Source organism: Antennarius striatus, chromosome 9 (assembly GCF_040054535.1).
Source record: "Antennarius striatus isolate MH-2024 chromosome 9, ASM4005453v1, whole genome shotgun sequence".
Classification (NCBI taxonomy): Eukaryota; Metazoa; Chordata; class Actinopteri; order Lophiiformes; family Antennariidae; genus Antennarius; species Antennarius striatus.
The window spans coordinates 16941338-17058653 of record NC_090784.1 but is presented as its reverse complement, the minus strand read 5'-3'; the positions used below and the strand labels follow the sequence as shown (position 1 = coordinate 17058653).

General features: G+C 40.6%; 9 protein-coding genes across 19 annotated transcripts; 5 read left to right on the top strand and 4 right to left on the bottom strand.

Moving 5' to 3' along the window:
• Positions 1 to 6931: 6931 nt before the first annotated feature.
• fam131bb (family with sequence similarity 131 member Bb) lies at positions 6932 to 29326 on the top strand. 4 transcript variants are annotated; one of them, XM_068323169.1, is made up of 9 exons: positions 6938 to 7071; positions 16147 to 16184; positions 19271 to 19306; positions 19711 to 19804; positions 21576 to 21797; positions 21971 to 22111; positions 23675 to 23982; positions 24829 to 25095; positions 25597 to 29326. In XM_068323169.1, exons 1-9 carry the CDS (start codon positions 7044 to 7046, stop codon positions 25804 to 25806), a joined length of 1344 nt encoding a protein of 447 aa, XP_068179270.1. In that variant the 5' UTR covers positions 6938 to 7043; the 3' UTR covers positions 25807 to 29326. The 4 variants fall into 4 exon arrangements, with proteins under 4 accessions (XP_068179273.1, XP_068179270.1, XP_068179272.1 ...); XM_068323171.1 differs by lacking the exon at positions 19271 to 19306; XM_068323170.1 differs by lacking the exon at positions 19271 to 19306 and having other exon boundaries at positions 19711 to 19813.
• Positions 29327 to 31795: 2469 nt separating this feature from the next.
• On the bottom strand, positions 31796 to 59813 carry clcn1b (chloride channel, voltage-sensitive 1b). Of its 2 annotated transcripts, none has more exons than XM_068323164.1 (24): positions 59045 to 59813; positions 58784 to 58867; positions 47092 to 47314; positions 45026 to 45157; positions 44750 to 44878; positions 44443 to 44576; positions 43993 to 44070; positions 40918 to 40996; positions 38883 to 39008; positions 38182 to 38266; positions 37599 to 37700; positions 37032 to 37116; positions 36326 to 36481; positions 36142 to 36211; positions 35941 to 36051; positions 34995 to 35208; positions 34770 to 34903; positions 34278 to 34459; positions 34110 to 34191; positions 33921 to 34003; positions 33583 to 33627; positions 33363 to 33467; positions 33031 to 33117; positions 31796 to 32756 (listed from the first exon to the last, which is right to left on the bottom strand). In XM_068323164.1, the coding sequence occupies exons 1-24, from the start codon at positions 59216 to 59218 to the stop codon at positions 32292 to 32294; spliced, it is 3165 nt and encodes a 1054-aa protein (XP_068179265.1). In that variant the 5' UTR covers positions 59219 to 59813; the 3' UTR covers positions 31796 to 32291. The 2 variants fall into 2 exon arrangements, with proteins under 2 accessions (XP_068179265.1, XP_068179266.1); XM_068323165.1 differs by having other exon boundaries at positions 31797 to 32756; positions 59037 to 59180.
• A 2452-nt stretch (positions 59814 to 62265) lies between these two features.
• casp2 (caspase 2, apoptosis-related cysteine peptidase) lies at positions 62266 to 68306 on the bottom strand. Of its 3 annotated transcripts, none has more exons than XM_068323166.1 (12): positions 68170 to 68306; positions 67461 to 67624; positions 66225 to 66395; positions 66062 to 66133; positions 65506 to 65575; positions 65029 to 65120; positions 64614 to 64796; positions 64045 to 64173; positions 63871 to 63961; positions 63561 to 63761; positions 62516 to 62625; positions 62266 to 62415 (listed from the first exon to the last, which is right to left on the bottom strand). In XM_068323166.1, exons 2-12 carry the CDS (start codon positions 67608 to 67610, stop codon positions 62281 to 62283), a joined length of 1404 nt encoding a protein of 467 aa, XP_068179267.1. In that variant the 5' UTR covers positions 67611 to 67624; positions 68170 to 68306; the 3' UTR covers positions 62266 to 62280. The 3 variants fall into 3 exon arrangements, with proteins under 3 accessions (XP_068179267.1, XP_068179268.1, XP_068179269.1); XM_068323167.1 differs by having other exon boundaries at positions 63573 to 63761; XM_068323168.1 differs by lacking the exon at positions 66062 to 66133.
• A 954-nt stretch (positions 68307 to 69260) lies between these two features.
• Positions 69261 to 75270, top strand: rap1gapl (RAP1 GTPase activating protein-like). 3 transcript variants are annotated; one of them, XM_068324149.1, is made up of 19 exons: positions 69261 to 69373; positions 69518 to 69550; positions 69674 to 69764; positions 69937 to 69972; positions 70060 to 70107; positions 70250 to 70447; positions 70529 to 70626; positions 71786 to 71864; positions 72132 to 72185; positions 72260 to 72343; positions 72431 to 72531; positions 72619 to 72748; positions 72872 to 73033; positions 73256 to 73327; positions 73602 to 73688; positions 73781 to 73936; positions 74015 to 74098; positions 74182 to 74201; positions 74281 to 75270. In XM_068324149.1, the coding sequence occupies exons 1-19, from the start codon at positions 69303 to 69305 to the stop codon at positions 74369 to 74371; spliced, it is 1695 nt and encodes a 564-aa protein (XP_068180250.1). In that variant the 5' UTR covers positions 69261 to 69302; the 3' UTR covers positions 74372 to 75270. The 3 variants fall into 3 exon arrangements, with proteins under 3 accessions (XP_068180250.1, XP_068180251.1, XP_068180252.1); XM_068324150.1 differs by lacking the exon at positions 70060 to 70107; XM_068324151.1 differs by lacking the exons at positions 69261 to 69373; positions 69518 to 69550; positions 69674 to 69764 and having other exon boundaries at positions 69831 to 69972; positions 70060 to 70082; positions 70305 to 70447.
• A 475-nt stretch (positions 75271 to 75745) lies between these two features.
• On the top strand, positions 75746 to 80054 carry gstk1 (glutathione S-transferase kappa 1). The gene is made up of 7 exons (XM_068323499.1): positions 75746 to 76093; positions 76183 to 76264; positions 76688 to 76816; positions 77279 to 77424; positions 78255 to 78371; positions 78737 to 78830; positions 78919 to 80054. Exons 1-7 carry the CDS (start codon positions 76025 to 76027, stop codon positions 78966 to 78968), a joined length of 687 nt encoding a protein of 228 aa, XP_068179600.1. The 5' UTR covers positions 75746 to 76024; the 3' UTR covers positions 78969 to 80054.
• Positions 80055 to 81854: 1800 nt separating this feature from the next.
• Positions 81855 to 86478, top strand: styk1b (serine/threonine/tyrosine kinase 1b). The gene is made up of 10 exons (XM_068324396.1): positions 81855 to 82160; positions 83023 to 83078; positions 83240 to 83410; positions 83866 to 84192; positions 84295 to 84476; positions 84640 to 84714; positions 84926 to 85134; positions 85321 to 85361; positions 85692 to 85788; positions 85890 to 86478. Exons 2-10 carry the CDS (start codon positions 83024 to 83026, stop codon positions 86080 to 86082), a joined length of 1350 nt encoding a protein of 449 aa, XP_068180497.1. The 5' UTR covers positions 81855 to 82160; position 83023; the 3' UTR covers positions 86083 to 86478.
• Positions 86479 to 86605: 127 nt separating this feature from the next.
• On the bottom strand, positions 86606 to 92816 carry phc1 (polyhomeotic homolog 1). 2 transcript variants are annotated; one of them, XM_068324394.1, is made up of 14 exons: positions 92680 to 92816; positions 91820 to 91944; positions 91536 to 91646; positions 91384 to 91449; positions 91136 to 91279; positions 90414 to 90608; positions 89572 to 90309; positions 89304 to 89439; positions 89015 to 89193; positions 88848 to 88911; positions 88646 to 88733; positions 88136 to 88307; positions 87604 to 87841; positions 86606 to 87513 (listed from the first exon to the last, which is right to left on the bottom strand). In XM_068324394.1, exons 2-14 carry the CDS (start codon positions 91934 to 91936, stop codon positions 87362 to 87364), a joined length of 2400 nt encoding a protein of 799 aa, XP_068180495.1. In that variant the 5' UTR covers positions 91937 to 91944; positions 92680 to 92816; the 3' UTR covers positions 86606 to 87361. The 2 variants fall into 2 exon arrangements, with proteins under 2 accessions (XP_068180495.1, XP_068180496.1); XM_068324395.1 differs by having other exon boundaries at positions 89644 to 90309.
• Positions 92817 to 94091: 1275 nt separating this feature from the next.
• Positions 94092 to 100353, bottom strand: m6pr (mannose-6-phosphate receptor (cation dependent)). The gene is made up of 7 exons (XM_068323490.1): positions 100035 to 100353; positions 98120 to 98292; positions 97465 to 97634; positions 97103 to 97212; positions 96607 to 96737; positions 96393 to 96519; positions 94092 to 96266 (listed from the first exon to the last, which is right to left on the bottom strand). Exons 2-7 carry the CDS (start codon positions 98290 to 98292, stop codon positions 96144 to 96146), a joined length of 834 nt encoding a protein of 277 aa, XP_068179591.1. The 5' UTR covers positions 100035 to 100353; the 3' UTR covers positions 94092 to 96143.
• Positions 100354 to 105356: 5003 nt separating this feature from the next.
• On the top strand, positions 105357 to 117229 carry arhgef5 (Rho guanine nucleotide exchange factor (GEF) 5). 2 transcript variants are annotated; one of them, XM_068322827.1, is made up of 15 exons: positions 105357 to 105840; positions 106326 to 110072; positions 110700 to 110745; positions 111036 to 111085; positions 111766 to 112130; positions 112946 to 113106; positions 113293 to 113445; positions 113651 to 113780; positions 113966 to 114040; positions 114161 to 114250; positions 114403 to 114545; positions 114710 to 114853; positions 114949 to 115019; positions 116266 to 116370; positions 116505 to 117229. In XM_068322827.1, the coding sequence occupies exons 2-15, from the start codon at positions 106346 to 106348 to the stop codon at positions 116645 to 116647; spliced, it is 5403 nt and encodes a 1800-aa protein (XP_068178928.1). In that variant the 5' UTR covers positions 105357 to 105840; positions 106326 to 106345; the 3' UTR covers positions 116648 to 117229. The 2 variants fall into 2 exon arrangements, with proteins under 2 accessions (XP_068178928.1, XP_068178929.1); XM_068322828.1 differs by having other exon boundaries at positions 105358 to 105840; positions 106326 to 109376.
• The last annotated feature ends 87 nt before the right edge of the window (positions 117230 to 117316 follow it).

The window sequence follows — 117316 nt, the reverse complement described above, 5'->3', positions numbered from 1 at the left end:
AGACGTAGGGAATGAGGGAGAGAGAGGGAGGGAGAGATAATGGGGCTGGAGGCCTGATTAGATGCAGACACTAAAAACGGTAGGGGTTTTCATCACAAGGAGTTATAACAGCTGAACAAAGTATGTTCAAACAGGACTGGTTGGTGGAATAAGTCTGCTATTTAACTTTATTTACAGTCAGGAAAAGACATGGATGGTTTTTATAACCCCCCCCCCACACACACACACACACACACACTTGCCTCAACAAGCAAAGCCAGAGTCATGTTAAGACATAATTTCTTCTGCCAAATGCATTTCAATATCTTAACTTGCACTGCATGAGGGCAACATGCACATACATAAACCTATTCTTTGTATACAGTTAATATGTTTTACTATAGAGTGAATCCATGTCACGGCTGTTAAGTCTTACTGTGACGATACTAAAGGATGTGATCGCCCTCAAGCTGATGTCAAATGACACCTCCCATCCTCCACATCCTCCACTTCTATGACTTAACATCCTTTAATGTGTCACCCTCATGCACTGCGCTTACACAAACCACATACCCTGGATGAATAATGCAGCCCATGCATCACACTTTGAGGTGTCATCGTTAGAAAATGTCTATTATTGGGACAATAGGCAAAATGTCAAAGAAAAAGAAAAAAAAAGTTGTATATACTGTATATATATATATAGTATATACTGTACACAGTGTGTATATATACACAGTATATATCATTGTACAGTATATATATCATTGTGTATATATATCATTGTATATACTGTAGATCATTGTGGTACATCATTTTTTAACAAAATTCAGGAACCATCCATTTACAGGGAACTGCTATTTTGTTCTTTTTTTTAAAAGTGGACTTCTGTCTTACTGTGGTTTGGTATACACCTTCAGTTGTCCGACAGTCGGATCTCTCTGTCTTTATATTTTGATGCTTCACTTCATCACGTATTTTCAGTGAAGGGTCAGAGGTAACCTGCAAACAGGACAAGCTTGTCTTTGCTTAAGAGTTACTAGGACTTTGTTCAGTATCTTAAAATGAATGCGTTTCCAGTTAACATTAGTATACCCTGACTCATGACACCTCTATAACTTGACGAACGACTGACAGATCTATCCTTCAGTCGTGACAGCACAGATCTGTTTCATTCAGGTTTGGAATCCACTCTCCCACAATGGAACTTTTGCAGCATGTTGTGTAACCTGCCTGATTCATGTCTGTGAACAACAGGGAGTGGTCACTAGGGTCTTTGATAGCCTATTGTCCCACAAGGAATGTTTCCAGTCTCTCCCCAGTAATACTGGAACAGCAAATCATCAGTTTCCAGTCAGACATTTCCACAGCAGCTTCGGTGCCGTGCTGAAAATTGTCCATGTTGGCGGCTCTCAGGCAGGTGACATCCGAAGGAAACGGTCAGTGTTTGTATGCCGTTCCAAGTTCCTGGCAGTTCTAAAGTTCATCCAACCGGTGGGGGTGGAGGTGGGGGGGGGGTGGTTAATAACATTGCAAATATTATATCACACTAAAATGAGTGAAGGTACAAAAGTTTGGAACAGACAGGGAGAAGGAAGCTCAAGGCCCAGCATGGAGTTAAGACACACAAAAAAAGCCAAAAAAACAATAACAAAAAAAACCCAAAAAAACGTGAGGCTGTCAGAATCAGAGCCAGACAGCTTGGAATGCAGCCAAACTGTGGAATGAACAGTTCCTCGCCCCCCTCCCTCTCTGAAGACCCGCACTTCTCTTTCCCCTTTCTCTTTTTTTATGCTTCATGTTTTTACCAGTTTGCTCTCTGTCTGCCATCTGCACACTGCACTTTTATTTCCCTTCATATCTTTCTTTCCCCTCCACCCTAATAATGTTTCAACACTCAAGAGTCAATATCCTGATCTTGGATCATTTTCAATTTGGATAGAGGCATAGACATGGTCTCCCTCTTTCTCTGCATTCACTTACTTTTTGTTCACACATAAGTTAATGTATTTAAAGACATAGAATACAGACATTACTGTGTAGACTGTATGTATCTGTAGTCTGTGCAGGGGTTCGGTTAGCACTGTTCCCTCACACTGTGGAGATTTGTGGTTTGATGACTGAATGAGCTGTGCACCGTGAACCCCACCTTGTGCATGGATGGCTGGAGGAGGGGTCATAACCCATCTGTTGACATAATAGGATCTCTTGTAAATGGGTTTTCAAGATTTTAAAATGTAAGAAAAGACAACAAAAAAAAGCACACTCATCCTCCATGTCATTACTAAACACTTTCTTTCAACACAGAACCCTTTTTTGAAAAATTTAATTCTTTTAGATAGAATCCATATTTGTAACAAAAATATCAAATTCAGTATCAAGATTTTTCCACTGTATTAAAACATATTTTGACCATTTGGGCTCAAATTCACAAAGCTTTTCCAATATTCCAAGTTGGTAAGACAAGTTATAATACCTAATGAACAAATCCCCCAGTTAGTAGAGACATGGCGACTAGCCTGTAATTAAGGTAGCAGTAGTGCACACAAAGTAAAACTGATTTTATTCTACTCATACCTGCATACTTGAGTTAGAACATGGTCTCTTCAATCTGCAACTGGGGGAAAAATCACTGCGCTGCCAATCCGGCCTCTGTTGAAAACCAGTGTAAGATTGCAGTCCCTACTTCCCCCAGCGGGTGTCAGAGTGATACACACTACTGGGGCCATGGGTCACCACCGAAAATGAAGAAGATTCTCCCAGTATTTAAAATAGGAGGGTATGGAAAGAGTAAAATCATATAAACAGAGACCTAAACCACAGTTGAGGAGAATGGATGGGTGGTTCACCAGGGACAAAACGTGCAAGGGCAAGTTGGAGTGTTTTAGACGAGGAGCGCTGTAGCAAGAGAGAATGTGAGGCAGTTGCAGGAGAGACAAAAAGAGAATTGTAAATAATAGAGGAGATTTGGGAACTCCTCATACACAAGGGTTTGTGTAAGTGCACAAAAACGTACACATAGACATCCTAACTCCCACCACACACACATTAAAAACAACCCAAAAAATAAATCCCAGCTAGAAGCAGTGAACTGCCCAAAGCGTTAAATAATGCTCATATAACTTGTCTGCCACTGGCTAAAGAAAAGCTTATCACGCCATTAGAGAGAATCTTATGAGAGGCTCCTTGGCCTCTCTCCTCCTCAGAAGCAGCAATCCACCATTTTTGTGTCCCCCTTTCTATTTCTCAACTTTTCTATTTCCTCAGTCCAACCCCCGTCACCTCTCTTTCTCTACTTACATGTTTTCCTCTCCTTCTTCATATGTGAAACCCATTGCACTCTGGCTGTCTGATAATAAATATCATGTCCCATGGTTGCAGATGTTAACATATGGTTGCAATTAACACATGACATAACACACACAAGCAGCTCAGCAGAGGACAAAGTCAGTATATAGCATTGGGAAGCAATGAGGTAAAAATATTTAGGAATTTCAAAAAAAACCCAACTTGAGCTGTCTGGACTTGTTTTCCAACCTTTAGAATGACTTTATAAACGGGAATTTCCATTCATCAGCTCTGAACATCTTAAGCTTTCCAGGAAAAGACAGCATAAAAGCTGTTATTCATTATCCTTGAGGTGAAAATCTTTCCTTACAGCCAGAAACTGATGAGGTTTGTGTGGATCATGGCGATAATACTAAACAGGGGCTGCATAATTTATATCCAGTACAGCCTTGTCACCCAACATAGGAAAACATGAATCGTGCTGACAGGAACATGAACAAAGATGTTTGTGTCATGTGTTGCAAAGCAGTGTCATGCTGCTGAAGATGCTTTGTTGGTAGACATGTGTGTTAACGGGTGGGTGGAGGCAGTTGTCTTTGTGAATGGCCCTAACATCACGAATGAGATTAGTGTCATGAATATCTTCCCTCTGTGGTTGACCTTGTTTCACATTGACGGTCCATCATGGATCACAATGTTGTCAGAAGTGCGCTGTATATACATAAAGCATATGTGTGTCTATGTGTGTGTGTGTGTGTGTGTGTGTGTGTGTGTGTGTGTGTGTGTGTGTGTGAGAGAGAGAGAGAGAGAGAGAGAGAGAGAGAGAGAGAGAGAGAGAGAGAGAGAGAGAGAGAGAGAGAGAGAGAGAGAGAGAGAGAGAGAGAGAGAGAGAGAGAGAGAGAGAGAGAGAGAGAGAGAGAGAGAGAGAGACCGTGTTGTAACCAATCATTACTTTCTTTATTGTGTATGTTCTCAGTTCATCTCAGAATTCAGAGAAGGATATATAAAAATCACATTTTCCAGAGATTGAGGAAATGCCTAAACGGCCTTGTGTTGTTTGATCAACAGTCTAAATCCAGTAACATTTTCAGTTTACTGTTTTGTATGAGAAGTAAAAGCAGCACAGAGAGTGATTTGATCATCAAATCACTGTACTTACAGATTTATTTTCTCACCATCAAAACTTTGCAGGTCTAGTGTATGTACTTATTTCTCTGCGTTCATATCTGCAATTTATGTTTTAGCTTATTTTATACATCCATCTTTTGATACTGAAGAATGTGCAGAGTGAATGAGAATCAAATATGAGTCATACTGACAAGGGACTACAGGTAGCAGAGGATGGATACACCTACACCAATCAATAATTTCAGTAATGACACCACGAGAACAGACAGACTAAGAAAAGCACTACGGGGACTTCCAGACGTACAAAGGCCTGCCACAATGATTCCATTACTGCCTGACAGCAATTATCTGACCTGACTGTAGGTATTTTGCATAATCATGGGAATGTCACATTTCTATGACTGTAAACATGTTATTATTGTCTGCATGATGTTTTGCTGGTGCTCTTTAAGGATGTCATCTGAGGAGCTTTTCACCATGAATGGAGAGTTAATTTAACCTTTACTGTTTAATCTTTTGTTTCAATGTTAACCTCTTGTTTCAATGTGCATCTACTGTCTGGAGGTGAGCAGGAGGAGGTGATTTGGCAGCCGGATCCCCCAAATATGGACAGACGGCCACAGCCGCAGGTCCAATCGAGGCTTTTGCGAATTACCGAGGCTTAAAATAAGTCTTTTCATAAGGTGTATTCATATTATTACATTGTGATTAGACTTACAGTATAATGGTGGGATAAAATTAACAGGAGAAAATTAAATCGTTAATCAAAGTTATTTATATGACAATTAATCATCAGCTAAAATTTTATGGTCATGCAAGCCTTAGACTTTCATAGTGCTGGGCAGGAGGAGGGAGGGGTTAGGAGCCATAAGGGGGAGGCAGGGGTGGAGGACAAAATACTTAGTCTGCGATTACACATATCAGAGGGGAGCCATCCTTTCCATCCCCAAACAGATTCATGGTATGAGGCCTGAGTGGAGCTGACCGCTGCAGCAGCCCATAGCCTCATTTCCTCTACCCCTGAGGGAACTCAACTGAGAGCGCGAGCACACATCTATATATAAACTCACAGTGCAGGGATTGGCTGGATTATACATGAGATGCTATGTCTGGCAAGTCACTCCTCCACTTTATAGACTTTGTTAAATCACCTCAAAGTCTCAGTGTCTTCTTTTTTGTGTGTCTGTTTAATCATGAAACCAAGTGTTTGGATTATCTGCTTCCTCTCTCAGTTCTGATTATAATTTCATACAGCATCGTCTCCACACCTCTCCTACACATGACTCAACTGTTCTCTGATTGTCCTTCCCATCATTCCCCCATCTGCTCATTTTCTCATTGTTCTCATCCTCCCATCTGTTGTGTTGTCTTCCTTTCTTACTTCTTCACCCCATACATGTCAACAAAAGCGTCAGCGACTGCACAGACTCTCTTCACTGTCCAAGCTGCTCACCGCATCATTTTCTTGGCAAGCACTTTCAGGAACAACAGACAAATGTGTGTGGAGCAGATGCGAGACGCAGAGGCTGATGGTTGATGGTGGAGAGTTTTGGTGGTGGAGATGAACATACAAATCAAATCTAGGAGACACATGTTGTTGGGTTTGTTTTCTCCAGGGAAGATATGATGATGGTGAATATATGAGCAAAACACAAACATAGAAAGGATTGAGTGGGGATGTGATTCAGAGCGAGAGATACAAGCAGGGAGATGACTGAGGGGCGGATCGATACAGAGAGACGACAGAGGAAGAGGTGGAGACTCAGTGCCGGCTTGGGTGTGAAGGAAAACCCTCTTCTGTTTTTGTTTTTTTTTCTTCCATTTTTCCAGGGTTGTTTGGTGTTGGTGTCTGGGTGTACATTTTGGCAATCGGTGTGTGTGTGTGTGTGTGCGTGTGTGTGTGTGTGTGGGGGGGGGGGTGACTGAGATGGAGATGGGAGAGGCAAACCGCTGCAGTACATTGTTAGGCTGAGTGCACACAGGAGAGGGAGACAGAGAGAGAGAATCCCCCATTTTAGCTCAACAATATTACAGCAGTGCAGAGATAACTACAACAATGGCAGCGTGGCATTATCAGCTTTATGCTATTGATCTTGTAGTGGCAACCCAATATATACACACTATATCAAATTGTTGATTTAACCACTCATTGCATGAATGCATGTGCTTGTTCTACAAATTACCCAATCATGTTATGAGTGTCAGTCCCTGTAACTCAGGTATATGTGATCATGGTTGCAAATTGAATTGGATATTACAGGAAACATGTTAGTGATATTGGTACTCCAATATCATGTGTGTGTGTGTGTATGATAACACCTCACAATTTTATTTGTTCTAAATCTATTTTCCTCAGGCATACTGACTTACTAACCACATCTCTTCTAAGACACTGCACCGGAGAGAGGGAGCAGGAAAGGGGGGAGGGAGAGAGAAAGAAAGAGAAGGGCAGGGAGGTAGGAAGAGAGAGAGAGCATGTGTGTGTGTGAGTGATCAAGTGGGTGCAGAAGGGAGAGAGGAAAAGAGAGAGGACAGTAGAGCAAGAAAAAGAAGCCCGAGCCGAGAGAGAGTCGCAGGAGGAAGAGAGAGAATGCACGCTGTCTGGGCAACACTTCCACGCTTGTATCCAGGGCCTTTGTGAATACAACATGGGATGCATCGGCTCCAGGAGACTGAGTAAGCCCCGCGTCTCTTCCCTCTTGCATTGCGGGCTAGAGGGGGGTTAAGGGGGAGGGTGGGAGGATGTGGTTCCTGCAGGAGGAAGGGTTTGCTTGGAGACTGTAGACCGGTGCTGTATATATGTGTGTATGCTGTTTGCTTCCATTTAATACAGTGTATAAGTGAGCTGCAGTGTGTCACAGGGGTTGTATACACACTATACAGGCGGGATGTCAGAGACAATATGTGTTAAAATGTGCTACTGTGTGTGTGGTTTCAACCCCCATCTCCCCACTCCCCTCCCTCCCTGCTACATCCCCTGATTTATGATGCTGTTTGGCAGTATGTATATGTGTGTGAGTAGGAGGCAGAGAGGGATGGAGAAGAGAGAGAGAGGAGGAAGAGAGAAATGCTCTCATGGTGGTTATTTATGGGACAGTATGGGTTGGACAAAGATATGAAAAAGAGAGAAAATGGTCAGTATGATTGTCAAGGACGTTTGTACACTTAGGTGTTATTTGCACAAATAATAGGAATATAGGGAGGCAAAGAGAAAACAGAGGAACATTTTCAGTGCAGGCAAAAGAGGACGAGCAGGGAGGAGAGGAGATGGACAAGTGGTGATACGGAGAGGGGAAGAGGAAAAGGCAAATATGTCCTGATGAGGTGGAGTGGGATTGATGAGAGTTCCCACACATGACCCTCCTGGATGAACCCACAGACGACGTGTTAAGTTAAACAATATCAGGACAGGAGCCAAGTAGATGAAGTCAAGGACGGGTTGCATAAATATTCATTCTTGGTAAACACTTGTTTATATCTTCATGGTTCAGATTACAATGTACCTTCGGGTCCTGTGTGTGTCGTCACACTTTAAGGTAAAAAGAAACACAGACTTCCAGCAGTGTTAAACATTCATGAGCAACTTAGCACATGAGGCTCTTAAACATATTTATGGCATCAGTCTGGGCACATATTTTATGTCTCTGAAAAGTGCATAACCTTTACAGGCGTTGTGAATGTCACAGCTAGGTTGCAGACAGGATCTCCTCTGTGCTTGTGCAACATGTACCTCCCCCCTTGCCTCCACACGCACACTTTTCCAAGTAAATCTAAATTCTTGATGGAGAGGATTATAAAAATACCTTGAATATGCAAGTACAAAAGGAAGAACACCACATGACACAGTTAGGAAGGCAGCTGTGAACTGAATACAGTAGAAGGAGTGTTACATCCGAGTAGGCTGTCCAGACTCTATAGTATCTGACAGACTGCAGAGCAGGGGAGGAGGTTAGGATATTCTGTCAACACTTGGTTCGAGACAGGAGTCCAGTGATGGCAGTAATGTGATTGAAGTAGACATGAGGCTTTGGAAAGGTGTCAAGTTGTTCTAAGCATCCGTACTTGAATACGGACGCTCAGCTTTAAAAGCTAAAGAATTCAATAATATCGCTGTAGTCATTTTCTAACAATGTATTGGTGATGAAAAGCTTTGATAACGGAGAATAAGATCATAAAACATTCTTGCCTGTCAGTCACACGTAGCACGGATTACACATCTACTTTAATGGTCATTTTTTCTTTACATTGTTGATTTCTACGATAGACATTCATACATAAACAAGCAATACATAAGGCAAGAAAGACCAGCAATGTAGTCGAGTGTGTGATTCTTTTGTGTGCAACAGAATTGACATCAGTGCTGCCGGCATAGAGAGGCAGGCATGTTTATCCTGGGTGAGAATGGCCATAGTGCATACTATTGATCGGCCTCTTAACTGTAGTCCACACTGCCAGGCAGAAATCAACAGGAAGAGCAGCAGGACCGGATCTGTCTCCTTAGTCTTGATGTGTCTGTCTTCCATCTGGTAATAATATCTCTCCCATTTCCATCATATGTGAAGTTTATTGTATTGTCAGGCTATGATATCCATTATTTCTTCCATTGACATCATGCGTAGCAGCATGCAGGAAAGTGAACAATTTACTTGATTTTAGAGTTATGTTTAATGTGACACTGACAAAACTAAAGTGGCACTTTACAACCCAAATGCACACAAAACTAAAGAGAAAGTAAAATGAACCAAATATATCTTTAATAACGTACAGAAGAGAGGTAACAGATGGTCACACAAATATAACTGCAGGCGGCTACAAGTCATGGTAAATCACTCCAGCATCATTAAATCAAACCCAAGTGCACAGAAGAAAGGAACCCTGGGAAGACACCACAGGTGAGGGAAAAGCATGCCATGCAGAAGAACTCCCAGAACTAAAATCTCAAACCATGACCAGTATTAATAGAAACCTTTTATCTTCAGCAGTGAGCCAAAATCACTCTTAACATTAATGTCAGATACTATTGGAGGGCCATTAGATACGCGCTTGATATAAAAGATGTTTAGACACTTCCACTGACAAGCACATATAATTTAAGTAAAGTGTGTGGCGGGTCCTGTGCCAAAGAACAGCTCGTTCAGTACAATAAATTCCTTATTGTAGCAACATTTGCTCTATTCTGTATATTACCAGTTATTCTGGGTTATATTTTAAGCTGATTCTGTTAAAGGTGGCCGATCCAACCATTTTAACATCCTCCTTATCCCGAGTGCCCCTGCTCATCTCTGGTACTGGGTTGGGCGTCAGCAGGCAATGATGGACGGTAGATGCATCCATCACTGCTTCAGAGAGCAAAGGCCTTGAGAAGCAGGTGCTGGGGGGGGGGGGTGCACATTATTCCTCACCGTGTCAATGACTCAGCTCGTGCGTGCTTTACACAGCTTATGCATGCCTCGAAAAGGGAATGCATTTACGCCTTCTGAACAGTGTAAGTAATTCTGTTACAGAACTGTAATTGGGCTAAAAGCTACATATCAGGAGCATTTTCCTGTAACCAGTTACCAGGCCACACTGCACAATGTTAGGGCCATGACATTAATAACTGTGTAATTTTGGTTATTATATGCAGTTTGAAAGTATTTGCTATATGAGTCACACTCCAGTGGGGAAATGATAGATTTGGATGTAGGACATAATTACCACTCTCATCTGTTTGTGCATAAACTCTCAGCAGTCTCTACGTACACTTTTTCCAAGTTAGTTTTGGTGAAGTGTTACTGCTGACACACCACTTATTCAATCACCACTGATAGCTGTGTGTGTGTTTGTAGTGCCTGCACACATTTATTCTAGTAAGGGTTTTGCTTTGCCAGTGTTGGAAGCTAGAATTAAATATCCACTTGCAGTTAAAAACTTTCCATTCCTATAACAAAATTTTGACAATTTTGTAATGTTTGTATATAAAGTATATAAAGCTAATCTAAAGCAGCCACATTTAGACAATATTTAACATTTGAAAACACTGATGAGAGGAAGAGAGACAGATTCTGATAATAGTCGATACACTAAATGTGTAGTTTTTGAATGTGTGCAGGGCCTCGTGTGTGATTGTGTTCTTGCTGCTATATTTGCAACCGTGCCGGTCTGTGTGGGCGTGAAAACGGCACAGGCCCAGCTTCTACCTCAGCGCACTGCCCCATCATTCTTTTTTGATATTGCTTTACAGAGAGGGATTCCCTGGCTTTAAATGTAAAAAACAAAAAGCAAAACGCCCCCACTGCACCAATCCCTTGCAGACATTCAGTTAACTGATACCGTGTTCCAGCATATGCTGGTTCAAAGTCTACCTGTCAACTGGTAAATCTGGCAGAGTGAAGTGGAGGCTGATTTACTGGCTTCTGTTTCAGGTGGGAAAGCCTTGTACACATGAATGCATTCAAGGTGAATGTCTCATTGATGTAGTACCTCAGAGGCACGGTGGGATGTGACGGGCCCTACCTGTGTGAGTGTGTATCAGCAGAAATGTATGTGTGTGTGTGTGTGTGTGTATGTGTGTGTGTGTGTGTGTGTGTGTGTGTATGGTTATACACCCAAGGACTAGCACATATAATGTAAGGTCTTTACCTACAGATCGATGTGTGTTTGCGTGTGAACGTTTCTATGTCATATTTTCTACTCTGTGCTATAATGGCTTGTATGTACTGAATGCTGGGTTACAAGCCCGGATCACTGAGGGAGCGGAATTGATTTAAATGGATGTGTGTGTGTGTGTGTGTGTGTGTGTGTGTGTGTGTGTGTGTGTGTGTGTGTGTGTGTGTGTGTGTGTGTGTGTGTGTGTGTGTGTGTGTCTGTGTGTACATGTGTGTATCATGTTCGGCTTCGACATGTACTGTAAATGTGACTGCTCAAGTAAGAGGCCTGTTTCAGCACATGATGCTCAGACTCGGAGTGTGTTATGAGACTGAGACTAAAAGATAGGTGGATATGTGTGTTTGTGTGTGTGTGTGTGTGTGTGTGTGTGTGTGTGTGTGTGTGTAAGATAGAGAAACAGAGAGAGAGAGAGAGCGAGAGAGAGAGAGAGAGAGAGAGAGAGAGAGAGAGAGAGAGAGAGAGAGAGAGAGAGAGAGAGAGAGAGAGAGAGAGGGAGAGGGAGAGAGAGAAACAGAGTTTCACACAAACTGCTTCTTCTGCGTGTGTGTTTGTATGTGTGTGTGTGTGTGTGTGTGTGGGGGGGTTGTACGAGAATTAATGTGCATTTGTGTGCAACCAGCTCTGATTGTGTCGGTGTTGTCTGCAGCTACTAACTCCATCAGCGCTGATAAAGAAAAAAGGCAGAGTTCTCAAAGACGAAAAGTGTTTGAAAAGTAAGAACAAGAAAACAAAAGATTTCCTGGATGTAAAATCTGCATGTTCTCGTTTGTCCCTTCAGGTTTTCTACTCTTCATCTAAAGGCAATCTCTTAACAGATTGTGTTTTTTTTCAGCAAACCATTTGGATGGTATGTAATGATCAAGTTTATGGTAATGACCGAGTTTTATGGCAGCGATCAGATTGACGATTCAGCTGCACACGTGACAATAGTACATACTGGAAAGTTTCGGATGCTGGATTACGTCCTTCGACACACTTCCCTCCATTTCCCTCACACAAGCTCTCAAACCCGTCTGGGTTCCACATTTTTTCTGAATTCATGAGCCCAGTAGCCCAGCATTCATGCACATCGCTGCAAGAGGCCTGCCATCCATCCTGGTTCCACATCACGGAAACCAGCCTCACTGCAGCTGTCATGGCAAACACACACACAGAGCCCCATGGTGTGTTTTTTTTTTTTGTTTGCCATTGTTTGCCATTCCTGCTGCAGGGCATTGGAAGTATAAAAGACGGATGAAGCTCAAATGCTTCCCATCATGCCACTGCAGTCAAAGCTGGAGTTGACATCGCAGCCGTTGCAGATCTTTGGGTGTTTGTTTCGCACGGCCGCGCTGCTGGCTTCTTTTTTTTTCTTTTCTCCTCCATCTCCCCGCCCTCCTTCACTTACTCCTCCTCACTCCTTCTCCTCCGCTGAGCTAAGCCTGACTCCCCTATGACCGCAGGGGGGGTATCCAGTGCTGCACCACGATGTATGCGGGGGAGGGAGAGCGCCATGGGAAGAAAAGCTGGATCAGAGCTCTGGTCATGTGCTCTGTGTTTGTTGCTTTTTTTTCCTCCAGGAGAGATCCTGCTAGGCTTCTCAGGAACAGAATTACGCATTCGCTTATTGTGCTGCTGAGAGGCCAAGAGGAGAAGAAACCACTGAGATGCTGGGTGATGACTACTGACCCATCATCTACACAGATATTCTGAGAACTGTAAAAACCTCTGACTAATCACAGCATGATATGAACAAACCATGTATATCCAAACCCTTGTGGTTCACTTAAAATTAGCATACGCTTTGATGCAGAAGCTTGCAAGCACTCCAAATGTACATACATTTGCAACTAAACTCGCACACACACACACACACACACACACACACACACACACACACACACACACACACACACACACACACACACACACACACACACACACACACACACACACACACACACACACACACACGGTACTTAATGATTCTGGTCCATCGCTGTGTAAAGGCTGGAGGGCTTCCCAATGGTAGTTTATACTGCTGCGGTCCAGAGGACTCCTGAGTCATATTGTGATTCATATCAAGAGAGAGTGACTGCTAATCTACTAATTGGCCAAATGATGCTGAGGGGCAGAGAGGGGAGAAATGGAGAAAACCCAACAGATAGGGAGCAGCAATACGTGTCCATGTCCTTTATGTTGCTGTAGGCTCATCAAACGTGTGTGTGCAGGTCCTGTACGATTTTGTGTTTGTGTTGGCGGGGTAGGATTTTCACCCAGATGGGAAGCAAATCTGTGACGCTCATCTACAAAGGCAGAAAATGAGGGGTGTCTGTCTCACTGCTTTAAACCAATAAACAACGATCTCACACTTGACTTTGCCGAACCAAAAATCAAACACGCTTGACTAATCTTTTTAAGGTTACACGGAGTTCATTCAGAGAAATGAATACAAATGTTTGAGTGTGTCCACGACTGCGCAAAGTCGTGTTTTCTTCTCCAGAGATACTTTGTTCACTCACACATTTCCCACATGGCTTAATATAATTAAAAAACAGTTTATTTGCAGCAGAGAATGGAGTACTATCAACAGCTGCTGTTTAAACGTGGTTCATAATTACAGTACCGGTATATTATGTCCCCAAAGACACTGAACCTTAAAGGAGAAATACTTCCAGTGTAGATCGTGACGTTAAGTTTCAATGTCACATCGTGAACAAAGTCATGTTTGACTCACTGCTGTATGCACTTGTACTTTATGATTGTCTAACACAATTCATCCCAGGAAGAGGAAAGTTTGACCAGCCAGCCACTGTCACAGAAACAAGGTGCCACAATCACTCTCACCAGTCGGCGTTATTATCGGCAAAATGTTCACTGCAGGAATGGAACTATGAATTCTCCAATAAGTGGACAGCAATTCAACTTTATAACTCTTTAAACCACAATTCTTCCTGATTATAAAATTGTTAAAAATAATTGAAACACAAAAATTGTAATATATTTGAAAAGTTGAATTATATACCATATTCTAAAATTAATAAAGCAGATTTGTGTATACTATGAAGTTAAATCAAAGCTTTACAGTGTAGTTCTGTATTACTGGGATCTCTACACCTGAGCAGAAATACCTGTACAATGTTTTCCAGGCTATGTAGTACCTCCCGTGACTAGGAAACATAAAATGGATGGAGTGCCTGTTACAGGTAAATATATCTTGGTGATGTACAAGCGAGCAGCTATTTTTACAAACAGTAACTTTGTGTACCTTCTGTGATGATATCCAGAGATATTTAGGGAAAGGCGAACTACAGAAGAAGAACCCAAAGTGGGTTGAGGGAAACTGGGTCGACTGGAGGAGAGGTAAATCACTCCTGGACGTTAAAATGTAATTAAGGCTTACAGACTTTTAATATACGTTGATTGTTACAGAAGGGTCCTCAAACAATTAACAAGAGGAGATCACTGAGATGACAGAATCCAAAGTTCCTCATTAGTTGATTTAATGAACCAAAGTGACCCTGATTTGCTGCTGCTTCTCCGTACGAGTTAAGATGGTCAGTTTCTGGAATTAAGTCTGTCCCTCGTCTGCTACCCCATCAGTGATCTGATGTGACTGGATGGAGCTAGGAGAGAAGGGTAATATCTCAGAGCCCACCAGAGTCAGAGTGGAGCTGATGTTTGTGAATCAGTGGGTCAGTGGGTCATCGACATCACTGGACATGCAGAGAGCCAACAAGTCTCTGTTTCTCCTGAGTAGTCTCCCGCGATTGCCAAAACGCAGCTGTGAAAAATGTGATTGACTCAGCAACACACACACACACACACACGCACGCACGCACACACACACACACACACACACACACACACACACACACACACACACACACACACACACACACACACACAAACACACACACACACACACACAAACACACACTCACACACAGGGTGATGTAGGAGTGAGCCCCTCAGAGACTTCCCCACGCAGACCCTCTGATACAGAGAGCAGGCACCTAGAGACCGAAGCTGTGTTTAAACCCCATTACCAGCAGACTCTCTCTAATTAGACCAGTGTTTTAATTAGGAATCTGGGTAGCCAGGAAAGAGGAGGGATAATAAGGTTCATTCATCCAACAAAGTGTGTGAATATCAGATGACTCCTCTCTACATTGTGCTGGATGTACGATCTGTCACTCACTCTTCATATCGCTGCAACAGGAACTGAAATACAGGTGTTGGTTTACGTGTAGTGGAATTTCAGGAGAGAGAAATGAAGGAATATCGACTGACATAAAGGATTGGTACTGATGTTTGTGGAGTGAAGCTTCCAGGTGGTTGAATTTCCTGAATATCCTGCAGGGCAAGATGCTGATAGAGAGCTGATAGATGGTGCATTGATAGGTCCACAGTAGAGCAGTAGGACCAATGTCAATAGAATTAGTCTCATTTCATTAAGTTAACTCACATACAAAAATGGGAATATGATCTTGATTTATGAGGACAGAGAGGACAGAAAATGTTTTTTTTTTCTAGTCTTTGTTTCTTTCAGACCACAAAGACAAATATACTCTATGAAACAAACAGGCAAATAATGCCAACGGCAACAAAAAATATATTTAACTTTAAAAAAATCTAAAGAGTTTTAAACATGTTTTATTTAAAACTCTTAAATTTAAAATAGAGCACTTGCTGAGAATTACATATAATAATTATTTTTGGCATTCTGACTTCATTTCATGTTCCACCTCTGTATTAATGTTAATATTAATCTTTACTGTCATGGTTATATTCTTATTAGTATTTGGATACCCTCTAAAACATCCTCAGTACAATGAGAATTATTGATAAGAAATGAATGTATAGGGGTTTTTCTTTTCTCTTTTTTTCAGTTCCTTTGATGGGATTGTGAGTTTTAAGAGAATTATTGAAACACAAAATAAGAACGTTTGAGACAAGATTGTCCATTTTAAACTTGAACTAAAGTTTCATGAACAGTAGAAATCATTTGAGTGTGATCAAAGCTCCTTTAGCAATTAGAATTAGAAGTAAATGCAAATACTAATTGTGTGTTTTCCTTCTCCCTCCTCTTTCTCCTTGTCTCTTCCTTCACCTTGTTCTCAGCGGGGGATGGCGTGCCAGTCCAGAAGGATGGGGAGCAGGTATGTTTTCAGCGACCGTCCGTCTTGATGTCCTGTGACAGCGGACTGTTGCCTCTCCACCTGAGGAACCAGCATGGTGGCATATTTAAAACCTGTAGCTGTGTGATGAGCTGCATCAGCTCACCAGTGCTCTGTGGTGCCGTCTGCGCTTGATAGTAGATTAATAAAGAAGCACACATCACGTTAATGTCGATCTCTCAGTTTCCACCACCCCACCATCGGTGACATGGGATGGAATGGTTGGATGACTGAACCATCGCTGGTTGAGTTGGATAACCGCGGTTGCTTGATGTCTGTCTGACACAGTCATAGCTCAGTGCTGGTTCAAAGCAGAACACCAGAGGCATCACTTTCTCTTTCTCCAACATAAACACCATCGCTATATCCTCCTCTCTTCCCCGCTCCTCTCTTCTCCTGCTGTTGTACAGATCCCATCAAAACTGATCCCTCTGAGACAGGATACGGGAAAGGAAACCATTTTGGACTAAAACGTCGAGATCCTAGCTTTCTCACCAAATGCACTGCTGACTGATCCCATCATTTATTTATGCATTGTGCCCTAAAACACCCCTCAGTCCCAAAAACGGGAGGGAAACAACTACATGCCCGCACATTCACACACACGCATCAGCATTGTCAGGGTTATTGGAAGGAACATTAGAAAAGCTGCTTCAAGGAGCTCAGCTGAAGCGCTCAAGTGCGTTAAATCTCTCGTCACACCTACTTCTGTGGAGAGAAGATGAAAAAGAGAGAGATGAACAGAGAATCAAAGTGTGAGCATAGAATAGAATTACAAGAAAAAGACGGAGACGCAAAGTGGCTGGGAAGAGGCAGATATTGATTAACAAAAACTGGATACACGCTGCATCAAGCTGATGGGGATGCTGAACACAACCCCTAAAATTCACTCCCTCCTTATGTCACTCAGCAGTAGCTGTTTACATTTTACATTACAGCAGTGACAGCAAAAAAGCACGTTAATTCACATGTGCTTAAAAGGAAATTCATGCATGTTCACTTTATGTACGTATTTATATTTTATGCTTTTTTTACACTCACATGCTGAAAAAATTCAAAGGGAATTATTTGATATATTTTATGACTTTCAATTATTCATCAAAAATGTACTTAAATCTGTAAAGAAAAAAAAATTCAATATATATGAAATCGTATGACAGTATACATCCACAACCAAGCAAACATTAAACTGCTGCTCCCATATTGATATAATAGAAATGATCATATAACACAATTAATACTTTTAATTTTAATCCTTAAAATAGATAAAATTTCAAAAATGAAGAATAAAGAATCACTTTAACTGTCATTGTTAAATCCAACAACAAAACTGGGTGCTCTCATCCGGTGCAGATACATTAAAAAGGAACAGATATGAGATAAAGAAGAACTAGATTAAAAAAATAGATAAAATAGACAAAAACACAAGGGAAACGACAAAAGGGCAGGATGACAACTATCAAACATTCTAACACTCGTTCACAGTATGTAATGATACACAGTAACGATAATGAGTTGTATAAAAGCTTTTTTTTCATCCTGCTGGTTTTAGCTAATCCACATCCAGGACTTATTACCTTATTATGTTGTAGATTTTTCTATAGTATTTATTTCGAGAGTTGCACACCAGCAGCCGACTACAATTAGACTACCAATGCATGATGGCAGTCAGATGTCTGATGCCTGTTTATCTTTGATGATGTCCTGTAGAATATAACCAGAAGGGCACTCAGTAGAGTACATACCTCCACGGAGGTCCAAAAGTCCATTTTAATTAAATCACTTCCTGATCTACATTCCAACATTACGTGTGTGTCTGCCCTCAGGGTTCTCACAATGTCAAAGGAATTTTAAAACAGGGATCCATCCCTTTATTCATCCACTCCTCCCCCTAATCCACACTACAATTTGATGAATTCCACCACAGAATCGCCACCCTTCCACCAGATTTCATAGAATCCAATTATAAACTATTTTAAACACAGCCGATTGTCAGAAATATATAGATGTGTCCTGAAATAACCCTTTTATCTGGACTCACTCTAGATTATAATGGATATTTACTACATGGACAAGCCTTGCTCAGTCACAGCAAAATCCACGTAATGTGTTTTGTGTAATCCTGCTAACAGAAAACAAAAACATGCTGCTGAAAACTTAACCTCGTTGGAGTTAAAGATGGAAACAGGCAAAGAAAAATTACTAAGATCTATAAAACACACTATTTGAGAGGACACACCATCATCAGTGATAAATGCTGGGGAGCAGTGGGATATTTCCAAGTGTTATCCAGCCTGGACTGTGTGTGCAGATTGACACAAAGGTGAAAATGTTTCAGCAAGCCACTAACCCACCAGGGTCCCTATATCTAGTTAGTGTCAGCCGACTTGATGGAGAGAAATGGTGTGGTGGAGTCTCCTCCTTATCTGTTTTGTTTCCATCATCTGCCTCTGCACACACACACACACACACACACACACACACACACACACACACACACACACACACACACACACACACACACACACACACACACACACACACACACACTGCAACACGACCCTTCCTCCTGTTAACCTCTCTTGCTCCTCACTCCACTCCGTCCATCAGCCGCATCAGATAATGTTCGACACAGCTGACATCTCTTTCTCTCTGTCGTGCACACACACAAACACACACCCAGATTTTACACTTGCTTTCATAGTTTTTGGCAGCACATGGAACCAGAGAGGAGACTCGTTCATCTGTAGCGTATACACTCTTCTATACATACCAAAGCAAATATACTGATTCCTTGTTTAATCCCCTCCCTTCTCCCTGTCATTCTGGTCCTCGACTCTTGCCTTCGTTGTTCCTGAAAAATCCTCTGTACCTGTCTACCTTTTCTCCTCCTCCCCTCTTCTTAATTTCATTCTCTTCTTCTGCATGTCTCATGAGCAACCCCCCCCCCGCCCCTCCCCCTGTCCTGCCTCTATTTGTCTTTTCCCATTTCCCCTCCCATGCATGTCAATCCTCTCTCTGTCCTGTCTCTCTCCCCATCCCTTTCTCCTCCTATTTCTCTTCCTCAGCATGGACGTTCAGAATTTTCATGGGAAGGAATCAATGTAAGTGTTGTGACACCATTCCTTCATCTACTACCTTTCTTTCTCCGTTTGTTTCGTTCACCTGTTTTGATTTAACTCACCCTTTAGCATTCAGTTCTTCCCCCACCTCTGCTTTACAGAGATCAATTTCAGTTTGTTGTAGTGATTCACAGTAGTGAGCACAATCAGAACTGCATATTGGTGCAGAACGAGATTAAATAATGTGGAATCAGGATTTAGGTGATGCTGATTTTTTGCTTTTGTATTAACCCGACATCTCCATCGCCTCTCTTCTCCACTCACCCCTTTCTAACACATGCTGTCTCGATGTCTCTGTGTGCCCTGTCACACTTTCTACTTTCCATACTATCCTTTTCTCCATGCTTTTCCCTCCTCCTCCATTTCTCTCTTGTCTTTCCTTCTAGCTGTCCATGGAAGACACCACGTCAATCCTGCCTCGGCTCAAGAGGAACTCAAATGCCTATGGCATCGGGGCTCTGGCTAAGTCTTCTCTGTCAGGTGTGTCAGGTGTGTGTCTGTGCTGTAACTGGTAAACTGACCCCATGCTGGCTCTGTCACTCAGCCAGTGTCGGAGTCAGCATGGTACCTGAAATGGGTTCCCCTGTATCACTTCCTCTCCACGCTGTGATAACACTCATCAATGACACATCGATGAGTCATTGATGTAATTAATTCAGCCGGAAACACACACGCACACATATCAGTTTGTTGTTCTAAGAAAAGGTGAGTGGGAAGTGTAGTGTCTTTTTAATTTTAAGTGGTCGTGACGTTGTGTCGTCCTGAAGTATTTTTCTGGATGTTTTGAACTGTGTTGTGTTGAATATAGTTAAGTGCAGTGTAGTGAAGTGCCTTCTTTTAGTGCAGTGGTTTTGGTACAGTCCAGTTGTTTTGTGCAGTGCAGTTCATTTGAGTTCAGTCAAATGTTTTGCAGTATAGAAATGTGCATTGCAGCTGCTGCACAGTGTGGTGTGATACTGCCTTGTCTTCTAATTTATGCCTATAATTTATTCATAATTCTCATCTCCATATGCCACCGTCTGAGAAAAGCTAACAATCAGGGATGTACAGTGTGTGTCATCATGTGTGGGTCACATGGAATATGGAGCACAGCCATTATGCAGTTTGTGTTTGCTTGGTAGCAGGAAATTAATTAAATCTTTAAAAAAATATGTTTTGTAAAAGAAAAGCTCTTAGAGACAGAGGAGAGGGAAAGTAGTTTTCTGCTTACCTATTGTAGCTGAGAAGAGGTTTGAAACATATTATGTCAGCAAGCCAACCACTCATTACTCATGCCATGTAGCCATCTCACCCCAATTAACCTATTCCATCCCATGATGCACCTTTGTCAGACAAAATGCATCCATTCCCTCTTCTCCTCCCTTTAGCCAGTACTGGCAATGGACTGGTCTCATTAAACATGTGAATGTGACCTCTGCACCTCTCGTCATTTAGCTTTTCTCTTAATCCATGGTCATGAAGACACTCATTAAACGACATGCATTAGAATAGCAGGAGTAGACTGATAATGCATTTCAACACTGGCCGTTGTTAAAGGCGATAATCTGAGCTAATATTCAACATTTTTTAAAGCTTCTGTGCCCCAGAGGTGAAAACATCTTTATGTACAGTATGTCTGTCTGTCTATCTATCTATCTGTTTGTCTGTCTGTCTGTCTGTTTGTTTAGATAGATAGATAGATAGATAGATAGATAGATAGATAGATAGATAGATAGATAGATAGATAGATAGATAGATAGATAGATAGATAGATAGATAGATAGATAGATAGATAGATAGATAGATAGATAGATAGATAGATAGATAGATAGATAGATAGATAGATAGATAGATAGATAAATAGATAGATAGATAGATAGATAGATTGTGTGTGTGTGTGTGTGTGTGTGTGTGTGTGTGTGTGTGTGTGTGTGTGTGTGTGTGTGTGTGTGTGTGTGTGTGTGTGTGTGTGTGAAATCATAGTCTCCCAGTTGTTAAACCACTTTGTCAGTCTAATCCTGTAGATCATCCATCCCTCCATCAGTCCTCACAGCCTCCACTACCAAACAATGATGCACTCCTGATGATAACATGTCTATTTCTGTCTCTCTTCTTTCTCTCTTTGTCCATTCTCCCTCCTTCATCATTGCTCACATGGCTCATCCCACTCCTCTTCTCCTCTAATCACCCCATATCCACTTCTTACCACTTCCATATTCCTCCCCATCTTTTCATTTCTCTTCCTTCTGCTTCACCTTTTCTCCACCTTTAGGGGTGACCCGCACCATGAAGGAGAGAGTGACCAAGCCCACAGCCATGGCTCAGGGTCGTGTTGCCCACATGATCGAATGGCAGAACTGGGGCATGCAGACAGTGGGATCAGGTGGCCTACAGTCCCGCATCACAACCCAGGAGCGGGAAAAGGAGCGGCGGCTGGAGAATGACGCCTATAGTGACCTAAGTGATGGGGAGAAGGAGGCCCGTTTTGCTGCAGGTTGGCAAAAGGAACACAGACAAGGGCAGATACTCCATAGAGCCTGTTAGCTGTCATCAGCAGAATGATGCACGCATTAGCTCACTCTGGGACTTATGCCAGTTGTTCAGCCAATAAAGAATAAAGCTGGTCCTCACAGTGATCCTGACCTGGTCTTTCACTTCTTATCCCAGGTATTCTGCAGCAGTTTGCAATTTCAGAGGCGACGCTTCTGGCCTGGTCATCGATGGATGGAGAGAGCCCGAGGTCAGGCTCCAACCAGGGCAGTGTTGCTCATCTGAGCGAGGTCAACCAAGAGAGCATCACCAGCCGAGGTAAAGCAATACACAGCGCTACAAATATATAACTAGTAATAGCAAATCTAACAGGCTTTATACGAAGGTAAGTAAAGAAAGGAGGCACAAAGCTGCCACAGAATTATTATTTTGATAAATTAACATTCAACACAAAAAGAGTAAATCAACTCAAAAATTTCCATAAAGTTTAGCACATTCATGCAATAGAATGATTTCTGTCCCTGTTATTATATTTCATGGTATTCTTTGTTTATTGACTGTTTAATTTAATAATAATGGGTTCTTCTTTATGCACTATTTAATATAGAACAATAAAAATGTATTTTATAACTATGTATGTTTTGTACCTTGATCCTCTACTTGTAGAGGAACAAGAATGATCAAATAAAGTATAAAATATTATATTTCCATATAAAATTAGCAGACAGGAAGTATAAAGTTGCCCTGCAATGAACTGGTGATTTGTTCGGGGTGTACCCGGTCTGTCACCCATAACCAGCTGGTTAACACGAGATGATTACAATCATTTTATTTAGTGATTGAATGAAGTGTCAATTAGCATAAAATGGAAATATAGTCCAATGAAGAAAGCTTAAGTCAAAACAAAACCCAATGTTCTTTTTCTCTGCACTACTAGCAAATAGTACATACTGTTCCTACAAAAGTGAATTAGGAATGTTAATAATAGTACATATTTAATTTATGTTATAAAAGCAATAAACACAGCGTACATGACCAGAATAAAGCCAGCTGTATGAAATGTTGGTGAGCAGAGACGCTGGTTGTTTCGGGCGATATAGCAGCACGTCACTCTGTAATGAGATCATACTGTTCCCCTCTCTCCAGGCTGGAGGGTTAGCTCATTATTAATTTCACATTTTCCAACTTGCACTGTTGGTAGGTAAATCCACTGCACCTGTAAAAATAGCACATTACTCCACAGCAGTGTCTTCCCTATGCAGACTTTCCCCCCAATGAACTTAGATGATATGCTGATGATTAGTATGATTGCTTTCATGTTGTGAGATAAGCCTCCTTGAGGAAATGATGCTTCATTAATGCATGGGATTATCTTATAGTTCTTTTTAAAGAAGTAAAGTTTTAGAACACATAAACATAACTGACCCATTTACATATTTTTGCTCTATGCAATTTCATAGGGAGCCAGTTTTCAAATTGAATTCTGGCTTCCTCAGTAAATGTACATAATCTGTGTATTTTTTTAAAAACAAATTATGTAACTCCAATCAAAATTATTCATCAGGCCACCAAATTTCAAACTAATATGATGTGCAATGTTTTAAATGCATCATAATTACTTAAATGCAGTTGAAACTCAAATACAAGGATATATGTACAGGGTTTTTTTGTCATCTTAACAATGTTATATTTTTGATTTAGTTCTTGTAAATTTTGAACTTTGAAACAGTCAAGCAAAAGAAAATGAATAAAGCAAGAGATGAAAACAAAGTGAATGAAAAAAAGAGAAATGTCAGAAGCATCAAGACTTTTCTCATGAAGAAGAGTTGTTGTTGTTGTCTGTTGTTGCTGCACTAATAGCAGTACCTGCCTGTTTTCCAGATCAGATATTGCACCACTCCTCAGCAGAGGTGTGGCCGCACACGTATGTCTCCCAGGGCCACTACTGCCTCTCCTCCTCTGATGCCTGGGAGCCAATAAACACTGATCCCTCTGGCGTGGCGTCTCCCCCTGCTGGCTCTTACGTTGTGGGGACTGATGGGTACGACGGGCAGGCCCACTTCTTGACGCAGCAGCAGCAGCAGCAGCAGTTCACTTTGCAGCAGCAGAGTCAACTCCAACAGCTGCAACAGATCCAGCAGATGCAGCACTACCAGCAACAACAGCTCCTGCAGTATCAACAGCAACAGGTGGAGTCTCAGTTCTGTGGGTGTAGATGGCGTAGACGTTTCTTATGTGAGCGTCTCTCCTGTTGGTGGGAGTCACGCAAGTGAGAAACTCCCTAAGAATCATTTTCATTTTCTTCCAGTCACTTTAATAATATGGCTAAAGAAAAAAAAACATAAAATTACACATGAGTTAAAAATATACAGACCAGGATTTCCCATGCATTCACTGATGTATACTTAATGTATAATGTAATAATATCATATCTTTCCACAATGTAATGTGGGGCAAACTGTAAGGAACTTTTTAACTAAGTTAAAATACTTTCATTCGATGTAACTGAAATGTAGAGAGCAATTTGCTTTGAGGCCAGCATATAATTCAACACATAGTATAGGAGCATAAAGGGATGACTGTACACTAGGGTTTAAACATTTCTTAGAATCCAGATTGATTTATTTTATTCTGGTCAAATGAATTTTTTCATGCGTGCCATAAAGGTTGGCTTTGGCATTGTTAGATCAAAGGTACTGTGTCTACTTTTTCTATAAATTGATTTTTCACACTCAACTATCCATAAAAAGCAGACAAGGGTGACCAGATCTCTTAAATTGAGAATAAGGTATATAAACAATTTGTAATAAGAACGTTTTTTTTCTCAAAATACTCCGAAAAGCTCCACCTGCTTTGCAAACAGAATGTTGTATTGATCACTGACATTGTAAGAAAGGGGTGTAATCTGAACTGTTTGTACTGCCTTCCTAAACCCCCTGAACTTCCGTCACAAGGCGGTGTGTGTTTTGTCAGCTGCGTGTTGCTGTATGGAATAACAGCTGTGTTCTGACTCTACTTCCTCACTCTGTCCATAGTCGCTAGAGCACAGACTGCACAGTGCCAACCACTCTTTGCAAGCGACACCCAACAGCACCATCCACAGTCTGGTCCATCCTGCTCACCCACCACTAGTAGATCTATGGAACACAGGGCAGATGGAGGCCTATCAGGCGGAGGCTGGTGGCTACATTGGTGTGTCGGCGGTGGTGGAGCCGAGTCTCTGTGTTCCCCCTGGAGACGAGATGGTGGGAACAGAACACTCCCCACTACTGGAGCAGCAGGAGGAGGAGGAGGAGGTCAAGGTGAGCCTAACGTAGGCAGGCTTACATTATGTAAAACTGCATCTTCACTGCAAAGTGCTGAGTAGGTGTAGTGACAGCACATACTGGTGAGTTTTTTTCCCACATTATTATTAATAAGAATCACATACTATTTAATTGTTTTTTAAAATTGCTCTGCAAGTTTCAAAACATTTAGAAATAAAACTACTAAATGCAAAACTATCTAAACTAGCGAGGACTGTTAAAGTCTTGTCTGTGTGGTTGAAACCAATTGATTGGATAAAAATCAGAATCTGACATTAAAGTCATTGGTAGAGCAAAAGTCAGGATGTACAACTTAACAAATTTAAGTCTTAAAATTGAACATTTTGGGTTTTAGGCTGCTCGCTGGAAAGAAAACGTTTTCAAACAGTTTCATGACGTAGTCTAAAAAAATTAATGAAGCTATCAGAGAAGTGATATATGAATGTAACAGAACTAATCAAATTCAACTTTTTGCATTTTTCTGACTGCCACCATCAGGAGGAAGAGACGACACTGTGTATGGAGACAGAGTCTGCCACGTTGACTCCGCCCACGCAACAAGGGGATGCCTCTGGTGGCAGTAGCCCAGGGCAACCGCCAGCAGAGCCAATCACAGAGCGAAAGGCCTCCGACGTTACCTCTGGCCTTGTTCAGACACTAGAGGAGCAGGAAGAAGAGGGACCTACTGCTTCCAATGCAAACAACTGAATTCCTGGCTGTTAAGACTCCTTCTTACAAACTGACTGGATATCAGCGAGGAATGAGCATAATAATACAATATATATCTATTAATATGTTCCTTTCAGGTATCAAAACCACAACTTTTTGGTTGCAAGGTGAATTCTTCGAAAATGGTTAGAAGCAACTTTAGATGTGGACTCACAATGAGACAGGATCGGATGCAACAATGGACACCTATTTCTTTGTAAGCCTTACATCCCAAAGGTAAATGAAAAGTGGAGCGAGGAAGGAGAAACTGAAGAGGAAGAGGAGGAAGAGGAGGAGGAGGAGGAGCCTCAATTGGTACATTTTCTTCAGAGAAATGATACCAGGTTGAGATGAAGAGGAGGGGATCAGAAACATGCATGCTTTTTATGAAGACAAACAACTCGACCCTGTCATTGACTTATAATAATAATAATAATAAGACTAATAATACTGGAAATCTATCACAACAAACAATATAATAAGAATAATTTTATAATAAAGCAAAGAATAAGACAAAAATGTATGTACGTATAGGTGTATGATAAGATAAAACAGTTTTCCTGTGGGAGAACTACTCTGTTTACAGCTGTTACTCAACAAATTAGTGTTGAATCAAGTTACTTTCCCCGTTGCATCACACACATGTTGTAAACCTTAATAATGCCAACCCAAGCAATTTTAGCTGTAATTGACGTAGACTCAGAGATGTCGATATTTTAGTGAAATGCATATTGACCCTCTGAAATAAATTCTTCTCCGATGTTGAGGAGCAGAATGCCCTTCAGAGTGCCCCCCCGGCACCACCCAGGGACAGGCCCATCCTGCTGACTGCACACAACTAAACTCTGCACAGATAAGGATTGTACTGTATGATAGTGTGCTTCCTACTCTCTCTCGATGTATGCATGATTCTTCAGAGCACTATGGAGTACCTGTACCATACAGCACTGTATACTTTGCACTGAACCACAGTTACCCTGGTTGAGGCCACGGTGGCACAGACGGTGGGCGTGAGCTGCAAGTTTCATGGCGGAGAATAATGATAGAGCTGCATAAGCGAATCTCTTTTGCACTGATGCAATCCAACAGACTGGAGGTTGCCTTTGGACCGTTGATGCTAACCTAGTTTCCATTTTGAACGCTTACAGCACCGCCAACAACCAAAACCGACCCGCTAACAACATGCACCCTCAGCTACTTTTTCATTAGACATTAGTCGTGATAGTTGGAGGTTGTTGATAAACACTATTTGAATGTACCGGGAGAGAGATGGCAGTACATGAGTATTGTTTTTGATGTCTCCTCACGGTCTACAAAGGAAAAAGAATCAAACCCTTTCTTTATGAAGAAAAACAAAGATAAACAGGCAAGTCTTTAAAACTTGTGGGAAGGAGCAGCTGAAAATAGATTCAGTGCTTGTTCACACCTACTCCACCATTGCACACAGTCTCACACACATACACACACACACACACATGTACACACATGCACACATAGAACACACAAATATCTAAATTGTAACCAGCAATAGGCAAGCATAACACTGGCTCCCCAACCAACCAGTGTCAGCTCTGTCGAATAGATGTAAATAGTCAAAGAATATAAGAATCGCCTCTCACTCACAGTTACAACTGTTCTACTACAGTATGATTTCTTTATTTTTTTACACCTCTTTGTCCCATCTGGGATTGCTCTCAAGCTCACACTTAAGGCCTAAATTTTGTTTTTCCTCATGTGTATCACTACACATACAAGGAAAACAGATACTTATTTTGTAAATAGAGTTGATCACTCAGCCTGGAGTGTGTTTTATCCAATGAGTCCACCAGTGGGGAAGCAAAGAACAGTAATAGGTCTGTGTTCAATCAGCCAATCAGGGAATAGAACAGAAGACTAGGACTGAAGACGATAACCGAATAGATCAGTGTCTTCCTGCTCATCGTGATTACTGTGAAGCAGCTGCCTGGAGTGTGATAGTGATTGTTGATGTTTGAGGAAGCATTTCTTCATTTAAGTACTTTTTTCTGTCACTGGAGGAAGAATTGGTGTCTTCCAATGAGGAGGGTATGGTCAAAAGAGAATATTGTGGACTCGCTGTTGAACTTGACAACAACACACAAAGCCCATTTCCATCTTTTCTCTGCTGGGGAGCTCCTTCTGTTCTTGCTATGGTGATTGCGTGAGAAACTTTTAAAAATAGTAAAATGGTTCGTTGACTTGAATGAATTTATTTGCTGATTGCTTCTTTATGCAATGTTGGGGACAATGTTTATTTTTCTACTGACTTCTTGAAAATCCCTTCCAGTAAGCGTTGGAATAGGTGTCATGATGGTAAAGCTGTGGTCTGGTTTTGAGCACTTTACATCGACAAAAACACACCTTGATACCTTGTGGGGAAATTAAAGACAGATAGTTTGGCAGCTCTCGATTTTATTGTTTTATTTCACTGAAAGAACCCGTGTTGGACGACTAATAAAACCGAGAGGGCTCAAAACTGCAAACAGAATGTCTTTACATGATGGCACATATTCATTTATTTATTGAAACAATTACTTGGTGGGGAGGAACGATGTGATCATTGGTACAGTCTATACTTTAATGTAGGTACTTACTCTTCTAGTTACGGTATCTTTTTCTGTTTGACATAATGTGATACAAAGACTGCTGCTTTATATTTGTTAATGGCAACAACTGTGAGGCTGATTTGGTTCATATGAGGCATTAGGAAGGATGAAATGAAACTGCTTCTGTTTTAAATATTTTATTGTTGTTTTTTTTAATCTATCAAGATCTTAATGAATGAACTAATAACAAGAAACCAAATATATTTCTGTGGATGTTAAGGTTTACTGATCACATTCTGTCAACTTACTGATTTTACAACTGTGTTTTGTTTTTGTATAACTGTACTGCCATCTTCCATAAGTTACAGTAATTTGTCTGCAGGCATGATGCTCAAAATCTGCTTCTGGTCCTCTGCCTTTCTCCTTTTTCCCTCTTTCTATCTCTTTGTATCTGTTCTGTGTATTTGTGTCTGTCTGTATGTCTGTCTGTGTACAGTAAGTTGTCTGCTGTCTTGTTGGAAGAATCACTGCCAGAAAAAAATTTCCACATCAACCAAAGGGGATTTGAGGCAATCAGACATGCATATTTAATTTGGAAATGTGTGCAAAAAAAAAGAAAAAAGCTGCTGTAAAGAAAAAAAAGTTGGATGGCTTCTGTAAAAAAATCTGTATAAATTTGGAATTTAATTACTTAGACTGAGGCAGTGTGACTGATACCAGTGTACACTCATGACACTCACACCTATGCATGCTTGTTGGGCGGTTGTCACAGGACGGTTCTTCCACTCGGTCCCTCCTCTCTCTCCTCTTTTGTCGACAGCTCTCTATCTCTTCCTGTTTCTCCTTCTTTCCCCTCTTTTTCCTGCACGACAGAACCTCCTATAACTCCCTCCAGCTCCTTTACCTGTCTCCTCTTCTTCTCCTCTGGTGGAGAAACAGCAAATAAACAATTCAACAAATGGTATTTATTGTCGCTATGTGTGGATATCTTTGGGTGCAATACAATGTACTTTGATTCTCACGTGTTCCCTATCACATCTTAACACATTAGACTTACCTTTTGCTGACACACTTGGCTGCAGCTGGCCGACTCATGGGCCCTCATCATCATCATCATCATCATCATCATGAAGGCAGTAATGATGGACCTGCAATCAGGGTAACCCAGCCTGTCATGCTTTTGCAAAAACATTCATCTCCACTCTCTACCAGGGATTTTAAGCCACGAGAATATTAGTATAGATTCCCACCACTGCCAGCTCCATTAAAATGACTGAGGGATCTGCATTTTTTTGTTACCACCAATAAAGCAGGTCTGAACAGAGCAAAAACATTCCCATCACCCCTTTAGCTGTACTTTGTCTTGATTGGTTAGGTTTTCACCTGTCTGTTGGTTAGTTGGTTTATCAGTAGGCTAAAACTATAACTGCTGGATAGTTTCCACAAACCATGATGGAAGGATAGTGCATGGGAAGAACCTGTTAGGGTCTTGAGTATATAATATTTTTTACCCAGTTACTTCAACAGTGTGCAGTAGGACTTCTTTAGAAACTATTCAGCGAGTTTCAAAAAAACTTTAAGGAGGATTGTTTTGTCTTGGCAGCAGTTTGCTGTCCACTGGATACCGTTCTAGATAGTGACAACACATAGAACCAGAGCTGTGAGCAAAGGATATGCAGCATTCTGCCTGTTTGACAGTCTATTTAACAGGCTGTACTCAATATATGAGACTGCAGAACATCACTTCTGATACCAGTCAGCAGCACGGTGCACCACAAGAGACTGTCCCATCTTCCCTTCCTGTTTACACCTCAGACTTCAATTTCTGCTCACAGTCCTGCCACGTGCAGAAGTTTTCAGATGACTCTGCTATTGTGGGCTGCCTCAGTGGAGGCCAGGAAACTGAGTGCAAATGTGTTGTGGACAGGTTTGTGGAGTGGTGTAGACTAAACCACAAAAACCTAAGGAACATTTGGTTGACTTTGGGAGACGGAGGAACAATCTGAGCCCGGTCTCCATTCAGGGAACAGAGGTGGACATAGTGGATGACTATAAATACCTGGCTGTCCACATTAACGATACATTGGACTGATAAAAAAAAAACACCAAAGCAGTCTTCAGAAAAGGTCAGAAATGTCTGTTCCTCCTCAGGAGACTAAGATCCTTCAACGTCTGTGGACCCATGCTGCAGCTGTTTTATCACTCGTTGGTGTCCAGTGTCATCTTCTATGCCGTGGTGTGTTGGGTAAGCAGGCTGAAGGCTGCTGACACAAACACACATCATAAACTCATCAGAAAGGCTGGTTCTGTTCTGGGAATGGAGCTGGAGTCCTTTGTGGAGGTGTCAGAGAGGAGATGCTGAGGAAACTGATGCGCATTTGAGACAACATCTCTCACCCCCTGCATGCCAATCTGGAGGGTTATAGGAGCACCATTGGCCACAGGCAGAGGTTACCGAAAATCACCACATAACGCCACAGGAGGTTGTTTCTACCTGTGGCCATCAGACTGTATAACCTCTCCCCTTTCTGTCAGGAAGACAGCTAGCATTCAGTTCCCACTGACATTACCATGTGTAATACTTACTGACCAGTACTTTACATTCAGTACTTATTTATTAGCCTATTTTGGGTTCAGATGCAATTTCATTGTGTCGCTGTTACTGTCAGCTTATTCTATTCTGCTCAGTGTATTTATTTATAGTTATATTTTGATTGCCTTATTTCTTTTTCTGTAACTCTCTGAAGCAACCAGGAAACGGAATTTCCTTCTGGATTTACAAAGTTCTATCTTATCTTATTATATCTTATTGTAAAACATCGCATTACCATTCTGGTGTTAGCATTTAGCACGTGGCCACTGCTCTGCTTTAAAGAACAATGATGCAAGGTTTAAAAGTCTCTGTTTGAAGAATGAAATCAGTGGGCTATGTCTTCCCTGATACTGTAGTTGACTTGATCCACAACTTAAATTGTTACTAGTCAATTGTTAGTTCACTAACTAAATTTGTTTTTGTTTTTTTACCAATTGAACCCATTATTTGAGCAGTAGGTCTATCTCAGGAAGAGATAGTAAACAATATTTCTGCTGACAGCAGTAGGATAGATTACTGAATAATTCCTTTTCATATGTAGAATGAAATTAATCTAATTTTTAGTTTAAGTTGATCATAAAGCGTATCAAAAAAAATCTAAATAATAGATTCATGATACATTTCGTCCACTCCATGTGCCTGTATTATCAATATGAAAATTTTGATGATATGATATGGTCATACATATTCATAAGTAATAATCAACCTGAGAGCTGCAATTGCAACTATAGTTTTCTAATCATCATCTTTTATTGTAGTAAATAACTCTAATAATCTATCAAACAACATAAATATTTATAGTCTTTAAAAATTACAGACTGGTATTAATGATTTGAAATGATAAAAGTTGAAATTTAAAATTAATCTAAATAAGTAAACATTAAAAGCATTAAGGCCAAAATTATTAAGTGATGTATTACTTCATTATCATACAATTCATTGCTGTCAGTTTCTGTCTGATAAAATGTACTCAATGAATTAACAGATATAAATGATATACGGCTACATCCAACATTTCAGATATGTGCATGGACATTGAACATCAGTCAAAGGTAGAACTGAACTTGTGTCAGCTGCGATTCAGACGACACACGATGGCACCTGAGATTTTGAATGACAAAGTGAGACTGCTGTAAGAGTAGAAAAACATCCTGTTCCAAAGTTTTCAGAAGTTGCATGTGCACCAGCTTGTTCTGCTCACTGAGAGCTGAAAGTCTGTGGAGGCTACAGGTTGAACCCGACTCTCCGCCCAGACAGCGGATCTGTCTCTAAGGAAAATGTGTGGAAGAAAAAAAAGAAGCTAAAAGTCTTTCCTCTTAAAATCCAGACTATATTGGCTCATCTGAGTCCTCGCTCTCCCTCTCCTCTCGAAGGGACGCCAGTGTGAGGACAGGGCTTGAGGGTGATGCAGGCAAGGTGGGGGGTGAGGGCGACGTAGGGGCAGAGGTAGAGGGGGATGCTGCCTCCTGTGAAGCAACGTCATCTCCTCCTGTCGAGGCCGAGCTGCTGCTGCAACTCTCCCTGCCGCTGGGAGGCAAGGAATCAGTTCCACATCCGGGGCATCCTCGGGAAAATGACGCCTTCCCTTGGGAATCATCCTTGGACTCCCTTCTCCCCGGCTCCCCATCCTCCCTGCTCCCTTCCCCCCACAAGTCTTTATCCCGAGTGGGTGAGGAAGGGGTAGATGATGGAGGCTGGTGCTTCTTCGTTTTCCTGCTGGCGTCCCTGAAGCTGGCCAGAGGGGGACGAAGCCTCACCCCACTGCGAGTTGAGCCCTCTATTGCTTTCTGCAGCTGTTAGAGGGGAGAAAGAGGTTAAATCAACAAAACAAGCAAAGTGGCATGTTGAAGTGACAATGACTGCTAAAGAGAACATCAATGGAGACAACTCGGGAGCAGTCAGGGGGATAAACACATGAATTAGAGCGTAAAACATGATGCAACCTGTGACAGAACAACAGCCCACATGAGCTCATCACATCTCGCTGTCATGCTGCATGACTGGATAAAACAAAGAATCGTGATATAACCATGCTAACAAGGACAAAATGGAATAAAGTGACGGTACCTCCTTCAGTGCCACGACACCCACCAGCTTTCCAATACTGGTGACATAAGCGTGACTGAGACCCAGCAGAGAGAACAGAGTGTGGGCCTAAGAAATGAAAGAGGAGGACATGATCCAGTCGGTGTTAAACGTACTGTGGTGTGACAGTATTCCGCTTGCATGGCTGCACTGTTGCTCATAAACAATTTCTATGCAAGTAAAGAGGGAGTGCATGGCTTTGCTCCACAGCATGAAATTCAATATTCAGGATTCAAAAATTTATGGTTTGTATGGAGAGAGAACACGCCGCAGTGAGCTGTGAGGTAAAATCCCCAGTCTAGTGCTGTGGTCACCTTGTGCAGTGATGTTCTTTCCACCAGCTGGAACGGAGAGGGGTCTATCCGTATCTGCTCCATATCGACTGGTTTATCCAGTTCTTCCTCTTCCCAGGCTTTTATCTGCATCAGCCAATCACAAGCAGAGACATGAACTCAGAGTTTCTAATTGTTCCTCTGGGTGGTTTGATCGTCTCTTTGTTGACAGTGTGAGTGGTGAATTAATAAGGTGCCATACCTCCTCTGGGGACATGGTGTCTGTCAACGGAGGGGCCGGGGTCTCCTGAAGAAAGAAGGCGGATGGAAAAAGTGAGGGATGAAAGCATGGGCAGTCAGTCGGTTAGAAAGCTATACAGATGATGAGAGGATGACCCCTGGTGGTTTCATGCCATCCCCCACTGCATCCCCCACCCGGATGCATGCATCATGTCATGCCCCTCCCATCACTTCTGAGAGATGGACTGCAGTGAACCCCCATCCGAGCTGTCACTGCCAACTCGACGGCAGATCAGTGATGCGCCTCGAGCTTTTTGGGTCAAAGCGATGAGCATACGAGTTTTGACGCTGGCATTGTACCTGAGATTCAGTTTGGCTTGATGAGGATGTGGAGAAGAAGAGTCTCTGAAATGTTCTTCTGACAGATGTCAGGTTGCGCTTGTCTGAGGATGTGATATGGCGACACAGGTAAGAAGAGAGAAGAAGAGGAAGAAGAAGTGACATGTGGTGGGTGGATCTATGTAAATGAGCAGTAGAACATCATGTTACCTGAGTCTGTATGGTCGGTGGGGGACTCTTGAGGTTTAGGGGATGGCACGGGTCCATTACATTCTTCATGGGCTGGCTCAGTCTGTGGGAACAACATGACCGATACATAAATCCTACATCTTTCAAGTTAAATCAAAAGCTTTAATGCAATTGTATAACTGTTTCCACCTTTTCTGCGCCCTGCTCTCCACCTTCCTCATCAACGAAGGTGAAGGACTCCCAGCTCACTTTGGAGGCCGGACCCAGGGAGCTCTGACCTCTTTCGAAGACCCGTCTCTCCGGTGAGAGCCACCAGTCAAAGACAGCCTGAAGTTCTGTCCTCTCAATGGAGCCCAGAAGAATCATAGATTCTGCAAGAGGAATTATTTAAGATTTATGTAAGATTTTGGAGGAAATGCATGTTTCATGTCTTTAAGGCAGTCAGATGAGAAGAATGACACCACTTTTATTCCTCTGTGGAAAAATTGAATTTATGTCAAGTAGCAGTTTAAGCTTAGTTTATCAGGAAAGCTGGTTTAACAGAGCCAGATTTGTATAGCCAGTACTGTATAAAGATTTTAATTCTTTATACAGTAATTAGGTACACTATCCTTCTGATTCTAGCTTCACAATTACCAAACAAATACACAACACGTATAGGATATGAATTAATCACTCAACCTTTGGAGTCGACCAGAGGTATGGTTTTCAAAGATGTGGTCTCCAACATGCGATTCAATTCCCGATAGGTGGAATGAGATGACAGAAACTTCACTCTTCGAACCATGATGTCCTCCACAAATATGTTGTACTTGCTGTGAATGCCGAGAATTTAAAATAAAACCTTTTTGTCTTGTCATGTATCTGGTTAATAAACACACAAGCAAAAAAGAGTTTAACCCTTACCTGATGTGCCCGAGGGCCAGCTCAGGCAGGTAGGGCAGCTTCTTCACCTGAATGATGGAGTCGTAGAGCGAAGGCTGCAGACCTTGGGCCACCATGTTTGCTAGTATGACGGCCACCATCATGGGCAGGATGTGGGAGATTTGGCCGGTCAGCTCAAAGCAGATGACTGCAGTGGAGACCGTGTGTGTCACAGCTCCCGTCATCGCTGCCGCACCTGACGCAAATCAAAAGGGACAGAATGTGGTAGGATGGAAAGAGATTTTTCTCCAGCTGATTTGTCTGTTGCTGAAAATGATCCAGTATTATCAAATTTTACAATGTAGTAAAATAGATTTTGTAAAAGAAGAGATTGTCTGTAAATCCTGGGGATGCATAAATTAAAGTGTGAATTATTTAAACTTGGACAGCTTTGAATCAGTTTATTTTCTTTTCTTCTCTTGCGAAGGGTTGAGGGTTATGGGCAAATGATTCAACTCCAGTTAAAGTACTGTACACTTATTTCATTATTATGGTGACTTATTCTACTCTAACGAGGCATCATGCTCTTCTTTTGTACCTCCTATCTTCCTGTGATCCCTTCATTAACCCTCGTCTTGTTCCAGACTCCCTCCTTCCAGTGTTTCCCCACCTCTTTAATTACCTCTCTGCCCTGGTCGTTTTCACCTGCATCTAATTACCCCATCTCATAATGCATTAAGTGTGCGTGTCCCTACCCTCATGTGCCAGGTTCTAATGTCCTCTAGTTTTTCAGGGTTTTATGATGTGTACATATTCTGGTTTTAATCTGTAAGGGTTGCCTCTTATTTGATCTATTCATTAACATAATCCAGCTTCAAAATTACTCCATATAGAAGCCTCATGTTGTTGTTTTTTGTAGTGTACATGTCCTCAGTAAGTGTTTAGGTCTCTGGGAACATGCTCACGCGACTGGGATTACTAGACTGACCAATGACAGCGTAGCCTCCAGGTAGGATGCGGTAGACTATCCCATCAAACAAGATTCCATTTGGGAAAAGAGTGGCCATGATCTCTCCTACGAGGCGACCGAAAGCAGCTCCTTGAGGAGACAGATAAGACAGGCTGTTAAAGACAAATTGAACTGAAACTCAGCAGAAGAACCTGTGCTTGTATTACAAAATCCTCTTACCTAATATGAACACAGGCATAAAGGCACCTGAGGGGATAGGCATCGTGGTGGAAACTGCTGACATCCAGAACTGCAGCATAGAAAACAGGATAAAGGTAGAAGCCTGACCAATCCCAGAGGTTTGTCATGCATTCATATTTACTTCAAGGTAATGTGTTCTGTAGCCAGGAAGAGAGGGAAGCACCTTCATGATAAAGAAGAGTAGGAGGATGACGAAGACGCTGACGTGTGGATGGAGCCACGCAGATGAACGACCCAGGCCAGGTGGAACAGGAGATCCCGATATTTTGGTCCAGGTGAAGTTGTCAAATAGAGAGTTAATACACTCCCTGGGCATCAGCTGGCAAAAGGGAAAGATAAACAAACAACAACAGTTATTTCAAATGATTTACGTCATTTATCAGGTAAGAAGCAGGACAATAATTTCAAGGAAGTGGAAATCATTCTTTTGAACCTGTTGAAGTTAGAAATTGTAAAAAATGATCAAAAAGGATAAAAATAATCATCTAAAAAATAATCATCTAAACTATGTGTGCGAAATTTCTTAATTATTCTCAAAAATTCTCAGCAAGTCTCTGATGAAGCCTGTGTGATCCAATAATAAATAATAAATAAACTGTGACTTCACTGAGATACCTTTAAAAAATTAAATACTAGGTTTAACTAAGCTTTTTCTAAAAATGTACTATATATTTGCAATAATAACAACCAAGATTGGTAAACAGAATTCAATGTGTAAATGGATATATCTCCCCTTTAATTTGCGTATACACACTGTAGATTAAAATGATTAAAGCTATTTGAAATCACACTGGTGGTACTTTTTGGAAAAAAACATAAATGTTCATGAAGGTGTGATTTAAAGAAGTCAGAGATTAATTCAGACTAACCTCTCCAGCCATAAACTGTCCAAATCCAGGAGGAAAAGTGAGGGTAGCGATGATCAATGTTACTGCACCTGGATATATCAACCGACTGGGCGTATAAAGACAGGCACACACACATACAGAAACACACACGCAGACACACAGGCATTGAGGGGAATTCCTGTGTAGTCTCAGAAATAGATGATGCTGAAGTGATGCTTGAAACAGAAATGATGTGTTAGTCTGAGTGCGTACCACCGCTGGTTGTACATCTCTCCTCTAATGGTGAAGGCTAATGTTCCCTGACTGCTGAGTCTCGGAGAATAAGTGAATCTCTCTGCTGACTGAGTTACCAGCTCAAAGGTTGTTAAGGCATTGCTGCTGTCCTGGTCAGTGTTGTGAAACTGATGAGTTCACAGAGTGAAGCTGAGAGGAATTGGGTGTGAATGTGGAAATGGTTTGAGATCTGTGAAACGTCTGGATCAGATTCAGAGCAGTTTAAGATTGAAGCGGCTCATTAAGCTACACCAGCAGAGCATGTGTGGGCCTGTTGCGTGTGTGTTGATGTGCTGTTGTACATTGGGGTCTCACTGTTTGGTTAGGAAGCGTGTGAGCGCTGTCGGTCTTCTCATGAAAAGAACCACCTGTCTGTTCAAGTAGACGAAGAACGCCCCCAGAAAGCCACACGAGATCCTGCAACACGAGAAACAAATTGTTCTTACAGCTCGCCCTCCCTGCAAGTGGTGTAAGAAACCTAATGTTATAATATAGGGACACAATATATAGAAAGCATATAGACAGCTGACAGACAGACAGCTGAAAGAATGGACTTCTTGTACATGAACCCAGTCCTTCCAGGCAGGTAAAAAAGAATCCATAAATCCAAAATAAAAATAGTGCGCTCCACTTTTATGAGTGTATTGTCATATAAAATAGTTCACAGGAACATTTTGTCTGCATTAGGTGATTTACTTTGAAAAAGTTAAATCCTACTTGTACTTAAGTACCATTTTGCTTGCATGTAGTTTCACACTTCGGTTTTGTATTTCTACTCCTATAAAGGATGTGAAGACTTCCTTCATCGCCATCATTAACGGATCAAAAGCAGATCCAAAGGAGACATGCAGTATCATTGCACATACACAAGCACACAAACACTCATTAATATCATCACCCTATTATTGCGAATGCAGGCAGTTCCTGCAGGTCAAAGGGGAAATCCATCCGGAAGTTAGTTTTGAAGAGAGCCGTGATTGTGACTGAGAGAAGAAAGAAATATGAGAAATTATAAATATAAGGAAAGAATCTTGAACGTATTCAGGGTGAGACGGCCGATCTGTTTATTTGTCATTGTGTTCGTCTGATGAATTAAGTCCAATATTCACTCTACTTTCATTTTGGTTTTCCTGAGGGAAGTACCAAACTCTTTCCCTGACAAATCCCACATGTTCAGCAGCTAGACATCCACCCCTTCTGTTTAAATTGAGGTGCAGAGCAGGTGGTTCACAGTGGGTTTATCAAAGCTTTTTGGCTGCAAGCTGTGTCTGAAAACACCTTTTCAAAATCTGACGAGCGACCATTGCTTTTTAAGATGCTTAGGAAGATGAATGTAGGATTTATGGAGATTTTTAAAGGTGTGGGTGGGTTGTGAAGATACTGCTGGTGATGACTCAAAACATTTCTGGTTAATCCAAAGACGAAAACATTACTCAGTTGTCATATTCAGCCACTTTCTGTAAAATGACAGCTCAGCAGTGTTTTACAATTGTGTGTACATGTGTGTGTGTGTGTGTGTGTGTGTGTGTGTGTGTGTGTGTGTGTGTGTGTGTGTATGTGTGTGTGTGTGTGTGTGTGTGTGTGGCATCTGCTTCTCACCAGCATCCTTGTTCCACACAGAAAGCACCCTGAATATGAAGGCACTGAATGTGGCAGCGAAATATCCCCGCCAGTAATTCCTCACAGCAAAGTAGGTAGACGTGACCTCAATACTGAACAACACCCCTGGTGGTGAGAGACAGAGATAGAGAGGGAGAAGAGGAGGGATGACAGAGGGAAAGGAGGGTTTAAAGTGGAGAGGAAAAAGAAGGAGGTGGGAGAAATAAGAGAGGAGGAGGAGAGCGGGGTGAGAGACATAAAGAAATATAGAAGAGAGAGGGAGAGAGGAGTTAAATGAGCAGAATGAGTGCAAAAACACTTGAAGCTAAGGGTGTAATTATAAACAACAGGAGAACTGCAGGAAATGAAATTACACACAATAACACAAAGAAAACCACATAAAAACAGCTGAATAGAAGACAAGAATTGAATAAAATATTTCTCAAACTTTGGGTAGATTCTTCGGCATTGATTGATTCAGACATTAACATGCAAAGTTTATCCGATGAAATATGAAAAGACACTTTCCCAGTACGGAAATGTTTTTTCATACTGTGGAAAGACATTTCTCATTTTGTCTGAATGGTAATCTCATTCTAGCTGTTTACTCGTTGTTTGCCCAAGAAAACAAACCTGATATCATCACCAAGAGTAAAGACTTTATTCATCCTCATATAAATAAACTGTCTGCTCATTAAAGGGGAATATCTTCAACCATCTGCTGTTTAGTTGGACATGAAAAGGTGCAGCAGTAGGGCTGTTCGGTCTGTTTATTCTCTTCTCAGCACCAATTAGAGTTTGTTACTTATTCATGGGAGATGGGTGTTCAGTTGATGCTACGTTTCCTAAGTTTGCTGAGGAAACATGTGTTGAAAACTGTTTTTCACAAGTTGCACTTGTGTTTAAATTCTTCAACGTAAATTCTTGACTTGTGTTTAAATTCTTAATGTGATTTTTTTTTCTTTCTAGATGTTCTGAAAGCCTGAAAATGCTCAGGGTCATGAGGAGTTGAAGAAGAGGTGTACAAATCCAAAATCTCTGAAATGACAGGTGTTTTCCTCTGTTATTGATTTTTTTTCCATTTTTCAGAGCTGGTTCACTCACTTTCACAGATCTCAAAGCACTGAGACGAGGGGCCCACAGGGAGAGCCGGCTTTATACCGCTTGACATATTTGATTCCGGTGCAGATACAAAAGGTAACTCTCTGACATTTCATTGTGATGAACATTAATGTGGTTTTGTACAACTTTTACCCGGTATCAAAATATTGCAAAGTTGACTGTCTCTTTTGAAATGGCTTGTTCATAATGGGTTTGTTGCACCATTATTGCATCTCAACATTATGTATAAACAGTGCACTGATATAATAGGGGATGCACTGATTTAAAAAGCACCCAGCTGCAGTGAGCAGCTAACAGAAAGCAGAAGAAAATGACTTCAAATGTCAGGAAACAGCTCGAGGTCGGGGAGCTCCACATGCATGCTCCATGTAGGGAAGGAGGTCAATCAGATCAAGTCAGATCAATATAACACTGCTGCAATTTTAAGATCACTGGAAGCCAGAAAAATAATAACATATCATCAGGGAAAATTTTAAGTTATTTAGTTCATAGTTGTGTGTCTCTGTTGAAAAAACTCAAGCTTTTCAAGAACAACAAAATGAGATTTTCTGGGATTTGTGTAAAAAAAAAAGAAGCTAAGATAAGATAAATCTTTGTTGGAATATTTTCAATTAAAAACATCTTGATTGTCAGGTTTAAAAAATTCAAATAATTATATTAGTATTGGCTTACAAGGTCAACATGCTAAACACATACTTAGAAAAGCAAAATTCTTAATTGCTAAAAAAATAATAATCATATAGAATGAACAAGCAAGAATAGTTTCAGAATTGGATGCTTTGAAAATTCTGTACTAATAACATCTTTCAAACAGCACTTAAAAAGTACAAGTACAGTCAAAGTATAGTGTGATCCAGTGCAGATGGATGCATGCAGCAGTGTGTGACTGAGTAGTGTGAGAGTTGCAGGGTACCTCCTAGTGGTGTGCCGAAACAGCATCCCACCCCAACGGCACAGCCAACAGTCAGAATATCTGTGTAACCATAAGGGTTCTACTGACACAGAAAACAGAGGGAGAGGAAAAAACAAGAGGGGAATAAAGGGATGAGGGAGACAATGCGGGACGGAGAGGTGTGACATGACAAAGGAAAAATAAGGTGATGAGAAAAAGCATAGACAGACAGAAAAGAGGGACGGAAGAGAGAATAAAAGATCAAGGTGGGGAGGATGTAATGGGGAACCATGGGGAGAGAATTGACAGAAAGGGAGCAAAATGGAATAAAGTGAATAAATAATGCTCACTGAAGTGTGTGTGTGTGTGTGTGTGTGTGGGGGGGGGGTAAGGAGAGGGGGAGGGGGTCAAATCTAGAGATGATAAAGAAGAGGATGCACATGCCAATAAGAGTAATCAGACTTGGAGAGAGCAATTAAGCAATCAGGAAACAAACATAGTGGTCATATCGTCCTTAGAGGCAAATCCCTGCAGCTAAATTGACATCTAAAATTAAGGAAACACACACAAAACACTTCCATTGATTATTTACGACACTAAATTGTGAGGTTCTATGTAACTTCTCAAAATCACAGTTTAGTCTCTTATGATCTAGTTCGACTTTGTTGCATTGCTGTTTTAGAAGAATAAACATTTTTTTTCTGTGACTTGGTAAAAAACTTTGAAGCTTACTACTCCAGAAAAAAGCCTGACAGCAAAAAGAACTTAATAATTCAAGGCTTATATGCACAGTTCCTGGGGAGTTGTGAGACACACTCATTCTCATGGAATCCATCACAGCTGATGCAGCACACCGATGCCAGGTAAGATTCAATGGAGTCATCTGTTGTTTTAGAAAATGCTTTTATGCCATTATGGATAGTCAGATGAGAAGTTTGAAGCTCTCAATTCTGTAAACAGAATACAAAGCCAATACCTGGGATCAGTTCTGTTGCTAACATCTGTCTCTCTCTGATTATTGCCTTTACTCATCAATCAGACCATCGGATTGGAGCTACACACAGCCCACACACAATTAGAAAAATTAAAGTGGCCAGGACACCAATGGCAGTTTCAACTATATGTGGACAGGATTGTCAAAATATTATTTCATTACATTATTTACAGACATATGTAGCAGCACAGTGGATGCGCGAGGACACACTGTGTCCCTCATTTCTATATCCTGTACCTTCAAGAGAAATTTATGACCTGGTCCATAAAATGATGGTATAAAACTTCTCTTTTCCATTTAGAATTCTTTATGCGTTCTCTTTTCAGTTGAATAACAATGCTGCCACTCATTAAGGGTATAATCTCACAGCCCTTCGCCTAGCGTGACATCATGTGCATACCCTCTATATATTCAACATGCCCTCTGTAGCTAACCTAACTTAGATAGACTAAGCGAAGCTCAATGCCTGCTGCTTCTATCTAGATATTTTGAGTATAGACATTAGAGATGTATTGATCATATTGTCTCATTCTCAGTGGGAAAGTGAATAACTATTTATCAAAACACTCAACCATGCCTTTAAATCCGAGCGTTCAATTACAGGCTTACTAGTACTGAGGGGTTAATCTGTATCTTTATATATTCCATTTTCTTCATCCCTGGTAATAGAGGGCATTGGTCTGAGGTCAAATTTAACCTCCACATGACTGTCCCGTAGCTGATTATGGAAAAGCGCAGGACGGGACTTGCCTCCCACTGGGGCAGCGAAACAGGTGGCCACTCCCACGGCACACGCACACACCAACAGGTCCTGGTTATGGGTGTCAATCTGGTGTTAAGGGTCAAAGGTGGACACAAATGAGGAGGTAGGGAGAAGGAGGGAGGAGCAGGGATGGGTGAGAATACCAAGAGTAGGGAGGGAGTCGGGGATAGGGGAGGTCACTGTTAATACACATGCCAGACATTACCATCACACTATTAATACAGTGAGACACACACACACAGATGCGGTGTGACGGGTCAAGCCAAAACAAAAACACAAAGAAAACAGGGAGGGATGAGTGTGACCTGAGAGGGGGAGAGAGTCAGATGGGAGGCAACAATTACAGAGTTCCCACTACCATCAAATGAAATGAGCTTTAAGTTAATTTAAAGGACTCTTTAAACACTTAGACATTGCAGCATGACCCTTAGTAATTTAAACATTGTCAAATAAAGAAGTCAAGAAAAAATTGTCACAGAAAAAAGGGGCTGCCTGAATCTTTTCGAGGTATTACAGTATTTTCTGCACTATAAGGCGCACTGGACTATAAGGCACACTTTCAATGAATGGCCCATTTTAAAACAATTTTCATATCTCAGGTGCACTGGATTATAAGGCACACTGCCGGTTTTTGAGAAAATTAAAGGCTTTTAGGTGCGCCTTATAGTGCGGAAAATACAGTATGATCAATAGAGAGTTTGTACTAAGGTGGACACATACTATCTCTAGCAAGTGTAGTTAGCAAGTCAAAACTAATGCTTTTAGACATTTTTAGAGGATTTATTTTGAAATAAAAACCTAAAATGATCCTTGATTGGCAATGCTAACATGATGGTGTTCCGCAGGTATCATCTTTATCATGTCAACATCTTACTTAGTTTCTCAGCATGCAGTATTTATTCATTAATAATAATTGTAAATGCAAAGTTCAGCTGAGGCTGAAAATATTATCTGTCTTGCAAATGTCATAGTGAACTATATTAAAGATGTAAAACACTAATAAGCATGTGGTCTGAATTTTTTTTTGTGTCAGTTAGCACCTTCACAAAAGATTATTATAGATTGTAATTCCTGGAGTCTTGTTACTAGCATGGTAAAAAAAAAAGTATTGAATTTTTTTTTTTAATTGAAAATTTAAATAATTAAATTTAAGTCCTTTGGGAACTCTGGAATTAGAGCATAGACAAGAAGACAAAGAGTTAAGATGAAAATACTATATTAAAATACATTCATGTATATTCCATGCTATTTCTGCTTTACTGATATTATACTATTTTTAGTGCATTGACTGTGAGGACGTGAAGGTTGTGGGTCCGTTCTGGTCAAGGCCTCGGCTTACCTCATAGACTCCAGAAAAGATGGACATGAATCGACTCAGCACTGCAGCACAGATGCTGGCAATGTGAACAAATGGACCCTGAAGGTGACAGGAGGAGAACAATGACACTGATGAGTGACATGTAATGTTATCTACACAAACACTGACTACTGCCTTTAGAACAGGCATTCCAAACTAGGACATGTTGTAACAGAATAGATAAATCAGTGTATAATTGCTGGATGTGACAGCTGCACTGCTAATCAGGAAAATGAATGTGCTCTTTTCCTGAGGACTTGAATAATTTGCTTCAATCCCATGAGAGAAGGGAAAGCGTAACAGAAGATGATTTATTATCTTCTGAGGTTGAAAATAGAGTAGATCGAGTGGAGAAGGAAGAAAACAAGGAGGTAGATTTTAATGATACCAGATAAATAATGGATAAAGAGATGGAAAGGGGAGGCTAATTACTTCTTTGCCCACTGGCATCCCACTGCCCAGGCCTGCAGTCAGACCAATGACCTTAGCTATAAAAGCTTTGAGGGTCAGATATTCCTTCAGCACCACTCCCCTCAGGATAGTTTTCAGCTCAGGAATACCAGAACCTGTAGAAAAAAAAATATAAAAGACAAAGACGGAGGACCCGAGTATGATGAGATTACATAAAGAAAGACTGGTTAAAATGCTATACTGCTAACACAGGCATCATGGGGTAGAAGAAGAAAAGAACAGATGCTGAGAGAGAATAACGGAAGCTGACAGGTGATGGAGTGCTTACCGATTGCCTGTGGGGAAACGAGGTGGCAGAAGAGCGAGGCGAACATAACAAGGATCATGGGATAGGTAACCCAGGCGAGGTACTGAAATGCCACATTGCCCTTAAGCTCCCCGTGTATCCACTTATATGCTGAAAAATGGGAAACAGCAAGGAATACAAAGAGGGAAGAGGCATGACATAATGGAGCACAGAGTGGAATCTGCAGAACAATTACAGAACGATCAGAATCCTGGGCGCAGTAATGATCCCCTTGACTTTGACATTGACCGGTGTTACCTTGGAGGCTCTTGGCGCTGGTATAGTCCATACTCCAGCTGACCAAAGCCATAGTCAGCCCCAGAAGAACCAGGAATATCCAGTCCTCCCCCATCTTGGTCACGATGTATCGCCGCGCACGAGCTAAACAATCTGAGACAGAGACATAAAATGAATGACAATTACTTGGTGTTGGAATGGTGATGATGCTATAGCCCAATGCAGAGGAACAGCATTCTTGGAAGAATTTCTTAAGCATCTAAACAAATAAACCTCGATGTACATTGGGGTCATTGAGGTCTTCCAACATCGAACTGCCTCACCTGGGTTACCCAACTGTGGTTGATAAGGCACCAATATGTGTTCTGGTAGCACTCACTAATCATTATAGACCTACGTCTCAGAGAGCATGGAAGGTACTTTGGATGATTGTTTTCCAGTCCTGCCTCATTTAGTTATATTTAAACCTCTCCCTTTCGTGGGACTCCTCTATATGCTCCACCTACAGCACTTTTAGATCTATGATAGTTTTTTGGGTGTTTTTCCTTGAGACACCAAAAACACCTACTTAGTCCGTTTCGCATAATGTTGTCTGGAACATTCTTCAGTCAGCTCCTCTCTTGGGTTTCAGCTCAGAGTTACCAGAGTTCTGTGACACCTTCACTGACTCTGCTTCCAACACAGCATCCTCAGCTGTCTGTTTCCTTCTAGGCTTTACAACCAATCCTGGTTCAGCCACTTTGGGATTACTAGAGTAATCAGCATGTAATCAGTACATCAACACTTCTCTCGTGTCACGTTGAACTCCACTTTCAGACACTGCGTGGGCAACTGGAGCTTTTGCTGTTCCTATGTAGGTTGATTTTGCTGATGCTTCGAGGCAAACCTATAGCCATCTCTTGAGACAGCTGGTAGCCTTTCTCTCCATGGTAACTGCAGCAGCGATAGGGACTTCAGCTTGCCAGGGTATCCATGACAACATACCATAAAGAACATTTTCTATGGCTGAAGCCCTGGCATGCTGAATTCTACACTTCATATATTGTAACTCATTAGTGTCTGTTACTGGGCTATCCTGTCTATAGTATGACCTTCAGAAACTCCAAGCACAGTTTGTAATACAAGCCATCTGTTGAAAGGTTGTAGTCTAGAGGCATCAGGCATTGAATGGGAATCTGAAAAAGCAACAGAATGACTGAAGGGATATCGGCAATTTTCTCACACTTGGGAATGCCTCAAAAGAGTCAAAATGAACATTAACTAACACCTGTCTGGGCTTTATTCTACTCCCTTTGATGGATGAAATCATTGGAGTACCCTTAAACTGCATTGCATCATATACCTGTATGATGTCATTCAGTCAAATCCTGAAACAAGATACGAGTAACAGTGGTAGTAAAACAGCGTTAACTTTTTCCAGTGTTGACTTATTTTGTATGATTAACAATCTGAATTTTTTTAATACATTGTGTTAAAAAAACCTGATATGTTTCCTATAATGTTGTTTTCTGTGCCTTGTAGTGGAGTATGATAAAGGTCAGGTTGTTTCTGAGAATGTAGGAGTCTCTAACAACGTGGAGAAATTTCCTTTCTACAATTATTGCAGATATAGAATGTCTCAAATGAAAATTGTGTATTTTATTCATATTATAAATAAAATTTTATCTTTTATATGCAGACAAAAAGATATGCATGAACCATTTTTTTTATTCCTTCAGGGTGGTAGAAAGTTTTGAAACACAACTGATGACATGAAACCACAAGAAAAAAATAAAGTCTTCATTACATCTACATCCCAGGCTATCAACTTATGTCCAGCTGGTGTCAAAACCAAATCAAATGGGGTTTTTTGAGAGCCTATTAAAGGTGAGTTTTATTTATGAAATCATTATAATTCGGGTAAAATGTTAAACCGCTAGCAGAATCCATTGGGTAAATCCTGCTCTCCCTACAATGTAGTGTTACCTAAAGGCATAATGTTAATTCCTGCAGCTGTTCCCCGGCCATCACATGATTTACCACCTCAACTTACACCTTCTCTGCATTAAAGATATAAATACGTGCACTTGAACAGAATAACTGGTCACCTTGGCACTTGGAGTAGGGATGAGGCTTCTTGGTAGAAGAGACATGGCTGTGATGCGACTCCAAGGTCACGGGGTGATGATGAAGATGCCACCGGCCGTGCCCTTTGCGGCCAGCGGCTGTGGTGTTTTCCCCTGCCTGTCTCCTCCATTGTCTCTCTGTCAGCAAACGGGCAGCCTCTCGTCGTGCAAAGTTTCCCAGCTGCTCCCTGTACTCCCCGTACAGCTATAACCAAAGGGAAACTGACATTTACTCAGTAACAAAAACTCAAATGAATCATATATTTGGGACCTTTGAGGATTGTAGAGAGTGGAAACAAGACGTCAGATAGAGGGAGAAGGGGAAAGATGAGAGTTAAGAGACGAAGAACTACTTCTGATAACTGAGACATGGGAGAAGGATAAAACTAGATCCAGCACGAAGAGACTTAAGATAACGAGAAAGCGATGGGGGAATGCGCAGCCTGTGTAAGGGATACACACCAACCTGAATACCCTGGCAGACAGAAATAGAAAAAACAGACATAGAGATCGGAAAAACCCCTCCCTGAGAAGAGCCAGTGGCTGGAGAGGAGCCAGAGGAAGAGATCCTGGAAGAGAAGACATTCCACATCTTCCCCTTGCGACTACGTGTGCACTTTACACCTCCAAACCACATGTACACACACAGACTCTCTTAGTCAGAAAACACGACACCCTGTAATCCCATGTGATCGGTTTGCACTGCCCTCATTAAAACCATCGAAGCTGTAAGATACTGCAGATCCAGGTGCAGCAACAATGTGCAACTGAAACCTGCAGATCACATGCATCCTACCACACAGCAAAGCAAGAAGCTAAATCACAAGGAGAGCTGGCTGCCATGCATTTCTGTCTCATGTTCACACAGGAAAGGAGAGATGACACATCGAAGCAGAGGCCCAGGACCAGAACAAAATCTTGCAGCAAATGAGTCATAATTATGTCCACTAATAATAAAGTAAAGGTTCAACAACAATGCGCGACCCCACCTGATGGGAAAATGTTTAAACAACTACATTCGGATATGAGCTTACGTGTATTAGTAAGATTTGCATCACAACACACACAAACACACACACACACACACACACACACACACACACAGACACACACACACACACACACACACACACACACGCACACACACACACAAACTCCACCGTTACCATGTATAATTAAAACAATATGACAAAGTACAATACATGACTATATCACATGTCAGATGGACAGTGGGAACACTGTGTATGGTCTTTGAAAACTTTTGATGCCAACAAATCAGATTGTTATTTTAATCACTAAGCACTGCAAACCATTTACTATTATTCAGAACAATGCTCCGGCGCTAATGACTTTCAAGAGTTTTTGTTTCATCACCATTGTAGTTATACTAAGTAGAGCACTTGTGAGTCATGCAAACAAATACAGGCCAGTTTTTGTTTATAATGATTTGGTTTTATGCAAAGACCCAGTTAAACATCACTTCTGTTTGTTGGGTTAAATCTGGTTTCCCGCCAGACAAGGTTCTCTATTAAGGACCAAAATTCATAAATCACAGATCATGGGAATGATATTTAATCATATTATATAACATTAGTTGCTGAAAAGCTGACTGTCATCTTTTAGTGTTCTTCACATATTAAAAATACTAATAAAAATCTATTTTAAGACAGTGCCATTGGCCATTATGCAAAATATGCAGTACAATCAAAGCTTGGATGTCTTATCGTCACTGATTTTAGTAAAACCAAATCTGCTAAAAATCAGTAGAAATTAAATTAGATTATAAATGATTATGGTAGTTTTCTGTTATATACATAATGTATGTAAGACGAAAAAAAGATATGAATAAAATTTGTCGGATTGCATGAGTAACATGAAATAAAAAACTACTGACATCAAATCATTTGACAAGGATTTAACATCATTTACATTTTGCCCATCACCTTTTTGAAAACAATCCTATTTGAGTGAATTTAACAGCAAAATACTGTAACGCTTTTGAAAATAGCAGGTTTAATAAACCATTTACCTTTTAATCTCTAGTTGTTTGTAACATAGTCTAGCATGAATTTAGTCATCTAATGTCAGAGGCATCTCCTAGCAGTCCCATCGCATGTGCTCCCACAACCAAGTCACTGAAACCATAGCTGGAAAAGAGAAACTGATCAATCAAGTATGATCCACTAAAATCAGTTGAGTATTGATTATGGTAAAAAGACACAGAATAAGAGATTACTGCCTCTTCATCTGGTCCGACCGTCTTTACCTGTTCCTCCCCAGCTGTCTGCAGCATGATGTGGCAGCAGCTCTGCTCCTGTTCTGTCTGTTCTACACTGAAGTCGGCCTCGCCGTCAGTGCCACTGCACTACACATTAACACCAGAGCCCTCATCCATCAGGCCCTGGCACCAGGAGTCATGAAAACCAGGGACAGTAACGTAATGTTCATTACCTCACACATTGTACATCTCATCTCACGTCCCACAATAAATACAAGACAAACAGAAGGTTGCTGTTCTTCTTACATAGTATACTGTACTCCTGTTAAACTGTGTAAAAACAGCATCTCCTGTCTAGGAATAGTTTCATTTTGTTTGTCTCATTTAATGACACTACCATGTGAAGCTGCTTTCAATAAGCTAATCTTCTTTTGCTCCTTTCGGCTTTTCCCTTCAGGGATTGCCACAGCGAATCAGTTGCCTCCATCTAACCCTGTCTTCTGCATCCTCTTCTCTCACACCAACTACCTTCCTGTCCTCTTTCACTACATCCATAAACCACCTCTTCGGTCTTCCTCTAGACCTCCTGCCTGGCAGTTCAAAACGCAGCATCCTTCTACCAATATATTCACTATCTCTCCTCTGGACATGTCCAAACCATCTCAGTCTGGCCCCTCTGACTTTATCTCCAAAACCTCTAACATGTGCTGTCCCTCTGATGTACTCATTCCTGATCCTATCCTTCCTGGTCACTCCCAGAGAGAACCTCAGCATCCTCATGTCTGCTACCTCCAGCTCTGTCTCCTGTCTTTTCCTCAGTGACACTGTCTCTAGCTTTCAGTAAGCTAATAAGCTAGCTAATCTTTTATATTGGGTTGTTTCATAAAAGTCATAATCAGTATGGAATAAAATGACATCAATTTACAAATGTATTTTGTGAAATAGCCTAGCTACTCCCAAAATTTAGCATAACATCAATAACATCACTTATATGTATGTTTATTTCACTAATTCTTGGACCAAATTAATCATCTGGACATTTACGTGCTAATTAACAACACTGATTGTGTTTATGTCTTTGCTTGAGTTGTACATGTATGTCCGAATTATTCCCATCATCAAAATGATTTTATCAATATATTTTTCAGAGTTGCTCTTCCATCAATTAAAAAAACAACAACTTTTGGCCAATATATAAAAATAAAACTAATAAGACTTAACAGCAAGTCTCTCTAGAGCAGTGGTTCTGAACCTGGGTTCGATCGAACCCTAGGGGTTCGGTGAGTCGGTCTCAGGGGTTCGGCAGAGACGGGGGTCAAGACAAACACCTGACACATCGTGTCGGGTGTTTTTGTTGAACATACACAAATCACTGTGTACGTTTGACACATCGTGTCAATTCGTGATGACACGCCCCCCTTACTCATCACTGGCTGCAGGTGATCATGTGACGCTACATCGATTAGCCTACCTGTGCTACATGGGATTTTGAGTACTCAGTAGTCGATTTATGCCTGTCATGATGGTACGTCATCTGATTGCTTTCTTAACATTTTAATTCATAGTAACTATGTTGAGCATAAAAAGAAAGTGGTCGGACGAATATGTGCAACGTGAATTTACATGTACTGTATAACGGAACGTGACGGGAGTCAGCGTTCTGCATGATTTGCAATGTCAAGTCTAGTCTCGCACTGGCAAAAATAAAGGAACATTTCCTTAAGCTGCATGGAAAACAAAAGAAACAGACTGCTGTGAAAATGACATTAGAATAGCACTTGGTCTCTCAATAACCACAGCAGAAGTCACACTGATTTGCAGGTAGGTCTTGGTTTTGTTCTTTGAAAAAGGTGACATTAAAGCACAATCCATTAAATACACCAATAAAACATATACTTATGTCTTCAATTTGAAAAAAAAAGAAGTTTTTACTAAAGAAGGGTTCGGTGAGTGACCATATGAAACCGGAAGGGTTCGGTACCTCCAACAAGGTTAAGAACCACTGCTCTAGAGTGTTATCTGGATCTAGATAATTCAAATATACATTTGGAGGAGGCCAGTAGAACAAGAAGCCAGTGATATAGCCACATGAAGTTGATGCAGATTTAGAGTCATTCAAATGGATTTCATGCATCTGTGTAAGACAAGATATATCTAGCAGAAAAATGGATGCAGACCACCGCACTCCTTTTCATGTTGTCTTTTGGTGGATTTTTGATAATCGGTTGGACAAAACACACCATATGATGTCATTTTTATCTCTTGGAAATTATAATAATAATAATAATGGATTGTTTGCTTTCATTGTGACAGTGAAAAACAATGAATTGTAACTGTGTCAAATTTCTGACAGCGTGAGAGAGGCACTAGAAGTTGTGATTTATTAATGCCAGGTGACTTCACAGCTTCCATCTCTCAACCTTGTGTTTACCTTTGTGTCACCGTGTAGCCTTGTACACTGATCCCATGGAACACAGGGCCAAACATGGCATCCCTGTAACTTTCACACACTTATGGACATTGTTAACTCTTCAACTGTAGACTGACCTTCCAACAAATCACCCTCTGTCTATTCTTCTTCCTTAATTTATTCCAAGGAACGTTTTCCTTACTTACTGCTGTGGCTATTCTCCTGAACTCTCTCTACAGACACATAAAAGTAGTTATTATTTCACTCTTGAGCTCAACTGTAGGAGCTTAATCCTCTAATGTTATGCATTTTGCATCCTAGTTAGATGAAGAAAATGAAAAATGTAAACTATTCCTCCCTTGGTTTAGCAGAGAAAACACATGTTAAATTATACTGGTGGGCTTTCAGGAGATTTGAATGCATTCGTGGGTCTGCACTTTATGAGCCGCCTGTAAAAGAGAAACTGTAAAACCCACTCAACCCCCCAAAATATGAAGAGCAGCAAACAACAAAAACAGAGAGAAACCAGCAGAGAGAGAGGGGGAGAGGGGAGCTCCAGTCACAGTGAGTGCTACGAATAGATGCTGAGGTTGAAGGGCAGTGTGACATTGAGAGTTAATTAAAAAAATAATAGCACATTCCGCTATCCCTCGTGACGGGGAGCCACAGCGCTGCATATTCATATCTGTGTGTCATTGTGTGGGTTCTTCAGAATGCCAAATTTGTGTGTGCGTTAGCCAGTAGGCTAAAATGTGTGTATGTGTTTGCATGTGTGCGTGCATGTGTGTGTGTGTGTGTGTGTGTGTGTGTGTGTGTGTGTGTGTGTGTGTGTTGAGTCCTTAAAACAATATAGTCTTGTTCCATAGCACAAGGTTAATGATAAAATCTGACCCTCTTACTGACAGATAGATCAGGAGAACACACACACACACACACACACACACACACACACACACACACACACACACACACTCTCACGCACACACACACACACACACACACACACCAAACTCTCCCTCCGACCCAAGACACACATACATTCAAGTCACCATATGAATACCCTAATTAACCAGTACAATAAAATTATCATGCCTGGTCTGAACACTGTTCAAGCTGTCATCTTCTAATTAAGACATAAGCGCAGGGCTGGAAGTGATTAAATAAACCAAACTACTGTATAAACTTCCATGTGTTACATAGGAGCCAACAATTAATCTGCACAAGAGGAAGAAAAAAACGCCGTGGAGGACTAATACATAAAAAATAGAATTTTAATGGAATTAATTTAAGTCACAACACTACAAAACTTCAGGAAAAAGCACTTCAATAGATGATAACCTTGAAAAGTTGAAGCCTTACCAGAAACTGATCTATATTCAAAACAGTTTCAAAAGTGTTGATGCGCTCCCTCATCGTCTCAGCTGTTCCTGCAGCTTGTTGTCTTGAGTGCCTTTAATGTGCTGTAGACTGATTCTCTCTCTAGATATTTTACTGTCCTTCCCTGCTTTTGCAGACAGAGTGTACAAACTGAACCTGCTACCTGCCTCCATGCAATGTAGACCCAAATGAAAGGTATGGTTGGTGCAGCACACACGCAAACACCCACGGAGGTGAAGCCGCAGAGGTTAATACAGCCACTTGAGGCTCGACAATAAATTGTCAGCAGCTCTTAATTCAGAGGAGCTGATTCTCAGGCAGGAGGTTGATCCAGCAGATTCCTGCAGCAGGATCATAAATGATACCAGGCATGCAGGACAACATGGGCAAGGTATGAAAATAATACCTGCTGATAGAGTAGAGACCATAACCATATTAACATTGTGTGGGATAATCCTGAAGTGTACTTTAAGTGCCTTCAGCATAGATAACATGCTTTGCTAAATCCTGACTGGGCTCTGGCTCTGCTGTTTTTCTTTTTGCATGCAAATGATTATGATTATGGCAGTGAATGCAAACATTGGCTGATTAAGAAATTCGAGATATGAAATAAGAACAATCCGTTTTAATCATTAGTTTTTTCATGTTGCTTCCTTCTATCAGTTCCCACCAACATTCAGTTTTTTAAGGTAGAATGGTGCACAAGTGAGTGTGCACAAGATGTGTTTTACATTTTGTATCAAAATACACAAAACAAACACTATGATGACAATTACCGTTCACGGTAAGACATTATAAATAACTCTGAATCTGCTTCATCTCAGCTACGTATTGGTGGCAGTATCCACCGGATCCCACCTGTGTCTAAATAAATAAGGCCAACTCCAATCATACAAAATATCATAATCTCTCAGATTCACACTATGACCTGCGTCTAGATCAAATTTGGGGAAAAAAGTGGTAGACCATCATGTGTAGTCCATTATCTTGATTGGCCAATTACTATTATTATTATTATTAGTAGTAGTAGTAGTAGTACAAGTAGTAGTAATATTAGTATTAGTATTATTCTGTCTGCATGAGTGAATCATCACATCCATGACTGGATCAATCCATAAACTCCACAATGTAATAAGGGTTATGACACCAACAATAATGCTGTGATCATTACACCTGCACTATTATCACACCTTCAGCACATCGAACCCCTTGTTTAACATTCGACCACCAAGATTTATTAACCAATTAATTAATTTATTTGTTGGCTTGTTTGTTGTTTTTTTTCCCCTGTCCAGGGTTTTTATGGAGTTTACCTTCACCTGTTCAAGGGTCCAACTGTAGAGGGTGTTTCAGATTGAAAACCCATCAGAGGCAAATTGTGATTCGAAACTTTGGGCTTTTTAAAAAAAAAATTGTATTAACTGTTTTAATCCCTGAAGGGAAATCCACTCTACACACAGGTTAGCGGGTACATGCATATGCAGTATAGTGAGTACAGGCCCGTAACACACACACACACACACACACACACACACACACAAGGGGCCTGTAGGCATGCAGGTGAGGAGGAGGTAGGTAGAGCGGTTCCTTCTATTCCGGGGGAGCCGGAGCCTATCTCGGTGGCATAGGGGGAGGCGGGGGACACTCCAGGCACGACGCCAGTGCACCACGGAGTCACACACAAAGACATACAACCATGCACACACACACACACTCATTCCTACGGGCAATTTGGAACGGCCAATCAACCTGAAGCGCATGCTTTTGGAGGTGGGAGGAAGCCGGAGAACCCGCAGAGAACCCACGCAGACACGGGGAGAGCATGCAAACTCCGCACAGAGCGGGACTCGAACCCGGGTCCGCCGTATTGTGAGGTGACAGCGCTACCCACTGCGCCACCGTGCCACCCCTAGAATAAAGTCAGTCATTCAGTCAGTCATTTTCCAACCCGCTTAATCCGCTAACGCAGGTCGCGGGGTAGCCAGTGCCTATCCTGGCAGTCTCAGGGCGTGAGGCGGGGGACACTCCGGGCACGACGCCAGTGTACCACGGAGCCACATAGAAACAAACAACCACTCACACACACACTCACTCCTATGGTCAATTTTGGGACCAGCCAATTAACCTGAAGCGCATGCTTTTGGAGGTGGGAAGAAGCCGGAGAACCCGGAGAGAACCCACGCAGACACGGGGAGAGCATGCGAACTCCGCACAGAGCGGGACTCGAACCCGGGTCCGCCGTGTTGTGAGGTGACAGCGCTACCCACTGCGCCACCGTGCCACCCCTAGAATAAAGTATTTATGTTAAATAGCAACACCTTGAGATTGAAATATTTTAAGAAAACTGACCATTACACTTTAAGGTGTGGACTGGAATCTTCAGACACACATCAGACACCTGAATTTCTGTTCTCTGCTCTCACTTTTACCATTTCACCTCTGACTAAACTTGTGTGTGCAGCCTTTCACCTTTCTCCCTCACTCTTCTTACCATTCAACCCCCACCCCTGAGGTGAAACCTTACTCGTAGATAAATATAGCAGCAGTGTGACCCAATGTTCACTGACATACATCTCCGCACCTCTACCTCTCTCACACTGTTTGTCTCTCTTTCGGCCCATCTCTCCCAGGACGCCTGTTGTACAGACAGATGGAGGGCTTTAACCTTTACGCAAAAACAATGACAGGTTATTGACACTATCTGACAATGTTAACACGGGGGTTTCATCTTGTCACTAACGATGTAACTTCTAATAGTTTAATCATTAAACTATTGCCACCGCTGTAATTAAAAAGGCACACCAAGAGACTGCAATATCATATGAAATTTAATGGCTTAATCATCTACAACCCAGCCATTCCAGTCTGAGGCATTTGGGAGGTGAGCGTTATCCCTTTTAGGAGCCTGTCACATCTGAGACTTATGAGATCTATTTCACTGCTGTTGACATTTTCTCAGATCAAGGCTTGTCTCCTCACACAACCTCCTTTTCACCCTCAACCCTCAAATAAATTGAGAATTGTATCAGTGCATAAACACACACAGTTATCTGTTCTTGTCACCTTGCTACAGTGCATCTGTTCCTGTTGCACAAGCCCAAAGAGGGTGCTTCCTCTTTGTTAAGGTCAAGGGTCAACAACAGCTCTTTAACTTGGAAGTAATGAACTCAACTTTACAAACCCAGTAAGCAATAATGTGGTGTTTTGCAGGTCAAGAGGAATCAAGAGGGCTAAAACAGAGGCTTTCAGACACTATTTTCCCTGAAATGAGCATCGTAAGGCACTAACGGCAGCAGAAGAACATGTTGAATTCTCAAGCAGAAAGCTAATTAACCACTGTTTAAAATTCTGACATTTTGAAGCATCTTTGCACCAAATAATAGTTTGTAAAAAATGTATAAATGGTAATTAAAGACAGCGTTCACTGGCAAATGTATATTTAATGAATTACAATTACTTTTGGTCCGTGCACAACAGCTCATCTTAAAATTAGAAAAACTTCTCTACAGGCTATAAACACAGAACTTCAATAATGAGTCATTAATTAGCAATAACTTGGTTGTAAATGGGGATTTTCATGCAACAAAGCTTCCTGTGTTGTATTTTTATTGCTGCAAAACTAAATTGAGTATTCAAGGGAACTAACCAAAAACTAGGAAGTAAATGGTAATTACGTAATAAATCATTCTGTCTGAATTTTCCTATTGTTTTCTGCATCTTTATTTTAACTTACATCAGTCAGTCAGTCATCTTCAGATTACCACCGCTTTATCCGCCGCAGCGGGTCACGGGGAGCCGGAGCCTATCTCGACGGCATAGGGCGTGAGGCTGGGGACACTCCGGGCACGACGCCAGTGCACCGTGGAGCCACACACAAAGACAGACAACCATGCACACACACACACACTCATTCCTACGGGCAATTTGGAACAATATCTAAATAAATAGTCAAAACAAGCAGCAAACAAAAACTATATTGATAGATAACTTCATTGCTTTAATTATTTATACAACCACATTAAATATTTAAATCCTTAAAAGCATAATAAATAGATTTAAAAAAAAAAAAAGGTATTTCAATAAACTTAAGCATATAAATCTGTTTCGCTTTATAACAAGTGCTGCCCAGTTTAAAGCCAAACAATTACCGGGGACCCTAATAACACAGACATCCTTTGTACTCCATAGCATTAGTGAACATTTGTGAAGATTTAGCCAGAGAAAGCATCAACCTGAAAATACACACTGCCTTATCCTACTGCTTAACAATAAACAAATTGTATCAGGATGATCTATTAACAGCTCTACACATAAACTGCTCAAATCCTTCAAGGCTCTGGTTTCTCCTCTCACACATATGCCCTCACAGCATTCACACCTGAAAGATGTGAGACTCCAAAGAGACATTACGCCTGTAAATAGTTTGGTTAATTAAGATTCCTGATTTATATCTGACCAATGGGGAAACCCGAGGTTTCTCTACGACAGCAGGGAATTAGAGAATCGCTGTGGGTGCTCCACTATCACCTTATAAAAGATGAAATATATACTGAATCTCCTCACTTTGTGTCACCTTCATATTTACACACCTCAGTTTCTCATATATCCATTACTCTCTTCCAATTTACATTCAGCTCAGCATAAAGTGACCTATCTTTTGGGTTTAGACTTTGTGTTTAAAACCAATTACTGAACACTTTGATGATGTGAATCGTTTATATCCACAGAAGAGGTGTGACTGTGATTGGATGAAAACAGTAAGAAAAGGATGGCAGATCTCCAAGGAGGAATGACCATCCTTCTGCATCAGCATTTAAACAGATGAACGAGAGGATATGGTGACATGACTTCATCTCAACACGTCTGCCCAAACACGTCTGCTCAGGTTTCTTATAAAAAAGTATTCATGTCTACTAAAGAAACCAATGAACTCACAAGACTTCCATCTGAGGAGCTGTACAGTAAAGACACAACTATTTATCAGGGTTAACTTAAAAATAAAAATGCATTTATGGTATGTGATCTTTCATAGTCATTTACAAAATGTTACCCTGGAAAGAACAACACAAAAAGATGTGCATAAAATGGAAAAAAAAATTTCAAGAAGGCACAAATGTGTAACATCTTAAATGTTAAGTTTGGTGAAGCCAATCTTTGTTGTTTGATAGATGTGCTCTAACAAAATGAACACATTTCAAACTGGTTTCCATGGAAATAACAAAAGGTATAAAAGGTGTGGAGTATTAAAAATACTAAAAGGAATAACTGCTTATCTTGGTCAACACATGTATACGGTTTAGCAAACTTATTAACAGTGGTTTGTAAGATATGCTCCCAACAATAATTAATTACGGCTGAACAAATGGATGGACAAACTGAAGACTGTATCCTCCCCTCAGTTTAATGTCAATGGATGATAAATTAAACACGAAGTGTCAGAAAATCTTGTTCAAGGAGTAATGTGAAGACACAAAATCAGTGGACAAAAATAAAGCAACAGATGAAATCAAACGACAGAGTGTGGAAGTGAAGCAGGGAAGGTGATGAAGGAAGAGGAAGGATGGCTGTAAGTGACAAACAGGCAGGTGGGTGGATGGAGAGATGAAGCAGAGCGTAGAGTTAGAAGGGACAGCAGACAGCAGCAGGTAAAGGAGTTGGCAAAGACCTACCAGGGTCTGTTGGTATCTCAGAGCCTTCCTTTGCGACGCATCTGCAGCCATTGACACGCTGTCACTGATCCAGAAATAACCACGCTGGACACCCCAGCATTTCCAATGGTGTGAGCAACACCATACACAAACACACACACAGACACGCACACGCACGCACACACACACACACACACACACACACGCACACTCTTTTATATGTGCACACTTGTCAACAGGTTAAAGACACACGCAAACATCTTAAGTTTCTCACTTTCCTACCAGCTCATTGTCCAAAACACAAGCATTATAGACAGAAACGCCACAAAAACAAAGGACTTCTCTCCCGAAATGTTCTCCAGATGGTCCAGAGGCTGTGAGCCATCCAGCTCTACTGCAGACCTGACAGACGCACAAATGGAAATCAGACAGGCGGACAAAGCAAAGCAAAGCCATGCCTGATGAGGCAGTGAAGGACGCAGCACTTTCCTTTATTAGAACTGCAGACACCTAATAACACACACGCACACACACAACTTGTTGCCCTTAGCAGCACACACTCCCTGCCTGCCTGCCATTAGGTGTGTGTCTGTGTGTGTTTGGATGGACTGTTCTTGTTTGGACAGAGGGGTGGGGGTTACAAGGGCACCCCCATAGGGCTGCCCCTGCAACGTGAGCAGGAAGGTGCACATGACACCCCTATGACAAGTTGCACCTATCCAGCCAATGATGCAAGGCAATCCCCATAACGCTCACATGCTATGGTCGTCCTCTCTCAGGGACAAAACTCCCCCCCAAAAAAACACCCATCCCGGACGTGTCTAATCGCTGTAAATGATGCCCATTTTAAAAACTGCCTTCAGGACCCTGGGGAGCAGGATAAAAACATTTACATATGCTTTAAACTCTCCAGCAGCTTCATTTATCTAGATTTAATCCAGGATTTCTGTGTGTTCCCAACATTAATTGCTGAAAAGCTCATAGGCCACCGCTGAGCTGCATTCCTGGACAGACATCCCACTCAGACAAGTTAAGCTAAACATCTCAAACTCCTCCTCTTGTTCCTTTTGTCATCCTGATGACACAGGCAGCCATTATGACCACCACAAAGACACACACAGATCCCTCTTAACTCCGCCCCTGCTTTGTGGTCCACACGCCAGTGCATAACAGCCTAATCTCACCGCTACACCAGAGGCCAGCGAGAAATGTGTTATTCTGACCGCCGGTGTGTGTATGTGTGTGCGTCAAGGGAGAATGACTGTGGACAGCTGGTCCGGGCCTCTATCTGATACACCAAGAACATTATCACTGGGCGGCGGGCAGTGTGAGAGATACATTCGTCCCAGTTGCGGCATGGAGGGAACTGAGCGCAGCGGAATAGAGGGAAGCCAGTTATACTATACCTGAGAATGGAGAGGTCAGGCTCTGCACAACATGCACAAACACAGCAACAAGCAGGATCAAATAAAGAGGAGCGTTCACAAGAGCAATATTCATGCAGGACTCACACTCACTGCAGGATAAAGCAAACATTATCGGCAAAAGGAGATCCGCTCATTTGCACATGCGACTGTAAGAAAACAACAGAAGCGTGTTTTGTTTGAACAGCATAGCCAGTTTATTGTATCGACCCTTTGGCAGTCACTGATGTTGACAGAAATAAAATCCCCCCCACACACACACACACACACTGCACCACAGAGTTCGGCAGTTAATATCAACCTTCAGAACTTTTCACCCCAAAGGAGAGGTGCAGAACTCCAGTGTTTTAGATTCCACTTCTGCCTAACAGAGACTGAAGGAAAAGGAGTGAGCACCTTCCAGACAAACATACTTCTACCTGAACACTTCGCATCCGGCATCTTTAATCTACGATCAACAATCAATACTGTTCCATCATACATCGTTTTCAATACAACACTGGCCAAAGGCTTTCTGAGAAACATCAATGCCCCAACAGCCTTGAGGAGTTGATTTATCCGTCTGAAGGTGTGCCAAAGCTGCGCAATATACTGGAAAAGCTCCACGGCCATAAAGTCATCAGATTGTCACATGGCACAGGACGCTGTAGAAAATTGCATATTGTTTTTTGGAAGACATAAAAAATACATGTTTTATCTGTACTGTATCACATACAGTACAATACCACAAATATAGGGAGGTGCAAACTCAATGTGCAACTCCCACCTAAGCTGAGCTTAGCTTACCTAAAGGACAGAGTTCATACGTGGGGTGTATGACCCCATAAGTAGCACCACATCCCACGGACAGTCCACCACAGACATACAGAAACAAAGAGATGAACGGCATTTAAAATGAATGCCGGCATGAAAATCAAAGTCAAAAGTTGTATAAACTTGGTTTAGTGATTTAAAAAACAATTTTTTAAAAAATGCAACAAAGATCTTTTTTTGAAGCTGCCCTATTGGAAATTCTTATCCCTGTCAACATAATTGATAATAAAAACTTCTCAAATGAGAACCTGTAAAAACTTTATCATTCAATCCTCTTTGTTTCTGACTATAAATAACATTAGAGATAAGTTTGAAAAGATGAGTAATATTGACCATAGAAAGACAATGAAATGCATTTGTCTTTGCTGCGCTGCCCCCTGCCTGTCAATGTAATAAAAACAAGAAATGGTGACAAATCATCCCAAACAATAACATGCAAATACAGAATGGGCCTATAAAAACAATTTGATACAAAATAAAGCCACAAAAATAGATCTGTGTAGAAAATACATTGTCAAAAGACAGTGAAACCTCAAAGTCACTGTACATAAAGAACAAAAAATACAACTCTGATAAAAAAGGATAAACTTCTGATGGACGACACAGATACATGGAAGAAACAATATAGAAACAAATTGGCCATTTCAGAATACATGCTGATTAACATGAGCTTGTTCCTTATTCACTTTCATTATCAAATTCTGCATGAACTTGTAGGTGAATGTCTAAGTCTGAGAAGACAATATTTACACTTAAACAATAGTGAATGTAGCCTCTGTTTGGATATCAAGTTTCCACAGGGAATGTGTGTGTGTGGCAGTGATTAGAATGGGATAAACAGTTGCCCTTCAATAAGAGACTTGGATTCAAGGAATGGTTTTTGTGTGTGTGTTAAGAGAGCCACGAGTCAACCCCATAACCTATAAGTACTGCAGGTCATTCACATTAGTAAGTTTAGACTGGTGAAACAAGTGACAAAAGAAATGCTGTGTGTAAGTAGTCAATAATCACTTGTGCGTGAAAGAAAGTGAAACAGATTGAGACAGACTTCATGTCCTCTCACTGCTTGGAATAATTAGTCCCAAACAAAATGGAAACAGTACCAGAACCTTGGAGAGCAGTGAGGCTCTCAGTTTTGTCTCAGTCCTTATTCCTGATATTTTTCCTTGCAGTTTGGGGATGGGGTTTGGGTGATTTATAGGGCAGACCCTCATAATGGATTCAGGTGATGACCAGTCCATCACTTGTGTGTGCTAATCTGTCTATGTGCACATGCAAATATCAATACTGAGGCTGGTACTTGGGGAAAAGGAACAGGTCTTTGCATAACGAGCTGGTGAACTCCGACATCTCTTTGCAGCGATGGTGGGCGGTGCCAGGAGCATAACCCTCCCGCTCCTTAATACGACCATTGACCTAAACAGAGTGAAAGAGAGAAAAAATGAATATTACAGTAATGTCTTCAGGATTTTAACAGAATGAGTTTGACTGTGAATGTAATGTATGAACATATCACCTGCACTAGGATGTCTGCAAGGTGTGTGTCCCTGGCATGAAGACGGAGAGCAGAGTTAAGTTCCTGGATAAACCAGGATCCTCTCTTGGTGTTCCGCATGGCAGCCGTGCCTAGAAGAGAAAGAGATGGTTTGATTAAGGTTTACTACAGAAAAAGGATGAAGGATACAGAGTTAAGTATTTAAATAGCTGATAACAGAAACTATATGTGATTGAACACAATTGAAAAATTGTGATAAGGATCTTAAAAAGGTTGCCCAAATGCAAAAAAGGGGGTGGGCCTAGCTCAAAATAAACACCATGAACCAACAAGCATCCCTACAAGACCATGATGACACCAATGATGTAAGACAGTCCATTTCAAACACCTTGAACGCGTCCCAATTTTCCAACTGAAACTCAAAATGTCTACTGGAAAACTTTACTAAAACAAAACAGAGGCTCACCACATAAAAGAAAAATAAATAGATAAAAATACAACAAAGAAAATTAGTTATAGTCCTGGCAGCAATGCATGTTGCCTCATAATCATTTAAAGACAAGCTATCAGACTTTGGGGCCATTAACACAATGGCTGTTACACCTAAAATCATAAAAATTTTGTCAAGTTTTGTAGATCCATTTAGACGTAAGCGACATTTTCAAGGACTGAAAAAGAAACTTCTGACAAGTTGCACCACCAACGACTGACCTGGCATTTATTCTACAGTTTTTGCATATTTTTTTGAAACAGGCTGTACAAATTACTAGTAAAATATACAGACATTAAACTGGGTAAAGATCCATGCTGTATTTATGGTCACACAAACAGCTTTTTATATTTTACACATCAGTAAAATACGGGGCTTAGCCGGGCTTAGCCCGAAAGGACGACGTGGGCCCAACCTCCGGTGGACTCACCACCCGCTGAGGGGAGGGGTGTAGTGTGGACTGGGTGGCAGTCGTTAGCATGGGGCTCGATGACGAAGCGACTGAAGATGGATGGATGGACATCAATAAAATAACATTTCAAGTCCACCAAAGAATAACAAAATGGTCAAACTTACAAATTTTCTGACCTTTGAGAGATGCAAAGCCACATATCATGTCAGACCGCTGGGGAAGTTTAATTCTGGGCCTTCCATCTTCCCCTCTCTTTCTGGAGTCGTTATCACCATCTCCTTCCCTCCCAGCATCCCGCTGTTCGCAGCTAGGTGAGCAGGTCCTCACTGGCCCATCGATTTGCTCCACTCCACAGTCCATCTCATCTTGAAGACAAAACAGTTTTAATCTTCCTAAAGGATTAATGAAATTCTGTTTAACTTCCTTTCCTAATTACAATATATATTAGTGACGATAAGGGTCAGTCTGTGTTACCTCCTCTGCATGCCTGTATGAAAAACATCTTTGGCTTGTTCTGTAGCAGGGGGCAGTGTGCATTATCAAAGGCCTCAAACACCCAGTCAAGCTGAAATGAAATTGACATACATGTTAAACAAGCATCTTCATCACCGAGGGGCATCTTCACAAAAAACTACAAATCAAACACACCTGCAGTAGCTGTCCATCTGTGCCATATATAGCTCCTTCCACTCCATGGGAGAGCAGACACACCACACAGCTATCCACTGTCCGATGGCCTGGCAGCTGACAAAAGTTCTCAATACACTTCCTTATACCCTACACATACAAAGAAATCAGGAATCAAAAAGGTTGCAGTTAACACAGAAGCTCTTGAGACCAAGATGTTTGTTTGAAAGTCGTATTTAAGGAGGCAAGCGATTGCGTGGTAGGATAGGCAACATGATTATAATGTTAAATGTGTTTATTTGAATCGAAAATAGATGAAATACATCTAATAACACTGAAAAATGGAACACAACAATAAATAAATAAATGTGTTCTAAACCACATTACATTACAGCTCCCTCTCTACGCTGCTCTACACCCGCTGCACTGCAAATGACTTTGAGAGTGATTCAAGGTCAGAAGGTTGTGCCTTCTCCTTTACAACTTGATTTTTTAAACTAAATCATATGATTTCAATTACAGAGACCTACAAATACAAACTGAACCCATGTGTCTGTGAGTCTGTATCTATGTGTGTGTCTGTGTGTTACCTGAGCACTGAGGTCTCTGTGGACTGTAACCACGTAGTCCAACTCTGTGAAGACCTTCCTGAGGACCTCATCATCCACCTCACCACCTTTCCTTGGGCCAAGGTCAGGGGCAGCACAAGGGTCAAAGGTCACGTTGCTAATCACTAAAGCAAAACCACGAGGTGAAGAACGCATTCTGTAGGACTAGAGAGTTGGAAACAACAGATTAATGATTTAGAGTAATCTCATGACCAAGATACTGAAAATGATGTTTCTATTGGTAAAGATAGCTCACGTGATACTTTTCTTACTTTTACAAACTAACACAATTCATAATCACTACATTTTATTCATCTTAAAATTCAGTGTTCTATACTGACTCATATGAAGGTATGTGGTGTGATTCTGGACAACCATAATACTAGGTAAGTATTACCTGCTGGCAGTGGGAGAGGTAAAAATCCGGAGTGCATGGGAGGACAGGAGTGTTGATGGGACTGTCTGCATCCAAGCTATACTCCATTGCCTCTGCCAGACACACACACACAGACACACACTTTTGTGTATTTCATCCAGCAGTTATGTGAGAACAAACTTTGTCGACAACAGTGTCAGTGAGTCATACTTGAGGCATGGCACCTGTAGGTACAGGCAGTAGCTTAATAATTCAACAGCTGCAGTCCCACGTCTATCTTGCTGATACAATTATATAATAAACAATAAACTGACTGTGGTTACTGAAGGTTCTAAATGCATTTCTGTATAAGGTAATTCAATTATCCCACAGCTCCAAACTGGACAAAAGATAAATAACTCTCCTAACAACGCCCCTTCTCTACGGAAACCAAAAAATATTGACATCAAGAGAAATCTATTTCATTCTAAATGCAGACCACACCGCGATGTCACTTACCATGCATCCTTGCTCTCTTGGTAACATTTCCTTCTTGGGTGGGAAGCTGAAATGAGGAGTCCCCAAACCTCTGAAAGTCAGGGTTGTGTATAAAGTGTTAATGACAATACAACAACTGTTAAACACAAAAAATATATGACAAAACAATTCTGTTTTTCATTAGTATCAGGTACCGTCTGTCATGGAAATATGACAGCGTGAATCATAACTATTTGGTAGCTTGACAAAAGGTGGATGTGGTTTATGGTTCTCTCTTGTTTTACTACTTAACTATTCCTCGTCTCGCTTTTCTTTTGGTCTTCCTCTCTGACTATTACTAATCGTCAGACTGATGAGTCTCACTAGCAACTATTCGAAGCTCCGACAAAACATAATCAGGTGATCAGGCTGTTATATAACTAAAGATCTTTTTGACTGGTATTGATGAAAACACCTTACAATGACATACTAACAGATTACAAGGTCTTGACACATCACCTTTTATTCTACCATAGCCTTAAAATGTGAAAAATGGCTTCAGTGACACTGGTTTTGGGATTCTAGTCACTCATCTTACCTCTCTATTTCCTGTTGCCTGAATGACTAGTTGCCCTACCTCTCCCTCTGTCTCCTCTTCAGGTTGAATGGTCTGCGAGCAGAAAACAGACCAAGAACATCTGGTGTGTCTACCGCTGCTGTGTTTTGCGTGTGTGGGAATGTTTGTAAAAGTGTACACTTACCTCTACATATGTCTCTTTGCCATCTTTTTCTTGGGATTGTGTTAGCAGGTCACACAAATGTTGCTGTTCAGTTTCTTTAAGAACTGAACAGAAGCTGCTAAAAGCTCTGGGCCCGCGCTTTGGTAACAGCTGTATCAATTTCCAGCTTCGTTTCTGAGATGTTGGCTCAGCCTATGGAATAGATTGGATCAGGAAAGCTCACTAATAAAGATGAAATACAATTTAAATAATAAGTGAAAAATATAAATAAGTTTTCGGTTTTGTTTTTGTTCCTGGCAAAATACCAAAAGTTTTTGATTTTTGTTTCATTCTATGAACTGTTTCAAAGCCCTGGCATCAGCAAGATAAACGTGGAACTGCAGTTGTTAGATTATTCAGCTACTACCTGTACCTACAGGTGCCACGCCTCAAGTATGACTCACTGACACTGTTTGTTCTCGTATGGCTGGAATACACAATAGTGTGTGTGTGTGTGTGTGTGTGTGTGTGTGTGTGTGTGTGTGTGTGTGTGTGTGTGTGTGTGTGTGTGTGTGTGTGTGTGTGTGTGGTACAGGTAATTTCCATTTTTGTTTCTGAGACTAGATTGGAATAGATTTGATCAGGAAAGCTCACTAATAAAGATGAAATTCAACTTAAATAATAAGTGAAAGTTCATTGCTGTTAGATAAGCAAAAACAGTAATAATTATGAGATAAAACTGTTACAAAGCTGAAAATGAGCTAAATCAGTTTTGTGTCAAATCTTCCATAGCTTCCATAGAGCATGACAGTGCCTTGCTCAAGGGCATCTTGGCGGTGCTCAGGAGGTGAACTGGCACTTCCCACTGTAAGTCACAATCCAAATATTTTTGGCCCACCTGTGTCTAGAACAAGCAACATCCGGTACCCAGTGTAAGACTTAATGGACTGAGCTACTGCCACCCCTAAATACAAAATATATCTATCGCATTTTCCCCAATTGTCACACAAAACTTCTTGAAACATTTTGGTGGACTTTGAGAGTTGATTTCCTCTTTCTTGATGGAATCAATCTTACCTTCCTTCAGCTTTCTCAGTCTCCTTCTTTGTTCTGGGCGACTTCAACTATTCTTGTGTGAACTTATTTCACACAACTGACAGGTCTGCCAGCTATCCTAACATGGGAGTTTAATAATGTTTCTTGTATTTATTCTCAACAGTCAGACTATTTCATGACCGCTTTAAAAGACACAATATTGATATACCAGTGTTTACGTACCATGATGCTCTCTGCCATGTTATCTGTTAGGATGTCGTCTGCCTGAAGCGACTGAACGAGCAGCTCATCCACCACCAGCTGTTTGCAGAGAATAGCAGACTGCCTCCGAAGAGCCCAACTGTCCCGCTGCAACATGCCACACTCCAACATTTTGCTTCAATAGCCTGGGAACAAGACAGGTAACACAAGTGTGTGAGTTTGAAGCTCACGTCAACGAAAATACCACAACATCATGAAGTGATTGATGGTTAACAATTACACCTGTCTTACTATGGCACATTTAGTCAACGAGCCAATATCCGTGTACACCCTACTATGGCAATGGTTGTCGGGCGTGTTACTACATAGTTATATGCTAAAACTTACAAAAGTCACGATATCATCACAAAATAATCATTTATAATGAATACCGTATAAAGTTTTCATCCACTAAAGCAATTCCATCATCAATGCTAGCTAAACAATACAGCGTGTACAAAATTAGTTCACTATTGCGCTTCCGACGACAAAAAGCTAATGTTTAGCTTCACATTATGATGTTTAACAAACGTCACGATGAAACAGACTGAAGTTAAATTAGTCTTCACTGCAGCTAAACATTGACAGCTAACAAATCAAGATATCGATGCTAAAAAGCTAGCTAGCGCCCTTTGGTTGCCCTTTTTTCCTGCACCTTGGTCAGCGAAATAATGATTAAATTCAAACGTACTTTTTAGAGGTTCTTTGTTTCTGCAACAAAATACCAAACCGTTAAAAAAAAAAAGGTGGGAAAATGTCGAAGTGTGTCAGTCAACCACACAAATCAAAAGCATCGCGTTTTCTCTAGACAAACTTCCGCGGGGTAGATTCTGCAGTACTGTACACTATTATCATGGGGCGGAGCTTCACGAATCGATTTTTTGGATGTTGGCCAATAGGAGCCAAATAATACTTTACTGACGTTTTACGTCACCAATCACCTAGCTGTTTTCAGACTAACGCCCAGACTAACGAAACTAATGCAATGACTGATGGTCCAAGAGCATTTTGAATTTGAATGTGCTGTTACTGTATAGTAAATGTTTTACAGTACTGTATATGCAAAAGTGGATAGATTGGTGTGAAAATTTTATTTACTACTTTCTGCTATTTTACAATTGTCATACAAAGTTTAAGATATGAATAGGAACAGAATACAACGGTGTGTAAATAGATTCTGCCCTCTGCACATGAGTATTTTCTCCACTTCCATAAAAAGACAAGCAACAGGTTTAACAGGTGACTAATTGGGTTTAACATTAGACGCAATTTAATGTGTACGACTCCTCTATCGCTTCATCTTCCAGTCATTTTCTCTCACTTACACTTGCTCTCTCCCCCCCCCCCCCTCTCTCTCACTATCTTTACCTATTCTAAGGCCTTCACCCTCCCCTGTTGTCTTTTTCCTCACCCTCACTGTGGGTGCTCTCAATAATTGATGATCCTCCCTGACTCAAAGGGTAACAGGTCCTGGAGAAAATGTCTCATCCGTTTCTTTATTTATTTACAAGCCTCTCTTTAAATTCAGTCAGTCTAGGAAACCACCACAAGCGTAAATTCAAGAGTGGAGATCAATGGTCATGAAGTAGCTTGACCGTGTCAGGTCTGCAGTTTGCAGTCGATACTGCATCTGTACCCATGAGTGGGTTAATGCTGCCTGTCTGGCTGACAGCAGGACAGAGGGAGGAAAGGGAAGCTTAAATGAGTGAGAAGCAGGGGGCAGCGAGAAGGAGGAGTGACAGAATGATACAGTGAATTAATTCAACCTTAGCCAGCCCTGATTGCAAACAGGCATGTACAAACATTCAGAGTGACACCAAAGCCATGGAGAGAGAAAAGAGGAATGACTTGCCTGCCTCTCGCAAAAGAAGTTTTACTTTTGGGGCATATGGAAGGTGAGTAACAACACTGTTTTTCTCTTTTTATGACTGATATTTTCCAGTAAATATACATACACTGAAAAAATGACTTTATTTTTGGAGACTGGTAATCCTGTCTCTGTAAGATGAGTCGTGTTGATTTCACTTCCTTGTTTACAGTGTGGACAGATTCATATGTGGGGAAGAGAAGAGGTGAAGTTTTATTTTCAATTACATGACAGCAGTTGGGTGTTAACATTTGAGCAATGTTGTATAAAGTAACAGCTGATTGAGACGTGACGTTGTCTTCTTGTTTAAATGAACCTGTTGCTACAGAGATGAATCTGCAGAGGGCAACATACTGGACATTCTGGACTCTCCTGACAGAGAGAAGAAGCCTTTTCTTTCTGCCCGCAGCAACCAGAGGGTGATATCAGCGTCACATTCAGCTTCCATATAATTAAATATATTTAACATATTACAAAATCTTATGTCTGAGAAATCCAGTGTGTCATGTTCCTATTCTTCCCCATGTGTCTCCTTCCCTTTCTCTTCATCTGCATTTCTGCCTGACTTGCACCAACTGTTGTTCGTATCAGGACACTGAGCTGTTTGAAATCATTGAAAAGCTGCAGGTGAGTTAAAGCAGGATTGATCTTGTGTAATGTGTGGTGTCTGAGCAGCACAAGTTTCTTATCATCAATGCTACCCCTGTTCATCAGGGCAGTAGGATCGATGAGCAGAGGTGTGAATTCCCTCTTCCTCTGAAGGTTAGTCTTCAATTTGAGAATCTAAGTCTGGATTTGAGTGTGTGCTCTTGTACTGGCTGTTCAATGAATACAGTGATGATTGTTTCCATGGAAATGACAGGCGCTTATAATTATTCTATCTACTCTAATTTGCCTTTTGTAGTCTCAGTTTTTAACGATAGGCGGAGATCTGCCGCTCATCCTTCCTTCTAAGTTAGGGGGCTACTGGATAGACCCCCCTCTGGAGAAACCTGTAGATGTGAGTCCCACTTCTTCCCACCGCGGCTTTGATCCAGAGAATTACGACATCATGGAGAGAGACAAAGAGGCCAAAATCTTCCATGAGTTCTTTCGCTCACGAGTAAGTGGACTTTATGTAAAGTTCACAGATTATGTGATCTTTACATGACAGCCATTTAAGTGTAATCCTTTTTCCCTTTAGTACCATCACTCGTTCACAGCAGTGGATCCGATTCTGGGGCCTCTGGTTCTCTCTGTGTGTTTGGAGGATGAGGAGAACAAGCTACGGGTCATATTAAGGTTATGTATTTTTCACGAGTTCTATTTAAAAAAAAAATCCATTTTATATATAGTAATTACTCTCTATCCTTACTTATGAATGGGTGAGATCATGCCATTTGCCTATAATTGCATTTTATTTTGCTGCATTCTGGAGGATTCACCAGGTTACCAAATATCAACAAACTGGCAACCTACGAGCCTCAACAGCAATTAACTTTCTTGCTCGCTTGCTGCATGTTGAATGACGAATAAAGCAGCAGCTAAAAAGCACTCAGAGGCTGCAAACATCTGCAAAGGCAAATGAGTTTCTCCATCATGTTATCGCACCTAGAAGCTGGTCTTATGTTAGTTTGACCGCATAATATGAATGTGTGAACATGAAAACATTTGCCTAAAAATAATATTTTTATAATTTAACAATTAAAAATCCTAATTTTGTAGTTGGGAATTTTACATAAACCACATAAATTTAAGCATCGTGGATCACGATGGTCCAGATCAGATTTTTATGTGTGGTAGATCTCATGGATACGTCAAGATGGAATGTTTGTCTGAGCACTGTATATAAAATTATAAAATTTGATACAACTATTTTGAAATTTTTCCAGTCACACATCAGGAAATAACCTTTTAGAAATATTCTGCAAACAGATGACTGGGATCATCGTAATAATCTAATGGATTTATCCAAATTACATCCAGAATCTTCTGAGTGATGCTGACAAAGAGACAAATAGCACTGATAAAGAAATTCCAGTGGGGTTAGGGTAACAACAAATTCTACATTGGATGCCTTTAGAATTTCGCTCGACTGAAGGTCATTCTTTTTATTTATTTTCTTACTTCATTCAGACGATACTCAGTTATCTGCAGAGGTGTAAAGTGTCTGTTCAATTCAAATCTTACTTCAAACTGGTGTTCAGAGTGCAGGGAGTTGATTGATGAGTTGTCACAGTCAAGTGAAAGCAATGTGATATAGAACAACGAGAACAATGTAGTTAAACTTTTGTTTTCAGTCTAACTATTGTTATACTACTGTATATATACAGTACATAAAATATCAACAAGGTAGATGCAATATTTCAGTTCGAAAGGACCTGCATGTTGTCACTATAGATAAATACCTATCAATGAGTTTTCCTGCCGCATGTCACTGAAAGCTTTTCCTTTCTCACAGGATGAAGGAATGCACTCTGCATGGAATTTTCTCTGTCTCTCTTTTTCCAAACCTTCCATCTGCAGTTGACTTAGCAAAGGTATAAAATTATTTATTCTATTTGAGGAAATATTAAAATTTGATGCAAGATAAAATGTGGCATTTTCACACTGTAAGAATATTCTTACATCCTTGTGATACAGGAGTACTGTCAAAAAGAAAGAGAAAATGTTTACGTTCTCAGTATTTGTCAGTGTCTTTGTTATGTTATATGTTACATTATAAAATGTTCAATGGTTCCCTTGAAACACAGTGGAAGAGACAAGCACAAAAACCTCATGGATGTCTAATCTCATGTTCTTTCTAGATGCTTTGTGACAGAGTGACTGTCTCAAATTTTGATGTGGTCTGCTACCTCAAGGTAATGTACTGAAATGAGCTGGGACTGAAAAAGAAGACCCCGTCTTTCAGACAAATCTTTCTTTCATTCCTCAGGCACCTGAACTCATAACTGCATTTGATGAACACAGAGTCTCTCCAAATTTCAAGTTTGGCATTTTGTGGCAAAAGGATGGTCAGGTAAAAAGTGCTTTAATTCAGAAGTGAAATTTTCCTGCAGTAGGCCACGATATATTATAATCACTCCCCCTCAAATAATATCTCTAGTTCACAGAGGAGGACATACTTAGTAACAATGAGGAAAGTGAAGGGTTTAAAGAGTTCCTTTCTATTTTGGGAGACACCATTCAACTGCAAGGCTTCACTGGGTAAAGTGCATTGTTGTCGTTTAGCTTGATCACTGGCACTTTCAATGTAAAACAACAGGAATTTATCTCCCCACCATCTTTTCACAGGTTCAGGGGAGGACTGGATGTCTGTCATGGTCAAACAGGAAATGAGGCAGTCTTCACTTCCTTTCAAGGGAGACAAATCATGTTCCACGTTGTGACTAAGCTGCCTTTCACAGAAGGTGACCCACAGCAGGTTAGTGAATGTGTCACCAGCAATGGATGGTGAAACAATATGTAACTTGCACTCACAGATGAGAAACAAGTTTTTTGTTTCTGACACATGCCGACACTTTTTTTTAAAAATCTCCCCATACAGTTACAAAGAAAACGACATATTGGAAATGACATTGTAGCTTTGGTCTACCAGGAGGGTCAAACTCCTTTCCTGTCTGATGTTGTCAAGTCTCACTTTCTCCACTGTTTCCTGGTGGTCCGGAGGATTCAGACAGTGGAGGAGAAAGGTGAACCTGCATACCAGGTGAATGAAGCAACAGACATGTTCTCCAGTCAATTGATTTATTGATTTGAATCAAAAGGCATCAAGAAATCAAAATGTTATTAAAATGTTATTTAAGCAAAAACATACACTGATGCTGACCTGTATCCAGCTGACCTGCCATCAGCTAATACCAGCCAATAGTTTCAGCTGAGGGGTGAGGGTGATTAGTGAAGCCCTACCATTGTTTTTCACTGTTTACAGGTGTCAGTCACAGCCAGAGAGGATGTCCCTCCCTTTGGTCCATTCCTTCCGGATCCTCCAATTTTTGCAAAGGTACGCAATAATTTCAGACTCAACAAACACTTTTAGTTTTCCAAAATCCAATATGGAAATTATCTCTCAACAGCAGCCAAATAGTAAATTTTGTGTTTCTTCTTCACAGTCTGCCACTGACTAATAAGCCATTATCTTAGAACCAGAAAGTCTCTTCCTATTCAGTAGTTATAGTTTTGCCTACCTTTGGGTTTTGTGGTATCAGCAACTTGAATCCCTATAGTCAGTCAAATCGAGCTGTTTTATGCCTTGGTTTCTCTGTCCTGTATTTTAGCGTTCCCTCCTTAGAAACTTCCTTCTGGCCAAACTCATCAATGCAGAGATTTCCTGCTATAAGGCTCAACAGTTCAGCAGACTAGAGGTAGTAGCTCATTTCATTTGTCAGTGAATATTCAAGTCTGTGCTCTGATGTTTCCCTGCCGTTTGTGCTCTTGTCCCTCCTCTTTTACAAAGCTGCGCACTCGTTCGTCACTCCTAGAAAGCCTGCAGGCTGAACTCTCCACCCGTTCACAGTGCATGATGGGACATCCATCGCTGTCTAGTCTCTCATCTTCTGAGAGTGCTCGTGGGACAACTGAGGGGAGTGGAGGCTTTATTGAAAACTTTAAGGTATTTTTTGGCCTCCGTCATATTATTTGATGATTTTACTAGTTTCTTTCAAATTTTCCATTGAATCTCTATCACTAGAGAGCCATAAGAGTGCGAAGCCACTCTTTTGAAACTCTTGGGGTACCCAGGAAGATTGGTGGCAGTGCAATACAGAAGCCTAAGGTACGAATTTACATTAACAAAGCCAATTGACTAATTTTCACTGAAAGCTTTAAACTAATATATTTTTCTAACTTCTGTAACAGACAGAAAAAGATGGAGACAGGTAATTATAAAATTGGTGAAAATATTTTTGTTTTGTTTATCTAATTTTAATAGATATAATTGTTTTCTCCACTTTACAGTGACAAATCTCCAGGAATTCTACCTGCACTCTCTGACACTTCGGGGTCAACTGAACTCAGGGATCAAGCAAGTCCTCAAGAAGTCACATAAAAGGAAATGTCAATTGAAATTTACACTTTAATATCCTTATAGACATTGTTAGTCTGTATGGTTGCTTCTGCATTATCCCGGTGGATGGTTGCTATGTAAATAGAATGTAAAAGTAAATAGTTATCCTGCAAATCTAATTATTTTACCATTATGGATATTCTACATTAATGAAGATATTTTAATTGTATTTCAGTCATTTGCTAAAGATATAAAATTGGTGGGAAAGGCCAAAAGTTAAAAACTAGTGTTTATAAGAAAACACTTTCACGCAGATTAAGAATGTAAAGTAAGGACTAGGATAGAAACAGAGGTTTGAAACAGCAGCAGAACTTAACTAAGAACACTTACTTCAGAAATGGAGTTATGAATACCAGTGAAACATGTGGAAAAATGATGTGGGAAACTAACATGTACTGAATTAAATGAAAACAGATCAGATAAGAGAAATGGTGCCCTAGATATGATGTTAATGTTCTGTAGTATTTTATTATTCCTGCATTTGAAGTAGTTTGAAATTATATTTGACAACATAGATATTCACATAAAATTATCATGTGGACAAGACATTTATTTCAGTTGTTGTATCCTTTGGGAATTGCATAGGCACAATATATTGAATTTTTATACCAAACAAACTCAACTATTTGTTGTAAACAGCATCTAAAGGTCACTCATTTGGAGAAAACAGTATGTACATTTTAAATTGAAAGGACAGATGGTTAGAAAGAGGAGTGAAACAAGCCATGTGAAATTGGAATGGCCATCTCTAAGTAATTTCTCACCTGCCTATCACTCTTGGATGAGAAGTGAAACAACTTCAACCCCTAAACAGAAGTCCAGTTGCTTCAGATTCAACCAAGGACTAAAGTAATTAGGTTAAATATAAAATAAATAGTATATCCAACCCTTCCAAAACCTTCTTTCTCCAAGTTTCATTAAATTCTGTCAGTTTAAAAATAATAGTTTTGTGTGTAATTGACCCAAAATGTTCATTTTATTGCCACTGAGTGCTTACTTTACCTTTTTACATAAACATGACGGTGTTTCATTTTCAGTGCGGTAGATGGAGACAAACTATTTTATTCTGAACTGCCTCACAGAATACAATGAAAGGAAGCGGTTGTTCCACAAGAGGACAGCAAAGGGTTTCCTACTCTGAGCCATTATGTTGTTAATTCAATGACGACATCTGTAATTGTCATCAGACTTCTTAGTTCCAGCAGGTACAATAACGAAACACAGAAGGACAAACAGGCTGAACTCCGACGCTGACAAGCGTCGAAAACGTCACTGTTTGTTCCAGACCAATCAGAAGCCGAGTACGGAAGGTCACCGGAAAGGCTGCGTTACTTCCGGGTTGTCTGCTTGGTCTTTGCTAAACCGTATAATGAATGCCATAAATAAAAACTACATTTAATATAACAAACGACACTTTTTTAAAAAAAAGTTTATTATGTGGCGATACGCCTATTAACGCAAACAACACATATATCGGTTTCATAATTTCTATATTAGTTTGAGTAAGTAAAAAAAAAAAAAACCCGGGTCAGATTGGTTGAACTTCGACACACTTTGTGTGGCATTCAGACGCGCTGTAGGTGTTTTCATATAAAACTGGTACGTCAGGAAATAAAAGCAAAAGCAACCGGCAAGATGACATCTAAGAAAGTGATCGAATTGTTCTACGACGTTGTTTCTCCGTACTCTTGGCTTGGCTTTGAGGTTTGTTTCTTATCGACTCCAGCAAAAAAACAAAAAACAAAAACACCGATCGGAATTAAAAATGACGCTTTGCATGGTTGTGTTCACAGATCATGTGTCGCTACAGAAATGTCTGGAACATAGATCTCAAACTCCGTCCTGCTTTTCTGGGGGGTGTCATGCAGGGATCAGGTACATAGACAAGTGCTGGAAAGTAACAAACGCACATGTCATAAATGAATGCACATAAGTGTGATTTTACGTGCCTTGGGTTTTCAGTCTAAACACCTCAGCATAAAAAGTAATGCAACAATAGCTCTAATCTAATAATACAATATATGTTGTTATATGCATAATATCTACTCTTCACAAGCAATGCACTTGGGAACATGTGCTTTGCTTGTTAAGCGTATTTTGGTAATATATTTTATTTTGGATTTGGATGCAAGAGTCAAATGTTTCACCTTTATTGCATTGCTACTTGTATTTAAATAAAGCATTGGATTGATTTTCCCTGCATTGTAAATATTCTAGACATTTAATTGAATATTTTCTATGTTGTATGGAAATTCTTTGCACTATTAAATTTCATACACAATGAATCTTTCCTGATAGGCAACAAGCCCCCTGGTCTGGTTCCGAACAAATTCCTGTACATGACCAAGGACATAAACCGCTTAACGGAGTATTTTGGTGTTCCCTTGCAGGCGCCGTCTGATCCCTTTGAGGTTATGTTCAACAAAGGTACATTCAAACAAGATCCACAATGTCATGTATTAGTCAGACCATGACTGGATCAATCCACTGCTGGTCCTTTATTAAATTTCATTCAACATTTTTTTGTCCATTGTACACATTATTCATGGTTCCTCCTTTAACAATTTGACTTAATTGAAATAAGGATTTCTTTTTGTCCTTCCGTTTACATTGTGAGAATATGGCTTCACATAAATGATAATTAGAAATAATAAAAAATGAAAAAACCATCAAGCACATTTAGTTCACCATTATTTATGATATATTGTTCCTCAATTTCATTATTTAAGCTACTTAAATATTGAGAAATATTGAGGTGTATTTTTAATATGCTTATTATTTTTATTTGAAGCATCACTTTTCGAGAGGATTGTTTTCTATGTAAAATAATTATATTGAATGCTAATAAATGAGACATCAAGTTTTATTTGCCCTGTTTTCTTCCTCTAGGCTCCTTGTCTGCGATGCGACTTGTAACAGCAGTACAGGAGAGGGAGAAGACTGGAGACAAGCTGGTGGAGCAGGTGTCACGGCAGCTGTGGAGAAGAATCTGGAGTGAGGACAAAGACATCACTGAACCTGCATCACTGGCTGAGGTTCTGACTTACTCTGCATCATGTGTGAAAGGATGCAGAAGCAATGTTGTCCCTGACATACAAATGAGGGGGTGATATAGTCATCAGTGTGTCCATCCAAAATAATCAATCAATCAACTTTTATTTATATAGCGCTTAAAGACATCTGAAGACATTTCAAAGCGCTTTACAGATAGAAAGCCAACAGAGCAAGCATAAGTGACGGTGGCAGGGAAAAACTCCCTCATTGAGGAAAAAACTCCAGGCAGGACCCAGGCTCTGGAGGGTGGTCATCCGCCTTGACCTGTTGGTTGGGAAAAAGAAATACATTGGGGAAAGAGATAGGTCAAGTCAAAGAGACAAAGAGAGAGAGAGTGGCAGATAGGCCAGTTTGAGTTTAATGTCCATAGTGAGGTGTCGCTGAATTGGGGGCGGGATTTCCAGGCCTTTTCGATATCCTGTCTTCCATCCACGTTCCCCACCTGTGGAACAGAGGCACAAAGACAGCAGCAGAATCGAAAATAGAAAAAAAAAATTTTTTTAAGGGCATAACTCTCAAACTATACATAGTATATTCACTTAATTTTATGTATATGCTAACCACGGTGAGTAAGTTTGATATTTGGAATTTCTGATTGACCTCATTGTTTCAACTCTAGATTCGAAAGGGTCAGGGGTCATTTCTTCATGGCATTTAAGCCAAAACTATACTCCAAACTTACTAAATGAATGGAGGATAAGTCATATATTAATGGACTGATTGTGTAATTTTGTCTTGGGGTGGGGGGGTCTGTGTTCTTCTGATGACTTGTTTAATTTCACTAAAGCATTGATTGCTGTATTTATTGTAGGCAGCGATGAAAGCAGGATTGTCTGACAGTGAGACTAAAGAAGTGCTGGAGTTGTCCACCTCAAAGCAGGTCAAAGACAAGCTGAAAAAAACAACACAGGATGCTCTTGATTATGGGGTCAGTGTTCAGTTTGTTTTCCATGTCTTTGATTACTTTGCCCCTGCTATTACTGTTTACAGCATACTTGAGAACCTTATCCAAATAACTTCACACTTGGTACTGAAGGGTTACCAAAGTGTTACCATGAAAACTGAAAGTAGTTTTCATGAATGATATAACAGTTTTCAATTTTAATGTTAAATAGGATTAGTAGTAGTTTTTTCTGTATTATTTACACATTGAGTTGACTCAATCCTTGCAGTCCCTTTCCTCTAATGTACAGAGTTCTTGTACGGTTCTTGAGATATTCCAAGAAAATACAGACAGTTGGGGATTCATTACGTTATAGGTAGATGAACAAGATCTTTCCTACCCCTCTCCAGGCATTTGGCTTCCCCTTGATGGTGTGTCATTTAAATGGAAAGCCAGAGATATTTTTTGGCAATGACAGATTTGAGCTCATGGCCCACTGCATTGGTGAGAAAACAAATTCTCAATGATACATCAACATCTAATTTCTCTGGTGTGAAAAGTCTTGTCAATCTCATTTTGTTTTCTGTTGCAGGAGAGAAGTGGCTGGGACCTCATCCTAATCAAGCAACTGCTAAACTGTGAGGAGAAAAAGCTGCCTTCAAACTTTCTTGTTGTGCTCACAACTTTCAAGATTCTAATATAGTTAAGTCATTTTGCTTGATTTTTAAAAAATTCCCATTTCCTGTGTTCTGCCCTCTGAACCATCGTAGTATGTTTCCAATAGATGCTGGTAACAAGTAACAATAGGAATATTGTAGCCTGTGTTAAAATGAGAAATAATGTAATTAAATCCGTAAAGAAAAAATTTGTTGTTATTACTTTTTGTATCCTCCTCCATATAATGCATGGTTGGTCAATTGGCTCCTTTTACTCAGAAACAGTTTGATCCTTTGGCGATTTGCTGACTGTACCTCTAGGGGCCACCATTTATTGGTTTATGGGAAATGTGTCCATAACAATGGTCAAAAAAATTAGTCCACACTTTCATGTTCTGTTCATGATGAATTAGTAATAATGAATATAAAATGCAAGTGTACAGGATGCTATTGTCCAGTGTGAATTACAATATTTCCAAGTGTATTCATGATGATTTAAAAACCATTTCACATTTCCATCGTCATCAACAACACACAGTTATGTGCTTTAGAGTTTTAATCCTTTTCTTCAAGCCCTTTAAAACAAAGCTGTACATTAAGTTTCTTCTGATTAAAAAGATCTTGAATGTAAACCCATTTGGGACAAAGTTCTTTTTGTTCCTGTCCAAATGAATGAAGGTGAGATGAGATATGAACTGAATGATCCAGGTGTTATTGTCAGTCTGTGATAGTCTTTTTGCGTTTGCTTAATATTAGACCACTAAGCTATTCAGGGTGTAACACTTCTCATTACCAGCATGATCTGATATATGTATCCTCTGTTTAACTGGATAAACAGGATCTGGGTGTAGGTCATCCTTATCCAGTCAGTTCTACATGTTTCACTGGGGACTTTTTCTCACCTCATCTGATTGGGTATCTGCTTTTCATACTCAGTCATGATATTATCATCTGTCACAATGACACTAGTTTGCCTGTGGAATGCTGTTCACTTTCCCAAACATTGTGAGATTGGACACTGAAACATCATTCTGTGAAACTCAGAATAAACATATATTTAGACGACCATCCATTCCACCCATTAATCATGTTTTCTTTTTAGAACATTGTTCAAAAGCTTTTAATTACACATTGTCATTAAAATTCTTTGTTGTCACATCAATCATGACATGAAGTGGAGCCTTTTGCATTCAAAAATTTTTGATGCTTGGGTTTGTTTTGTTTCTGTGGTTACAATAATTTCCTGAACATATCAACCAACATTTTGCAAACAACGACTAACTGAAAATGTTCCTTTTCTTGCCCAGATTTTATTTCAGGGTTTCTATCTCCTATATTTTTCAGATACAGTATCAAGAAAATAACAAAAAAATAGTTGAAACATTGAAACTAATTGAAACATTCATAAATAGACAGACTGACGGGTTTGTACATTGATTGATTTTTTTAAATTTTTAAATATTTTACATACACGAGTAATCCCCAAAGGGAAAGTAGTAGCACACTCTAGTTAGTCCAAATCAAATGCACGTTAGTTAGTGTGTACAGGCCCTGAACACACACGCACAGGGGGCCTGTACTCATGCAGAGGAGGTAGAGTGGCGGGCAGCTCCTGCTTAGTGCACCCCAAATGAGCAACTTGTAAGGGCGCCTTGCTCAAGGGCACCTCGGCAGTGCTCCGGAGGTGAGCTGACAACTCCCACTGTCAGCTCACCTCCGGGTGTTTTGGGCGGGAGCGGGAATCGAACCGCCGATCTCAGATCATTGGACGACCCGCTCTACCGCTGAGCCACTGCTGCCCCAGAATCCATCATCAATTTAGAGTTATTCTTTCAAAAAATAATCTAGTTCATCCCCCTCATTCATAATTTTAAGATCTTTATGAAAAATAATGGTTAAAACTTTACATACAAACCACAACAGAGAAAGTTTTAAAAATTAAAATATGGAGGAAAGTCTGCCCTATTCATTTTAGAACCACATAGTTTTGCTTTTTAAAAACAATGGAGTCGAACTATCCAGAATACGAACACTTTGAACACCACCAACAGTACAGTCAGTCATCTTCAGATTACCACCGCTATATCCGCCGCAGCAGGTCATGGGGAGCCGGAGCCTATCTCGGCGGCATAGGGTGTGAGGTGGGGGACACTCCGGGCACAACGCCAGTGCACCACGGAGCCACACACAAAGACATACAACCATGCACACACACACTCATTCCTACAGGCAATTTGGAACAGCCAATCAACCTGAAGCGGAGAACCCGGAGAGAACCCACGCAGACACGGGGAGAGCATGCGAACTCCGCACAGAGCGGGACTCGAACCAGGTCCGTTGTGTTGTGAGGCGGCAGCGCTAACCACTGCACCACTGTGCCACCCCCAACAGTACATTTTAAGGTAAATAAATTTAACAATTAAAAAGACAATAATTCTTTACACTAACATTTATATATTTTGTGCAGAAAACTTATGGTTTTTAGGTTTCTAACACAATTAGTTTATTTTTCCACAACAAATCTATATTTCTTCTTCCCCTGTAACAATATGTTAACATGACAGCTTTTTAATACATATTTCTAAAGAGTGGGATAAATTTTCTCTTTGATTTGTGTTTTGATCAGAAAAACAGTTCATTATTGCTTTCTAGATAATCCAAAGCTTGTCATACAAGTTTCCTTGCAATGAAAGCAATCAAGGAGTGGCAGGACCAGTTTTCTTGAACAAAGAGAGGAGAGGTTGAACCGCAGGCAGACGCCACATGTGCACTTCAGATAATAAGCTAATCTCTAAACAAACTCTAAGATAGGCAGCTCAAAAGTAAATGAACATGCACCTGACAGCAGTCAACATGTCTCACTTTGATCCGAGAAGGAGAGAGAGACAGGAAGGAGGAAGAAGGAAGAGGTAAATGCAAGAAAAGGGGATGAGGTGTAAGCAAGGAGGGTGGAGTTAAAAAGCAGCTGAGTGAAGACAAACGGAAAGCAGTGCATTGATCCCCTGAGCCTGACAAACCACAAGAGAAAAATCATAACAATGAAGATCTAAAAAGCAACCCTGAGCCCAGACTCCTCATTCAGATGAGAGGATGAGTGGGAAGTGCCTGACCGTCTGAAAAGAGGAAGGACGATTCTACATTTATTTGGGGTACAGGAAACAATTTTAGGGGAGGAGAGGTAAGGACTCTAAATATGTTTTCTATTACACTGTTGTTCTAGGCACATAATAGAATATTATGGTAGCTCTGAGCTTTCTGTGAAGATGATGACGTGTTTGTGTGTGCGAACCGGTCTCTTTTTACATTTTTGTTTGCCCTTAGGGTGTGTGGAACAACACTTGGTGTTAAAATGCAGATAAACAGGTTTATAGATGTTTCATGTGACGCAAAAGGTTATCCTACGTGGCTGATGTATGTTCTGTTCCCGTACACTGTATTAAGAGCAACTCTGAATTCAGATAACCAGCATTAATATTCTCCAGATGGAGATGGTCAATATTTTTGTTGACACAGCTCTTCTGATGGGTGTGTCTTACGGTCAGACTGTTACCACACCTTGAGACGGGCAAATTATTGAAATCTGCGCTCTTTCTTATTCAGTTCAAAGTTTTATGTTACACAAAGGAATTACGGTATATAAAAGAACTCTGTGAAGCATCATTATGTTTTCTGACGGTTTGCCATTCCTCTTAGTTGCTGTGTTAACATCTGAAGTTCTTGGTCTCAGTTACATGTTTCAGACACCTTCTCAGACTGGGTTCCTACAAGAGTCATGTTACTGTTCACAGATTCAGCCCCACACACTGAACAGGTTTCAGGCCTACCAATGTCACTGAATTTGTTGCTTTATTCATTTACATATCTTTGTTGGCACAACAAAAACTTCAATTCCTTTTTGTTGACAGAAAGTATCCTGAACATACGGTCATGTGTAAATATTAGAGGCATCTTGAGTTTTAAGTTTGTCTGCGTGAAGAGTGTGTGAAAAATGGGCAAAATTGATTAAATATAACGATAATCTTTTCTTTTACATATGACAGAATGTCTTCGGCCTCAAATACAGACTCCCGCTGCAGTCCAGGGGATACTATCTGTGGTAGGTTTTTATCAGAACAGACAGTTCACACTGTCTGGTCATGAGAGGCCTGTGGAAAATGTTCACTTGACACGGATGAATTGACGGCTCAAGCTTTGAGATCAGTCAGTCAGAGATCACTCTTGCTGAATGAGAAGGAATGTGTCTGATCCTGTTTGCAGAGATCCGGGTGTACGAGCAGGAGGTGATCATTGTGCCCACGTTGCTGCTGGCCACCTTCGTGGTCACTCTGGTCTTCATTTTACTGCTGCGTTATTGTCCAGAGAAAGTTGACCGCATTCGTCCAAAGTCCACAAAGTCGGGCACCAGGAGAATGCTCCATGGAATCGATGGTAAGATCCTGGGATGGGCATTTGTTGAATTAATTTTTAATTGCTTCACCCAGGTTTTGCTTATTTCCATTTTTTGTTGAACAACAACTTAACTTTCCTGACTCAGAGACCATCCTTTTTTTCTGGCATGCACTCCGTTTAGTCAATTTAGCAAAGTATAAAGCATCCATGACTGCTAACACACCTTTAAATACACACATCATTAGTGGTCATCACTTTAAGTTTTATTTTAAAATAATTAAATCTGTAAAAGTATTGTGTTTACATGTTATTTGCACAAATGCAACATAAAAGAACTCTAAAAATGTATCTATGTAGGTTGTGGTTTTGGTCGAAATAATTTGTTTACTTTTTTACGGCTGTAAATTGTTGACATAGATCTAGTGGTTAGTCTCTTGGGAATCCTTCATGCAACTCAAAGGATAATTATTCTCTTCCTCCCTTTCTGTTCACAGCCCCAGAGGGTATCAATGTCTTGGAGCATGAAAACATTGTTCTGGATGTACGCAATTCCTATTCCACCTTCAACCCTCCAATCAAATATCCATCCGAAAACAACTTTGACTCTGTGGATGAAAAGATCCAGCACAACCCCCCACCACAGACTTTCAAGCCTGCTTTCACCCCCATTGTCCAGCCTAGAGAGTTGCCCCGTCAGAGGCTGCCCGAGTCCTTCAACCTGGTTTCTCCTCTGACCACAGCTTTTTCCCTGCGCTCCACACCCGTGTCCCTCTACAGAGCTCGTATGGACAACAGGAATGTGGTTTTACGAGTCTTAAATGGTGAGAAACTTCAAATGAATAGATGTTCGCAGCTGTTAGGTTGTGCTTTAGTGTTTCAGTATCAATGATCCTTGAAACCCCACTCTTTCCGACCCTTTTCAGACTCTGCTGATGTCACAGAAAGACACGCTTTCTTGGGATTTGCCTCCTTCCTGGCTGAACTGGGACCACATCCCTTCCTGCCAGAGCTTCTTGGTGTCGTCTCTCTTCGAGCTCCCCTGGTTACAGTCATGGAGGAGCTGGAGAATAGAGACCTGCTTAGCTTCCTGTGGCAATGCAGACAGGTAACCTATGCTGTATTTTCACAAGGGAGTAGAGTAAAACATGCATGAACTCACTTTCAGCATTAGAGCTTATCCATAAAGCAAAATGAAGTCATTATAAATTAGAAAAAAAAAGCGCCCTCTTACATAAGAGAAATAATTTATCAAACTTTTTTTCCCCCAGGAAAATGTGAATCCTCCATGTGAGATGACTGAAAGACGAATATTTACCATGGCCAAGCAACTGGCCTCTGCACTGGTTAGTATAGTATAGTATAGTATAGTATAGTATAGTATAGTATAGTATAGTATAGTATAGTATAGTATAGTATTTATAGACAGACAGACAGACAGACAGACAGACAGACATCTTTTACATATTTACTTCATGTGAGCATGGATGAATGAACTGAAATCAGCCGTAAAGGTATTTCCAACCCCCAGAAATCACATTTTGTTTCCATACTCAGGAGTTCCTGCACAGCAAAAATCTTCTCCATGGAAACATTCGTGCTCACAGTGTACTAGTCACCAAGGATCTTACAGCCAAGCTTTGGGGCCTGCGTGGAGTTTATACAAGGAAAAATAACGAAAAAACTCAGAAGGATGATCCCAGTATGAAGAAATGGCAGGCACCAGAGATTTTAGCTAAGAGACCTGCTGTTCAGAGCAGCGACATGTGAGTTTTCTTCTTCTCACCTAAGATGCTGTTTTCTGTGTTCCAAAACATTTGCTAACAGAATAATTAGTAGTTAAAAGCTGTTACTAACCTTTCTCCAGAAAAGTGCATAGTCCATGTTCTCTGAATATAATCTAAAGAAAATTTACCGAGAGAAGAACTAAACCAGTGCTTGTGTTCTTCTAGCTGGTCATTTGGCATCTTACTCTATGAAATGGTGACTTTAGGTAAGTAGAATGTTATCATTTGTCAACACATAAACACTGGCTAAGAAATGAAATATTAGATGAATGTTAAACACAGATAAGTATTTCAAGTGTTCCATTTTTCCAAAAATAATTACACAATTGCCTTTTATTACACAATAGCCCGTTATTATTGTGACTCTGCAGAGATGTATTTTTATATTTGTGTGTGTGTGTATATATATATATACACACACACACACACACACACACACACACACACACACACACTGTATCTCTCTCTCTCCCTCTCAAATATATATGTATAAAATCCCAATCTCCTACACTACAAACTACCCCGTTTCCCTGCAGGTGACGCTCCATTTGCAGAAATCTCATCTAATGAACTTCTTCAGTTTCATCAAAGAGGGAAAAGTCTGAAAAAATCTTCCAACTGCTCCAACATGCTGTAAGTGTCTTCTGCGTGCTCCAAATCACACAGAACCAAACCTGAATCAGTTTGTGTCATCTACAAATGAGGTGTAACACTATTTTTTTCCTTTTGCTCAGTCACGCTGTCATTAAGGGTTGTTGTCAATGGAAGGATCAAGATCGACTCTCTGTGGCTGAACTGAGCCGCAAGCTCCTCTCAGGAGAGAAGAATGCTTCAGACAAAGTCCTTAAGGCATCAGGGATTATTAACATTGAGCAATACCTGCAAGAAGCTGGATACGGAGAAGTTAACAGCTACACTGTTTTCTGATAACTTTTGTCAGCAGAATGAATTGCACTGATTGGACCCCAGAACAGCAGCTCAGTGTCTTTCAGGTGCAAAAAATAAGTTCCAAGTTCTGTTTTATGTATTATCCTCCTTGGGTAAATGACTATCTTTGGGAAGAAATAATTTTCATCTAAAACCTATTCTGTGTATCCGCCTGTGTAAAATCAGTTCATTTGGGTGTTTACAACCAGATTGTTTTGGTGGTGAACATCAACAGATGTAAACTTGACCGTGTACAGCTGCTGCATCATGACCTTGTAGTTGACACCTTCTACTATATGATGGTTTACAATTCTTTTTTAGAATATATTTAACAAATATAATTGATATAGATTTAATATATATTTTAGATTTTTTTTATTCTACATTATGTAAAATTGTGGAAATGAAAGATCATAAATGTAAATATTAAAGTCAAAGTTCAGCTCATGTGAAGAGCTGAAACTGTTTACACAACCAAATTTTTTTCCTCACGGTTTTCATAGGTTCAATAACACACACCAAGGAACACGTACTGTTTATTTGTAGTACTGTATGCATTTACACAGTGGACAACCACTGAGCCCTTGAGAGCAAAGCACCAACTAAAAGTAATATTCAGGTAGTGGAGCTCACTGAAAGCTACTAAGACTATATCATATTTATGAAAAAATAATTCTGATTGTATTACAAAATGAAAAGGTACAAAACTAAATTTTCAATAACTGGTAAAATAATAACAAACCAGGCATTATGACTGTCCTTCGCTTGGTGTGATTAGAGCCTGGATTGAACATCTATGGTATAGTAACACAGGTAGACTAAATAGCTGAAATGTCTAAATGAAGTTGAAAAATCATACAGCATTAAAATTAAAGCACCATTGGAAATACAGCAAAAAGGCAACATGTTTAGTCTTTTTTTTTTTTAAATCTAACATAAAATGTCCTAGCTAGCAGATCCCATACTAACTCCTGTCCGCTGGCAGATTCACACAGTTTAATAGGAGTATACATAAAAAAGGCCTCTACTTACAGCGACACAAAAACATTGGAAACACTACTGATATGTATACTTGAGACATGCTCACCTCTCACACATAACAGTATGCATACATGTTTTTTTGCACATTCAAAGTCCAGAAAGTAAACTACTTGACTTTTGCACCATCCTGGCTGTCCCCATAGAGATGACTCAGTGATGAATAGATCAAAGCGTTGATTCAAGTGAGGAGGCATCGAGGAGAAAATGATCACCCTGTCCCCGCGTAGCACCCGCTGCATCACTCACGCAGGGTGTTGATGGAGGCACAGATCTTGAGGGCGGGACCCAGCTTGATATTCATGGTGGAGATGAGATGGTCTTCTCGCAGAAGCATCAGAGCCTGACCGTCTATTTCCTGTGACAAGAATTGGGCGGCCAACTCTTCACAACCTGGACACAAGAAAAGAATTAGAACACAAAAAAAGACAACGTGGGACGTGGATTGAGAGTTACACAACTTTTATGTGATTGAACACCAACCTTGCAGTGAAGAGATAAACCTGCAGACTTCTTCAACGCTCCATTGAGCTGGAGTTGCTGAGAGAAAGTTGGCCCCCTCTAGTGGAAGACTGCCAGGGGCTGAGCTGTCAGACAGGGGGGCGCCGTGTCCAGCCCTCGAGCAGGAGTTTGAAGAGCCGGGGGACAGTGAAGGAGATTCATCCTCCTCTCCCTCCACATCACTAGATGCATCCTCTGAATGACTGGACTCTGAGTGACACTACAGCAAGAGAGTGGAGATTCAGTCCTAAAAGCAACGGTGAAGCTTTGGATGATCAAGCTCCATCCGCTAATCCTGCATCCATGATACATAAAGCAAAGCCAATAACTTCTTCATAACTAGGGCAGATCACAAGCATAAAATTTAATTTAGAAAAGTACTATTTTTTTCCCCCTAAGAAACAGCATTTCAACAGGAATAAATAGTGTGTTCAATGCGGACAACTTTCAGCTCTGGAGTAACACCTGTTAACAGTTGGAACGCTGCCCCCCTCTACATATTTATAACTCTTACTTTGACAGGCAGATGCCTGGTTGACACTTTATTAGAGGTGTTGTTAGAACTGCTCCTGCGAGAGGGTCCCCTTCTCCTAGCAGTGGGTTCAGCGGGTGTTGGGGGTGGCGCCTGACCTGCAGCACTTCTTCCTCTGCTAGTCTTGAAGTGCTGGCTGCAGCTCACATTATACCTGTGGACCAACGAGCCTATTCACTACAAATGAAGCAAAAGACGACATTTCCTTTTTTTTTTTTGTTCTGCTATGGTTGTTCTCTTGTAAGGAACAATGACCCAATCAGGTCTAACCAGTGGCTCCTCCTGGTACAGAGAATTTGTTGTCAGTAGAATGGGAGTCGCTGGGTCTCTGAAAATATGTATGAGCCTCATCTGCCCTTTCTGGAACGATCCTGACGATAAGCGCCACTGAGATTCTGTGCTATTCACTGCCTTGACTATCTGGATATAACAGATGAGTTGACAGGTTATGGCAGAATGTGGTACATCATGTAAATATAAAGCAAATCATACCTCTTAGCACAGGTATTGGTGCAGAACCTCTTTGATCCTCTGAACTGGCTGGCGGGGGCAAGGCTTCCACAGTACTCACACTTTAACACTTAACAGGAAAATGAAAATGAAAAAATAAAACTACTTCATGCTTTCAGGAAATATTGACCACGCACATATTTTAGAAGTATCATTAAAAAAGAAGACTTATCCAATCACTGACATGCAGGTCCATTCTCTGAGCGGCCAACCAAGGCAAAATCTCTGTCTTTGAGAAGTCCAGCAACCTATCACATGAGTTTATGATACAAGCAAATCAGTCAGGAACGGTTTGATGTGGGATCGGGCATGTTTGATATGAAGCCATTGTTGTCAGCAGAGGACACTTACCGGGAAGGGTTCAGCTCCTTCTTGGATTACAAAGCCCTCTATCAGGTGGGTGAGGACTTGAGGTTTGACCACCGCGTGAGGGACAGGCGGTCTGTCTTTGTCCCCAAGCCCGATTCTTGACAAGGGCAAAGGCAAGGATAGGGTAGGTGGAGACGGGAAAGCAGCTGCTGCAGAAGGAGCTTATGGACATCAAAAGGGGGAAAAAAAAGCAGCATGATTTTGAAGACTTACTGTAGACACAATACTGACAATAATACATGTTTGATTTAGAAACTGGAACTTAACATACCCAAATCCTTTGTAGGTGCAGGAGACAAGGGAGGAGCAGAATCTTTCATTGGTGCAGAGTCTGAAGCCTCTGTTGACATCTCATTTGGAGCGTCACTGTCTGATTTTCTCTTCAGAGAGCCAATGGTGGGCTTTATCTAATGTTATGTGGAGGGGAGGGGGGGGGGCAGGAAAACTGTAAGCAGTCCTTGTACCATACTTATACTTACACCTACACCAAAATGACAGCTTCACTGTGTACTGTAAATATTTTAAATGGTTGCTCTTACCATGGCACCATTGCCGGAGACTGTGTTAACATTCCCACCAGCTGTACTTTCCTGGCCTGTGCTGCTTCGTACCTGTGCCAGGGCCACAGCCTGTGCATTTCCTGCCAAGCCCTGCCTGGTTCCCACAAGCTGCACAGGGATATGGGGTGTGTTGTGTCCCATGGTGCTTGCCTGGCTGTTGCTGGGTGGTGCTGGAAGAATCGGAGGTGGGTGTCGAGGGGGCATCTGCACAGGTAAGCGTTGTCCTTGAGCAGTCTTGGGCTGTATCGGCACAGGACCTTTGTCGGTATTGGTGCTGGCCTGTTGCAGGGGCTGCACTACCAGAGTCTGGGTGTTCACATTGGCTTTTGGAGTCACTGAGCCAATGGAGTAGCCCTGGGTGGTGGTAGGAACATTTGAGGTGGGGACCAGGATCACTGGGGCAGTGGATGAGGACAGGAGAAGCTGTGAAAGAGGAAGTGCTGGAGAGGAGGTGGAGGATGGAGCGATAGAAGCTGCAGGAGTGACAGTCATGGAAGCTTGGTTTCCAGCCTTTGCAGTCATGGTGTTGGCAGTTGACTGCTGAGGAAAGTTCTGTTTGGTCATTTGTTGTTGTCGTTGTGGTTGCTGCTGAGGTGTCTGGGCAAATGTTTGCTGCTGCTGTTGACCAGCAGGAAAGGTGGCGACATCTTTCCTTTCTGGGAGCTCAGACTTGACTGCAGCTGCTCTGGGAGCACAGTGTAAGGCCAGATTCTGCACCTTTAACATTAAGAGAAGAGGTTTAGGGGATTTTTTAATAATGTTGAATATTGTGCCGGTTTTATCTTAGCTTTCACGTTACAGTCAGGAAATAGTCGTCAGACCTGATCATGGTCAGACTGGGCACCAGCAGGGGCAACTTCATGCTGCTGCTGCTGCTGTTGTTGTTGTTGCTGTTGTTGTTGTTGCTGCTGTTGCTGGGGCTGTGTCTGGGCAACTGTTGCTACAGTTGCTGTTGCCGTACCACCAGGCATGAAGATGAGTTGTGAGGCAAGGGGAGCTCTGAGAGAGCGGTTGACCTACGTATGGAGCAAATCAAATGGGTAAAAATTATTTGTACCAAATAAATGTATAAATAACAAAATCAAGTACCACTGGTTCTATATAGAAATTTTCTTCTCTACAATATTGACACACACTGCTAGGCTGAACAAGTTAGAGGTTCAACTTTTGTGGAAAAAACACAATCTGTTCTTACAGATTGTAAGATTCTAGTTCTTAGTAGCACAAGCTACCAACACAAAAAATTATGTTTAAAAAAAATCAAATCCATGACTTTCAAAAACAGAACAAGGTGTGAGTTATTACATTATCAGGTTTGCTGACACACAAAAAAGTAATATGCATTAATATGCACTTCCAAATTGACTGTAGATGTGTGTGCGTGCGTGCGTGTTTGTCTGTGTATATGTGTGGCTCTGCGGTACACTGGCATCGCACCCGGAGTATCCCCTGCCTCACACCCCCAGTCGGCACTCGGCGACAACGGATGAAGCGGTTTTAAAAGATGAATGAATGAATGTAAGCGCAATCATTTTTAACTCACCCTGAGATACATCTGTCCCTGTCCAGCAGAGTTTCCACCCAACAGCACTGACTGATTGAGACCTGTTGTTGTTGCAGATGTGGCTGGGCCATGGGGACGGGGATTGGTCATGGTACCTCCTGTGGACGTGGTGCTTATGTTGACCTAAGATAATTTTTGAAAGTGTGTTTTAAATCAAACCTACCTCAGTATTTAACAACAACTACTTTTATACTGCAATTCAAATAACAGTAAACACATAAACTTACAGTGGTAGGTGCCTGGGACATGCTGTTACTTGTCGTATTGGACTGTCGACTCGCTGCGAGCGTGGCCTGGTTTAAGGACAGAAATGAAATGGCTGGCTTGTAGTGCTCTTGCTTTTGTACGGACTGGACCTTCACACCATAATTCTAGTTACCTGTTGCACTGCCGCCAAATTGTGGAGTTGGGCACTATTGATCTGCTGCTGCAGCATGAGTTGTTGGAAGTACTGAGCTGCATTTGGTTGTCTTTGCAGAGCTTGGAGAGCCTTTATAAACACCCCCCCCACACACACACATATAATTTCAAGAAACATCCCAAAGTAATTGTTTATCATTCATTAAATCAAATGCCATTGCACGTATACGCACGTGCACACACACACACACACACACACACACACACACACACACACACACACACACACACACACACACACACCTGTACAGCTTGTCTCTCATACAGAGACATGTGAGCTATCTGGGGTGCACGAGAGTTCCCACTTGTCTGAGGATTTCCATTGGTGGTCCCAGTGTTTTGGTCTTCACCTCCCTCCATGTTTGCCACTAAAGGAACAGAAACCATCATTAAAAAGAATGGTTTTTGTTTACACAAGGAAAATAAACAACAAATTAATAATAAAATTACGACAAAATATGGACAGCCAAATGATCAAACATTAAACCCAAACTTATCAAGTCAGTATAAACGCTAGAGTGAGATGTCTTAAGACTAGGATTGTTTTCTAACAACTATAAATTCCAGACCGTTAGTTTCTGCTCATGCTACTAAAGCACAGCTCTCACCCGCACATACACACATTTAATTGCCAGTGTTTTTCACAGTTAACTAAATTCAATAATCGTAGCAAGCAGGAGTAGTTCTGGCATGTTCTCTAGCGGACAAGACGTCAACCTAATAATCAGTGATCGATGCCTACAGAAGAACATGCAGGGAAGCTCAAGACAAGTCAAACAGCAGCTAGCCAGTTGTGGTCAACTACAATGGACTTGGCTAGTTACCTAACCTTTCTCTCTTGCATAAATAACAAACATTAACATTGAAAGAAGTACAGGAAAAAACCCCGAGTGTAAATACTGTCGACATGTAGACCATTAAAAAGGCCTTTACTTCAGTAGTAACACCGAGACAAAGTGCTGCGTTAGTTTTAAGTATTAGCAACAAGGGCTAACTAACTAGCTGTGCTAAGTGACTATTGTACACAAACGCTGTAAACTGACTGGCTATCTAATGTCAAAGAACACAATATTTGATGCTCTTCGGTGTGCTTCTGTGATTACCTCTCCTTGTTATTCTTCCCGTTTCACAACTCCAATCAATCTAAAAAAAGACTGCGAGTTTGGTTTGGATTACTAACGAAAATCCCTTCTCTCTCTCTCTCTCTCTCTCTCTCTCTCTCTCTCTCTCTCTCTCTCTCTCTCTCTCTCTCTTTTTACCTCCAAACAAAACCCCTCCCCTAGCGAGGTTTTTCTTCTTCTTCAGTGTTCGTAGCTATCAAACCGATGCTAAATGGCTCTATTGCCCCCTACTGGATTAGTCCGTACGCCTCCTAATTACGCCTACGCATAAAATACTGTATACTGGATTTAATTCTACATGCTCCAGGGAGTTAAAATCGGACCGAAGAGTTACTTTTGACCATTATCTCAATAATGTGTAACAAAAACAAAGACTTGGAATAAAAATAAGGCTGTATTAAAAATGCAACCACTATTAAAATCTCTGGTGACATAGTCCACACATTTTATGTAACCTGTGTTAGAGAAAACCACCTGAAGTAAATGCCTTCCAGTACACTAGCCTTGCACTGTAAAATTTGGACAACTTTTCCAATACCACTTTATTCCCCATCAACATTGATTGCAACAGTAATCCTCCTCCTTGTGAACTGGTGCAATCTCCACGTCTCATTTCTGGATAGAAGCCCATTCTTAAGTAAAAAGTGGTTGGCGTTGCTGCAGTGTCTGTGCACGATGTTCACACTGTCACCCATGTCCACTCAATATCCTTTAGAGTTTTAAAGTAAAGCTTTATTGCTGGCTACTGCTTAAATGTGACACCATTCTCTCACAGTATAATAGAAATGGCACACCAGCAGCACCAGCTCCAGAGATTTTGGTTAATGATTGCTGTGGAACAGTAGGGTAGCAGGTATTGTGTTGTTCAGAGTTTTTTGTTGGATGTCATTCATCATAATGGTCACGATGGAGAAAAGAAGCCTTAGCAGCAGAGCCTTGGTTTTGGTGGCAGCACATGTTTTCAATAATTCATCCATGGAATAGAAATCCTAGACCAGTGGGCAATGATCCCAGGACACGTCCAGATGTCATGGAGAGCATCCTACATTACATATCATGGAGAGTTTGGAGAGATCGTCCTTTCCTTAATGACAAACTAATTGCCGTTGTCCTCACAGGTCACTTGAAATATCTAATTTTCTTGCAATATTTGTAATATATTGTAACGCTCATGAAAAAAAAAAAGGGAAATTCTTAAAAGTATTCAGGTACCGATGTCAATGAGTTTTTGGGTCTAGATTGAAATCTAAAACATAAAAGAACGTGTCCCACAACACCAGTGGTGGACTTTGGATGTTTGGGGGCTGGGAAGACTCAGATGTTACCAGCTGCACGTTGTGTGGAGAAGATATGTACCTTAATAATTAAATACGTAACACCAAACTTTGGTTACAATTTAAAATGTTTTATTGCAAGACTCACACCTTAGGTGAGTAAAATCTATTTTCTTTTAAAACTTTGTATCAACTCAGTCATAACACACGGAATCGTTTGCTGGTGTAATGGACACTACCAATTCGATTTATCTGACAGTACACCTGGAGACTCAGTAGATGGCGGTAGAGAGCAGTTAGGAAGCAAGTTGGACAACTCGTTTAATTATATCATATCGGACAGGTTTCTCATTGTAAATGAGGACGTTGTTAATTAAATTACAAGTAAACATTTCTAAGTAAATCTGTACAGAAAAAATATAGTGTATCGTAAAATTTCTATACTTTTATACTTCAACTTGTTTTTTGAAAGGTAAATTTGTTGTCAGCCTTTAGGCTTAGCAGGCAAGATTTCTCTCCTGAAGCATTTACTAAGAGTCAAAAACAATCAACTAATATAAATTATGCTCACTTAAATATAAATTCATAAAATGTTTTATCCATTAAATGTTTTATTAAATTTTTTTTACATCCATTTAATGTCCAAAGGTGATAGCACTTGGGTGTGTACTGGTAATGTGGGTATACTGTACATGAAGTTGCTTTATATTTTGTTTATTATGTAATCAGAAAATAAACAAGTTTCACACCTTGAAATCAACTTTGACCCAAAGAGGCTGTTGCATTCATCAAAGCACTTACTGAACTTAGCAAGTTAGCAAAGGAATGTCAACTGTAACAAAAACACAATACACTTTAAGCCCCATTAAAACACAAATATAAATAAAAACAAAAGCCCTCACAAGAAGAATATGGTAACTTGTTTCGCAACTTAAACTGCATAAAATACATTATCATTCAGTGTCAGAATTCCTGTTTTACTCCGAAACTTCAATAATTTGACTTTTCAAAAAAAACCCTTAAACCTCAAATAATACACTCAGGGCTGTAACACATTCGCAACCATACAGAAAACGAAGCGCTTTTACTCCTTCAGAAGTAATTTAGCAGCCTGTATGATCACAAACATACCATCCAGTCCTGCCTTGCTGCACATCAGGCACACACACACTGCACACAAGTCAGTTATTTCTGATTAACTAATTCTATTATCCATTAGCCCATTAAGTAGTTTTGTAATGACTTGACTGTTGCTTTGACTGTTCATGTTTTATGCAGTATATGTATTCCAATGATTTTGAAATAAATTATGAAGAGCAGAATTGTTATATTTTTATTCTTGATAATGTGTAGCAGCATTTATTAGCATCTAGTTGATGAACAGCTGTCAAATTATACTTTTAGATGGATACTTTGTTATGCAAACAAAATTTGTAGACTAAGCACAAAACTTGAAATAAATTCTCACCTGGTTAGTAACAACTATCTGGTCTGTAGTAAGCCCAAAATGATACCCTGGATGTCAAAACTTTGCGGTATGCTAAAGAAAGGAGAAAATCCAACCAAAAATCCAGTGTAATGGTGTTGTTGCAGTGATTTCAATTTGTGAAGATAAGCTGTAAGCCCCATTACAGTGTTTTAAATTATTGATTTACATTCTCATATAACAAATCTCATTTCCAAAATGACACAAATGCATTAAAGCCGAATGACACTAAAAAAAGAACCTGCGCATTTTGTAATCTTGCCAGTACAAAACAAAGACCCCAGGACAAACAACTTGCTGCATGCTACGTCAACCATCAGTAAAGCAGAAAATATAACAATATTTTAAGCTTTCTTTATGTATAAATGTCACTTCTTAAAACTTCCTCCAATTACACAGTTCTGCATCATTCTTTGTTTTTGATTTATAAGTCTGGATGAATAATTCATCAAATGTATTTTGAAAAGCGATTTAACTGTCAGCCGTATCCATAACATGTCCTTAGAGACAAGCAGATCAGCCAACAGTTGCCCAAGACACAAGTGTGGCAACAGGCCAACAGGTCCTAACCTAAATCAGCACAAGAAACACAAGACTTGTGTCTAACAGCAACTTCATCTAACATGTGAAAAGAGGAACCTGTGTCACACAGTTAAACCTTCCGTGCCATTTCTGACATGATAAGGTCACATAGGTAGTAAGTGGTCATCTCTCTCATCTTGCTCTTCTTCTAAAGGTTCTGTAACTACTCCTCTGTATTCTGGAGCTCCTTCACGGTTCCGTGACCGGCAAACAAAGTCACATCCATCCTGTGTCGGGTGGGGTAACAAAGTCAGTGAAACAGACATGGTGAAAAAGACCAACAATAAAGGCTGAAAAGTGTAACAAATTCAAGAACTCAATTTTTTCAGTTTCATTATTTGACCTGCACTTACCGCTGACAGGTTTCCAACCTCCACCCAGAAAGCATAGTTTGGGAATTGCTCCATTCCTTTGGCTCCAACAACGAATCTCTGGTATAAGAAGCCTCCAATGAGGTAAAGAATCAGAAGACTGAAGCCACTGAAAAAAATATTGGCTTAGGGTCACTGCTGAAAATTATGACATTCATTACAGTTACATTAATTTTTTTAATTTATCATTACACACATGATTAGTATTATGGAACCAGTGCTGAGCTGGGACTGAATAACCGGGCACACTCCGCTGCAGTCCAGTTCAAACAAGTAGAAACAGTCTTGCTCCCTCTCCCTGTCCTCTAGCACTACCTCCAGTGAGCCCTGGGACCATGATGGAGAGAGAAAGAACTCAAGACCAGGCAAAAATGAATAAAAGGTGAGTGGGTGGGGACTACATGTCATACAGGAAACAGATGCTCAAACCCACAATTGCACTACAAGTTCACTGCAAAGAACAAAACTGCACATGAATAAACCCCCCACAGTATAACTACCAAAACCTTGTGACATAACTCATATCATAAACAAGCATGCAGTATTTGTGTATCTTACTCAACGACACTCATTGATTGCCTGGTACGGAGAGAATAAAAGCCTAAACAAATGCAGCCAATTGCATTTTTATTTAAAAAAAAAAAAAAGATTTTGGTATGAAGTCACAGTTTAATTTTCAAATGTATTCTTACCACATCAATGTCTCTGTTGCAAGAGATCATGATTATGGCTTTCCTCTTTTCTTTAGAACAGTGACCATCATATGTGTCACCATTTCTGTAAATCAGCATAATCCAGTCACCTAGAAAAAAAACAGACCAGGATGACACAAACCCGATGAAACGGTTGGTTCCATGCTCAGATAATTCAGGCGTTAACATTTCTAGTACTCATTCTTACGCTCATGTTGTTCATAATTTGTCTCAAAGCATAAAATAATGCTCCAATCCAAGATCCCTTAAATAGCTAAAATTTACACATGATGAGAAAGATTAGATGACAACAACAACAGAGGGAAATGGGATGACATTATTATGTATTTGCAGGTACTTACTTCCTCCAATGGCCTGTGTGGAATTATACATGCCAATCACTTTTGGCTTAGTTTCCTTTCCCTTGTTGTTCACCTGAATAACTCCAGCTCCCGGAACACCCCCGGCATCTCCGCACAATTGAAATGTGTAAGTGTAGCTATCGTCTCCATTCTTGACCTCTGCTGTAAAGCTGCCGACAAGAGAAAAGAAATCCACAAAGAAGGAATAACAAGACACGGTCACCAATGTCTTTTTCCATGTTGTGGTTTCAACTCTGCATACCTTTTTTAAAAAATATAAGGAAGACATGTATGTCTATGAATGAATTGAAACAATAACACTTATGGTATAGTAAAACATTTAATAGGCTAAGCAACTGCCCATGTTTGAGTCTGCAGTAGCACTACTGCACAAGTTGGAGAGGGAAGTGTGCAACTATCTACTGATGATCAGAGAAATACATTTTATATCCTAAACCATTTTTGACAAATGTTTCACATGAGACATGAGAGCAAATTTTGGATTACAGGCCATTCCTCCACTACCATGTTTTTCAGTAGTAATTATCAAATATAATCTGCTACAGTCCACAGTCTGATTGTTTAATTGATTGCAGGTAATCCAAAAACAACAATGCCATTGAATGCGTAAGCACAAAACTGAGTAATTCCTTACTTCTTATTGGCAAGCGACTCTAGTCGATTGAGGACTTTCAGTTCTGAGTCAGATTTAGAGAACAGTTTGCAGTTCTTGGTGACGTTAGCAGTGTACACCCCTCTCCCACACAGAACGAGCTGAATGGCAAGGGTCCACAACCAGATAGAATCCACGTAGTGTTTGTTGATCATCTAGTAAAATAAAGATGGATATTTCATTTATCGGCACAAACGAATTTAAAAGCGTATTTGCTATACTTTGAAATCAGGGTTAAAAGATGAAAGAAAGAAACTCACATTATTGATCCCCCATGAGGAAATTACTTTTACACTCAGACCAAACATATATTAGACATGCATACATATATGTTGTGTACAAGCCCATGAACAAACACATATACCCACTAGGAGCCTATAAGCATGCAATTAGTACAATTAGTACAGAGGGAGGTAGAGTGATGAGCAGCGACTTCGCGGTGCTCCCCAAATGAGCAGCTTATAGGGGGGACGGCACCATGCTCAGAGAATCCTCGGCAGTGCTTGGGAGGTGGGCTGAAACCTCCCATTGTCAGCTCACACTCCGAAGGTGGCTGGCCAGGAGCAGGAATAGAACCCCCGATCCTGTGATCATTGGACAACCTACTCTACTGACTGAGCTACTGCTGCCCCTAAGACACATGGGTCCACAATAAAGTGTCTGCATAGTATGGAATCACACAAACAGACATGGACAAACTGTTCATAGCCTGGTCGAACATGTGGAAAGACTAGAAATCAAGACAAAGGTGTCTACTACACCTCAGAAACAAATTCTGACACGCCCCTCTAAAGCAGAAAAATAGGTCTAAACAAAATGAAAAGTCTACCGAGACATGACAGAGCCTGACAACATTATACTGGAGCTGTATTAACATAACATTTCCAGCACAGTATGAATATTCTGATCAGGAATAGCAGCGTAGTTTGGATTGAGTTGCCAAACCCCATTGAAATCTGTGAGAGAGAATACCAACTACTGATTTCAAAAAATCTTATACACTCTTGGTGTGTCATGTGATACATTCATGGTGCTTACATTTTTGGTACTTTCTATGTTAACATTTTTAAATGACACAAGCTACTCAAGTAATTTGCATGTTAATACATGCAATGTTTCAATCCATTGCATGTACTGTGGTAAGATACAAAATTATGAATGGCGCTACGGCCAGCATCCATTTTACTGCAAAAAAAGAATTACAGTTTATTGGTAAATAATTTAAGAGTTAAAGTAATCATCATAAAGTTATTTCAATTTCCCCTTGAATAGTTGCTTAATGAATATTATATAAAGCAAAATAACTGGGTTTTAGGATGCTTTAACATTAGGTTCTGTGAAATATTAATAGCCATGTTTCACTAATTTATTTTTAGCATTTCCTAATGTTTGCGCCACATTTTGAAAGAATATGCTACACTATTATGATTTAGCATCGATTAAGTTCACTAACCAGTCGGAACACACTGTCCTCATCTCATTTATACAATTTCCTCCGCGATTAATACTCTCTCTATCTATCTATCTATCTATCTATCTATCTATCTATCTATCTATCATCTGCTACACACTTCAAGAACAACTTCAAATGAACCACATTAAGAGGATCTAAACTGTATACTGTACTGTATTTCCTGTTCACTATCTGCTAATTCAGCAGGGAAAACTTATGACGAAACTCCTGGTCCAATTCTTGTAAGTCAAGCCAACTGCCACATGGTAATATCTTCGAAAAATTGTGCAATCATGTTTTCAAACGTTCATTAAATGTGCGTTGGGTACATGCAAAATGTCTATTCATATACGCAAGAGGCAACAAGTTTTCATGAAGAAACAGCTAGTTGATATTACCGATATTAAAATTGAACAGTTCAACATTAGTTCATCGTGTACATACCTTCGTGGCTTCTTCTATTATAAATGAGTTGGAAAAGCTTATTGTTAGCTACTGTTTAACACACACACTGACAGTAATTTAACATTTAGCTAGTTGATGTAGTGAGCTTCCTAGCGCTAACTCCGCTTCCTGTTTAACTCAATGTAAAAAAAAATGTTTTGTAAAGCAGACGAAAAACATTAATATATCATGTACGCTGGAGTTTAGATTCAACGATAGCAGGTCGTTGTTCTGCCGTGGATAATACACGCGTTTTTTCTCAATATGTGTAAAAGGAGCAACCAATAAACTAACAAGCTACAGATCTGCTACAGACAGTAGCGGAGTGCGGAAGTGAAACTAAACACACATGTGACCTCCTGAAAGAAGCGCGACCAATCAGCCGCAGCTGAATCCCCACGCGCACTCGTCAGCTGACGACCAGTGAGGTTAAACACGTACAGTATTTAGTGTCAACACTTCATTCTGAAATGTTACCTACACCTGTCAACGTTGATCGAACCATTACGTCTATTTTTTTTCTTCATCATTTAAAAGCACGCACTGTCGATTCTTTCCATACAATCTTACTGCATTTAAAAACGACAGATTTTCAGATCAAACACAGGCAAACACATTCTGTGTGTTATTTTATACGTCTATATCTACACCACGTTTGTCGAATTCTATTAGCACTACATATTGATTTTGATAATGAGGCTTTTAGAGAAAAAACCATGATGAACTCACAACTAATAAAACTGAGATATTTACAAAAAATACCAAGTGACATTGGTATGCTGGAGGCAGGGCAGTCTACTAGGCAAGCTGCCACCGCAGTGATTGCTCACTATTTCTCAGTACAGTAGTGTATCCAAGTGTTATGCCTGAAAAATAATAACAGGCTACCCGCACCCTTTTTGATAATGCGAAAATGACCCAAATTCAGAAATATATTCACCTGTACGTCAGAAGCAGGTTCTAACTAGCCACTGCTACAACAGTAGAGAGCATTTGCTCTCATAAAAAGCCTTCATGTGCCAAAACATTGTTCCAAACATAATGGAGCATGATAATACACACAGTTCTAGGTTAATGAGATGCTATTTTTGAGAAAGCATATTTGTCAAGTTGCTAGAGGAGAATAATATTGGTGTTCTGGACTGGCCAATCAACCAGCCCTGACCTAAACGCTACCGAAAACTTGTTGAGTTGGTTGACCGAGTAAGATAATGTGAAGATCCTCCACTGACTCGGCTACAATTCTGGGCACCTCTGAATGAAAAGTGGGCTGCAGCTACAGTGTGTGAAGTTAAACTGGAGTACAATTTCTAACTTGTATGTGTAATCCAGTGACAATAACAGGGTTAACACTCAGACTGAACAAAGACTATTTTAAAAAAAATATTTAGAAGGGTACACATTTTTTTATTCTTATTCATATGCATTTTTCTGTTATTCCCTGGTGTGTGAATTATCAACTGCAATGTTAATTCACCAAAGAGACACATCTCACATTGTTGTCTGTATACTTTAATGTATGGTTATTACAGTTTAGTCCCTTAGGCTAGTGGTGTGTTTAACAGGAGAGGGTTGCATGTGCAGTAGCCAATAAACCTGATCCTCTTTTTGATTGTTATGGCAAACTACTCAAGCAAATTTTCACACAATAACTTGTTTCAAAGAAGTTGGGACAGTAGTTTACATACTACTGTGTTGCAACACCATTTCACCCAGGAAGCATTTGGAAAGAGTGGACAAAGGTTTTGAAAGTGAAATTGATATACGAACAGAGTCTGAGGACTCTGTGTTCATATTTGACACTTGCCAAATGTAAACAGTCCAGATGATTCTGGACTGCAGAAAGGCTACTTTAATAAAAGGCTCCCAGCCACAATGTGGCTTCAGTGTCATAGTCATAGTCATAGTCATAGTCATAGTCATAGTCAACTTTATCTTGTTGAAATAAGCATGGACATCACTAAAACAAAAGCCATTGTCTTAATGGCTGTAATGTTACAAAACTTGTGTGTCCCTTTTAACATTCATGATTTCTGAAAACTTTGAAATGTGAACTCCGACCAAAGGTCACTTTTCTGCTTTTCAAATAAGTGTTAGCCTAATAAGTCTGGTTTTCATCGATATGCTGTAGCATATGACTTCCATTCACATGGTAGGCTCTTAAGATGCTTAGATAAACTGTGCTTATTCTCAGTGGTTTTCCACAGTGGTTTTCAATAATGCCATTTCTTAGTGCAGTGTCACCTGAGAGGTCAAAGGCCACAAGCAATCAATATTGATTTAATGGTCATGCTATCATGTATTTGCAATGAGTTCTTGAGATTCTCTGAATCCCTTGTTGATATTGTATTTCAGTTAAAGAAAAACAACAACTTTATAATCATAGTCATAGTCAGCTTGATTGTCAAAAGGACTGGGAAATTACCACATTCTGTTTTTAATCATGTTTTCCACAGTGTCCCAGATTTTTTTCAAATTGAGGTTGTAATTGTGGTGGTTTGAATGTATGGTCTTATTCAGATGGCGTGATTATTATACGGGTGTTCATCTAATAAACTATGTAATCTACCCCTTAATTGCTGTAACTGTTGTGTACAAAATAATAGTTGTCCAATTGTAATAAATAAACAAGGAAGTCAGAAACTGCAATATCCCGAGACTTACCCTGACCTACTTTCAGGGTGGGTCAGGGTACCCTGAAAGTAGTACCTGACTAGTGCATATGGAGAAGGCCAATGTGAGTAAGACCATAAATCCAAGCTAGTGGATAGGTAGATCAAAGCACTAGCTTTGATCTATGGTCTTACACTGGCCTTCCCCCTCGTCTTTCTATCTTATCTGGCTCTTGAGGGTATAAAAGTTTAAATTTGACCTTGACCTAGCTTCCTTAAGGTCAAGGTCATCATCTCAGTTTCATCCCTTTTGCCGCCCGACTAATCTGTTTTTTGTTTCATCTTTTTATCTGCAACGGTTGCAAAGCTATTTGGTGGACTAAAGGACGAACAAACGGACGAAAGGACAAACACACGAACACTGACGATTACAATACATCACTGCTTGGAAGCGGGATGTGATTACGTAAAAAGCAGCAAAACTATTATCTAAATGATGGTAGGATTTATTGTAAAGCTACTGTGGTACGCTCCGTTCATTTTATTTTTGCAAATTGAATTACCTGGTGATGGTTGCAGCTGCGTCTTTTTTCTCATAGAAAATGGTTAATATGTGGTCAAATGATGCTGCTGCAATAAGGACACTCATATATACAGTATATTGCCATGGAAAGGTCTGTTGCTAACATAATCTTTCAATAGTAATGAATGTGATTGTTTTTGAAAAACATTGGTGTACTTATTTGATTGTGTGAAAAAGTTCTTGTTTATTAATTAAATATGAAGCAGGTACATATTGAACCTCAATTGGTTCCAGGAGACATGACATAAATCGAAAAACAATGTACAAAACGTATTTACAGGAAAAAAAATCTAAACTTAGGAATACGATGTGTCAATGTTTACCATATATCGCGGATGCTTTATTTATGAATGAAAAGTTATAAAGCCAGTCAGTCAGTCATCTTCAGATTACCACCGCTATATCCGCCGCAGCGGGTCACGGGGAGCCGGAGCCAATCTCGGCGGCATAGGGCGTAAGGCGGGGGACACTCTGGGCACAATGCCAGTGCACCGCGGAAGTTATAAAGCAAAGACAAGAATTTTTATTATTTATACGTCAAGTAAAATGACGTAAACTTGATTTTCATTTTTCCGTGTATTTTTTTTTTAAAACCGACATGTGATGAAGAACACCTGAACTCAAAATGTCACAAGGTATGCCTGTACCAATATATTCAGTCTGTTCTAAATTTCCATTTCTCAAGAGTATTAGAATCAAAACATGTAGGAACCTTGCTTGTTTTGTGCCTCATCTTTTCAACTTCATCAAGAATCTGTGGAAAAGACAGCTTTTGCCAAATGTTTCATTGATTAATTTAATCTAAAACAGTCCTATCTACTAATCATGACATTTTTTGAAAACTTCAGACATCACAGTTTAAAGTACATTAAAGCTGAAAGTGTTTGTTCAGTGTGTTTAGGTGTAACCGACCCTGACTGGCCAGTTACATTTATAATGACGGTGAAACTATGACTGTAGATGGCCGAAGAACTGAAGGAGGCGTGGAGCAGATCCGCTGTGTTTTATTTTTCCCTCTCTCCAGACCTCCAGCACGAGGATGCCTGGGCGTGTGCACCCCCAATAATTGCCCCACCGAAACACAACCAAATCATGGAACCAAAAACAAAGTAAATGTAAAATTTGGGGAAGTTCATTAAAAAAAAAAATATAAAAATAAATTTATTTATAACACTGTTACATAGGCATTGTCTTTTTGTCAAGCTAGCATTGTCTTACCTGCTCCTATTAAATAGGGAAGTCTTGTTCATTAGGTCAAAACCATTGAAAGGTAGTTAATATTGGGATTTACTTTTCAAACTTTGGCCATCATCATACATTTTGTTTCCTAACCTAATGTTAAGCTAATGTAATCACATGTACAATATGTTGCAGTAGCCATTGCATCATATTTTTTGTACAGTTCTGTAAGTCAGCAGCATCATTTGCTCGTAACTTGGCAAGAGCGTGATTAAATTGGACTACTTCAGTCAATCAAAATAACCATACAAAGAATCAATAAATACCCATGAAGGTGGGATGTATTGCAGGAGTGTTTTATCAGACTATCATTAATAGTTCTTGTACCTAATATACTTGAAACTTCATATTATACAATGCATAAATCTCTTTTATAGCAGCCATCATCGATAAAAGGCACAAATTTGAATTAATCTAAGCTATTTAGTAAATGATTTGTACTAATGCTGTGCAGTAAAATGTCCTTGCCTTCACAGAGACCTTTAATCTCTGGACACTTCAGCACACAGTGCAATGAAAAAGGCACTGTTAGGCATGTTGTAGATAATCCATGAAATTTACCTCCCTTGGGTTACTACTCTTTTGTGATAATTAAACTTTGCTTTTTAAACAATGTGGAAAGTTTACATTTCCCTGTCCTTCCATTCTTCAAAACTCTTGGGGGAAGTTAGGGAAGTAGTTGTAGGCCTCAGTGATTATTCTCACTAATGTGTGCTCTCAATCTTTGCTCTCATTCTCCCCTCCCCCAGCTCTCCATTGTGGTGTCACAGCCTTTCGCTTACCTGGCTGTTTCTGTTGTGCAGACACACCCGGCTACTCCATATCAACCAATCGGTGAACCAAACTGAGACACAGAGGAGGTGTACTTCCTGTCTTTCGCAAAAAAAGAATGGGGCTGGAGAGGACAGTGAGTTATGTACTTTTTTAACCAGGGTTGTTCACTCAGGTTATCCTATGAGCAGTTAAGGTAAGGGAAAAGGATTGAGTGGTAGGCGGACATTGTTTGATTTATTTGAGATGTCTCTTTTCAGCAACAGCGACTGAGACAGCGAGAAGGAGGAGGGGAAAAAGAAGTGTCAATCTGTTGAGACTTGTTTGGGAATTTGAGGAAGGACGGGAGGTGGGGAAATACAGAGAGAGAGGGGCAGCTAGATGAAAAAAGCAAGGAGAGCTCAGGCGTAAACATATTTTTTTTGAGGGTTAAATTTTTCGAGAAAAAGATAAGGATTGATTTACGTGGAGAAAATGAGGATCTTTGTTGCCTAGGCAATTTGAATACAGACATGAATTCTTATGTGCCGTGCTGTCCCATGCATTTGAGGTGAGCTGTTCCAGGGGGAGACCACAGATCTCCCCAGGATACAACATTAAGGTGAGTTGCCTTGCCATTTAAAAAAATATATCTATTGATAAACAGCCCTGTAATTGTGAATTTCTTTGGACAAGCTTGGTTGTGGTGTACATGTTACATGCCGTGCCTATGTGTCACAGGCCTTGCTTACTGAAAGGAGCCTTTTGGTATGTGGTGCTTTGCAGGGTTGTGCTGCATTCTTAGTGAACTGTATGAGGGAGTCACCTTTTATTTAACCTGCATACTCCCATAGTCTGCACTGCAAATTCACCGTACAACCAGTTTGTTATCAAAAGGTTCAAAACTTTCAGCACCAAGTGCAGCAACTTAGGCTTTGTGGTGAAACATCAGAACAGCATAAAACAAGGCTTAATGACTGCCACTTAAGAGATGGACAGTATTCATGCTCTATGTATTTAGACTCAAGACAAATTATTTAAATGTGAAAATGGTTAAACTCTTAGTGTTTAATTCCTTAACTGACGTGGGATTATACTGTCTTTTAGGTTCTATAAATTATGTTATAATGGGGACCAAAAAACCCAGCAATACCATCTATGACAAAACAAAAACATCTGACCGCAACCTTCATCCAGGGGAAAGAATCTCTCGAGATCCAAGTCCTAGGCCAGCAATGACTGCCCAGTCGGAGCGGGACAGAGATGGAAACCGAGAGGAAGATTGGAGGAGAGAAAGAGAAACAGAAAAAATGAAGGACAAAACAAGATACCGAGATATGGACCCACGGGAAAGATACTATGAAAGAGATCGAGCTCCTGTACCCACGCCAAGACAGAGGAGACAAGAAGATGACAACCGCAAAAATGGGAGGCCATTGTCACATGTAGAGAGTGAGAGAGAAGAAGCAGTGAGGGGGATGAGGAAAGGTGACACATTTCCCAGAATGAGAAGAGGCGGTGCAGGTCATAGCAAAAGTAGGACTACCACAGAGAAAGATGGAGAAGAAGGTGAAAGGAGGCAGAAAGATAGACCAAAAGGACTCGAGACAGATGGGTGGCAGAGAGAAAGGTGTAAAGAAAGGGAAGCAGATGAAATCAGAAGCAGGACTAATGAAAGGGAACGAAACCCTGGGCGACGACCTTTAGAAGAAACATCACGACAGAAGGAAAGGTATCTGGAGTCTGATGTTGTTCAAAACAGGAGAAGAGAATTGGTTGATTCTTGGGATAGACGAGAGAGGGATGCAGACAGGAAGAGAGGAAATCCAAGAGATGACATGGGAAGAAGGGAGCGAAGAGTGTCTTCTCCACACAGAATACGAGAGAGGGACAATTATACAGAGAGGAAGGAAAGGGAAAAGCCTCAACGAAAAGATGGATGGCGGAACACCAGGAGTGAAGGAGATAGTGAAGAGAGAGAGATGCGGAGGGAGAGAGATAGGGACAGACGGAGGGAGGAGTTACAGTATCAACACAGTCAAAGTGAGGGGGAGAACACCATCAAAACAAATAGAGAGAAAGACAGAGATAGGCGAGGGTACAGGGAAGAGGACCGGCAGAGATACCGAGACAGAGAAAGAGAAGGTGACCGATCCAGGAGGAGGGGAGTGGAGAAGGATAGGGAGAGGTATAGAGAGTTTGACAGGAGGGGACAGAGGCAGTCAGAAGAGGAAGACAAATATAAGGTAAGTTTAAAAGACATGAAGGATGACAGGAAAGAGGATGGAAGGTTCAGAGAGTACAAGCAGAGGAGATGGAAGGAAACCATGGAAAGAGAGTCAGATCCTAAATGGGACGATTCAACAGACAGAAGCAGTAGATCCCTGAATGAGAGAGCTCCAAGGGTCCCACAGGCCCAGAGCAGTGGAGAATGGAGTACCACTGAAAGTGAAAAAGATGTAGAAGAACAGATAAATTCAAAGAGGGTTGTTGAAAGAAGTAAAAATGAGAAAATAAGATATGAGAAGCAAGATAGAGAGGGAGTAGAGATGACTGGCAGCATAGAGGAGCAGAGAAGGATGTGGTTAGAGCCACAGAGGGGCAAGAATAGTAAAGGGGAATTTGCAGACACAGAAAGATATGTAAGAAAGAGGAGTAAGGAGTCACAGGTTGAGTGGGGAAGTGATGGACAGACACTTTATGAGCAACCATATGACAGATACTTGGATCACAGCAGTTACAGGGGCCAATGCGAAGGAAGGCGTGAGTACAAGGGGAACTTAGAATGGCAGACAGAGGGTGTAAGTGTAGATGGTGAGGAGATGGATGAGGAGATGGATGAAACTGGGAAAGAGATAGACAAGAGAAGGAAAGGACATCTATCTCACAGTGATGGAGAGATAGAGGGAAACTGGCAGAGAGATGCAGAGGGGGAAAACGTGACTGATAGCACAGAGGAGAGTGACAGAGAGGAAGAAGGTGGCAGCGATTACTGGGTCCGCTCTGAGAGCGAAGGAGGAAGTGAAACAGGGGAGAAGCAAGACAGATACAGAATACTGTCAGGAGAGGACGGGTTCGTCACTGTGTCCAGTGGCGGAGATGAGGGGGACGAGAGAGACGAAGACGAAGAAGAGGAATTTGAAGACTGTCAGGAGTTCTGGGATGTGGTATATGATGGCTCCTCACCTGCATTGTTAAGGGAGAATGAGAGAGAAAAGGGGAGAGAAGACGAATGGACAACAGGAAATGAAGAGTTGGTTGACAAAGACAAACAGGGCAAGGAAAAACAGCCAAAGTACATCTTCTGTGTGATTGGACACACATTGCCCAAGGCAGCATCCGGTGAGACGTCACTGTCACAAGTTGATCAAGTCCAGGAAGTGGAAAGTGACAACCCAGTTTTGAAAAGTCATCCTTACAGTCAAGACAACACGCAGAAACCTCAGGATGACCAGCATGTGAAACTGATTAGAAATGAATACCCGATCATCAACAACCAGGAGAAAGAGAACAAGAGTAAGTTTGAGATACCAGGTGAGGAAAAGACACCCGTGGGAGAAATACCTGAGGTGGATATCAGACACAGAGTGTTGCCAGAGCTTGAAAACAAGACTGTGGAGGGAATGAGGCAAGAAAAGGAGCACCCATATGCTGAAATTGGGCCAATAAACAGAGACTCGCTGACTGAGAGACTCCTAACAGAATGGAGAGAGAAAAACAAAGAGACTGGAAGAGAGAGAGAAAGACCTTCCCCATTGATTAATTCATTTGACAATGAGCAAATTCAGCCCATATTGGATGTCATTAATTCTGGAGCAATGAGCCCAGAAGAAATGGAGGCTATACGTATCCGATTGAGTGGGGCATGGAGTATGTCAGAGGAGCCCAAGCGACATTCCCAAGCCCCCCACCTTAAATGGGCCAAAGACGTTTTGCAGGAGATTCTTGGACACTCAGAAGACCAGAGTTTGGATGAATCTGGTGCAGGAGTGCTTGGAGGGAAAGGGGTCAACCAGCCTGAGATAGAGATCAGGTATGAAAAACAACATACAGGGACTGAAGACACTGGAGAAATGCCTGTTCTTAAGCTGGGACATGACGGACTGCACTCAGAGCCAGAGCTAGAGGAAGAGCCATTGGAGGTTGAAGGACTGAGAGGTATGGGGCACAGCCAAGCTGACATGCATGCTGACCAGTTCACAGCTATGCATGATGACACACCTACATACACTCATGCTGACACACTGATAGACACAGAAGGGAAGGATCACACCATGGACAAAGAGACGGAGTGTTCTGGTCAACTTCATTTAGACAAATGTGATAAAGATGAGGAAATTAGTGAGATGGCAGGTAATGAAACTGAATTATTAGACATACAAAAAGAAGCAAGGAGAGAGAAAGAAGTGGAGATGTATTTATCTGTGAGCAACACACTTTACAAGCCCAGCAGCTGCCCAATTCTTAATTATGAAACTGAGTTTGGCCTCCATGTTCCTTCAAATGATGGTGAGGACCAGGAGTTGAAGGAGAGAGAGGGCCAAAGCAAAAGAGAAAGGCAGGGAGAGGAGGCTGATGACGCTATTGTTACAGAGGATTTGGGAAAGATGAGGGAAGGAGAGGTAACTGAGACAGATGGCAGGCAGGTGTTGACAGAAGAGCAAGTAAAAGGAAAGGTTCTCACAAGCTGCAGTTTCCGAGATTTGGGTCCTGAAGCCCGATTTCGAAGAAGGGGAATCCGTAAAACCACTGAAAGAAGAAATGGAGAGCATGTAGAAGTGAAGGAAGAAGAAGAAGAAGAAGAAGAAGGAGGTGTTGGAAGAGATCGCAGGACCAGAATATTCTCTGTGACAGGTAACAAGAATGATGCTCTGCCATACTGGTGTCTGTGCTCTTTGCTGAGCTGTCAGAAACCCTCTTATTTTCTTATTGTTTGGCTTTCATTTTTGATTCATGTATAGTTTCTTTGAAATCACCTGTTCAGGTTGACATATTTTGGAAGAAAACGTCAGATGAGTAAATTACAGATATTCAACTTGCCAATTCCTCAGTTTTCTGGTTCTTTTTCATGGTTTTGCCATTATATCAATTGCAGAGCCCCAACATCTGCTTATAGACATTATCAGTGCAGACATAAACACGTCAAATAAACACGTCTTCATCTGCAAACTGCGTCATAGTGTCGTGTTGACGGATAGTGGGTGGAGATAAACAGAGGTGGAGAAAGCAAGTGGAAACAAGATCTGGGAGCTTAAGGGCTGGGTTTTTCCTGATGTGAGACATAAGACTAGAAGCAGAGATCTGGAAAGACACTAAACTTTTATTTTAAATTAAAAAACATCTTATTATCTCTATATTCATTTAAACCGTTTTTCTATTTATTCAAACTACTCTCTGTGTTTCGAAGTAAATCCATCCGAACACAGTGCACTGGTATGCTTTTTTATAATATTTCTACAAATAGATATTTTTTTCTTCCAGATGATGAGGATGATAAGTGCAAAAGCTGGGGTGAAGTAGAGCTGAGGTGAGTGTAACTTTCACACATGCTATATTTGCCATAGTTGCAGTTATAGTACAGTATACTATATGGATGATCTTATGTGAAAACTGTCAAGGTTCAACACTTCAAGAGGAATGCTGTAGTTCTTTGCTGTTTGGAGGGTTACTAAATTTTTCTTTTTTCTTTTTCTATCTCTATATATCCAATGTGAATGTAAAAACATGAAAACTAAAACGCTGCATTTGACAATTTTAGTCTACTTTTGTTTGACCACGCTCTCAGTTTTAAACAAATTTTCTTTCCTCACGCTTCAGGAACGTTTTGGACACAATTGAAAAACGGAAAAGGAACTCAAGGTTTTTCAGTGAGTGTTTATATACTACCATGTGTTTCAGTCATCTTTTACTTATGATGCCTGGAAATTTACTTTTTTCTGAATCTGTGCATTTAAAAAAAATTGAGCCTGAATCTTGTTTGACTGATCCTCAGAAAAGTTTTCATGGTACAGTTCCAAACATATCTCTTTATCTGCTGATGGGAAAGGCATGACCTATTTGGGCATTTCCTATGTGTGATTCCTCCCTATGCTAGTGCAGACCTATGAACTGTTTATCTCTTCTTTATTGCCATGCCATTTTAGAATTTGAACTAAATACCAAAGTGAAAGGAAGTATTTGCGAGATTAATTTTGCTAGTGCATTTAAAAGTATCTTGGAAACAATCCTGGCAGAAGAGTATTTGACATATGATCCCCATGGATTGAACATGAAATGGGGCAGAGGTGTGTGTGTGTGTGTTTGTGTTTGTGTGTGTGTGTGCGTAAGCCAGACAGGTTTCTACAAGCAATCAGATGTGCTAAATGAAGAGCTTCCTCTTTAACGTTGCGTTCCAACAAGTTTGTTGAGTCTCCTATATAACATGTTCCTTGTAGAACATGTTTTCTGTCTTTTTTAAAAAACAAGCTCAAGTGACTTCTTTTCTGTTGCCCCTTTCTCTCCTCCACCGTCTCTCTTTGTTTTTGTACTTCCCCTCTCTATCTCTCAGATGCTGCACAGCTGTACCAGCAGTACAGTGAGGCCGCTCAGAACTTTGAGATCCTGCGTCAGGCTCGTTCAGATGCCATCTCTCTGTCCGAGGACGCTACCCGATCCCCAGCTCCCTCACCTCCTCCTGCTCGCAGACCCCTTCCTCCCCTTCCAACTGTCCAGCACCCCCACTCCTTTTCCCACACAGGTTCTATCACCAGTGTAAGAAGCTTACCTCTCCCTGAGCCCCCCAAGAGGGAAGGCAGGCCTCCCTCTCCACGGCTGTCAATCTCTCTCTCTTCTACTCTGTGGCGGGACTTACCAGGGGTCAGAAACAGCACTGAGCTGGAGGAACTATCGGAGGATCAGAGGCGATTGCAGGAGGTAACGCAAACTGCATATTTATCTACATAAATCACATATTTATTGAGGTTGGACTTAATGGCGTGTCAATAAATGCTGGTAAGCTTTCATTGACCAAAGTGCAAATCATTTCACTCTGAGTGAGCTTTTTGAAAACCAAAGTCATTTAATTTACATGAAGCCCTGGGATGTTTAAGGCAGAACACTCCAATCTCAGCATAATTCCAAATAATTCTCCTATTAAATTTTGGATGGTAATCTCCCACTTTACATTAAACAGTGAGATAATATGTCAATATTCTTGTGGTTCAATTTCAGCAAAGCTACTCTTACATCTCTCACCTTTCTTTCTTCTGAACTAACTTAATGAGTGTAAAACTAACTCTGTGAAAGTAAAACAGATCAAATATAGTTTTAGTGATTTACCTCCTCGTGATTTTTTTTTAAAAGTTTGGGAAATGGCGTGATTTATATGAATCTGTTTGTTAGTGCAATGATGTCACACTTCAAACTAATAAATTCGTGTGAAATATTCCAACTTGCCACATCTCAAAATTACCCTCTGATTAATCCACTTTTGTTTCTCCTGACAGAAAACATGATTGCATAATCATCTATTTCTCCAGAAAATAGGTGTTTCCTTTTAAACGTTATGTCTGCTGGGATATGTGTTGTGAAATCATCCCTCTTAGTCATATTCTTGTAAATACCCCAGCCTGTAGAGAACTGACAACGCTTCACTCAGTTGCTAGATGTTACTTTGTAGTTGTTGCTTGTCTCAAGTCAGTTGATAATGTGTTGATTATTTTTCAGTTTTGTTTTTTTTTCTCTTCCAGGTTAGATTTGAGCTGGTGACCTCAGAGGCCTCCTATTGCCGTAGCTTGGACATAGTTGTTGAACACTTTGTGAAATCCAAACAGCTAGGGGCACTATTGACTACGCAGGACAGGAACTGGCTCTTTTCCCGGCTGGCAGACGTTCGAGCCATTAGCCACAGGTCAGAAATGTTAAGCAGATAGAGTTAATCCTCTGAATTAAATCATTCATATTTACACACATTTTTCAGATAAAATCTGATCTTTATCATCTGACATGAATTATTTGTGAATTGTTTATCATAGCTTTTTGTCTTACAAATCTGTGTAAGGAAAAGGGATGAGAGTTTGTTGTGGATTTTGTGCAGTTTCTTATCAAAGCTGGAGGAGAGAGTGGAAACAGACATCATATCCTTCACCGTGTGCGACATCATTGCTCGACACTGCCAGCGCTTCAAAATGGTTTATGTGCCCTACCTCACCAACCAGTCATATCAAGATGCCACCTACCAAAGGCTTATGTAAGTTATTCAGTCACACTTTTGTGTTTTCTCTGCCACATAACTTTCATAGGGATATTTCGTAATACATTCAGCAAGAACTAAGTGCCACATCCTGTTGCTGAATCCAATAAAAATGTCAAGAAGCAATATTCATTCCCAGTGCATAAAATCTTCAGCTGTTCTTTTTATTTATCAAAATGTTAAAACTCTATCATTTTCTTAGGAATGAGAATCAAGGGTTCAGACGGATTGTGGAAAAGTTAGAGAGGAGTCCTGTTTGCCAGAGGCTTCCTCTTCGTTCTTTCCTTGTCCTTCCTTTCCAGAGGATAACAAGAATTAAGCTGCTGGTCCAGGTGTGTGTGTGTGTGTGTGTGTGTGTGTGTGTGTGTGTGTGTGTGTGTGTGTGTGTGTGTGTGTGTGTGTGTGTGTGTGTAGGTGTGTGTGTGTGTGTGGTAGCATAAAACAAATCACGAACAATGACATTTTTAACCTTTTTCCTTTCCTCTCAGTTAAATATACTCAAACTATTTCTTTCCAGAACATTGTGAAGAGAACATCTCCTGGTACCACTGAGGCAACTCAGGCCATCAAAGCTTTGAAACTTCTGGAGAAGGTAACAGCATCCATTTTCTCTGTGTACATATCACAGGATAGTGTTATTCTGCCAAATGTTGTCCTGAAATTTTTATTCTTCACACAACTTTCTTTCATTGCCTTTTTTTTTTTTTTTTAGCTGATTCAAGAGAGCAACGACAGCATTACACAGATGAAAAGCATTGAGTCCCTGGTCAGTCTCAGTGCTAAGGTGGATTTTGAATGCAGAGTAAGTTAATAATGAATCATCATCAATGTGCTTTTATACTGGAGGGGCTACACAAACTTGCAAATGGAGCTTTAGTTTGATCAAACTTTTAGTGTTAAGAAATGCTAACATGCTAACATCCTTTTTTCTTTGTTTCTGTGTGTGTTTTAAAGACTCTTCCTCTGATCAGTCAGTCTCGGAGGCTGGTGAGGGAGGGGCCCGTCACTGAACTGATGGATTTCTCACTGAAAGAGACCGAAAGGAATATTTATTTGCACCTATTCAATGACTACTTGCTGCTTTCACTACAAAAAGAGTAAGTCAACAAGTATGTAATGCTAGTAAAAACCCTTCCAACTGTAATCATCTTTATCATGGTTGGCTACATTTGCCTTTCCTTAATCTTCAGTCTCTTATCATCGCCTTAATCTCATCATAGTCATTCCTTCCTCCAACTCATTTCTTTCTTGTTGCTTCCAGAGGAGGAAGGTTCACTGTAATTGACCACTCTCCTGTATCAGAACTGCGTGTGGAGAACTGCCGTGTTAAACTCCACTCCCTCCAGAAGAATCTGTTCCGACTGCACATGTCTCGCAGAGCCCTGCTGCTACGAACTGACACACAGTAAGAAACGGGGATGAGGACATGAGAAAGCCTGTGTTGGCTGAAAAACACAACATTACAGAAGATATAACCATCTTTATTTTTTTCCCCCTCAGAAGTGATAAGCTACGATGGATATCTGCTCTTTCTCTGCCACATCCTGAAGTAGATTTTTCTGCTGCACAAGGTAAAAACTTTGTAAAAGTTGTTGGTCTGAAATGCTTGCCTAATTCACTCATTGTTTACAAAATGAACCCTCAGTTTACTTAACCTTGAGCTCTAAATTTATATTTCAAATGGTGTAGTCTAAACATTTTCTATCCTTACCCACAGATTTAGTGAAACCAAAGGTGGTGAAATAATAGTGTTGTGGAATATTTCCTTAAAACGGTGACATGTTTCGGTGAAACTAGATTTGTTGTTACTTGATAAATTGTGGATTTACATCTTGAGGCCAAAATGAAATGAGGGAGAATATATAGAAAACAAGATTAGATCTGATGCAAAATTTACGAACTGTAACGGAAATTTAGCGGCTTAGTGCACAAGCAGCTTTTTTGTCAGTATGAGAAATTTCTGATGGTGAAAATGTCCCCAACATGACGACAAAGAATAAAGAGAATATGGTGATATAATCACCTCTTCTGCAATTCATATATACTCCATTTTTTTGACGCAGTTGAAGCAGATGAATAGAAATGAGCTACATAACCCGCATAACATGATAACATTAATAAGGGTTGTAATAATCCATCAAAGTCATACGTTCAAAGTGTCAGGGACTGAGTGTCAACTGAGATTCACAGAAAAATATACAGACCCATAATATTATTTAACATATTCCTGGAACACTAAATCTATTTGTTTAAGCATAGATCACTTTATCTGCCCCTGGAGGTCAAACATAGGAGGTATTTATAATTCTCTCTCTGAAGCCTACTCACCAATGAAACATTTTATTACGGTGACTTTTCCATGTCATTTTTCACATAAAACTGCTTAGTTGTTGTAAAACTGAGCTGTATCTAAAATAGACCCTTATCTGTCACCTTGTACACCATAACCGATATTTTATATAAATCTTTTAATTCTCACTGTAAAACATCTGAACCATGAATTGCCTAAAGAAATTTCTACACTTGAACAAAAATAAGATGATTATAATATGGATGCTCTTTTTATCCATAATAATATCCCAAAATTAAAATTTGTTGTTGACGAGTGCGGTTGTATGGCATGTTAGTGATGGATGAAAGTGAAATGATGAATTTTAAGTGTCAAAAGCATCAACCTTACTGATAACTCTATTGCATAGTCGTTAAATACTGACTACACTTTATAAATGGCTGCAAGAGCATTGCATTATTTGAAATATTGACCTATTGTTTTTAAAGTAGTGGGTCTGACCTATCCACTCTCTTTTTCACACACAGACTTTACACAGATGCAGTGTATCCGAGCATTTGTTGCCCAGCAGCCTGATGAGCTGTCGTTGGAAAAAGCTGATATCATTCTTGTTCACCAACAAAGCAGTGACAGTAAGACCACCACATTACCTTTTCTATCATTCCTTTACAGAAATTGTTATTTTACATATGCATTTTTTGGTGACAAAATGTCTTGTCACTGAATAATATTAGATGATTCATGGTGGACTCTTAAATCTTTTTAGATTGGGTAGAGGGGACCAGGGTCTCTGACAGACATCGTGGATGGGTGACCAATTCCCATTTGGAAACGATAACCAACTCCAGAGTCCGACAACGAAACCTATCAGATGCCCTCAAGCTGACGACAGCCACAGCTGCTGTGTGATCCAAGTGTACAGTACAGAGTAGTGGGACAAAACAGAGGAACAGACTGGATGAACCAACAAGAATGAGACTCAGCCACCTGCGTTAAACTATTAATAAGAGTTTTATGGATCTTTAGTACTATGAGGCAAAGCTGCTCACAGGAATGCAGCAACTGACATGCTGGAGGAATGTATTTCTCACTTGTTTCACTCGAATGAACAATATGTTGTCATAAAGTGTCTGAACTGCTGAAAACTCCTTAAAAGGCAGAGACGATGCGATTCCTTTAACCTATATGTACAGTACATTACAAGCATGGAGTGTAATACTAATGCATCAATAACTGGTGTGTTACAAAACATTGTTTTAATGGGAAATCACATTTTCAGAATGTTTTTAATTTTTTTTTGTGTACATTGAACAGAATCTTTTAGTTGAGTGTATGATGTATGTCTATGGACAAATTGACCCCAGCATGAGCAGGAAAGGTGAAAAAAAGGCATAAAATTTGTACAAGCTAATTCAAAGATGGACAGACCTTAGATAATGAGTGCATTTCTAGAGATCTGTGCTGTTAGAATAAAATTTTTATTCATACTTATTACAGAGTGAGCTGTAACTTATTTCCTTTTGCATAGAACCCCTCTTGGTTTTTCATATGTATCATTGCGACAGAGGTTCACGGCGA

Bases quoted from the DNA above. Each gene is read 5' to 3' on its own strand.
- fam131bb (XM_068323169.1), top strand. From the start codon at position 7,044: ATGGGATGCATCGGCTCCAGGAGACTGA. The intron at 16,185-19,270 runs GTATGTTTTCAG...TCTCTTCCTCAG, and splicing joins TCCAGAAGGATGGGGAGCAG to CATGGACGTTCAGAATTTTC. The intron at 22,112-23,674 runs GTAAAGCAATAC...CCTGTTTTCCAG, and splicing joins AGAGAGCATCACCAGCCGAG to ATCAGATATTGCACCACTCC.
- clcn1b (XM_068323164.1), bottom strand. From the start codon at position 59,218: ATGGCTTTGCTTTGCTTTGTCCGCCTGTCTGATTTCCATTTGTGCGTC. The intron at 37,117-37,598 runs GTGAGACCCCAA...TTATACGCCCAG, and splicing joins ACACGCTTCCTAACCAAACA to TCGGTTGATATATCCAGGTG. The intron at 34,192-34,277 runs GTGGAAACAGTT...TTGTTCCCACAG, and splicing joins GAGAGCAGGGCGCAGAAAAG to ACTGAGCCAGCCCATGAAGA.
- casp2 (XM_068323166.1), bottom strand. From the start codon at position 67,610: ATGTTGGAGTGTGGCATGTTGCAGCGGGACAGTTGGGCTCTTCGGAGG. The intron at 65,121-65,505 runs GTAAGTGACATC...TGTGTCTGGCAG, and splicing joins CAAGAGAGCAAGGATGCATG to AGGCAATGGAGTATAGCTTG. The intron at 62,626-63,560 runs GTAAGTTTGACC...TTTCTCTTCTAG, and splicing joins TCTCAAAGGTCAGAAAATTT to GCACGGCTGCCATGCGGAAC.
- rap1gapl (XM_068324149.1), top strand. From the start codon at position 69,303: ATGGAGAGAGAAAAGAGGAATGACTTGCCTGCCTCTCGCAAAAGAAGT. The intron at 69,374-69,517 runs GTGAGTAACAAC...CCTTGTTTACAG, and splicing joins ACTTTTGGGGCATATGGAAG to TGTGGACAGATTCATATGTG. The intron at 73,328-73,601 runs GTACGCAATAAT...CCTGTATTTTAG, and splicing joins ATCCTCCAATTTTTGCAAAG to CGTTCCCTCCTTAGAAACTT.
- gstk1 (XM_068323499.1), top strand. From the start codon at position 76,025: ATGACATCTAAGAAAGTGATCGAATTGTTCTACGACGTTGTTTCTCCG. The intron at 76,817-77,278 runs GTACATTCAAAC...TTCTTCCTCTAG, and splicing joins TGAGGTTATGTTCAACAAAG to GCTCCTTGTCTGCGATGCGA. The intron at 78,372-78,736 runs GTCAGTGTTCAG...ACCCCTCTCCAG, and splicing joins AGGATGCTCTTGATTATGGG to GCATTTGGCTTCCCCTTGAT.
- styk1b (XM_068324396.1), top strand. From the start codon at position 83,024: ATGTCTTCGGCCTCAAATACAGACTCCCGCTGCAGTCCAGGGGATACT. The intron at 83,079-83,239 runs GTAGGTTTTTAT...TCCTGTTTGCAG, and splicing joins TCCAGGGGATACTATCTGTG to AGATCCGGGTGTACGAGCAG. The intron at 84,193-84,294 runs GTGAGAAACTTC...GACCCTTTTCAG, and splicing joins GGTTTTACGAGTCTTAAATG to ACTCTGCTGATGTCACAGAA.
- phc1 (XM_068324394.1), bottom strand. From the start codon at position 91,936: ATGGAGGGAGGTGAAGACCAAAACACTGGGACCACCAATGGAAATCCT. The intron at 91,450-91,535 runs GTAACTAGAATT...TCCTTAAACCAG, and splicing joins ATTTGGCGGCAGTGCAACAG to GCCACGCTCGCAGCGAGTCG. The intron at 90,310-90,413 runs GTCTGACGACTA...TTAATGTTAAAG, and splicing joins CCCAGTCTGACCATGATCAG to GTGCAGAATCTGGCCTTACA.
- m6pr (XM_068323490.1), bottom strand. From the start codon at position 98,292: ATGATCAACAAACACTACGTGGATTCTATCTGGTTGTGGACCCTTGCC. The intron at 97,213-97,464 runs GTAAGTACCTGC...TTTTTTTTCTAG, and splicing joins CACACAGGCCATTGGAGGAA to GTGACTGGATTATGCTGATT. The intron at 96,520-96,606 runs GTGTGTAATGAT...TATTTTTTTCAG, and splicing joins GGTTCCATAATACTAATCAT to TGGCTTCAGTCTTCTGATTC.
- arhgef5 (XM_068322827.1), top strand. From the start codon at position 106,346: ATGGGGACCAAAAAACCCAGCAATACCATCTATGACAAAACAAAAACA. The intron at 110,073-110,699 runs GTAACAAGAATG...TTTTTCTTCCAG, and splicing joins CAGAATATTCTCTGTGACAG to ATGATGAGGATGATAAGTGC. The intron at 114,251-114,402 runs GTAAGTTAATAA...TGTGTTTTAAAG, and splicing joins AGGTGGATTTTGAATGCAGA to ACTCTTCCTCTGATCAGTCA.